General features: G+C 43.6%; 4 protein-coding genes across 15 annotated transcripts; 3 read left to right on the top strand and 1 right to left on the bottom strand.

Moving 5' to 3' along the window:
- Positions 1–25019: 25019 nt before the first annotated feature.
- TMC3 (transmembrane channel like 3) lies at positions 25020–53362 on the top strand. Its single transcript, XM_075575550.1, has 22 exons — positions 25020–25141; positions 26058–26201; positions 26652–26727; positions 29950–30031; positions 32046–32152; positions 33455–33553; positions 34289–34431; positions 35244–35391; positions 36414–36457; positions 38066–38213; positions 38704–38813; positions 39288–39360; positions 40478–40708; positions 42605–42733; positions 42820–42887; positions 43393–43521; positions 45403–45513; positions 46648–46773; positions 48662–48740; positions 48848–48890; positions 50473–50734; positions 51284–53362. Exons 1-22 carry the CDS (start codon positions 25038–25040, stop codon positions 52131–52133), a joined length of 3306 nt encoding a protein of 1101 aa, XP_075431665.1. The 5' UTR covers positions 25020–25037; the 3' UTR covers positions 52134–53362.
- Positions 53363–53826: 464 nt separating this feature from the next.
- Positions 53827–63443, top strand: LOC142468888 (pseudouridylate synthase 1 homolog). 11 transcript variants are annotated; one of them, XM_075575549.1, is made up of 7 exons: positions 53827–53950; positions 55310–55359; positions 55964–56042; positions 56755–56925; positions 58703–58840; positions 60769–60874; positions 62247–63443. In XM_075575549.1, exons 4-7 carry the CDS (start codon positions 56779–56781, stop codon positions 62915–62917), a joined length of 1062 nt encoding a protein of 353 aa, XP_075431664.1. In that variant the 5' UTR covers positions 53827–53950; positions 55310–55359; positions 55964–56042; positions 56755–56778; the 3' UTR covers positions 62918–63443. The 11 variants fall into 11 exon arrangements, with proteins under 11 accessions (XP_075431664.1, XP_075431657.1, XP_075431659.1 ...); XM_075575542.1 differs by having other exon boundaries at positions 55964–56059; XM_075575544.1 differs by having other exon boundaries at positions 55961–56059.
- Positions 63444–64653: 1210 nt separating this feature from the next.
- Positions 64654–73846, top strand: STARD5 (StAR related lipid transfer domain containing 5). The gene is made up of 6 exons (XM_075575538.1): positions 64654–64912; positions 67735–67784; positions 68552–68684; positions 70354–70471; positions 71283–71376; positions 73302–73846. The coding sequence occupies exons 1-6, from the start codon at positions 64823–64825 to the stop codon at positions 73447–73449; spliced, it is 633 nt and encodes a 210-aa protein (XP_075431653.1). The 5' UTR covers positions 64654–64822; the 3' UTR covers positions 73450–73846.
- A 1780-nt stretch (positions 73847–75626) lies between these two features.
- On the bottom strand, positions 75627–120331 carry IL16 (interleukin 16). 2 transcript variants are annotated; one of them, XM_075575536.1, is made up of 21 exons: positions 120244–120331; positions 111789–112197; positions 109842–109975; positions 108673–108805; positions 105734–105836; positions 105307–105449; positions 104051–104167; positions 102455–102569; positions 100265–100338; positions 98838–99054; positions 98074–98191; positions 97242–97374; positions 91820–91907; positions 90367–90788; positions 88447–88579; positions 83150–84170; positions 82128–82308; positions 80714–80815; positions 79460–79709; positions 77759–77890; positions 75627–76830 (listed from the first exon to the last, which is right to left on the bottom strand). In XM_075575536.1, the coding sequence occupies exons 1-21, from the start codon at positions 120315–120317 to the stop codon at positions 76664–76666; spliced, it is 4266 nt and encodes a 1421-aa protein (XP_075431651.1). In that variant the 5' UTR covers positions 120318–120331; the 3' UTR covers positions 75627–76663. The 2 variants fall into 2 exon arrangements, with proteins under 2 accessions (XP_075431651.1, XP_075431652.1); XM_075575537.1 differs by lacking the exon at positions 120244–120331 and adding an exon at positions 119936–120167.
- Positions 120332–144179: the final 23848 nt, after the last annotated feature.

The following is a 144179-nucleotide window of genomic DNA, read 5'->3' as shown; positions in this document are numbered from 1 at the left end:
CAATCCCCAGGTTATACAAGGCAAGTCTAAATCCTGTTGAACAGTCATGATGGGTAAAGTCGTGTCTTCGGAGAAATTAAAAATAAACCTTTCCACTGAGAATGTGCTTCACTCTCCTGCAGAAAAGCACTGTGGGCTTAATTCCATTGCTTCATACTTTCCTGGTAAAGCACATCTCTACTTATTGATAAAATGAGATTTACACCGACGTGAATGGCCTCAGCACTTCTGCTGCTTCGCTGCATGGACCTCCGGTACAGTATATTAACCACAAAGCTTCCTATCCACCAATATTGATTGCAGGTGTCAAAGTAGTCTATCGAAGAAGAAAAGGTTAGCAACCTAAAACCGCGATGAATTACGTCGAAAAGAGGAAGAAAAAAAAAAAGATTGTTTGTGTCTGTGTTATCCCCAATTTCAAGTGGAAAATACTGTAGGGGTTAAAGCAATGTTTCCTTCTGAAGTCAAGAGGACGGTCGTGGGCCAAGAGGACAGTCGTGGCCAAGAGGACGGTCGTGGCCAAGAGGACGGTCGTGGCCAAGAGGACGGTCGTGGCCAAGAGGACGGTCGTGGCCAAGAGGACGGTCGTGCCACGAGGACGGTCGTGGCCAAGAGGACGGTCGTGGCCAAGAGGACGGTCGTGGCCAAGAGGACGGTCGTGGCCAAGAGGACGGTCGTGGCCAAGAGGACGGTCATGCTGTCATTTTTATGCTGTCACCGGAATTGTATGTTATTCCACAATGTACAATGATATTTGTTTGTGACTTGCTACATTTTTTTTCTTATTCTGTTTTAGCAAAAAAATTAAAATGGAAAACCTAGTTCAACTGGTATTTTTCTACACTTAGCGCTTAACTAAATATATATTGGATAATCCAGCAGGAGACACAACACGCATAAACAATTAACAATATCTCCGTTGGACGGTGTGGTTTGTCTGTTCTGAACACAACCTGTTAATGCCTTCATAGATATATTATAGTCTGAAGCGGCCGATCGCACCCGTAGTGGCTGAAAACCCCCATTCAAGTCAATATGGGTTTTTAAAACCAGTCACCCTCTGGAGGTGGAACTGCTGCATTTTACATGAGTGGAAGCAGCGGGTCTCCGAAGCTGAACCTTATTGAAATAAGCCCTAGGGACCTCCCTGTTCCCCGAGATACTTGCCAGGAAATATAGTGCCAGTACCTCCTGTTTTATTTTTTTAAATACCCCACGTCACTCGGGCCAATTTGAAGCCGTAAATGAATGACGTTGTGACTTTTTGGTTCCCGCGGTGACGTGGGGGGATTTGACCCACCATTGTGTTTCCCTTAGAGGGGATAGTACCAGGGTCTCCTTCCATGCGACGTCCCCAGAGCACAAAATAGCCACTTTCATCTCCGGAAACCCCTCGCTTCCCACACGTAAAAAGAAGGTGGGGGGGAGGGGGGGAGGGTAGGATGACTATAGGTATTGCGGCTTTAACATAATATAGAGGGGTCAACTCCAGTCATCAAGGTCAGGTTTTCAGGAGCCACTGACCAAGACATCTGTGCTGAAGCAGGGATGTCCTGAAAACCTGACCTGATGGTGGTCCTTAAGGGCTGGCGTTGCCCACCCCTGATCTAAGAGATCCTCACGTAGATTTTGGTTAGAGTCTATTTATAGTAGTCTAGAGGAACTGCACGCCAAGGCAAGAACTAACATTGATTAAGGAAAATTTACTATAAATTATAAAAAATATAAAAAAAATGCATTGAGCGTTGGTGTCTTTAAAATGTAGCTGTTGATGTCGGTTCTTGAGGAAATGCTTTCAACGAACAATCCTTGTGTTGGCAGATATGCACACATTAATACTTTTAGTCTGCTGAGTAGGGTACAAAACTCTATTTGCATAAAAGCGCATGAATTAAAAGAATTATGGTTTACCTAATTACTTTCTATTATCAGCTAGCGTGTCACAATTCATACAGGATAGTATATTAACACAATTTTTTATCCAGTCTGTTGATCACCGTTGTTTTGAGTTTATGGTGAGAAACATTTTGATTAGTTAGGCTAAGTAATATTTCCATGTACAGCATAAGGCAGGGAATTCTCCAACCTCAGGGTTTGCTTATCCTTTTGGTGTGTTGGTTTTAATTTATACTGGAATATAAAGAGGAAACTGTATTATAAAAATACAGATTCATTGAAATTTGTAAAACTAATTGGACCTCTATCTGATTAAACCTTCACATGCAAATTAAGTCAGGGTAGCATCTTGTATAGTTATATCCACCCAGTTAGTTGAATTTGAAATAGTTAACGATAATAACGATATTTCTTATATATACCTCTCCTCCCAATGGGACATCACAGTTAAAATGTAACATACAGTGTGCAGTGCTGTGTTTCACAATTACAATGTAACACACAGTGTGCAGTGCATCACAATTACAATGTAAATACACAATGCGCATAGAATTTTACAGTCTTACCATTTGTCAGAGGCACAGGGAGATAAAGTGACTTGCTAAGATCACAAGGAGTTGATATTGGGATTTGAACTGAGCTCCTCTGTTTCAAGGTCAGTGCCTTCGCTCACCGAGCTGCTCTTTCACCCTGTTATAACCAGACATTTATATTTACTCTTAAACCCCAAATCTTTGCTGATTGGGATACTACTATAAATACTGTTGAGGCTCCAAATTACAGATCGGTTCCTCAGACCAGGTTGAAACATAATGTACTCTGACGGGCAACGATAATTAGCTTTCTTTTACCTTTCAGTCATTGTGCAAACGCTAGTGGCGTGTATAGGTCGTCAGTAACAGGAGAACAATTTGATTCCTCCCAATCATCGCAATAAAAAAGCTAATAGCAACAATAGCCCAGCAGGATGTTTCTGATCCGTGTTTACTCTGGCATTTTCATTGTCTAATTCTGCACGAAGAAATAACAGTTTCCCAGTTGTGTACATCTATTACAGCCTGTTTCTTTATAATGGACCAACACGATCGTTCTTCAAAGATGTACAGATGTTGCCAGACTTACTGTCTCCTGAGCCGCGGGTGAAAAAGTGAAAATGTGCGGCTACAGCGATGATGTCTGTCGCGGTCACGCTGCAGGTGGTCCATGCTTCGGATGGGACCCCTCCCTCGCAGCGTTTATTCTCCAGCGCCTTGACCGCAGATTTTCCCATTGTCGGAGACCATTACCCCTGCTACATCTGTAGTTGTACACAAGCTCACAAAACCTCACAAGTCCCTTTCTTAGATGTACTGTCAACAGCTCTGTGATATATTCTCATTTACAAAGTCTACATAAACATCCTAAGTACACCCTACTCTTGTTGTCATATATAATCAGCAGAAGGTATTTTATGGGGTTTTTTGTGAGCTAATTAGCTTTTTCTTTATACTTTATGCTACAGCATGAAGGAGAAGTGATTATAAGGGGGCATTGTGTTAAAATAAGGGTCCACTTGTAGTTGCACTTACAAGAAGTCTTAAACCACCTGTTCCCATAATGTGTTATATTATTATGTCACGTGTATTACGGCTGTGAAGCACTATGCCCATGGATGGTGCTATATAAATAAAGATATAAATATATTTCTATATCTATATATTTTTATATATACAGTATATACACACATATACATACATACAAAGAAACAAAGGTACAAAGGTACAATCCCACATAAGTAGAAACACGCGTTGGGTGAGTCATTGACTACAGAGTGGCACTTTGTTGGTGACATCCAGAGTGGAGGACTACTACATCAGCCCAGTGTATGCAGTGACGGCCGCGGAGCAGATGCTGTTGCTGTGAAGAAATCTGTCTGTCCATATGACCCAGGGTGGTCTGAATGCTCACCACAAAGGCACTTATGTAAGTGGAATACTTTGTGTTTTTAATATGAAAAGCAGTATTATACTATTTTGCTTTTTCTTTTTTGTATATATGGATTCCCTTCCTTTCCTATGGAACATTATTGATGTTGATCCGAAGTATCTATCTGGAAACGAAAAGTTGGTAACTTCTAATAACCACAACGCCTTAAGATCACGTTGTACACGTGAGTGCAAACTTTATAGAGCTATCAACATTGATTTCATTTGTGGTAGTTGACAATATTGCACTATTTGGTGTTTCTACTTCTAGTTTCCATGTCCTGATGAGATTTGCGCACCTGTTTCTTCTTCGATTGTCATATATAATCAGCAGAAGGTATTTTATGTTTTATTGTGAGCTAATTAGCTTTTTCTTTACACCTTATGCTACAGCATGAAGGAGAAGTGATTATAAGGGGGTATTTTTGTGAGCTAATTAGCTTTTTCTTTACACCTTATGCTACAGCATGAAGGAGAAGTGATTATAAGGGGGTATTTTTGTGAGCTAATGAGCTTTTTCTTTACACCTTATGCTACAGCATGAAGGAGAAGTGATTATAAGGGGGCATTGTGTTAAAATAAGGGTCCACTTGTAGTTGCACTTACAAGAAGTCTTAAACCACTTGTTCCCATAATGTGTTATATTATTATGTCACGTGTATTACGGCTGTGAAGCACTATGCCCATGGATGGTGCGAAATAAATAAAGATATAGATATATTTCTATATCTATATATTTATATATATACAGTATATACACACATATACATACATACATACATACATACAAACAAAGGTACAATCCCACATACTGTAGTCGGCCAGTTGAATTTCTTAGGGCCTCTTAACGGAGAAGTGTTTGTTAATCATGTGTTTCCTTTCCCCTTATCCCACCCTGTCCTTATCAGAGAACCAATACAGATAAGGGGGGGTGGGGAGGGGGGATTCTGGCTGTACAAGCGCTCGCTGATCACAGTGACATCACACAGTGACATCACACAGTGACATCACACAGAAGGGAGCAGCCAGAGGGAATCAACCCTCTCCCAAGTCTCACTTTAACAAATAAACAAAAAATACGTACAGGTGTCAGATTTGAGTAAGAAAAGTTATCAATGACCCAGATGAAACCCCTTAAACAGGTAACTGAAATGAGTTCCCTTTGGTCCTAGGAGGGGTTGCCCCTTTATGTGCGTTATTGCTGAGTGCTGTGTGTGCTACATTGGCCTCAGTATTCAATGATGACGTCTACAGTGCTGTAGTCAAATATAAAGTTCCATATTTTACTAAGCTGTGCTAAGCCATAAGATACAGGATGGACTGCAAGGTGTTTTATGGCTTAGTAAATATGGCCACATATGTTTTATTTTCAGTGCTGCATCCTTACTATGTTTTAAGATGGAATAACTGAAAATATATTGAAACGTATTTAAATTGCCAATTAATGGGGACATGAAATACTCAATGGGTATTTATTAGGCAGTTTTAGAACGTCCATATTATTTTGGAGGATCCCTGAGTGAACGTTGCATATCTCCGTGTCCCTGACCATATGTTGGTAGCCCATTCACTGGAATTGACCGCAAGGTGTCTAACAGCCCTATGAGATGTCTTATGAGTTATCAGCGCTTACTAAATATGGCCTCTTATTCCCAGTGTGCACCCAGTAAACGCCAGTATATTCAGACCATTGAAACATGATAAACTAATGAGTATATTTTTTCAGCAGTTTCATTAAGACATTTACCAACTTTAAAATAGAGTATCATTCATATATCATTCTGCCATTGTGGGGCCAAACAGCTGTGTCCAGAAAATGAGGTCCCAAAAATGTGATTTGCTCATTCTGAATGCAAACACTTATTGATCTTTATATAATCCATAGTCCCAGTGGGAGAAAAAGCGCTATATAAATAAATGTATTATTATAACGTTATTACACTTAAACTCGTTTTTCTTCCTGTTGCTCCCCACTAAGAATAAACCAGAAAAAAAGGACGTGTTTTATAGACACCTGTTTTACCAAACACCATGAACACAAGTGCGAAACGCGTTGGATTTATTGGGACATTTCTACTTAAAAATAATTTGTTGGCCGCAGAGGGCTATGAGCCAGACTTGAATAACAACAGTCTAACAACTGTAAATCAGTTCACTGTAGCGGAGGCCGTTGCAGTGCTTGCATTAGCTTCACTGTTAATGGGATTGCAGTTGGGCAGAATTCATCACCCTTTCAGCAGCTTGTTTTAACATAATAAGTAACATCCTCTGATTATTCGTAATGCTCCGGCAATAAAATCCCAAGAATGCACATATTTACTGCCTCACCAACTAGGTACAGAGCAGGCTGATTACAATATGTATGTCTTTATTTACAGTATTACAGTATCCCAACGATAACAGTGACCGAGCACAGGGATGTTCAACTCCAGTCTTCAAGACCCAACCCCCACACACACCCTCCAAACCCCAAAAGACTTAGGTTTAAAGGATATCCCAGCTTCAGCACAGGTGGCTCAATCAGTGGCTCAGTCAAAGACTGAGCCACTGATTGAGCCACCTGTGCTGAAGCAGGGACAGATTGAGCCACCTGTGCTGAAACTGAGATATCCTCAAAACCTGACCATGTTGGAGTGAACTTGAGGACTGGAGTTGGCCACCCATGATCAAGCACAACCCCTTTGCTTTCTGCTAATAAGCCCTAACGAATCAACCCTTTGCGTGTCACGGCGCTTCTGGCACTCGCGGTCACGTGATCGCTCGGTCACTGAGGATGGAACGGGAGCGCAGAACGGGATCTCCCCTTCAAAAGAAGAAGTAAGATTATGACATACGTACTGTGGCAACTATGTCTTAGGGCCATGGAGTGTCAGACCCCATGATATAGTGGCTATATCTACAGGGCATACAAAGGGTTGAGGGCTTCACTGACAGAAAAGGGGATAAAATAATCTTATAGGGTTGCCAGGTGTCCAGTATTGAACCGGACTGTCCTGCATTTGGACACTGTCTAGTAAAAAATTAGAGGTAATACTGGACATGTATGTGTATACCGATATTACATCTCTGGGCGTGTATGTGTATACCGGTATTACATCTCTGGGCGTGTATGTGTCCGGTATTACATCTCTGGGCGTGTATGTGTCCGGTATTACATCTCTGGGCGTGTATGTGTCCGGTATTACATCTCTGGGCGTGTATGTGTCCGGTATTACCTCTCTGGTCATAGTGACCTGACCGGCTTGGGGGGCCATGGGATTTCCCTGAGCAGGGAGAGAGCAGGGCTTTTGTTAAGGAGCTGGTAGCTTCCTCCATCCTGATTGGCTGCATTACGCAGCAGCAGCCAATCACGAGGAGGTGTCTGGAGTGTGGAGCAAAGGAGAGGAGGAAACAGCATGGAGCGGTGAGGTGTGTGTGCCTTGAGCGCGTCGCACCTTTCACCATTGTGTACAGTATTTTTTTGGAGAAGCCTAATATGTGTAGGGTCGAGGTTTGATCTATATTGCCTTCGCTGTCAAGTGTCCCCCACTCTGGAACCTGAGACTGGGCCTCACACATGCCTAAGATTTCTGGGAGATCCTTCCTCGCCTCCAGAACAGGGGAGAGACTGACTCCTGGGGGGGGGGGGGGGAGTATGTGACATTGGGGGTGGAGTCTGTGACAGGGTGATGACCATGGGGGCGAGTTCAGACTGTGTCTGACATTCCCAGCCCCATGAGATTGATCTCGTGCTGCGATGAGAGCATGAGATACAGTCCGAAACGCACGGGGACTCGCGCAAATTCCGTGACACTAGACAGAGCTGTATAACAGAAATAAAAACCCTTTCTTTCCATTACTTTTCCTGTAAGTGCGTCATATCTATGGCTACAATGCATTTAATTTTCAAGTCAGGGCAGATCATGTGAAACTCACATTGTCGCTTTCTTAATTTGACACCATGGAGGGTAGTTATAAAGATAAAATCCTGTTGAAAGCTATACCTTCTTTAAAAAAAAAAAAAAAAAAAAATACATTTGTTTTAGTTTACCAGTATTCCCCAAATGTAGCCTTATTATCTTTTATTTGCCTGGCGCCTACATATTCCGCAACGCAGTACAATGGAGGTAGGACAATAACATTGTATGTCTCTGCCCCAAGGAGCTTACACTCTAGAACAGGGATGGCCAACTCCAGTCCTCAAGGGCCAATGACAGGTCAGGTTTTCTGGATATCCTTGCTTAAGCACAGGTGACTGTAAGTCCCTGCTTCAGCACAGGTGGCTCAATCAGAGGCTCAGTCGAAGACTGAGCCACTGAGCTCCCTGTGCTGAAGCAGGGACTGATTGAGCTGTGCTGAAGAAGGGAAATCCTGACCTGTTGGTGGCCCTTGGGCACTGGAGTTGGCCACTCCTGCTCACTCTAGACGATATACACTGTCGATAAATAACCAGCAATTGCTATTCTTTTCCGCTATAAAAACATCTTTCATCAAATTACATTTGGATTGATATTTCTCTCCAAAATTGTATTCACTTTAAATATCTGGGAATCTAATTGGATCTGCAGTCCTCTTTGCAGCTCTGCCCTAGCACACGTCCTTGAGAAAATTCTATAGATATTTAGAGTATTGCGAGCAAAAATCTGATATACAGTATATGGCCTCTTAATAGGATTTTCGCACGCCCTGCTAAAACCATTACAGTATATCACTGAATCACGAGATGGTTTATTATGTCTAGGGTAGCGGTACTAGGCACGCCATGGCTCCACAGAACCGTCACTGTTACATTTCACTTTTCAGCCTAACAAAATCATTGGGGTAATGTATCAGCAGCAGATGAAACCTTATACTCCAATGATTCATGTGCTGGGGTCATTAAAATGCTGTCGCTGACAGAGAGGTCTGTGGCACATTGTGAAGGAGGGCGCAACTCTGAGTGGCAACAGGTTATAAACAGCTGAAGGAGTTTTTATTAATATCTTCTACAGCAGGGGTGCCCAACTCCAGTCCTCAAGACCCCCCAGCAGGTAGGGTTGCCTGGTGGCTTGTCCAAAAATACTGGACACAATGGTGAAAGGTGCGACGTGCGAGAATCGTTGGTGGGATGTTATTTATAAATGACCTGACTATTACTGTCCTGGAACAGGATTGTCTATTTCTGTTTCCCCCTGTTTCCTCCCCCCCCCCCCCCCTTTTTTTTTTGCAGCTCTGCCTGCTAGCCCTTTATTTGGATGTAAGCTTTCCCTGCAGCTATCTCTCCTAGCGCAGGTGGGAATGGATACATTTAGATACTTCACAATTCTCCAGGCTGCTTGAAGTTGGTTGCCTAGACAACCCCTTTAATTCCACTGGCTAAATGGACTTTTCCATACTCCCCTGTCTGTATTCACAGGTAGCTTCGCCCTGTCCCTATTCCTGTGTGACAAACATTACACACTTCCCTTTCTTACCCAAGCTACTGAGTGAGTACTACCATTCTTACCTACTCCCTTGCAAAGCAATCCGTCTGACCGTCCCTTGATACAGCAGCACTTCACATAGAGAAGCGCTCTCTACCCACACAACAACACCCACAAGAACCTTTTGTTTCTGTAACTCCCTCAATAAAGTGAAGAAAAGACAAAAGGACTTCTTGTGCTTTCAAAGGGGGATGAGTTCAGCTATCTGGCCATACTTATATCTACAGTAGCATATAACCCTGTGGCTATAGAATAGTTACGTAATTTTTTGTAAACTTCTTTTTAGGGTACGATGGGGAAAATGGGGAACGATGGGAAGATCATGGGGGACGATGGGGAAAATGGGGAACGAATTGAAGATCATGGGGGACGATGGGGAAAATGGGAAGATCATGGGGAAAATGGGGAACAATGGGAAGATCATGGGGGACGATGGGGAAAATGGGGAACAATGGGAAGATCATGGGGGACGATGGGGAAAATGGGGAACGATGGGAAGATCATAGGGACGATGGGAAGATCATGGGGTACGATGGGGAATGATGGGAAGATCGCGGGACGATGGGGAAAATGGGGAACGATGGGAAGATCATGGGGGACGATGGGGAATGACGGGAAGATCATGGGGGATGATGGGGAAAATGGGGAACGACGGGAAGATCAGGGGGACGATGGGGAAAATGGGGAACGATGGGAAGATCATGGGGGACGATGGGAAGATCATGGGGGATGATGGGGAACAATGGGAAGATCATGGGGGATGATGGGGAAAATGGGGAACGATGGGAAGATCATGGGGAACGATGGGGAAAATGGGGAATGATGGGAAGATCATGGGGGACGATGGGGAAAATGGGGAACGATGGGGAAAATGGGGAACGATGGGAAGATCATGGGGAACGATGGGAAGATCATGGGGGACGATGGGGAAAATGGGGAACGATGGGAAGATCATGTGGGACGATGGGGAAAATGGGGAACGATGGGAAGATCATGGGGGACGATGGGGAAAATGGGGAACGATGGGAAGATCATGGGGGACGATGGGGAAAATGGGGAACGATGGGAAGATCATGGGTAAAATGGGGAACAATGGGAAGATCATGGGGAATGATGGGAAGATCATGGGGACGATGGGAAAAATGGGGAACGATGGGAAGATCATGGGGGACAATAGCGAAAATGGGGAACGATGGGAAAATCATGGGGAACGATGGGAAGATCATGGGGAAAATGGGGAACGATGGGAAGATCATGGGGGACGATGGGGAAAATGGGGGACGATGGGGAAAATGGGGAACGATGGGAAGATCATGGGGGATGATGGGAAGATCATGGGGGACCATGGGAAGATCATGGGGGACGATGGGGAAAATGGGGAACGAGAGGAAGATCATGGGGGATGATGGGGAAAATGGGAAGATCATGGGGGACGATGGGGAACGATGGGAATATCATGGGGACGATGGGGAAAATGGGGAATGATGGGAAGATCATAGATGATGGGGAAAATGGGGAACGATGGGAAAATCATGGGGAACGATGGGAAGATCATGGGGAAAATGGGGAACGATGGGAAGATCATGGGGACGATGGGAAAAATGGGGGACGATGGGGAAAATGGGGAACGATGGGAAGATCATGGGTAAAATAGGGAACAATGGGAAGATCATGGGGAATGATGGGAAGATCATGGGGACGATGGGAAAAATGGGGAACGATGGGAAGATCATGGGGGACAATAGCGAAAATGGGGAACGATGGGAAAATCATGGGGAACGATGGGAAGATCATGGGGAAAATGGGGAACGATGGGAAGATCATGGGGGACGATGGGGAAAATGGGGGACGATGGGGAACGATGGGAAGATCATGGGGGATGATGGGAAGATCATGGGGGACCATGGGAAGATCATGGGGGACGATGGGGAAAATGGGGAATGATAGGAAGATCATGGGGGATGATGGGGAAAATGGGAAGATCATGGGGGACGATGGGAATATCATGGGGACGATGGGGAAAATGGGGAATGATGGGAAGATCATAAATGATGGGGATAATGGGGAACGATGGGAAGATCATGGGGAAAATGGGGAACGATGGGAAGATCATGGGGGACGATAGGGAAAATGGGGGACGATGGGGAAAATGGGGAACGATGGGAAGATCATGGGGGATGATGGGAAGATCATGGGGGACCATGGGAAGATCATGGGGGACGATGGGGAAAATGGGGAACGAGAGGAAGATCTTGGGGGATGATGGGGAAAATGGGAAGATCATGGGGAACGATGGGAATATCATGGGGACGATGGGGAAAATGGGGAATGATGGGAAGATCATAGATGATGGGGAAAATGGGGAACGATGAGAAGATCATGGGGAAAATGGGGAACGATGGGAAGATCATGGGGGATGATGTGGAAAATGGGGAATGATGGGAAGATCATGGGGGGCGATGGGGAACGATGGGAAGATCATGGGGGAAGATGGGGAAAATGGGGAATGATGGGAAGATCATGGGGGACGATGGGGAACAATGGGAAGATCATGGGGGATGATGGGGAACGATGGGAAGATCATGGGGGACAATGGGGAAAATGGGGAACGATGGGAAGAACATAGGGGACGATGGGGAAAAGGGGAACGATGGGAAGATTATGGGGGACGATGGGGAAAATGGGGAACGATGGGAAGATCATGGGAGACGATGGTATATATTGTGGATAACCTTCCAGAAGTTAGCTGGGTTTGATTTATTGTGGCGAAGATTGGCAGAGTAATATTGTGCTTTTGCATGTCTTGTTTGCCTTGTGCCCATATTCCGCAGGCATCTGTAGTGATTGAGATGCTTGGTAGTGCCAGTTATTTTGTAGCTTTTCCACAAGGCATCCCTGAAATGGTAGAGCGCTATAAGGTCAGTTGTAACCCACGGAATGTGGGCACCCCGTACTCTTATTCTGCGCAGTGGAGCATGGGTATCACAGAGTTTTAAGAACTCGGATTGGAAATAGTTGAAAGCAGAATCGGGGTTTGGTATTAAGTCGATTCTGTACCAAGGGCAGTTGTTGGTAAGGTCAGCCAGAAACTGTTGTGGGTTAAATTTTCTAAATGTTCTAGTGAGGAGAACGTCAGGGCTTGATTGGGATGCTTTAATTTTCCTTACACAGTACACTATTGCATGGTCACTTAAAATGTCAGGAAGGATGGCAGAGGATTGGATTCTGCAGGGATTTGAAGAGAGAATCCAGTCTAGCAAGGGGAGTGGTTGTGAGATTTCAGGTTTGTCCATGTGGGTTGGGAAATTAGTTGCGTTAACTTATGTGACTTGAGTTGTATCTCGATTTTGTCGTTTGTAGGGTCAAGCCAAGCCAAGTCAGGGACTATAGAGGGGCTTTCCGGGAGTTGTAGATGCCAGTAATGAGGACGGGCTTAGAAAAGACGAGGCACATTTTGCCAACTAGAATTTCAAAAGAGGGTGGGTTTGGGGGGCAATTTAACAGTGTAAATTGTAAGGTATCTGCTATATAAAATAACAACCCTCCTCCTCTCTTTGGCCTATCTTTCCTAGAAATGGAGTATCCCTGAATGGCGATATTTGCATCAAGGGTTTTAGGGGTTAGCCATGTTTCTGTTAGAATGATGGCTTTTGGTTTATGCATAAGGCACCATGCCCTTAGTTCATCCAGTTTGGGCAACAGGTTCCGGATATTTATATGGGCAACAGATAGACCTTCTTGGAATTTGAAGGGGATATTCTCAGATGTATGGGACAGAGTTGAAAAGGGAGGGCCTGGGTTAAGTTCAATATCACCTGCAAAAAAGAGTAACAGTATGAGTAGAAATTTGAGTAGTTGTTTGCAAGTTGTAAATTTGTGATGTTTGCCATTAGAGTAAGCAGTGGTTGGTGTGCTGGTTTTCAGAGTTCTCCACCAACATTCCAGTAGATAGTGCTCCACCAGTAGATAGTGCAAGGTTTTTGAGTCATTCAGGGTGTATAATGATATTGGGTGTGGACCTGGAGGGAGGTGATTGTAATGGATAAAGAGAGTAACATTTCCATGAGGCTACAAGAAAGAACAAAGTTGAGATACATAGCAGGCTCATTATCACAGAGGTAGATAATGTTGCAAAAATCTGTTGTGAGCCAAGTGAGTGTGTGCAGACTAAACAGCAGAGGTGTGCCTTTTCCTTGCCAAAATGTTTTGCTGCATTGCAATGCTAGGGCCTATTCAGGGCTTGCAGAGGCGGTTGGTTGAGGGGTTGAGGGGGGGGGCAGTTGTGTGCAGTCTGTTGGGAGAGGCTGCAGTAAATAATGTGTACAGGGGGGGGTTAAAAGTACAGGCTTACAAGCATGGGATCATAGTGTGGACAGATAAGCTCACAGTTTGTTGCCTTGAGTAGAAGAGTTTGCAGTAGATCCAGACCCCAGTCCACCACTAGTCAAACTATTGTCTAACTATATATTCTCACTTAAAGGTGATGACTTTAAGATGCATAATTTTAGATGCCAAGGCTACCCTGCAAATGCTTTCTCTTAAACTGGTATTATATTTACATCTAAGCAGTCACCTGACCCGCCCCCCAATAAATCTTCCTGTTACAAGTTGGACGCTTAGTAGCACACAATTACCAAAACAACCTTTTCTATCCACAACATACCAGAGATCAATAATAATGGCTGGGTGGGGTATTTCTTTTTAAAACAGCGGGTTGCAGATCAATCAGTGGGTTAAAACATACCAGAGATCAATAATATGTCAGCAATGCTACCTTATAGCAACAATGTATCTTACTCAGCGGCTGTGGCCGACGGTATTCTGCCTAGGATGTGAGACTTTTGATATGTGTCATATACTGTTTATCCGTGCACCTGCTGATTGATTTTCTTCGAAATTGGTCCCTAATGGCAAAGATTTGGACTCGTAAAAGGAAAAAGTCCTTCCTCGCTTCTGCTGAGCTATTAACAGGAGGTGTTTACAATCCCACCGGCATAACGAACGGATTACGGCTACAGAGAGAAGCTGGAGTTATTGCAACTTGCTGGATTACATTTTCGAGGTGAATTCGTAGACACCCATGACAGTGCTAGAGACGCCCAAAGGCAGTTCCTTGTGGTCATGTGCTATCATGCAGTAATTATCCAAGATGCTTCAACTGAGCCTCTGATTGAGCCACCTGTGCTGAAGCAGGGATATCCTGAAAACCAGACCCTGTTGGTGGCCCTTGAGGATAGGAGTTGCCTACCCCTGTTCAAGGTGGACAGAGCAATTAAGTATGTTACAGTGACGCCTCTGTCCTACTTTACCATTTCACTGCTGCTTTTGATTTCATCACATATGATATTGTATATTATTAATTCTGTATGGTAAAGAGTAGGGGAGCACAGTTATTGTTGTAAATAACATTATATATGACCCACAATGACTAATTCCCATGTCTTTTTTGTTAGCATAAGAGAACAGTGCAAACGTATTATCTATGATCAGACATCGGCACTAATTAGACAAATATTTCCCATGTGTGAAGCTTTGGCAGGCACACTTGCCCACATGCTAAAATGTCTCCAGTTGGGTTTCACTGTTGCACCTCTCTTTTACAAATGACAATAAATTTGATCATTTGATATATCTGGTAGTTCAGTTTCAACCACACACAAAATAGAAGTAAAACCTTGATAACTACCTCCATGCTGATGTCGTAGGGTTGCCAGGTGTTCAGTATTGAACTGGACTGTCCTGTATTTGGACACTCTGGACATGTATGTGTCCAGTATTACCTCTCTGGACGTAGTGACCTGACCGGCTTGGGGGGGGCCACAGGATTTCCCCCAGCAAGGAGAGAGCTGTGCTGCTGCTAGGATGCTGAGCAGCTTCCTCCATCCTGATTGGCTGCTGCTGGATAATGCAGCCAATTAGGAGGAGGTGTCATGAGCCTGAGGGTGGGGCCAAGGAGAGGAGGAAACAGCATGGAGTGGGGAGCGAGGTGTGTGTGTCTCTCGAGCGCGTCACACCTTTCACCATTGTGTCCAGTATTTATGGAGAAGCCACCTGGCAACCCTAGATGTGAGTTCCCAATAATATATTTACTGAAATCACTACTTTTTAAGGCAAGAAGAAATCCGTGTTCTGAAAGGTTTAATGTATTGACCTTTATGTGAAGGTTGTGGTTAATTAAATGTTCTTTTCAATGGCTTGATTATCATGGACTCACTAACCTTTGACCTATCCAGACAGAAGGAAGCAAACAAATTGCAAAGCCTTATGGAATAATTCCTTCCTCTTAATCATGCTCTTCCTGTCAGATGTATAATGGGCCTCCGGGTTATAACATTACATACAAAACATTCAGTAATTGAACACAAACAATGTTAGATCTCATATCATTTACTATCAGGAATACTCATATCATTTGTTTTTTTTAAATAAGTGTAAAAAGAAGTATGGAACGCCCATAAAATAGTGAGCAAGTAGAGGTTAAAGAGGTTATATATATATATATATATATACCATATATATATATGAGACTAACAAAACAAGAAAAAAAGCAGCGCCTAAAAAAGGTATTAAAAGTGATGTAATATTATTGTCTAATGACGTGATTAATATATAAGTGCCTGTGCTTGAAACAATTAATAATATAATTGGGAATGAATACTATGACGACCTAAAAATAACACAATACATAATATGCAAAAAGAAAATAAAGTAAAAACCAGTCCTTTGAAAATGTTCATCAATGATAGTGATGACGTAGGTGAAGGGGGTCTCAGGCTGCTCTCAAAAGGATAAACCACATCCTAGGGAATCTGTAGAGAAGAGAGAGGAGAGAGCGCCCGCCCCATAGTATAAAACTGTGTATTTAATGATGGGAAGGGGGGGGGGGAAATACACTCACAAGGGTACAAGTATTAAAAGCGTTTCGTGATAATATCACCACCATCCGGTATCTTTACTACGATCAAAGGTCCGTCTGTCTCTGAGAGGTGAAGGAACCGTGATCATCAGGATGTACAAGGCTTGAAGAAAGTATCAACGAAATCGTGCTGGAATCCCAGAAAATGTCCTTGCTGGATGGCCTCCGTGATGTTGAACACACGAACCAGCCTGTTCCTGCGCACACGTGATGATGTAATGTCCGTACGTTTGCGTGATGACGCTCCCTGTCGCGTTTCGTCACACACGGGCGACTTTGTCAAAGGGTAATAACAGGCCAGTTCGTGCGTTCAACATCACGGAGGCCATCCAGCAAGGACATTTTCTGGGATTCCAGCACGATTTCGTTGATACTTTCTTCACGCCTTGTACATCCTGATGATCACGGTTCCTTCACCTCTCAGAGACAGACGGACGTTTGATCGTAGTAAAGATACCGGATGGTGGTGATATTATCACGAAACGCTTTTAATACTTGTACCCTTGTGAGTGTATTTTTCCACCCCCCTCCCCCTTCCCATCATTAAATACACAGTTTTATACTATGGGGCGTGCGCTCTCTCCTCTCTCTTCTCTCTCTCTATATATATATATTTAATCCATATGCACAGCCGGCACACCTTATGCAAGTAAATAAGTTTTGGTGCTTATCCCATATGTATCTTATTATATATTAGTGAAAGCACTGTATGCCTGTCTGCATCTTCCTGTGTCCCTACGGACAATCTGATTGCACCTTTGGCCTGTCACTCCGCCTCAGGCCATGCCCGCCCCCGCACACCTCTCATTGGTCTGCGGTCCGCCCCCGCACAACTCTCATTGGTCTGCGGCCAACACCACTGCCACACTGTCCCACCCCTCACTGACCTACACCACTGACACACTCTCCCACCACTCACTCACTGAGCTTTGGGAACGCTTGCCAGCACCTAACCCTCACTGCTCTGAGAGATTTGCACCTAACCCTCACTGCTCTGAGAGATTTGCACCTAACCCTCACTGCTCTGAGAGATTTGCACCTAACCCTCACTGCTCTGAGAGATTTCCACCTAACCCTCACTGCTCTCAACCCAGAAAACCCTGACCTCTGCTACCACGACAGAACTGCACAATCAGGTACCAGTCTTATTGCTTTCAGCACTGCAACATTCCACACCCTCACACAACACCACACACACCGCACGCTCACACCGCCTCTTACGGCCTACACTGCCAACACACCTCCCCTTCACCTCACCGCACTGTCTCATCCTCACCTCTCCAACGGACACCGCACCCCCCCCCCCCCCCGAGGCAGCAGAGCTGTCTGATCAACCCCCCCAGCCCGACGCCATCTTGGCCACTCTGCGCCGCGAGGCAGCCTGCCTGGCCACTGCCTGTTCCCCCGCCGGGGAGGGTGGTGACTTGGAGCGCCGGGGAGGGGGGGCATGTGTGGAGGGGGGGGCATGTGCGGAGGGGGGGGCATGTGTGGAGGGGGGGCATGTGGGGAGGGGGGTATTAACCCCCCCCCTCCCGAGGCAACAGCGCTGTGTCATCCCAACATTAACCCCCCCACCCCCAGGCAACAGGCTGTGTGATCCCAACATTAACCCCCCCCACCACACACCCCCCCAGGCAACAGCGCTGTGTGATCCCAACATTAACCCCCCCCGAGGCAAAAGCGCTCTGTGATCCCAACATTAACCCCCCCCCCACCACAGGCAACAGCGCTGTGTGATCCCAACATTAACCCCCCCCACCATCCCCGCAGGCAACAGCGCGTGTGATCCCAACATTAACCCCCCAACCCCCCCGAGGCAACAGCGCTGTGTGATCCGAACATTAACCCCCCAACCCCCTCCCGAGGCAACAGCGCTGTGTCATCCCAACATTAACCCCCCCACCCCCAGGCAACAGGCTGTGTGATCCCAACATTAACCCCCCCCACCACACACCCCCCCAGGCAACAGCGCTGTGTGATCCCAACATTAACCCCCCCCCGAGGCAAAAGCGCTCTGTGATCCCAACATTAACCCCCCCCCACCACAGGCAACAGCGCTGTGTGATCCCAACATTAACCCCCCCCACCATCCCCGCAGGCAACAGCGCGTGTGATCCCAACATTAACCCCCCAACCCCCCCGAGGCAACAGCGCTGTGTGATCCGAACATTAACCCCCCAACCCCCCCCCGAGGCAACAGCGCTGTGTGATCCCAATATTAACCCCCCCACCCCCCCAGGCAACAGCGCTGTGTGATCCCAACATTAACCCCCCCCACCACCCCCCTCCCCAGGCAACAGCGCTGTGTGATCCCAACATTAACCCGCCCCCCGAGGCAACAGCGCTCTGTGATCCCAACATTAACCCCCCCCCCACCACAGGCAACAGCGCTGTGTGATCTCAATATTAACCCCCCCACCCCACCCCGAGGCAACAGCGCTGTGTGATCCCAACATTAACCCCCCCCCACCACCACCACCACCACCCCCCCCCCCCCCAGGCAACAGCGCTGTCTGATCCTCACCTCTCCAACGCCCACCGCACGGAGCTCCTCCTGTGGATGCAACACACACACCCAGCATTAACCCCCCCCCACATCACCCCACCCTCCCCACATCCCCCCCCCAAAAACACATCCCCCCCCACACTCAATACAATCAAAATTTCAACGTACGTCTACACCAACACACCCCCTCCGCTGGAAACACACCTCCCACCAATACTCACCTCTTCTTTAAATAAAATATATTTGGAACACAATTAAAATTGAGCCGTCTGTGTCATTTATTGCACTAACACTCATCTCACCCACACACACACAACACCCACACACCCACACAACACTCACCAACACAACACTACCTCATCCACACACACAACCAACCTTCACCGTGGTCACACACACTACACTTAATATAATGCTAAATACCACGTGCATGCCAACACTCCCCTTCTACCACAACCAGCACGCACACACGCCATCAGCCAAACGCACACACACGCACAAACACACACTCAACAAACCACAAACAAACTCAATTCACTGCACTCATCTTTTCTTTACTTTAATTTCAACAACACACACTTCACCATTACTACTATCAAAAATTCACATAACCATCTTTCACCAACACTTTCCAACACTAACATTTTCACAACTAACAACCGTAACAACTAACATACACTTACCAAAATTGCCCTCATATACATGTGCTTTCTACTGTTGTTGTTTTACAAATACACTTTTCACAAATATTACATAACATTCACATTAGCTTACAATTTTACAATACAACATTTACACATACTTATTCACACCCCGGGCAACGCCAGGTCTCTCAGCTAGTAATATATAAATATAAACAGAACGTATTAAACTAGGACATCTTGTGTGCTTCTTTTTTCTTTCTTCTACATGAAGAATTTGGTGTATCCAAAAGAAACTACAGCGATCCGTGATACCAGCACCCTATTAAAGCTGCAGTTCAGTCAATATCCTGCATGTGTGTTTTTTTAAATAAATCAGTTCTGTAGTAAGAAAAAATACTTTTAGCATTTTCTGTTTTTAAAAAAACAACTTTGAAAGACCAATTTTCTTGTATTGTATTTTAACAGCCATTTGCTAAGGCACTGCCCCTTCATGTCCTGTCACAAGCCCTGGCACACCCCTTTGTCAGCCCTGCCCTCCCTCTAGCTCATGTCAGTGCAGGATTGCTCATGAATATTCATGAGCTTCCACTGACAGACAAGCAGAATATAAACAGATCCCTTCACTAATTATGTCACCAAATTTCGACCTATCAATACATGGAGAACAAATTGACCTGCAGCTATACAGTTCTTTAGCTAATTAGAGATTGCACACATGAAATAAAAAAATAAATTATAAAAAAAAAAAAAGACTGAACTGCAGCTTTAACTACTAGGAACTAGTATCATTTGATGGAATAATCTCTCTGGACTGCCTGTGGCTTCATTTTCCCATTCACCGGTGCACTCACTACATCAATCAACTCTTCATTCGAGGATGAGCGGGGCTTTTTTTGCTTCTCATATTTAAAAATAGAGACCATGCACTCACAATCAGAAAAAAGAATATTCGCTCATCATAAAGTGTTGTGGAATATATTTTTACTTGAAAGAACGTGTTACACTATGAAGCATTGCGCGCTTCCTATTCTTCAATTCAGTCATATGCACATGTGCCTCTCAGTTGTAATTATCACTCACAAGATAATGGTAACAGCTAATGTCATCATCTATGTACCTTCTATGCTTCATTGTTTCTGCTTCCTATTACACCTCTATGACCTCAACACACTTTCCTCTTTGTCATCTGCCCTGAATCCCAATTACATCTGTCACATTAAATGGCAGGGACTAAAGTAGCCTTCCACTGATGATGATGAGGCATCTGTTGCAACATCTCCTTGACCCACAATCCACTGTATAATTTATTCGGTAGGTAGCAGGCTTTACCAAGCAAGCATGGGCCCTTGTACTCATGGAATCTGTATGCTAACTAGAGCTGTACGAATGTCTTCAAGTTAGCATTTTCACAAAACTTTAGGACAAATTTGAATTGCTAAAATGTGTTGCCAATTTTGCCAGAATTTTGTGCGCGATTTGCCAGAATGCACTTAACACTAGAATTTGGTGAAAATGACAGTCAATAAAAGGCCACATGACCTTGAACATTGATTTTTAAAGCTTGCAGATATTTTTCTGTGAAGCTGCCCTTTTTTAGATGTTTTTGGTGTGAAAAATAATAATAATAATTTGTTAATTATCAGCTACAAATTCTCACATCTTTATAATTATGTATACATGTATTTTTTTTTAATGCAACTGTCTTTGACTATTCCGGGAACTGGATTGGCAATTTTGAAATCTATGTTGATAATAACAATCATTATAATTTCTGAGTGATCTTTCACTTACTTATCCCTTGATTTACATCAACAGGGTCGGCCTCCTTTGGGACACATGCATCATACCAAAGTTAACCTGCCTCAAGTTTGGGAGCAAATTGTCCCTTCCTTACTGAATCAGGGGATGAGCATGCACATCTGTGAACATGAATAAGGTTACGTGGTCGTGATCAGATAGCCACTTTTTTATATGGAACCGGAACTATCTCTTTATACATACAATACGTTCCCCATACTGAGACGTGATGTCGTTTTGGTACCCTAAACCTTCCCTTTGATCAGCTTCTTCCCTTCCTACTTAATGAAATGCTCAAATACTTTTTTAAATATTCAAATTTGCTTGTTTGGAAATGTGGAAGTAATGAGGAAGAAAGGGTGAGTGGATTATCTAAAGGTAAAGGTATATATCCTACAATGTACACCGTTATATGTCCACAACCGTGTAAGATTCAGGATGCTTTCTTTTATGAAGCTCACTTTCTGAATTACATTGTAGGTGACTAACTGAAAACTTGCTTTTTACAGTCTAATAATCTATGTGTAAACTTTGTGTCCTAATATTAAAATATATACAAAAGTATACATTTATTATTATTATTGTTTATTTGCAAAGCCGCAACATGTTCCACAGCGTAGTACAACAGGGTTACAGAGAGATGTAAATGACATAAACAGCGTTACATACCAAATAAGGACAAACACGCACAGATACTAAAGGCAATGAGGGCCCTGCTTGGAGAGCTTACTGTCTATCGCAGGGGTGCTCAACTCCAGTCCTCAAGTTCCCCCAGGTCAGTTTTTTTTTTTAGGATATCCCTGCTTCAGCACAGGTGGCTTAATCAGAGGCTCAGTCTTTGACTGGTCAACTCGTCCTCAAGGGCCACCAAAGAGGTCAGGTTTTACGGATATCCCTGCTTCAGAACAGGTGGCTCAATCTGAGCCACTGTTTGAGCCACCTGTGAGGAAGCAGGGACTGATTGAGTCACCTGTGCTGAAGCAGGGATATCCTGAAAAAACTGTCCTGTTGGGGGGGGGGGGGGGGCTTGAGGACTGGAGTTGAGCACCACTGCTCTAGAGGGAATGAGAGAACACACACAGATGTTTTCATTACTGCAGAGGTGTGATTTGATGTGGAATATAAATTATGGCAGTGAAACTACCATGTCCAATAATTGACTGAAGTAGCTATCTTTATGTATTGTTGAATGTTGCATATAATACATATCTTGTGCCACAATTTCATTAGGGGAAATGACTCATTATGTCCCACTGCATGGTTATTTTTGCTGATTTTAATTGTGTGTTAACACCATGCAATAACGGTGTTAAATAAAACCACTGAAAGACTATTTTCATATATTCTTCCTGAGATTTTACAATGTATCAGCTGTTAGCAAAAAATGAAAAGGGTATTTGATCAAGGTACAGTAACTTGATTTCGAACAAAGGTGTATATATATATATATATATATATATATATGCAAATATAGCTGTATGCTCATCTGCATGTCTTAGGCAGGTCTGCAACCCCGCCTTTCCCCATTATCACCCATTATCACCCAGCATACAGCACTTCCACTGCAGCAAGGGATTCTGGGAAATGACATGCAAATGAGCACACAGTGTCACTTTTTGCCTCAATAACCATTTTTAACATGGTTCCCTATAGGCTTAAGCTTGCTGCATGGTCACAGCTTTGAGCACAGCCAGGGTTAAGGTGCATACCCAGAAAACCACCCACAGACAGCTGTTTCGACCTTGATGGGTCTCATCAGTGTGGGGTTGATTTTACTGGGAATGCAAGAGAGGCTATGGGATAGGCTAAACCATAATACTGAGTTAAGTTATGGTGAGTAAAAAAAGTGACAAAAACCCTCCACAGGAAAGCAAATATGCAAATATTTAAAATTAAAATTAAAATTATTTAATGTTAAAAATGGTTATTGAGGCAAAAAGTGACACTGTGTGCTCATTTGCATGTCATTTCCCAGAATCCCTTGCTGCAGTGGAAGTGCTGTATGCTGGGTGATAATGGGGAAAGGCGGGGTTGCAGACCTGCCTAAGACATGCAGATGAGCATACAGCTATATTTGCATATTTGCTTTCCTGTGGAGGGTTTTTGTCACTTTTTTTACTCACCATAACTTAACTCAGTATTATGGTTTTATATATATATAATGAGAAGAAACACACAGCGCAATCCCACAGAACTATCAATCTCATAAATTAATATTACCACATAAATCAGAGGGTATTAACCCTTACAATCTAACTGTCCCTGCCTCAGCCTGCTGCCGTTTAGGTCCACAGCTCCACAAGCTGTAAAGGGTAAGATACCAAAAGAATGACCTAGGCGCATGGGGAGACAAGAAAGAAAAACAACATAGGGTAGTATGTCTAGAAAAGTAACCCCTTAATTGGTAAGATATGCACTCCCAGCGTTTCTTGCAATTCAGGCCTTTTATCCACCCTGGGATCTGGACCTGCATACAGTACTCTAGAAACGTTCCTGGATCTATTTCTTCAGATAGTCTGCAACAATTCCTCACTGCCAAGCCTCCATCTCATCGATTTGGGTGTATATAAATGAGGAGGTAAACAACACACAAAATAGTGTAACACTGTTTAATAATAAAAACTTAATAGATCATAATAGATTTAAAAAAACTCACATTCTGTGAGCTCTTTAAAAGCAATTGAGAATGTCAGAGTATCTCACACTCATCAAGTCTACCGGCTTCCGGCTGGGCTCACAGCATTCACTGTTCCTTTAATAATGTCCCTGTACACCTCTGCTGTTCCTCTGGTGTATAGTGTCTTAGACTCTAATTGCACAGTCACAGGCAGTTCACATATCTGGGTCCCGAGTGCTCCTCATAACCCTCCTGGTACTCACGGGGTCTTGGTGCATTCCCTCACGGCACTCCTGGTTGGTGCTGCTTCCCAGTAGGTAACTCTCTGAACCTCCTGGGCTCCTCTGGTGCCTCCGGTGCCTCTTCGCGGCTTGATGACGTCACTCCGTCTCGCGTGAACACCGCGCTCCCGCTTGTGACGTCACAAATGCCGGTAGTACTCACAGGATTAGAGTGTGTCTCCTGGCTCCTGCCAACTCGTGAACACTACAATCAACACGCCCTACGCGTTTCTCCTTTATGGCTTCGTCAGGGGCTGAAATATATATTATATATATATATATATATATATTTATATATATATATATGTATATATATTGAAATATATATATATATTTCATTCAGATGACATATCTCTTTTTCCATTTTATATTACATATCTTATTCTGATAGTATAAAAACACATGTAGGAGCACTTAAAAATGGATGAAATTGGGATTTTCCAACGCTGCTTTGTGACCTCGACAACTGTCACTTTTGCACTACTATCGTGTGCTCCAAGATGAAGAAACCCTTCACATAAGCGATGTGTAATGTGTATTCCATGATATCTATTTTGTTCTGGGCAGCCAAGCTTGTGGGAAAACACTACAGAGATGTCAAAGGCATGCTACATTCTAAAACAAAGGTTACAGGTCACAGAGAAGGGTTACATAGATGAGCACTTATTTTCTTATTGTAACTCCCATATATGTTGCAAAATGGGACTTAAACTTAGTTGAGTTAAAAAAAACAAAAAACTGCCCTAATTCTCTTCATGCATGTAAAGTGCGTTCTGTTTACACAAGGTGTTTGTTTTTTACTGCTCTATAAAACATAGGCAGGAGTGAAGCAGTTTTCCTGGTCCTGACATTACAGGCTAGTAGCTCCCAGTTCTGTCACAGGGGTGGGCGTTACAGGCAATCAGGCAGGAGGAGAGGGCTTTATTATACACAGCCCTCAGTTGTTCCTCAGGACAGAGGAAGGAATGTACCACGATGACAGCAGTTAGTGTAGCTGCTGCACTGAAACCTCCCAAATCAGCTAAAAGGTACAAAAGTGTTAGGAGGAATGCAAGCATCTACAGAGTCCCACCTCACAGGTGAGATATCCATTTGCTCTTATCTAAGTGTGTTATGTGTGTGTGTGTGTGTGTGTGTGTGTGTGTGTGTGTGTGTGTGTGTGTGTGTGTGTGTGTGTGTGTGTGTGTGTGTGTGTGTGTGTGTGTGTGTGTGTGTGTATATATATACACAATTTCTAGCATTGTTTGTTAAATATTAATGTAGACATCAGTGACAACAATGTAACAACTGAGTATTTTATCTGTCAGTTCATTTTTTATCAGAGCATAGTATACAATTTTCTCAATTTGCAAAGCCATACTATCACTCTGGCACTTGTAATGCATAGGGAAAAAACGAAAACTTTCCAACCTAATAGTTTAGGAAATTAGAAAATCCTCCCTTCCAATGGCTGGAGTATAATACACATTCTATAACATTAGAAACTTCACAGAATTGATAGATATTTTTTGCAGACTTCCTTTTATTTGCTGTATATGGATTTATGTTTTATTAGTGTGCCCAAAAAAGTAATCTCTGTCACAGATATTGCTTTGTTACTGCCATTAAGAGTCACTTTCAGCACCATGGAGAGGGACAAGTGTGACCTATAGGGGGGACCAAAAAATCCTTACGGCTATACAGTGCTATATTATTAAAAACAATGCATTTTTAATTAAAAAAATAATGGAATATGAGATAATTTACATAACCTTAATAATTGAAAACAAAACAATGTACTGCTATGAAATATCAATCTAAATGAATATGCAACTTGTACACATGCACATTGTTGTTATTAGATACAAACATTTTCAAAACTACATTTTTTAAAGGAATGTTTTTGCTTAACCTTGCTTGATTTGAATACAACTCAATACTGAATCATCCCACTGCAGTGATAATCCTGCAACAAATAAGGTGCTTAATTTTTCTTTTGCCATGATCATCCGGCAGCAATTCAGACGAAGATGATGATGGTGACAAAGAGGAAAATAATGACCCGGAAAAAATCTTCCAGAATATACAACTCCAAAAGGAGATTGTGTCAAATATTCGTTGCAGAGCTTGGCCAATGAGGCAGAAGTTGAAGTCACTCAGGTATGTTGGTTTGGGGCAAATTCTCTTTCTTATTTAAAAAAATTAATGAAGAAAAAACTTGAGCAAGGAATTGCCTATTATAAATGTATTTCTTATGCATATAACAGATGCATGGTTAAAACCATTAGTGACACAACTGTATGTTGTGAAATGGCTTTTGTGACTGTGTATGTAAGACTAGTAGGTATTTAGTGAAAAGACAACTGAAGTCACAGAAGGGTTGGCTCTCTGTCTTTCCTTTGGTAACCTATATTACTTATTTGTATTGGTTTCCGACTCATGTCACAGACAGAGAGAGTTAGTAGTATCACTAGTATGATTACTACACTATGTCAACAAGAGTTAAATAAGATATGTTTGATCGATCACAAAGAATGCCATGTTTTAATGTTAAACAGGTGAGAGGTGGTGATCTCGTGGGTTAACATATACTGTGGTTCTATTTAACAGACAAGCTAAAGACATTGTGGTCAAGTATGAAGGAAGACTTACCAGAACCAGGGGTTATCAAGCAGCTGGTGCAGAGGTAGGACACACATCTGATTTCTCAAAACAATAATAAAACATACTGTATAACATGAAAGACGTCTGCTGGAGGGGGCTCAGCTACCATTATTGCATTGGAGATCACGTATGGTCCAGATAGAAGCACACATCCCGAATCTGTTGTTCTCAAGACTCAACTCCTTTTGGAGATATGATTGAGAGGCATCCATAGAACACCCATGTATTGCAATATTTAATGTCTGCTTAGCCTAAGATGTCTACAACTGAAAGATCTGTAGATCAGCCTGTCACGCTGGATTGATGGAGTATTGACTTGAGGAATAGGCCATCATGTTCGCTTCCCCTGATATATGGAATGAGGTGTACATGTTAACTTGCAGAAAATGTCTGTGGCTTTGCCTTGCCAACATTGCCCCACGGTGTATGTGGTGGGCTTATTAGATATTGCTTAAGAGGTATTCAGGTTATTAGAACTGGTGTTCCAGTAACCTCACCAAGTTAGTAACACTGTCACCATTCCATATTAGATTAAGGGCTTTGCAGCAAATTTGTTATTTAACCCTCTTAACCCAATAGGTTGCTTGCCTCACTAGTTGTGAAAGGGAAATGCTTTATCTTTGCTAATGCACACCCAGTGTCCAAATAGTTTAGGTTTGTAGTTAGTGTTAAAATTAAGCCAGCACTGAGCCTCCAAAGAGCAACTCATTAGCAGACTGTGACTATCTTTCCCTCTGATGTAACTGTTACGAATAGAGAGAGAGAACTTTTCTGTTGGTGTCTTGAAGATCTCACACTACAGTAACTTTCGCTCCCAGGATTATTGTAAATGGTTGGGGTTATATGGGAATTGTTCTTTGATTTGCACTATCTTTCTGAACAGTGTGTACCATACTCGGGTTTACATTACATCCAGCTAAGAAACATTTATTTTCCAGAATTCACAGAGGATTTGGGAACATCATTGAATGAGGTGCCTTTTGCAGAAAATCTACATTTCAAAACCTGAACAAACTTCATGAAAATATGCGATTTCATTTATGAGAATACATGGTGCTGGCCATCATCTGAAAAAATAAAAGTATTTATGGCCATATTTTCTAAGTGGCGCTAAGTCACCTCATAGCCCTTTTAGCATAATACCAATAAATGATCAGAGACCATATATAATTGAATAGATGAGCGTGCACTTCAGGAGTTACCATGCAAAATCATATTTTGTGGTGTGTTGAGACATTTTGAGGTTGACTAGCTAGGTTAATATACTTGTGGTCTGTTACAATAACAGTAAGCTTTTACTGTGCCCATTGAAAATAACTGTATTAACCCAGAATAAACTATGACTTTCTGTCCGTGATATCAATATGAAGGAGAAAACATATTTTATCAGTGCTAGTCCAGGCCTTTTACAGTGATACCAAAGTGTAATTTATTTGCCATTAATTTAACCTAGTGACTGGTCCTTTGTACAAATACACAACAGCCTTCAAATAAAGAACCGACTCCAGCAGATTCTGGTGCAGTTAACAACCTCCGTTAAATTTGTTTAATTAAAAGACGTCAGTCACGCAATCAAATCTGAAATAGCACTGTAAAAAATAATTAACTTTTCAAGGTTGATTTATGATGTAGTTATTATTTAAAATCCCACGCCTGCTTTAGCTGTGGTTTTCAGAAAATGTGAACTGTTTCTGTATTTGCTAAATACTCATCTTTCCTACACTTATTCAGCACAGGTGAATCCCTGCAGAAGTCCTATCATTGAGCAAGGCTTTCTGAAATATGTGTGGTCAATGTTTATACCACTTAACCATTTCCCTGCTGATGGTAAACTTGTCCTGACCATAACTGCACTGGTGGAAATGAGGCAAAACTATGTACAGTATAATATAATAATACATTGACGCTAGTAGAAAGCATATGCTAACAGATCCCCTTCAAATAACTAAGGGCCATGTTTACTTAGCGGTGTTATGCCAGGTGACACCTTTTGACCTCCAATAGGACAGGCTACAAATATTTGTTATATAAATAAAACCATTGTAAGAATTCAAAGAGTTAAATACATACCATAGCTGACGGTGTTCCATAGATTGTAAAGTTCAACTAAGTACATATATTTTTATATATACATTGTGGCACAATAATTGACGCCTTCCCACTAGATGGGTCTGCACTGCACAGAAGGTAATCCACTGCAAAGCTTCATGCACATCAATGTTCACTCATCAACAGTGCAAAATCAGTTGGACTATTGACACGATTAGCCCTAAGACTTGCTCTCTTGTTAGGTTTGGTTTTACAGTGATCAGTTAAGTACCACAACTACTACTAATTACAATGATAAGTTAATTACAACAACAACTACGGCTAATTAGGTATTGATTGGCCAATGCTGACTGCAGCTTTTCTTTTTAAGACTGGCAACAATAGTGCCTGGTCATTAAACTCGAGGGCATGTCTGGACACTTTACAGATTTTGCATTGACAATAAGGTTTAATGAAAGACCCAATGTCTTCTACTTTACACAGGATCACCAAACAGTTTTGATTCGTTTGGTTGGTTGATATGCATAGAGGTATTTGTTTAACCTTTCTGAGTTTTGGGACAGGAGCTGTGGCAGGTTTATATAGAACACAATGTTAAACAAACACCGTAATAATGCACAAGGTCATTTATTTTTAAAGAATTTGAAGCTGGTGGCAAGCAACACAATTCCTGGAGGGCATGTAACGTTTCGCTGGTAAGAAAAGAGTGTTAGAAAAATACGCGGCCGATCCTCATCCCTCATGCGAAGTGTAGCTATGACACATAGTTCCAAGGCTGCGCTTATAGTGCCGGCGACCGTGATAGTGACGCAACATCGTGTTAAAACAAATGCATTGTCGCTTATAGTAAGCGCGATGGCGTGACAGAGTGATGGCTTGGTCGCGATCCCTGGAAGTCATCTCAATTTGATTTTTCCAGCGACCATAGCCTGACGTATGTAAGCGTCGCCGTCGCTATAAGCGCAGCCTAAAGTGTCCCATAAGGAAACTTTAATAATTATCATAACCATTTTTATAAAGTACTGAAGGTTCTTCAGTGTCAAAATAGCATTTTAAAATCTTCTCAGAAATGTCCTGATTGTCTTATTATTAAATCAAACTCAATCAAAGTAATGCAGCATGTTGCATGACATTGTAAATGTCTAAAGTTATGTGTTATATCATTTAGAATTCATATTCGGTATTTTTCTTCCAGCTCTGGAGAAAATTTGCTCGACTGGCATATAACTTTGTTGTCCTCTTTATTCCTTGGGAAATGAGAATAAAAAAGATAGAAAGTAAGTGTCTTAGAGTTTTTTATTGAATGAAAAAAGGGACCACAGTATTTTGCCATATTCCGTACAATAGAATAATGATTGTAGGAATGCAATTAGTTACATATTGTATTCCTGAAGTCGTGCTCTGTATCAAAGCCTATTAATATGTGTGTCACGAGAGACTCCTGTGGCGGGTAGGATCTCGGTGGCCGGAACAGCACGAGCGTAGTAGGGGTCACAAGCAGGGGTCCGAGGCAGGCGGCAGGTAGCGAAGTCAGGTACAAGCAGAGGTCCGAGGCAGGCGGCAGGTAGCGACGTCAGAAAACAAGCAGGGGTCCGAGGCAGGCGGCAGGTAGCGAAGTCAGGTAACAAGCAGAGGTCGGCAACGAGGAGACTGGAACAGGACAGGCGGGGCAGGACAGGGACTGAGAACAGGGAGCAGGGACTGAGACCGGGAAGCAGGAACAAACAGGGACAAGCCAGATTACTAGCAAGGGCTTTTACTGTGAACAGACTCAATACAGGTACAGGTACAGAAAACAGGTCAGGATCAGAAGCATGTGCATAAGGAGTCTGACTTCCAAGCAAAGGCAAAACCAACAGACAGGAAGCAAGCTATAAGGACAGAGACAGGAGCAACAAGAAGACAGACAGACAGAGGAACCCAGAGCCAACAGAAGACAGCATCACACCCAGTGGACAAGGAAGCTATGGCTAGGCAGGAGGTCTAGGCAACCCTGACAATGTGTTTTGTGCACGTTTTAGGCGGCCCTAATATGTATCATGTTTGTACTAATTTTCACAATGCTCAAAGAGCTAAATCCACAAAGTTCTGTTAAATCAGAGCTCATAACGTGACGTTGCCTAAAACAGGAACAGACTTGTTGTTCTCGGAGTTAACATCGTATCTGCAAAGCAAATGGTATGCACAAACAACATCCAAGCTACAGATCATTTGCATAGTGTTATCGTCAAGCCTTTAGCACGTATGGGAGTTAATCACTTTAGGGCAAATATGCATTAACAAAAACATGCACAGAGCGAAATGTATGGTGCATGCTCCTTACAAAAACAGGTTGTCCGTGAAGGTACCAACCAGGCCCAATGAAAATTGTAGTGCGCACGCGCATTAAAAAAAAGTAGAAGTGCAAGTAATCCATTATTCATGGCAGGAACAGTGCCAACTGCTGCACTACCCCGTGGCACTACCTTCACCTGCAACACATGGTGAAGCGGAGACATCCACATCCCAATGGTGCCAGTCCGTTGACAATGCTATAATCAGCGACCAGCAGAAAATGCTGCCTATCCACTGTAATACATTCAGTGCCATCAACCGAATTCTTTGCAAGCTGCATAGGGATTTGAGACCGCATCATAGGGAAGCCTGGCAAGCCTCTAGGGAAAGAGTTTTAGCCACAACCAGACCAAGGCGTTGGTTTATGTGATCCAGCAGGCCATTGAGGCTTTCCGGCTCCCTTCACAAGTCACCACACTCCCGCTCTCCATTTCAAGTGTGGCCTCATCACCATCAGAGGAGAAACCCTCTTGCCCACTTCCAAAGCCTGAAGGGAGGTGTGGCATTAGACACCAATGTGGAGGACATGTCTCTGCAGAAAAAAGGACAAGGCGCTGTTAGTTTAAAAAAAGAAGATATTGTTAATGTTATTAGTTATGTTTTTGAAATTAATTTATTATGCGCACCAGCTAGCAGTGGAACTTAACATTGCTGGCAAATACAGAGTTGCATAATCTTCACATTTGTGTTTATTGTTTTGGGGGAAATTCATTGACATTCAGGCAACCCAATAGCGTACCAAGGACCCAGGACTTTAGTATTGATGGATGAGTAGTGGGAGGGTGTGAGACGTGGGTGTATGGCTGCTACATGGGAATTCGATGGAATGTCCTCTATTTTCTATGTAGGATAATGCACTTCCTTTCAAAAAACATATTTACTAAAGGCTTCCAACGTTAATAAACCTGTCTCCCACAGCTTAAAAGGAACATAACATATGGTCTTCTATTGCTTAAGGTCATTTTGGATCTGGCGTTGCTTCCTACTTTATCTTTTTGAGATGGTTGTTTGGGATCAATATTGTCCTTACTGTAATGACCGGAGCCTTCATTGTATTACCAGAGGTAAGACCTTTTCTGTCCTGTATCTATTTTACAAACGCTCTGGAGGATTAATGCCAGTGGTTTCCTAGCAAAAGATCTATATAAATAGAAAATATTGAGGTTTAGGCAAATTGGACACATCGGCATTTTCTTCATGTACCGAAAGGCTATATTTTCAGATATTGGGTGGTCAGGTACATTACTCTACACCGTAATATCAACTATTTACTGTTTCACTGCTCCTGGACACATCGGTTAACCAATGATTTACAGCCATTTAATAGCTACAAATCCCAAGATAATTTATTGCAGTCTTTTCTGACTACTTCTAGCCTTTCTAAGAGACATCTATCATTTATCACAAGCAGCAAATATGACACATTGATAGCTTTGACAGATTTGGAAGTTGTTCTGTATTTCCATTCCATGGATGGATGGATTTCCAACTCCTGTTTCATCGTGTTCTTGTAGTTTGATGACCGTGTACTCTTTGAACTTTGGAAAAGCCTTGACACCATTTTTTGAGTCGGGGTTATAATCCATTTGTGGCTTTTCTGGCTTTATATTGTGCGTGATTATGTGATCACAACAATTTAGCAACGATGGGACAATTCAATTGCCTATTATTGGCAGAATACCATAGAATATTGCTGACTAAGATATGGGACGGAATAATTCAGCACAATAGTGCTGTTACATTGTTATATTTATATATATTTTTTTACGTTTGGGGAGAAAATATGTCAAGTTTGAGAAAAGCCTTTTTGATACCGAATTGAAGCTGCGATCATTTGAAACACACAATTGTTTATGTCCCCTATTTTAACACCTTTTGGCTAACCCTTTGCCTGCCAAAGAGACAGGCAATACATTAGGATGTTGTAGAATGTAGTGCATTACTGGGGCCTCTGGCAGTGAGAGAATAAATCAAGTATATGGCATGTGGTAGCAGTGACCTCTTCAGTAATTGGCAAAGCATTGCAGATCACTGAAATAGATAACAGAGTTCAAGAAGACCCATAGCTCTGTTTGCTTAAGCATCTTCTAATCCTTCTGCCACAATCCACTAATAAAGCCTAATAAAGCACAGGGTATATTATATTTCTACCGATTGTATGTAACATATTTCATGGTGCAATATCTTTTATTTCCTGACTGTAGCTGATAAGCAACTCATTGAAATGTTCTAGCGATAAACAAGCAATCTGGAATAATATATCAAAGAACAATTTATTTTGTGGAATAATATGTCTTCTCTCTATGTTTTACAATATCTTAATTGATTTTTTTGCTTTCATTATCTTCTCGGTATCTTCTCATCAGCTTCTAGCGGGTGCCCCCTTCGGAAGCACCATCAGCAAGACCATCCCCGAAAAGGAATTTCCATCAGCCCAGGATCTTAATACCATCTGGTCATTGGGGGTAAGGCTCAACATATGAGACTGTCATGGCAGATACAATAGATTTGTTCAAAAAAAGGTTGGACATCTTTTTAGAAAGGAAAGGTATACAGGGATATACCTTATAAGTATACATGGGAAGGATGTTGATCCAGGGAATAATCCGATTGGCAATTCTTGGCGTCAGGAAGGAATTTATTTTTCCCCATATGAGATATCATTGGATGATATGACTCTGGGGTTTTTTGTTTGCCTTCCTCTGGATCAACAAGTAAGTATAGATATAGGATACAGTATCTGTTGTCTAAATTTAGCATAGGTTGAACTTGATGGACGTACGTCTTTTTTCAACCTCATCTACTATGTAACTATATATCTGATATATATATCTTTTATATAAGACACACATTTTACAAGGATGGTTGCACGATCTCTTTTAGTTACGGTGCTAGGCTGGGTAGATGTCAAATGTCATGCTAATTGGATGCTTTTAGCCCCAGAGGTGATTACGACTGTGCAATGTACATCTGGATATTGGACATAGATGGGGTTGAATTGGTAGACTAATCACCTTGCGTGCGTGGATCGTTACTTCAGTACTTAACTTGAGTTTTTCGACAGTGCTTATTCAAACATGTCCTTCTATAACATAGCAGATAAGTATGTTCTACAAGATGACAATGATTTGGAATTATGTTACTGTATAAAAATAAGCCAAGCCTCTTTCTTTACTGACAGGGCACTTTGTACTTTACAGGGCTACCTCCAGTACTCTGTGTTATTCTATGGGTACTATGGCAGAGAACGGAAGATAGGACGCGCTGGGTACCGTCTGCCCCTAGCGTATTTTCTGGTCGGAATGGCTGTCTTTGCTTACAGTTTCATCACTCTGTTAAGAAAGTAATATCTGCTTTTATCATGCAATTTTCTATATAACATTCCTGCCATAAACCTGCTATACCAACTCAACACATCAACGTTGTAGGTTTGATTACTAAATAAACGTTAACTATTGCATATAATATTTTTTATGTGTAAGGCCGCGGCCCCAGTGCCTTCTACAGCGCACGTCTCGGCGGCGTGCGCTGCGTGAAGAAACACCCAGTACACGCCTCCGCGCAGGATGCGCAGCCGCGTTGTACTACAGTTTTTTCCAAAGACATTGAAATTGAATTTAGAAGTTGCGACGGAGAGGTGGCCACGCCTCCGCCGGCGGTTCAGCCAATGAGGGTGAACCAGCCGCGTGAGGTCATGGCCACGCCCATGGAAAACCCCAGCCACACACCCCCTTGCCCCCCCCTCCCCATCGCAAACTCTGCAGTCTTGTTCTAGACCGCAGATGGCGGTGAAGCCCTGTGCACGCGTCGCCCCCCCCACGCCGCCGGGCGCTCGTGCTACAGTGCACACTGGGTCCGCGGCCTAATGCAACCAAAATGTATAGTTATATATTCACATATTCTGTACTAGGACTAGCACGTGATTCTTGCATGGGGAGTCTATGCTAACCTTTGACTAACTAGTGCTCAATTGACAACCTTCTGCACACAAAGGGTTAAACAAAAACTCAGTGTGCTGATAATATATTGATATCCTAATATACGTATGCCCATTCATAAAATTTGTGTCGCCCTTTTTGCGGCCAGAATTGACTAGAATGGTGGTGTGTGCACTGATTTGATAAGAACACTTTGGGGTGGCTGTGGCTTTTTCAGAATGGCGAAGAACTCCAGAATGAGTTTGGCCAGCGCATCGGATGAGAACTACACATTCTGCTGGAGAATCTTCTGTGCGTGGGATTATCTCATTGGGAATCCAGAGGCCGCTGAGAGCAAAACAGCTGCCATAGTCAATAGCATCAGGGTGTGTATGTTTCAATGGCTTTAATGTTTGCTCTGTTTAAATCATTTCTATTGAACTAAGCTAATAGTAATGTGAATCTGATCAATTCAATCTGCTAAATGTATTAAGATGATTTACATTTGCATATTTCCCAGATGTGTTTAAAGGTATTTTCCCCATTTGGAGAGCGTTAATCTATTTGGAGGGCTCTCTCGTATCTCTCCCTGCTCTCTCTCACTCCCCCTCTCCACACTCCTGCTCTCTCTCTTACTCCCCCTCTCTCTAAATCCCCCTGTCTCTCTGTACTCTCTCCCTGTTTCTTCTCTATCTCTCACTCTCTTATCTCTCCCTGCTCTCTCTCAATCCCCCCTACCTCCCCACTCTTGATCTCTCTCACCATCTCCTCTCTCTCTCTATCTCCCCTCCCTATCTCTCTCCTCGCTTCTGCTCTCGTGCTCTCACACCCTCTCTCTCTATCTCTCCCTCTCTATCTCTCCCTCTCCAAATTCCTGCTCTATCACTCCCCCTCTCTCTCCCTCTCCTGCTCTCTCACTCCCTTCTCTCCCCGCTTCTGATTTCTCACTCCCCCTCTCTCCTCTCCCCCAGCTTCTGATTTCTCATTCCCTCACACCACTTCTGCTCTCTCACTCCCCCCCTCTCACTTCCCCCTCTCTCCTCTCTCTCCCTATCCCTGCTCTCGCTCTCTCGCTCTCTCACTTCACCCTCTCTCCCACCCTCTCTCTCACTCTCCCCGCTCCTTCTCTCTCACTTCCCTTCTCCCTCTGTCTCTCCAGTAAAAGCATTATTTCAGTGCCTGGATGTGAGTAACATCACGTTATTTGAAGATAACAGTGTTATTCTAAAATAATGGGACATTATCTCTATGGTAATGAGCTCCAAGTTTGTTCTTTCGTTAGCTCTTCACTTAAAAATGCACATTACTACAATGAAATACTGCTGGTACATAACAGCCCGATGCTGTTGTCCATTCATAATGCTCAGTTCTTATTCCCATTCTTATTCCCACTCTTATTTCTTTAAAGGAAGCAATTTTAGAGGAACAGGAAAAAAGAAAATCCCAAAACCTGTAAGTATGACAAGTGTTTAAAAGTATTACATTGTATCGGTACTAACGAAGTGTTTTTTTTTAAATAAATAATTTCTGTGCTATGAGAAAATACTTGTTGCATTTTTTAACAACTCTGAATGGCATTTGTAATGTATTCTAATGTAACGAGCATTTTTTGTTTCTATAGCAACCATTTGCAAAGTCACATCCCCTTCCTCTTCTGAAATCGGCTCTGGCACATCCCTTTTTGAGCCCTGCCCTCTCCCTAGCAGTGCACCAATTGTATCTAGTGACTGCCTAGTCCAGGGGTCTCAAACTCGGTCCCCAAGAGCCGCACACAGGCCCGCTTTTATGGATATCCTTGTTTCACCACAGGTGGCTCAATCAGTGGCCCAGTCAAGCACTGAACAACTGATTGAGCCACTTGTGCTGAAACAGGGATATTCATAAAAGCGGGCCTGTGTGCGGCTCTTGGGGACCGAGTTTGGAGACCCTTGGCCTAGTCACATGTCCATGGTTCCTCTTCCAGCTCACGTTCACAGTTCCTCTTCCAGCTCACTTTCATGGGTCCTCTTCCAGCTCATGTTCACAGTTCCTCTTCCAGCTCATGTTCACGGGTCCTCTTCCAGCTCACGTTAACGGGTCCTCTTCCAGTTCACGTTAACGGTTACTCTCCCAGCTCACGTTAACGGTTATTCTTCCAGCTCACGTTAACGGTTACTCTTCCAGCTCACGTTCACGTTTCCTCTTCCAGCTCACGTTCACAGTTCCTATTCCAGCTCACGTTCACGGTTCCTCTTCCAGCTCATGTTCACGTTTCCTCTTCAAGCTCACGTTCACAGTTCCTATTCCAGCTCACATCCATGGTTCCTCTTCCAGCTCACTTTCACGGGTCCTCTTCCAGCTCACGTTCACGGTTCCTCTTCCAGCTCATGTTCACGGTTCCTCTTCCAGCTCATGTTCACGGGTCCTCTTCCAGCTCATGTTCACGGGTCCTCTTCCAGCTCACTTTCACGGTTCCTCTTCCAGCTCACGTTCACGGGTCCTCTTCCAGCTCACGTTCACATTTCCTCTTCCAGCTCACGTTAACGGTTATTCTTCCAGCTCACGTTAACGGTTACTCTTCCAGCTCACGTTCACGTTTCCTCTTCCAGCTCACGTTCACAGTTCCTATTCCAGCTCACGTTCACAGTTCCTATTCCAGCTCACGTTCATGGTTCCTCTTCCAGCTCACTTTCATGGGTCCTCTTCCAGCTCACGTTCACAGTTCCTCTTCCAACTCACATTCATGGTTCCTCTTCCTGACCGCAAATGTTCTGCCCTGCTGCCAAGGGCTGTGCCTACACATACTACAGATACTGTTGTATATTTTAGTTGGACAGTTTTGCTTTCAGTCTGGTGAAGAGAGCTGCTTTTGCTGTTGTGGACACTTGTTTGTTCTGCTGCATAAAAGCCAAGATTTCTGTCGATCTGAGCCGCTGAGCCCTGCCTCTCTGCATTCCCAGTTACAACACATCTACACACACTTCTCAGAGGCATTATCTAGAGCCCTCATAAAGTATATTTACCTGTTACCCTCTTATTCCATCACCGCAGTCATTCCTTTGTGTTGCAATTCTTTTCTAGGGCAGTTACAATATGCCTGCGGATTCTCGCAAACGTTCTTGTCCTTCTTTCACTCGCTGGCAGCATCTACATCATTTATTTTGTGGTGGACAGGTCACAAAAGTTAGAACGCACAAAACTGGAGCTCAGCCTCTGGGAAAAAAACGAGGTAAAAATGTTAAATTATATCCTTTTTATTCTGGCCTTGTCTGATTTGGAGATTGCCATGGTGTATTTTTTATTAAATGTAACCGTGTCCTTTATCCACTGCTCAATATGTTGCTTCTTTACTTGCCTAAAAATATAATTTGCCAGCATAAACCTACAAATAAATCCTCTTAAAACCAAATTTGATTGCCAGTGGGTTTTTTTGTGGGTGGGGGGGGGATTACCTTTTTACCCAGTGGAGGGCAAGTCCAGTCCTCTAGGGCCACCAACTAGTCCGGTTTTCAGGATATCCCTGCTTCAGCACAGATGGCTCAATCACTCAAACAGCCACCTGTGCTGAAGCAGGGATATCCATAATACGTGGCCTGTTGGTGGCCCTTGAGGACTAGAGTTCCCCGCTTCTGTTTTAACCTGCCAAGGGCTACCGTGTATATTAATCTCTCAACAACTCCCTATGTGAAACTATGCACACGTCATCTACTTTTCTGCAGGTGAGCGTTGTTGTTTCGCTAATTACCATGATTGCTCCTTCTGCCTTTGAACTGGTGGCGGCCTTAGAGATGTATCACCCAAGAACCACGCTTCGATTCCAGCTTGCAAGGTAGGGGAGCGTATTCCACAGAACCATTTTCGAGGAGCGTTATGTGAAACTGTCCCAAATGCCTTCGCAACATTTTGAACGCTTCCTCCCTCCCCCCCTCACCCCCCAAATTCGATTTCCTGCCAAGGTCTAATAATGTCAAAATGAGTGCGCTTTCAGCGAAATATCGCGAAACATGGTGTGTGTGTGTGTGTGTGCCCCAATTATACTCCTCATTAAGTGAATCTAGTGATTTTAGAGAATTTTTACAAATTAGCATACTAAATGAAATTGCCATACACACTGACTTACTGCATGGAAATTGGTCTACAAACCCTGACTTAGCCGCAGAATTTTTCCAGACTAAAAACACCCACTTTTTGCTTGTTTTGCAACTTCGCAAAAGGTTCGCGCAGATCTAATGAGCAGTACTTTTTTTGGGGGGGGGATCAATTGCAAAAAAATTGCCCTCCATTTAATCTTGTCCCTTTTCAGGGTTCTTGTATTGTATCTCGGAAACCTCTACAGCTTAATTATTGCCCTCTTGGACAAGGTCAACAGCATGAGCGTAAGTAGCAAGACAAAAATGATCTATTATGCAATTATGTTGTGGCTTTTTGAACACTATTTGTTTTTGGGGCATAAGCAGCCATTTGTAATGATGCCCATTTGTAATGATGCCCATTTGTAATGATGCCCATTTGTAATGTTACCCATTTTTTATGATGCCCATTTGTAATGATGCCCATTTGTAATGATACCCATTTTTTATGATGCCCATTTTTTATGATGCCCATTTGTATAAATACCCATTTTTTATGATGCCCATTTTTATGATGCCCATTTGTAATGGTTTCAGCATCATTTGAAGAGCACAAACAGTAGAAATCTAAAATTGTGAAAACACGTTGGCGTGTTATAAACTAAGGAATATTGGTGCACTGCGGTGTGTTTTGATGCATTGCACCATATTTGAATTTGAATGAAACTAACTAATACACGGACGTGTGCAATGTGATACATCTCATTATAATCTGTGCATCATGTAACTCCTCATGAGGTCCTCTTTCTGACACGCCCCAAATCGCACTTAGGACAACAATTGGAGCAGTATTGGTAAATTGACACGCAAGATGAAAAAGACCCTCTACGCTCCAAAATTGCCTTAGTACCTAGCCCTCCTTGTATTGGGTTTAAGGAAAAATTGTATTAATGTATAGAATATTATTTTTTTCTTTTTCAAGTTGCTTTTAAATATATATATATATAATTTAAATGATGGTGGGTGAAAAGGCGGCAAAAAATCTCCACCGTTAGCATATAGCCAATAAAGAATATCACTTGTGAGCACATTTCCATGTCTTACACATGTCTGCAACCCTGCCTTTCAACCATTATCACCTCGCATACAGTGCTCCCACTGCAGCAAGGGATTCTGGGAAATGACATGCAAATGAGCACACAATGTGTCGCCTTTTTATTGACTAATGTGTGTGTGTGTATATATATATATATATATATATATATATATATATATATATATATATATATATATATATATATATATATATACACATAACACACCCATAAAAGATAACACAATCGACTCCGCTGAAATATATATATATTGAATATGCTTTTATTACTTCTGAGTAAACAGTATTATATTCAATGCATTCTTTCAGAACAGTAGCAATGAAACTTCCATAGACTCAGCGCCTCTATTTGCCACAAGAGCATTTACGGCTTTATCTACAACTGTTCCTGATTTGGGACAGGACAGAAACTCTACAATTGTTTCCTATATGGAACGGAATACAACAAAACCAATGCCGCTGTTTAACCACACGTCTGCCCCCGTTGTGTCCGCCTCCCAGTTTGCAAAGAACGAGTGTTGGGAAACCTATGTCGGACAGGTAGGACGTCTTTACATTGAAGTGCATTTCACCTGTATGAAAAAAAGACGGACTTTAATGCCATCAGGCCCAGATCCACAAAGTGCCGTTAATTGATGAGGTGTTAACCTAAGTTTACAACTCATTAAGGGATATGCACATCTTCAGAGCTCATTAGCAGTGTTAAGTGTTTTCCGGTGGACACAGCATTGCTTTAAGTATAATGGCTGTTCGTGCTAATGATATGAACAATGCTTATTCACAGAGCTCTGTTATAGTTAACACAGGGATTTAGTGAGACGCTAGTTAAGTCATACCTAAAGGTGGCGTTACTGCTATTCAGACCCTGAAATATACATATATAGAGAGAGGAACACTTTAACACAATACATGGAGAGATACAAGTGCTGGACAAGGAATGCGTATCAAAGATATTAAATATTGTACCATCTTCAATTCCAGCTTTACACTCTTCTGCCCCTCCTTACATCTCAGTCCTAATTTCTCGCTATACACCATCCCGACTCTTGCGTTCTGCTCAAGGATGTCTTCTCTCTACCCCTTTTGTATCTAAAGTCCTCTCCCGCCTTAAACCTTTCTCACTGACTGCCCCACACCTCTGGAATGCCCTTCCCCTCAATACCCGACTAGCACCCTCTCTATCCACTTTTAATAACCAACTCAAAACACACCTGTTTAAGGAAGCATATGCGTAGCTCCATGGCTGATAATTAACACCACATACATACAGTAAACCTTGGCCCCTTGCAGATGTACTTACCAGAACGCCCTCCTACTGTCTCTGTACGCTATTCCTACCAACCAATTAGATTGTAAGCTCTTCAGAGCAGGGACTCCTTTTCCTAAATGTTACTTTTATGTCTGAAGCACTTCTCCCCTTTATGTGTTATTTATATTATTTTTTATTTATATATTGTCACGTGTATTACTGCTGTGAAGCGTCATGTACGTTAATGGTGCTATATAAATAAAGACATTCATACTTACTGCACCGACACACTTTATTCGAGCAAATACTCGGTATGTACCTGGCAGATACCTGGAATGCGCCACTCCTCACCTCTGACAAGCCCCGTTGCATTTGCCTTCCCAGCCTGGGTTCATGCCTGGCTGATGGGCGGCTGATCTGTTAAATGATAATGATTAGGATTTAATAGGCTGCAATGCTTCGCGTGTCTACCAGATGGCATAAATTCATGAATTGTAATGCAGTATATATATATATACTGTGCAGTATTGCAGCCAGCGGGAATAAAATGCTTCAATCCCTGCCTGGAAAATAACTCAATGCACTCGGGCAGAAAACAGTCACAAACCTCAATACACCCGGGTATACCTGAATACGTGGGACTAGCCAAGCTCGAATAAAGTGTGTCGCCAGTGTACATACATACATAGAAGACTCTGATAATCTACTGCTGCCTGAAAATGTATTTTCCCTACAGAGTCCATTAAAATGAATTGTTATGTTTTTATAGCATTTTATTGGTTTTCAAGGCATCTAACTGGGTCATCCTATCTTATCTAATACCAATACCAAGAGCTGTGTCAAGAGAAGGACCTAACAAAGTGAGGGCACTATAGATGTGGTTTGGATGTTCGAGACTCTACAGTTCAGAGCAGGGCTGGCCAACTCAAGTCCTCAAGGGCCTCCAACAGATCAAGTTTTCAGGATATCCCTGTTTCAGCACAAGTGGCTCAGAAATTGACTGAGCCACTGATTGAGCCCCCATGTGCTGAAGCAGGGATATCCTGAAAACATAACCTCTTGTGGCCCTTGAGGACTGGAGTTGGCCAGCACTGGTTTAGAAACTAAACGACCCTGATTTCCCGGAACATGCATAAAGTGTGCGGTTACCCATTTAATCTAATAAACCCAAACTATCTTTATTTCAGGAAATGCTGAAGCTGTCCATTATCGATATGATTTTTACAGTGGCAAGTATTCTGCTTATTGACTTTTTCCGTGGTCTCTTTGTCCGGTATTTAAGCGATTGCTGCTGTTGGGATCTGGAAAGCAAATTTGTGAGTATGCCTCATACATACATACCTGAAGAAACGATGGGTGAGTGCATGTCCTAAACCTGTGTTCCTTCTATCATTACATTTAGCCAGAATATGGTGAATTCAAAATTGCTGAGAATGTATTACATCTGGTCTACAATCAAGGGATGATCTGGTATGTACATTATGACTTGTATATGAGATTTGCAGTGGATATTTTTCATTGTATGTCATTGCAAAGAGAAAGCTTATGGGCATATTTAATAAGCAGTGTTCCCTCCTTAAGACAACATTTGTAGAACCAAAACGCCAGCAAAAGTGCCCACTTTTTAATCAAAAGGTCAACTACATATATCTGGAGGGCCAAATCTAAAACTGTGTGGAAATGGATGTTTAATTTGTATCTGATCTAATGATATAATATTCATCTATTACATAGGGATGGGGGGGGGGCATTCTCTGTATTGTATACATAATATACTGTAAGAATACTTACATAGCTATAGTGTAATGTGTGCAAGAAAATGATTACTAACCAACAGGATTATTAATATTCATTTGAATGCAGTTGAACTCTTCCCAAGCAAAGGATATCGGATGGTATGAATAATATTCACATTTTATTTAAAGTAACTTTTATTTAGAGTCACTTCTAAATCTAATTTACTTCCCACTTTTAGGATGGGGGCCTTTTTTTCTCCATGTCTGCCAGCGTTCAATGTTTTCAAATTGATCGGGTTGATGTATTTAAGAAGCTGGGCGGTATTGACGTGCAATGTCCCACATCAGCAAGTTTTCAGAGCTTCAAGGTCAGTTACAACCAGCGCAAGATGAATTGGACCATAATACCCTCAGCTACATTTCAGCAGCATCCTGATATAGCTCCGTGGTGTAAGCTTGAATCGGCTTTCTGCAAAGAAAAGCATTGCATCATTGGAATTTCATGTGCCTTGATTAGCGGCTGGTAAAGAAAATAGAATGAATTTGCACTCACCCTGTCTAATATAATTCAGCTAGAGGTGCTATGATCCTGCATCTGTACCACAAGAAGCATACAACTATACACAAAACATACTGGATCAGGGCTCAAAAAAGTAAATAAATTATAATGAAGGACTTATGTTTTGCTTTTGGTCTCACCAAGTTTCTTCTGTAATGTATCAAAAAAAAGCAGCAATACATAAAGATCAGCACACACAGGGAAAGGAAATGTTAGCAGACACACTGTTATATGTGTACAATAGAGCAATGTTTCAACACCCCCCGACCCCTTCTTCAGGCTTAATCATAATGGCCATCCAAGGGTGTATAAATAGTGTATAAATAGTCCCTGTGGACACACGTGCCCCTGGTCAGTGTCTATTGACATTAGAATACATTAAAAATGTATTTAAAAATTGTTTGTTTTTGTTTTTTAAATGCTATAAGCATTTTCTCTTAGTACAGAACTGATTTATTTAAAAAAAAAACACACTTTTTTTAAAAGCTGCTTGAACTGCAGCTTTAAAGAAGAAACTTGGTGAGACCAAAAGCAAAACGTAAGTCCTTCATTTTCTTTGATTTAATTTTTGAGTGCTGATCCAGTTTGGTTTTTGATTAGCAACTTGCAACCCACATAAAATAATTCTTAAAATGTCACCCATCAGCAACTTTGGACTTCTGTCCTGTAAGTAGCACATTGCAATCATTAAGAAGAACAAGAATACATTTAACTTTGGACAGCTTTATTCTCTGTCACTATGGAAGAAAACTGGGCTTTTTTTTTCAGGGGGAACACAGTTTCTGTACCTCTTTTTCATATTGGAAATTGTATAGTATTATTCTGATCATCTAAAAAAAATCAATAGAATGTAATCACTATTATTTACAAAAATGATATGCACATGTCCAAGAATAATTTCTCCCCCTGGTCCCATCCTCACGTCAGTGTTCCTTTCCCTTACCTTTTTTTTTCAAGCACTGGAAGTAAATAATGGCAAGAGGGATTAGGCTATAATAAATACAGAGGAAACAGGGTTTGCTGTACAGCAAATCGAACTTGCTGAGCGAAGCTTACCAATTCAAAACTAAGGCCCTGCTTACACAGCACGCTACACAATGTGCGCGCGCTTAGGTGTGCGCGCGTTAATCACAGATGCCTGGCGGCCAATGGTAGCATTCAGTATTGAAACTACCATTGGCTGCAAAGTACGTCGACAACGCTGCTGCAGTCGCGGGAGTCTTTTCAATCTGTGATCTCCGGCTGCAGCAGCGCGACGTCAGTTTCAGCAGCCAATCAATGTCCAGACGTTTTACATTGATTGGCTGCTGAAATTGTGGGGACGAGAGTGGGCAGTGGGGATGGGACGGGGAATGGGATGGGGGATGGGGTGGGGGGGGGTGGTAAACTAAAATAAATAAAATAAAACTAGCTTCGGGGACACTGACACACACACTTCCACACCCGGTCTTTGCAAACACGGGTTTCAGGGCAGATGTGTGCTGGGGGGGGGGGATGTCGCATCATTCCGTCTGCTGGGGATGATCACACACGCGGACATGCGCTCGCAGCGTCACGAAGTCCCCAGTGTGAGCCCGGCCTTAGCGTGGAGAGAGAGAATTTGGAAGGGGTATGCGTACAGTATCTTTACCTTGTCAGTGTTGGTGATTTTGCTTGCAGATAGAAAATAAAATGTTCTGTTTCTTTGCAGATCTAATAACTTTTACCTGACTATGCTATTATTCATGCTGTTCCTGTGCATGCTGCCAACGGTCTTTTCCATTGCCAGGTACAAGCCGTCTGTAAACTGCGGACCCTTTAGGTAAGCTGTATTTCCAATGCTACTTACTGTATGCTATTTTATTAATTTGCAAAAAGAGGATTGTTGTATGTAAAAACACTGGGAAGGTTAAAGAATATTAATGAGCACATTCCATTTGAAGGTTGATTCAGCACCAAAAATAGTCTTCCAAGCATCTTTAAAAGTGCCAATCCAAGCAGCTTTAAAAAAAATATATACATATTTGTTTGCTTTAATATATGCCACCGTTGATAACCTTTATTTAAAACTAACTACCTAAGCTGCAGATTAATTGGTTCTTTTGTGGTCGATTAGCAAAATCCTGCTTCCCAGGGTTCACTAAATGGCCGCCTTTCAGTTTCAAATCCATCCTTCAGTCGGTGTAACTCAGCAGCTACAATGTTTTCTTATATTACGAAGGTAACATTATCAATTGTTACAGTTTGCAGCTCAAACTGCTGGGAATATTGGTAACAATGTATCACAAACAGGAACGTGTTACAAAGATCTTGCAGTGCTGGGGAGGTGGGCAAAACCTGCTATAGAAATCAAAGGATGCTCAGTGTATTAAAACTCATTAAAAATGGCATTGAGTTCCGTGGCTAACCCATATGGCACCCCCACGTCTCTAACCCAAAAATGAAAAGTAAAAAGAACGAGTCTAGAAACTCTAATAGAAATAATCTGAGGACGCGATAAGCAACAGGTATCCCCCCCTCCCCCCCCCTCCCCACCTTCCCTTCTCCCCCTTTCCATACTCTTACTCTCTGTTTCCATACTCGCGCCCCCCTCACAACCCCAGGAGGGTCAGGGGGGCGATGAGCTTTCCTCTCTCTTTCTGGTTTCTTTAACCAAAAAATGGAGAAAACTTGTATTAGGCTGTATTAACATATATGACATGTACAATGTGAAATAAGTATTTGCCTAATAAAAAATTTTGGAAAAAAAAAAAAAATGACATTGAGTTGAATTTAAAAAAACAAATAGGTAGTGAGTATTATCTAATACAGCAGAACGGATTTATTAAAAAAAAAAAAAACACACACAGGATATTGCTTGAATTGCTTCTTTTTAACACACGTCAGCATGGTCACTGTGTTAGAAATGGGTGGTTTGCATTGTCACATTTCTTTTGTTTGTCTATTATGTCAACAGCGGACAGGAGAAGATTTACGACATTATTTCTGAGACCATCGTGACAGATTTCCCTGCTTGGTTTAACAAGGTGATGAGCTATGTCAGCAGTCCTGTCGTGGTCCTGCCTGCTCTGCTTCTCCTTTTGTAAGTACAGTACTGCTGGGTCTTCCCATACACCGGGCTGGTTTTATAGTCTTACATTTCACGGGGAGGAACAGGGTCGTTTTCAGAGCAGAGAGCCGGAGCCAATGACCCCTGGGCCTGGCTTACAGCAAGGTGACTGCCTTGGGGCTCGCGCTTCCTGCTCTCCCTCCTGTTTTGGTGCCGGGATCTAACTTTCACCCAACTGGAGAGAGGAGCTGGAGGAGGGAGCATAGCCCCCACCCCTCCAGCTCCCCTTCCCGCCCCCCTCCAGCCCCCCTCCAGCTCCCCTTCCCGCCTCCCTCCAGCTCCCTCTCCCGCCCCACTCCAGCTCCCCCCGCCCCCCTCCAGCTCCCTCCAGCTCCCCTCCAGCTCCCCCTCCCACCACCCTCCACCCCCCTCCAGCCCCCCTCCAGCTCCCCCTCCCGCCCCCTCCAGCTTCCCCCACCCCCTCCACCTCCCCCCGCCCCCTCCATCTCTCCCCTCCTCCTCCAGCTTCCTCCTCCACCCACCCCCTCCTCCAGATCTCCCCCAGCTCTCCCCTCCTCCAACTCTCCACCCCCTCCTCCAGCTCCCCCCTCCCCCTCCTCCAGCTCCCCCCTCCCCCTTTTCCAGCTCCCTCCTCCAGCTCCCCCCTCTCCAGCTCTTCCCACCCCCACCCCCAGCCCCCCTCCTCCAGCTGTCCCCTCCCCCTTGTAATGGAAAAAACTCAGTCCTACACTTATTCTTTTTAGGCAAAAACAATCTGTTGAAAAACTTTATTACAGCGGCTGCTTGCAAGAGTAACATTCACATAAAAATCAAGACATGCGTCTGATCTAACATAAATGAACTGCACTATCGTAAGCTTACACCAGAAGAAGGGGCGGGCATATTTAATATCACACTGTCAGCACTTATGACTTCATTGAACATCTTACTTTTCTTTACCTTGTTTTTCTTGCGATTACTTGGTTATACATTTTGCAATATATTTTAGCAAATTAAGCAAAAGGAAAACTCATGTGCTAAACGACCTCATCTTTCTCAAGGCCGAAAGCTGGTACATCTCTCTCTCTCTGACTCTACAAGGGGGGGTTTAATAGCGGGACGAGGGGCCCAGCTAAACAAAGAAATTACAGTTTCAGCATTAAGGAAATTTCGAAGGGAAATAATTTGTTTTGCACACACACACACACACACACACACACACACACCACACACATACACACACACATACACACACACACACAGACACACATACAATTTCACTAAACCCATAACGCAAAGAAACACAAAGCATGACTAGTTATGGAAAACAAAAGCCTGGTTATAGCTATGCATAGAAATAATATGAAAATATTGTTCTTCCATACCCTCCCCCCTCCTACCGCTCCCCCCTCCCCCTCCTCCAGCTCCCCCTCCCACAGCTCCCCCCTTCCAGCTTCCCCTCCCCCCTCCTCCAACTCCCCCCTCCCCCAGATCCCCCTCCTCCCCCCTCCCTCCTCCCCCCCCCTCTCCCCCCTCCCAGTTTAAAAAAGACGGCAAATCTCATTCTTTCAGACATTTTAATTTTTTTAGCGCACTGGGAAAATCAGAAATACAGTAGGGCCCCGCTTCTCGGCGTTTCGCTTCTCGGTGATCAGCCAATATGGCGGTACCAAGAAGGGGGCCCAGCCCTTTAAGAGACGCCAAAAATCGCCGGTTCCGCTTTTCGGTGCTTTTTGCTCTTCGGCGGCGCCATGTAACGGAGCCTGCCGTATGAGCGGGACCCTACAGTAACACAACACACTCGTTATTAACTGTCGGAGAAATTGAAAAAATGTGGTTTGAAAGTTTTATTTATTTTGTGATCCCTTTTCTATTTCTTGACACTTTCGCCCACTTGTGACTCTATTCTTTTCCTTACCAGCATGTTAATTTATTACCTTCAGAGTATAGCAAGATCACTGAAATTCACCAACAGCCAACTGAGAGCACAAATCCAAACGGTGAGTAGAATAACAGCATATTACATTTTGACCCAAATGTTGCAACAGGGATTTTATTTTACCTTCCAAAATATCTTGTTTTTAATTTATTATTTATTTTGTTGCAGGAAAAAATTGAAGACAAGAAAAAGGTTTTTAAACTGGCAGTAGGTAATTATCACCATTAAAACAGTCTTTTTGACAGACTTTTTTTTCATTTTTTATATAATATGTGATTATTTCTGTAATGCTCATGTTGTCAATGTTTTAGCTAATGCACTGTTTCCTGATCCCTGTGGACAAGAATCCTTATTCAGATCATTTAGTTGCTGGGGCTACAGTATCAACAGTGTAGCTCAGTAACGGTTTAGCAAAACTGGTTATAATTAAAATGTGCTATTGCAATATTATCAGAATGCCAGTGTTTGTAAATGTAATTGTACAGTATTTGATTCCATTCATTTAAATGTGACGCGAAACTTTTCATTAGCAAAACACACAATTCATACTAGTCCTTTAAATGACACAGACCTCTAGTTGAGACACAATTATGTGTATTATCCCCTGTGATAGGATTTAAACTCCCTGGTTTAAGTAAGCAAAGAAGGGTGGGGAGCCGTGTTGCTCTTTTCTTCCATGTAGTAACAAAGGATGGGGAGGGGGAGTAGGGGGTATACCTTGTATTGGACCAACAAGTAGTTGATATGTTACAAGCTTTCGAACCTCTCAGGGTCCTTCATTGGATATGGCAGAAATACAGTAACACAATATTATATACAGTGTTTGTAGGAGGGATATGTGGTCATACTGGATGTTGAGAGTTGGGGGGAAATAAGATAAGGTAGAAACAGTCAGCCTAGTGTGACGATTAGTGACGTAGTGGAGACGATTAACGTATGGCAGCGCTTATAGTGCTGGCGACGGCTACCAGCGAAAGTTGTAATTGGATTTTGAGCAACTGTCGCCAGCGACATCACCAAAGAGGGCGGGCCGCGGTCTCTGATTGGTTTAGAGACAGTCACATGTGGCGACTGTCTCTAAAAAATTAAATAGACCCATCTTCCAATTTTCCAGATGCAACGTCGCTCTGTCGCAGTCGCGCTTACTATAAGCGCTGGCGACGGAGTCAATTGTTTTGTTTTCGAGCGCCGTCGCAAGGCACTATAAGCGGAGCCTTAGGCTGTGTCCCCGCTAGCGCTGAGCTCGCTGAGCGGGCGGCGCTTAACGAGGTGACTTGCATATATATATATATATATATATATATATATATATATATATATATATATATATATAAGGAAAAAAGGGCGCAAGACACATAGTGCAAAATGTAAAATTTTAATGCTAAAAGAACACAGTTAAAAACACTTACAAGACGTAAGTTGGTAATAGGCACATCTAGGAATGTTACTCCGAAGTTTCAGCAAAGTTTCCTGCTCGCTCAACTATTCGGCAATGCCGCCCCTTCCCCTCCCCCCTCCGCGCGCGCATGATCAGACGCAGGACACCAGGCGCGCATGCTTTGAGCTCCAGCGCGCTCAGAGCCAGCGGGGACTCAGCCTTAGGCATTACACAAGAAAAAAAAATTAAGTATATTTTGATGTTTGTTGCAAAGATATTTTATTATTTGATTGATGTGCCAGTAAATATAAGCTACAAATATTCTAATCAGCTATCTTTTTTGGTAATGGGTAAAGTAGTGATTATTATTGTATTACTTATGCATAACAGTCATGAAGCTTTCTTCCAATTCCAGCCAGGTTCCAGAATGTAGATAAACATGACAAAAAAGAAGAGCAAGACAGTGATATAACCAGCCAGGAGTCTTCTGTACGCTCATCCACTCCAAGAAAGAATGGCAGTGTGGTGAATGTCGAATCTCCTGGGAGCAAAAACAGTAGGATACAAACCATCACGCAATCGGTGCCACGGGTCGATCTTACTCAGCCAGCAAATATAGCTCCCAGCCCCTCTGTGCCTGGCATACAGAACCAAAAGGCAGAGCACGCTTCAAACCGGTACGTGCAATAAAACTATTGACTCCATTCTAAGGAGCAATAACAACGTGTGAAGTATTTTCACGCTGACCCAATTGAAATGATCCAAAAGTCAAAAATATCCTGGAGGCGTTTGACCGTGACTTGCAAATATTAACATGAATAAGATTCCCCCAGTATCAAGCAGAGCTCATAACTCCACGTGATACAGTATGTCCATTATTTCATTTTATAATCCGTAGTACTTGAGTCAAACATAAGATTCTTTACCAAGTTTTATACTTGATTGGAGATTCTTAATTAGTGTAGATCCCTGCTTCAGCACATGTGGCTCACTCTTCTAAATATGCCTGCTTCAGCACAGATGGCTCAATCAGTGGCTAAGTCATCATGACTAAGCCACCTGTGCTGAAGCAGGGATATCCTTACTCCTGACCTGTTGGTGTCCCTTGAGGACTGGAGTTGGCCAGCCCTGGTGTAGATGATGTTTGGACATAGTGGTTTAAATGACACAGAGTGGGTGAAACTGTCTGTTCAATGTTTGCACTATTTTGCTGTTTATATTTGTAGAGCCTCCAGTTCTAAGCTGGGAAGTGTCAGTGAGGTCTGTCGAACTAAGAACTATACTCCAGTGGCACAAAAGAAGCGTGCTGAAGATGTTATCTCTGAGCCTCTTTTCAGAAAAGGAACAAGGCAAATGGATCCAGACTTCCATGGAACCGGGGCACAGAGCTTTGTGGCTCAAAGGCCTCACACCAGGTATGTGATCGTCAATGAGCACGAAACTCGCAAAAAACATCTCCGTTCAACTTCCAGGCTACCAAGACATTTCCGAATGGGAGACTCCAGAGAGATAGTGGAGTTATACCCAAGAAACGTCAGAAGATATGTCGTCCAAACTCCACGGCGGTCTTATTCACCCCATCTGAGTGACGAAGAAGATGATGAAATGCAGAGAGATTTAATACGCAGATCCCACCGGCCGCGTTCATTGTCAGATCTCCGCCACCCTCCTCGTTTTTACATTGGGGACCGCACAGACACTCAGATTTTATCCGGAAGAGATCTAGTCAAAATGCAATACAAATCTTGGGATGGAGGCGTCCACCTGGAATCCGACAGACCACACCATCGCAAAAAGACTAATGTGAAAAGCGTAGACCTTGATGAACATTATGTGGAACGCTACCGGAAAGCGAAATCAAAACACAAGCTCGAACCATGTTTAACAGAGTCAGATTCCGTTTCTAATGCATCCAGTAGTGACCAGCAAAATAGCAGCACTGACCAGTACATACAAGTCATTCATAATAAAGACAAGTACATCAAACCCAGTGTCAAGCTAACCAGAAAGAAGTCAAAAGGAAGTGTTGACTTAAAAGTTTCCCCACTCAATGAATTAATTTGTTCAAATGTCTAGGATATTATTCCTGTAGCTTGGTAACATGTATTTAATTACCAACCACCACCTGAAAGGAATTCCTGATTGCAAGATACTTACAAATATACAGAATACAGCCAGGGCCGTTTTAAGACCTTCATAGGCCCGAGGCACTTTTATTTCTAGAGGCCTGTGTGTCTGATATTTTTACAAATTTTTATGCTAATTTCATCGTTTGCTTGTTTCTTTCGATACTAGCGATATTTGGCATCGATACTTTTGTTTCGATATTTAAATGTATCGATACTTCGAAGGCATTTTAAATTAAAATTTGCTGTTTTCTCTTATTTTGTCATTTTTTTTTGTGTAGGTATTTTTCAAGTGAAATATTGTAGGCCCTAAAAGGTTCGTAGGCCCTAGGCACTGTGCCCAGTCGGCCTAATGTATAAAGCGGCCCTGTATACAGCAAATAAACATACCACTTGTGAGCATATTCACATGTCTCAGACAGGTCTGCAACCCTGCTTTTTACCATTATCTCTCAGCATGCAATTGTTCCACTGCAGCAAGGGATTCTGGGAAATTACATGCAAATGAGCACAGTGTAATTACTCAGTATGAAATACACATTGTATTTCATTATCTGCCAAAGCAGGTTGTTAACCTTTTAAAATGCAGTTAAGTAATTGTTACCTTGTTAAACCATAGTCTGTCGTTTTACATGACGTTTGGCAAACATGTATTGGTGTTTAAAGATTTTAAACGACCAGGTTTAAGAGATGCGGTCCATGCATTTGCTTCTCTTTAATCATTTATTCAATACGTTACTTATCTTGTTACCGATGTCGACGTTCGCTTGTGTTGTAATAAGACGACATTTAAATAATATTGATTACATTTGGAGGTTCATACCTCATCATATAAGTCAAAACATATAGATCCCCATTTCCCTTGGGCCTTAACGTGTATTCCAGCGCTGGAAAGCGTTTTATACCATAGCACTGATGAGTTCATGTGGGCCAGAACCTGTGGATATATAGCGTTAATTGGACATTAAAAAGCAGGTGGATTATTTTTCTCCAGGAGAATTTTGATTACTTTATGAAAACCTCTTACATAAAACCTACAGCAAGACTAGCACGTTATGGGACGCCTATATGGGAAACTGGAGACCTTTTGTAAACTAACCATATTCTTTGTTTCATTAAAAAACATCCATCTGGATAATACTCTTCCTATGTAAATAAAAAAATATTATTTTACCTTAATGTGTTTTGGATTCTATTTTGATTCCATTAAACCCCAAAGTCTTATTTCAGTGTATTTCTTTCTCCGGTAATTAAAGGTGAGAAGTGGCGGAGGTGAAAAGACACCACAGATATTGCCCAGAATTAAGAATCACTATAGAATAGGAATCATACACCCACTTCGGCGTTATTATTTAATAGAGAAAGGTTTGAACAATGAAGTCCCTATATCAGTGCGACAGGACGTTGAACAGGGTATCATAGATCATATTTGTATCTTAGTGTCCCTTGATTTGAGCCAGATCGCATGATGCGATGAGTGGAGAACTTCCGCCATTGCTCTCCTTAAAGGTCAGAGTATAAATATACATACACCACTGCACCAACCACACAACGCTCCCTTCCGGGCGCAGCCGCGGACACTCAATAAAGTTTGGAACATTTGAATGTGTTTTCGCGGGGCGTGCCGGGAGTTGTAGTTCCATGCCCGGAGTGCCACTGCCTGTGTCCTCTGCAAGCACGCTCTGGCTCCGCGTCCTGCACAGTGCGATCTGGGGCTCTCTCGGCCGGACTTATGATCCTATCTGCGGCCCCTGAGACAGGATCCGGGTACCTATCTCAATGTGTAGCCACGAAGGTTAATCATTTCAGTGCCAGAGCAGCTTGCAATGCGTTGTACCCCATTAACTCCCTTAGTGCTTGTTGCCTGTCCTATAAATGGTGTGTGTGTGTGTGTGTGTGTGTGTGTGTGTGTGTGTGTGTGTGTGTGTGTGTGTGTGTGTGTGTGTGTGTGTGTGTGTGTGTGTGTGTGTGTGTGTGTGTGTGTGTGTGTGTGTGTGTGTGTGTGTGTGTGTGTGTGTGTGTGTGTGTGTATATATATATATATATATATATATATATATATATATATATATAACCAGCACTTGCTGTTATTTCTGCTGCTTGTGCATGTCCTGGCAATGTGTTGCAAGCTGCTCCAACATAATAATAATATGCCCCTCATGTAGTTCCTCTCTTGGTGCTGGATGCTGGGGATTGCAAGCAATTCCTATAGACGTCCACTAACCCATGCAGCTCACCATGCACTACAAGCCTTCTGTTTTATAGGTACAGCTGGTTTTACAGGGCCCAAAACATGAGTGTTCTGGTTGCTAAATAGATGCAGTTGGAGTGTATGGGACTATGGGCAACATCTACTAAGTGATGTATTACAGCCCATCCAAATGTGCCACAATGAGCTGTTACAGCTTGCAATGTTTACTGAATATGAGCCTAAATGTTTCATCCCTCCCAGCACCAAGACGCACACACCTCATCCCTCCCAGCACCAAGACGCACACACCTCATCCCCCCCAGCACCAAGACGCACACACCTCATCCCTCCCAGCACCAAGACGCACACACCCCATCCCTCCCAGCACAGAGACGTGCACACCCCATCCCTCCCAGCACCGAAACGCACACACCCCATCCCTCCCAGCACCGAAACGCACACACCTCATCCCTCCCAGCACAGAGACGCACACCCCATCCTTACCAGCACAGAGATGCACACACCCCATCCCTCCCAGCACAGAGACGCGCACACCCCATCCCTCCCAGCACAGAGACGCGCACACCCCATCCCTCCCAGCACAGAGACGCGCACACCCCATCCCTCCCAGCACAGAGACGCACACCCCATCCCTCCCAGCACAGAGACGTGCACACCTCATCCCTCCCAGCACCAAGACGCGCACACCCCATCCCTCCCAGCACAGAGACGCGCACACCCCATCCCTCCCAGCACAGAGACGCGCACACCCCATCCTCCCAGCACAGAGACGCACACGCCTCTCCTCCCAGCACAGAGACGCACACGCCTGCCCTCCTCCCAGCACTGACTTGGAAAGTTGAAATTTAAAAGTAGAATAACCTGCAGTTGTAAACAATGTCCGTATTTTTTAATTTTTAAACTTCATCTTACAGAAGCAGTTCGAAAGTCATATTGGTCCTGGAGATAAACAGATGTGTTGCAGGTTGTGATACCGTTTACTGTAACATACACTTGAGGAGACCTCTGAGGTTTTGAAAACTCTGCATCTATGAAGAACTAAAATCTTGGTCTGCTGAAAGACATCACAACCTAATTAGATTGTAAGCTCCTTGGAGACTGGACTCCTCTTCCTTAATATTACTCTTATGTCTGAAGCACTTATTACCATGACGTGTTATTTATATTATTTGTTATTTATATGATTACAACATATATTACTACTGTGAAGCGCTATGTACATTTATGGCGCTATATAAATAAAGACATACAATACAACCTACAATGCATCTGCATCGCACACAAGTAAACTGGAAGAAATAAGGATTTAAAAAAAGATCTAGTTTCTTTTCTTAAACAAGCTTGCACAATGGGCCATATTTGCTAAACGGTGCCAATACACATTCCGGTGCCTGAAAACACCTTACAGCCTATTTACTTGACTGGAATGCAAGGTGTCTTCCAGCGCAGCTAGGTATCCTATAGCTTTGCACAATCAAATGAATATGGACCTGCATGTTTAATTGAAGCCAGAATCGAGGGAATATATGATCTAATTCTTTCCCCCCCCCCCCCCCCCCATTAAGCAGGAAATGAGCAGAACAAGTCTATTGGGCCTTCACTCCCGGGGTGGACGCCTGTCCTCTTTCAGCTCGCTATGTAAAGCAGGTGGGATTCCACGCCAGGTAAATGTCAATTCCTATTATCTTCTCAATCTAGTTTGTGTAACCAGAAAACTCCAGAGAGCAGATATGATATGTATGTAACAAGAGACAAAAAGCCCTAGTGCTACATCTAACTTGACATATTATATAGTTAAATACTTATCTGTATATCTTCTCATAAGCAAGGGTCATTTAGTTCAACTCTTTGGCCAAAGTACTTTAAGCCTGCAATCACGGTATGTGGATCGTAACACTGCTGCTCCTGCAAAGAGCTCTCCTGATACAGTATGTACGTATTGCTGTAAATATGTGCTGTACAGGTAGTCCTCGTTTTCCAACGTTTCACTTTACCACGAATGGCATATCCAACGCTTTACAATGCAACCCTAAGGCCATTTTTCGACGCCTGAATGCGTTATTCAACGCTCACCGCCACTGATTAACATAGGACTCGTTTTGCAACGGTTTCACTATCCAGCGCTACTTCCAGAACGGGTTCCGTTGGAAAACCTAAGACTGCCTGTATATGTCTCTAAAATGCTTGTTCGTTCGGTCCCACCATATTTTCTGCCATCTGATTTTTCTTTTGTTGCTCTCCAGACGTCTGAATCGGGTTGAGGCAATATCTCCCTTTTTTTAATGTCCTATCGCCTTTTTGTTTTTCAAGGCTGTTTACCTCTTGAGGTTATAAAGCAGTGTTCTCCTTCTCCCTTCAGGGTGGGACAAGACCCGATGATGAGATGCCACCAGAAGAATGTGCCAATAGGGAAACCATGAGCCGCAGTAGTGATGATTCAGAGAAGAGCCACAGCAGTTTCAGCAAAGTTCCTACGAGGAAATTTGCCATACTGATGGCTTACTGTGGCCGTGGTTATCATGGTATGCAGGTAAGTGTGGCACACTAGGTTGAAGGTGTGATACACCTAGGTTTTTTTTTCTTCTACTTGGGTAGTTGGGGGTCTCTGGAGATGAACTGCGTTAATTTCAGCTCCGGGGACCCCTGGTTCTGGAGATACCTCCAGAGGTGCCTCAGGTAGCTTCCCTGAATGGGTAAACCATACAGAGCAGAGGTAGCAAACTCCTGTCCTCAAGGGCCACCAACAGGTCAGGTTTTAAGGATATCCCTGCTTCAGCAATCTTGAGCCACCTGTGCTGAAGCAGGGATATTCAGCCTGACCTGTTGATGACCCTTGAGGACTGGAGTGGGCCACCCCTGATCTAGAGGTTTTTATCTCCCGTAGCACATGAGCCAATAGTAAAGCGCAACGTTCTCCATCGTGGCTTCTTCTCTCACGTGCTGCCGGAGATTTAAGAATCACGTGGTACCGGCATCCCCTAGAGAGATGCCCACTCAGGGAACGGTATGACAGGACCATGGAAAGCCAAGCAGGAATACACAAAGGAATTTTATGTCAGTAGTTTATTCCAGGGATATATGTACAGTAGATTACAACATGTGTTAAAAAAAATACACAAAGAGGAACATTTGCTTTATAACAATGGTAGGCAACCTGATCTAGGCCAATGGTCTTGTGTGGCCCTTGAGCCCTCAAAGGGCCACACATTACATACAAAAATCCCTAGCGCGCAGACTCTCCCTCTGCTCCAGGCACCAGATAAGTCTTGTAGGCAAAAACACCTCCTTGCAGCGTGTGTCGAATGGGAGCTCCGGCCGCCCAAAAGATGATACCCAGCAGGATCTCCAAGAACAGGAAAAGAAGACTCCGTGCACCAGAGATGAGTATCCGGGTAGATATATTGTAACACACATAACGTATTAGTAACTTGCATTGAGAAACATAAAAGTGCGTTCGACTGACATTCCAGCGAGGGAATGAGCCCGTAGATAAAATACAGACAAGACCTGTTGCACCAAGTCCCCGGACCAAAACACCCAGCGAACAGCAGCAAGGGCACAAACTGCGTCGCGGCGTGTGACACGCGCGAACAGGACAACCTATGACGCGAGATGTGCTACGGCAAGCAACAAAACCTCAACCGTTTTGCACGTACTCCGTGCTTCATCAGGGGTCTGCTTCATCTCTGGTGCGCTGTGTCTTCTTTTTCCATACGTACAGGCAAAGAAAAGCAGGCACTCCAGGACTTGTAAATAATGCACACAAAAAATGTAATGGCCAACATTTTGGTTCTCCAAGGAAGGTCTTGAAGAGGTTCCTTGGAGAACCGAAACCTTGACCATTCAATAATGTATTTATTTTGCCTGCCCTTTACAAGTCCTGGAGTGCCTTCTTTTCTTTCTCTGTGCTTGCGGTTTTGAGCCCAGGCCATTATCATGTTGTAGTGGAGTGCTGCTTCTTTTGGGGGTGTGTGTATGTGTGTAAATATTAGTGCACAGGCAGGAGGGGCGTGGGTAGGAGCTTTTCCTCACTTCAGTCAGGTGCTTAATGCCAGCGTGTTGATGAACACTGCCCCACTTGTCTTCTTACACGGGGAAGTAGGGCTTAGCACAGGGGAGAAGCTACGATCCCCGCCAGCGACATCTCCCTTCCCTCTGCACTTGAGAGTAAGGTGAAGCGGGCTGCCGGGGCGGCCAGAGTAAAGGGGTCGCGGGTAAAGCCCCCCGGACTGCATCGCCCACTTTGTAACCATGGCACTTACTGGAACTTCGTAAGATATAACTCCCGCAGTTGTTTTCCCGTGCAGATCAACCATGGTAGACCAGATCTTCCAACCATTGAAAGCACATTGATTTCCGCCCTGGTCCAAGCCCAGTGTGTTCCAGAGATTTACTCTACGGAAAGGAAGTGGCTGCAATTCCAGCGCTGTGCCCGCACCGACAAGGTAGTATTGCGACAGAGATAATAACTTCATATTCATAACGAGAAGGAAGCAAGGCCAGATAACCCCGTAATGCCCGGACATTAGATGAATGGGTCATGAATGACACAAAAAGAATAGACCCTTGGAACTGCCACCAATATCCTATCGATGCAACATAAAGCGTCACTTTTATTTTACACCTACTGTAAAAGTATTGTGAATAAATACTACAGAAGTAACTTTGCACTGCCACCTCTTCAAGGTGCCCTACTACTGGACATGGTCGGCCAGTTGAATTTCTTAGGGGTCTCTGAATGGGGAAGTGATGGTCAAGCACGTGTTTCCTTTCCCCTTATCCCACCCTGTCCTTATCAGAGAACTAATAAAGATAAGGGGAGGGGGGGGCTTTGGCTGCACAAGCGCTCGCTGATCCCACAGTGACATCACACAGTGACATCACAGAAGAGAGCAGCCATAGGGAATCAAACCCATCCCAAGCCTCACTTTAAACATCAATTTAAAGGAATGTATTGGCCTGAATATAGTGCTTTTTAATGTTTTTTTCTTAAAAATGTCCTTCCGACAACTGTACTCGTATTATATGCGCAGCCTAACACCTTTTATTTTTCATGTAGAAAACCTTCAAAACTTTACGGTCGTATTATGTGCGAAGCCGTACTATATTCGGGACAATACGGTACTTATATGTGTCAGATTTGGATAAAAAGAGAATCAATCAGTACCCAGATACGACCCCTTAGAAATGTTATTGGAATGTGTTCAATTTGGTCCTTCAAAGGATTGCCCCTTACACTTTAATGCGGGTGGGGGGCAATCCTTTGAACTTTTTTTGTTTGCGCCTCCCTGTCTGCTCTCCCCCTATGCTCGTGCCCCCGCCCCTTACTTTTCCTCTCCTCCGGCATCAGCAGCGTCATTTGACGTCACATCGTCATGTAATGTCGCGTTGCCATTTGACCCCACGGCGTCATTTCACTCTGCGTTGTTATGGCGACGCTTCGCCAGAAGCTGCCGGAGGTAAAAAAAAAAGTAAGAGACATAAAGAGGCCTTACACGCTCCCTGGCATTTTATTTAAATGTTGTGGGGAAGAGTGCGGCGCCTCTATAAGCGCTGCGCTCCCCCAGAAAATTTTCGTGCGCACCCCTGCTCTAATGTACACCATACAGGGGAGAATAGTTACTCACCGTCTTGCATGTACACCACAAAGACTGGTTAGAATGGATAAGAATGTCAAGTATTGTAGGCACCTACTTATCTCCATGTCAATTTAATTAAAATAGTATATACCCCACTCGGAAGAAATTGGGGCAAAGACGGCTCCCTACATCCCATTAGGATAGAGAAGAAATAAAACACTTGAGAGTTTACTCAATTTAATGGTCGTCATCATTGGATATCTACATTAATATTTAATTTGGTTTTTGGGACTTCTACAGAATATGATTTATTTCCAATAGATTTAGCTGTATTCACAAAGTGACGGTTTTATGTGGATCGGCTATTGAGAGCAGTTACAAAGTTACAACTCAGTTTTTGCGTTGTTTTTTTTATGAACAGTTATATCGTTACAAAGTTGCACAGTTACATAGATGAGGTTGAAAAAAGACATGTCCATCGAATTCAACATATGTTAAATTTAGATGACAGATGCTTATCCTATATTTGTGTTTACAGTAGAATAGTTTTTTTTAATTTAGTGGTTGGGTAAGATTGTTTTCTGTTTGTGTTTATCCATAAATTCTATTTACTAGAAAAAAAGGAACAGAGCACATGTCAAAAATAAAGAATTTTTCCACCGTACTTACTAAGGGATGTTAAGCTGTAGGACATCTTTTAAGTGAATAGACCGTAAGGTGCTTTAGACTTGGCTACACTTAGTAAACATGGCCCTAATACATTGAAACCATCTGTTTACCTTTCCTAATTTTAGGGAGTTTCTGCTTTGGGGCAGCTGGTCTCTGTGAGGCTCCAGACACCCTGTACCAACCTGGTGGAGAAAATCAACTCGTACCTTCCACCCGAAGTCCGCATATTGGGTACAGAAAATATGGAGAGAGATGACTGAGCTAGAACCATTTACAGGCTTTTGAAAGAGAGAAACACCCGCTTGAACCTATTTGTGTATTGGCTGGGTACAAGACTGTTATCAGGGATGGGATCTCAACCAAACTATGTACACTAGATCTCTGTGGAAGCAGTCCAGGACCTCTAAATAAAACTTAAACATTTACTGAGTATCTAACGAAAACGGTGAGGGTAACAAATTGGGAAGGGTTCTCAACTGGAGACGACCTCTGATCTTATACTGAGGGACCACTATCTGTTGGGACGCTGTGTGATGAACTTAAAATAAAGTGCTAAACAATATTCTATCAAGTCCCTGACGGTTCTAGTGGTCCCTCAGTATTAGACAAGCAGAGTTCATCTCCAGTTGAGAAATTGATACAGTATTTCTCCTGTTTAACCCCCTCCCACCATTTTTAGTTATATACTCATTAAATGTTTACGTTTTATTTAGAGGTCCTTGACTACGTCATAAGGATCTAGGGTATATAGTTTGGTTCATTTACAGGCTTTTAAAGCTGCAGTTCAAGCAATATCCTACGTGTGTTTTTTTTTTTAATAAGTCAGTTCTATACTATGAGAAAATACTTGTTGCATTTATTTATTTTCAAATAAACAATTGTAAAGACATTTTTAATGTATTCTAATGTAACAGGCATTTTTGTTCCTATAGCAACCATATACAAAGTTACATCCCCTTCCCCTGCTGAAACAGCATCACCTTTTTGAGCCCTGCCCTCTCTAGCAGTGAACCAATTGAATGTAGTGCCTGCCTGGTCACATGATCTTCCTCACAGAACTATGTCTCTCAGTGCAGCAGAAGATTACTAAAACATACAGGACACCTGCAAGCTCATATTAAACCCCCAAATTAACCACAACATATATATAAGCGTCACAGAGGAGTGCTGCTGAGCATGGCAATATATATTTAAAACACATTTTTAGGAAAAAAATAAATAACACTGAGCTCTGTCTGTGTCTCTGGTTTTAAACAATAGAAGATTACCCAAGATGCATTTAGTGAACCCCCGAGCCGAATTTAAGCGATCGATTACAGGAGAACGGATCGATCAGCAACTTAGCTAATCACTAGTATGTGTAGATCGTATTGATGCACATGTTGATTTTTTTTTATATATATATACAGTATAAACGACAGCTGGAACTAAAATGCAGAACTCACCAATGTCACTTTATGTTTTATCAAATGTTTCACAGCAATACATGGGTTGGAGTGTATTATGCTATAGCATGTACATTTTGCTTTGGTAATATTGCTTTGCTTGAAGTGTTGCAGTTTAAATCTAACGTTAACCGCTCTATTCCCATTTTCTTATTCAGGTGTCAAAAGAGTGACTCGAGGATTTAATTCCAAGACCTTGTGCAATGGACGGTCCTATTCATACATGGTGCCCACGTTTGCACTCTCTAGATGTGCTCCCTCCACCCCTGACTCGAGCTTCCGTTTGCCGCAGGAAGACTTCCACCACTTAAACGGACTTCTCTCCTTCTATGAAGGGACACACAACTTCCACAACTTCACCTCTCAGAAAGCTGCCGAGGACCCCAGTGCTTGGCGACACATGTTGCACGTGTCCTGCTGTCAACCATTTGTTTGGCACGGCATCGAGTTCGCCTCTATACTGGTTACAGGACAGAGCTTCATGCTCTACCAGATCCGCAAAATGGTGGGGCTGATCATAGCTGTGGCACGAGGCATTGTCCCAGGCTCTTTTCTGTCTCAATGTGTGCAGATGGACAAGGTCAACATTCCTCCAGCACCTGGGCTTGGCTTGGTTCTGGATCGTGTTCACTTTGAGTCCTACAACAGACGTTATGGTGGTGATGGACTCCACCAAACACTCACATGGGAAGAGACTTTGCCTTCCACGATGGCCTTCTGGGAGGAGAAGATAATGCCTGTAATCCTCGAAGGGGAGTTAGAAGACCTTTCCATGTGTTACTGGCTAGACAAACTCGGCAGACACTGTTTTCTAGGGTTTTCGAGATGACAATGACCATTGATTGAACCATACCAATATGTTCTGGGACTAAAACAGATGTTTCTGTAATTGGCTCCATAAACATTTGCATCTCTATTCTGCTGTTAAAAGTATCAGCCCCTGCTGACTTGCCATTTTTTTGCATTTCATTTTGTTTAATATATTCCTTCTGGTCTTTTCCCAGGCTGTTTTTTATTTTGAAAATCTAATTCATGTTCAGGAGATATAAGCATCTGAAATATGAAGTGTCTGAGAGGTTAAAATGACATTTTCTTCAGAGCCCATTGCAGTCTAAATTTTATAAGAAGCTGGACATCGAGAAAATCATGTTTTTTGGGGGTTTTTTTGAACACTAAAATTTGTTTTTTAAAGGACAGTACGTGCTCGGGGCAACATACTAACATTATATTAGTTAAACTCATGGGCATCCGGGGTGGATTACTGCTTTAAAGATGTACAGATTGTGTAAAGTTGACGCCTAAGGGAGAGGATGTGAGTAGAGAATGTGAAATTCATATAAATAGAACATACTGTATATGGAATATGATTGTGAGTTCTGAGAACTCACATGCAAATGATCTTTTGGTATTTACCTTGATCGACTGTTGTCTGGAATTTAAAAAGCAAGTCGCAGACAACTCCGAGCAGTCAAGTTTTTTTTTAATTAGGCTTTTTTTTTTTTTCATTTGCAATTTTAATACAGCCAGAGGATTTTCACAATTGGAAGTCCTAACATTATTTTTTAATAAATCGTATAATCCAAAATTCAATGCTAACATCATGCAGTACCATTAAAAAACAGTTTTATAACCATGAAAGAAGAAATAAAACAGTTGTGTAAAAAGTAAGAACAGCAATGGGGGAGGGGCGTCTTTAGAACACCTTTTTGTACTGTAACCTGTCATTTATAACAGGGGTACTCGGCTCCAGTCCTCAAGTCCCCCAACAGGACAGGTTTTCAGGATATCCCAGCTTCAGCACAGGTTGCTCAATCAGAGGCTCAGTCGAAGAACTAAGCCTCAGTCAAAGACTGAGCCACTTGTGCTGAAGCCACCTATGCTGGAGCTGGAATATCCTGAAAGCCTGACCTGTTGGGGGGTTAGGCGGGCTGGAGTTGAGCACCCCTGATTTATAACACTATGCCTTTTAGTTTCCTCGGTAAACATTGGTCTTTGAAAAGCTGGTAGTGAACGATATATTTGTTCAACATTTTCCATTAGTTTCAGCAGTGAATAATTTGAATTAAGAAAGATTTGTCTTGAGAACCTGTAAAATTCATTTGACAAAAATGACAACCACGTGTCAATTGTCATAAATAACAGTAATTATTATTTTTTAATCAAAATAATTACACTGTATGGTGCAAGCCAAAGCACTCACTCCTTCAGTCACCTATAAATCTTTAGTCTCCCATAGTAAAAAGGTTTCAGTAGAGAGGTTGAGTATACTTGGTTACAAATATTATCCACAGTTCAATAATTCAATTTCTGTTTCTTGTGGTATAGAAAGTTCTATTGAAATATTTAGCTTTAGAACGTTTTTGAAAACTCATTAAAAAAAAACTAAATACAGACAGAAGAATGGACACGTTTGCATTTACTGACCAACACAAGTAGACATCTCAGGATTGCACAAAGAGGAAATAGTTGCAGATAATGGAAAGGAAGTAACATTGTATTCTTTATTGGGAGGGTCACAGGTGTATGGGAGGAGAGGGGTAAGGTGCAGTATGCAGTGCAGTTAGAATGAGCATTGAGTGGGAGGGAGCTGGATGAGGTGAGGGGAGGAACAGATCAATGAGACCGTGAGTCCCTCCTCCCATCTGCAGCTGCAGTCACCCCACATCTGCCGGCCACCTCTCCTGCCAGCGTATTAGGGCCACAGCTGCCCGGGGATCCCTGCATAGAAGCAGCCATGGAATATACAGAGCTGGCCAGATGTGCCGCTGATAAACTGATGTCGTACAGCAAGGACCAGAGCGGCTGGAAGCTGTGCAAGAAAACAGTGAGTGCATCAACAATATTCTGCAGTGTGTGTGTGTGTGTGTGTGTGTGTGTGTGTGTGTGTGTGTGTGTGTGTGTGTGTGTGTGTGTGTGTGTGTGTGTGTGTGTGTGTGTGTGTGTGTGTGTGTGTGTGTGTGTGTGTGTGTGTGTGTGTGTGTGTGTGTAGTACTGTTCTTTATTATATAATAGTGTGAGTGTTTAATGCTGTGTGTAGCACTATGCTGTATTTTGTGTGTGTGTATATTACTGTTCTGTATTATACAATTGTGTGTGTGTGGTACTGTTTTGTATTATATAATTGTGTGTGTGTGTGTGTGTGTGTGTGGTACTGTTCTGTATTATATTATAGTGTGTGTGTGGTACTGTTCTGTATTATATAATAGTGTGTGTGTGTGAGTGTGGTACTGTTCTGTATTATATAATAGTGTGTGTTTAATGCTGTGTGTAGTACTATGCTGTAGTGTGTGTGTGTGTGTGTGGTACTGTTCTGTATTATATAATAGTGTGTGTGTGTTGTGTATAGTACTGTGCTGCACAGCTGATGCCCCTCCCCCTTATATTCCTATCAGGTCAGATTCCTGCCCGCCTGCCATTGGACAGTCCTGTCCGTGACGTGTTACTGCCTCATACCTCCCAAAGGGGACTAACCCTTCCTGGGTTTGGCTGAGTTGAATACAGTACATGCAATAAGCCCTTAATTACACCCGGATTACTAGAACACCGCACACTGCAGCTCTGGGTGCCATGTGTACTTTCACAAAAATTACTTCATTAAGTGAACAGAACAAAACATGTCTTGTATACATTTTTATTTTATATTTTGATTAAAAATAATATTTATATACAGAATATGACGTTAAATGTCACCTAAAGTCCAGCCTATTCTTTGACAGAGGAGTTAATAAAGCGTTGTAAAATCAGGGAACAACATCTTTTAAAATAAATAAACAATAAAATAATAATGAATGATCCCCTTATTTTATATTCCTGCTCCTTACATCTATTTTTTAAAATAGTTTTTGTACTTTTTTTTTGATTGTGTTAGACATGAGATATAGCAAGCAGTTTTACCCTAATTAATGCAATTAACCCAAGAAGTAACACAGAAAATATCACTTGCATTAAAGAGTTAGCACACACACCCACGTTACTATTGTCTTCAATGGAGTTAAATATCGCGATAGCAGTGACACAACACATTGTATTAACGGGGGGATAACGTCTGTTACACCTGCAATTAATATCAGGGGTTGATGGGCGTGTGTGTGTGTGTGTGTGTGTGTGTACGTGTGTACGTGTGTACGTGTGTGTACGTGCACAAGCAGGGCAAATCCACATGATGCAGACTCAACATGTTTATTCAGACACAAAGAGATAAAAGGAATGCACTCGCAAACGCACATTAATAATAAGTTGATCTGTAAAGTTCGCTTCTCCGCTGTGATCCTGGCAGCGTGTGAGTGCGCTGGAATTCAGCGGTGATTGTCACTTGGTTCCAGCCGAGTATGGGATGCTGCAAGGTGCAAAAAAAAAATCCAAACGCGTTTCGCAGGGTCTGCTTCATAAAAACATCAGATGTCCAAGTAGTGTCCCAAGAGAGGTGCAACTTCTTCAAAAAGGTTCAGTTGGACCTGACCTCGGTGACAATGAAACGATCTAAAAAAAAAACTAAAAAGTACAACCACCATTATTAATGTAAATAAAAGTATAAGCCGACATTATAAAGAAGCGGTATCACACTAACAAACCACCATAAATATGTGCGCTGTGGAGTTTTAGTGACTCAAATCTTTGCCGTTCTCTGGAAGCGGTTTACTCGATTCCCGCGTCTGCTTTGCCTTGCAAGGGCTGCGTGGATGTCGCGTCTGACGTCACGCTGTCGAATGACTGGGCGTGCCGCTCATCTCGTCAGATGCGACAAATTGGACGTCTAGTTCTCCTCTCTTGCAGAATCAATGAGAAGCTCAACTCCGCTTTGACCCGGGACACGGACACCGTGATGAAGTAGCCAGGCTGCTGCGAAACGCGTAGGATTGACTAGTCAGCGTTTTTGCCTCCTGTGAAGGAGGAATCGCTGTGCCGGCGTTCCCGGCCAAAGTGGAGTTGAGCTTCTCATTGTTTCTGAGAGGGGAGAACTTGATCGCGGACGTCCAATTTGTTGCATCTGACGACACGAGCGGTCGCAACACACGTTTCTTGTTCTTCTCTCTCCTTGTCCTTTTAGGAGAGGTGTTCTGCGCTCGATACATCAGTATAGATCATTAATATCTTTGTTATATTCACCCGTGTCACTTCAATTTGTTTCAGCTTCTGTTCCCCCTGGGTACCACACATGCTATTACATTAATTTTTTTCCATCCGTTCAGGACGTTAGAGGAATTTTTCTTTGTACTGTCTATTTAGGGGGATCATATCCTCGTTCCCCACTTTTACAGCTTTGCACTTATTTATGCAGGTAGAGTTTTCAGCCACTACTTTGTAAGGGATAGCCGGAGATTCTTTAGGGGTCGTGTGTTTTTAAACTGTCTTTTTTTTTTATTTTATCGTCTTCAATAAATTAGTTTCTATTTTGGTCATCTGAGTGCTTGTTTTGGGACCTTTTTCTTTGTGTTTTTGATATTATTTTTCCAATGCCAGTAGCATTATGTATTTGCTTTATTTTTTTTGGGGGGGGGCTACCATGTATTTTGTGGGTTGATTGCGGTATTCTTTTGTGAGATACATAATACACATGGAATCAAGGGCACCAAAAAATTGCCACAACCTTGTTTGATGTCCTTATATATATTCTGACCCTTGAAGTAACTTCTATTTGATCTGTAGGGCGAAGTTGCTGTTTACTGGAGACCATCAACGGAGTTTACAGGAAACTTGTAAGTTATAACTCAACAATCTAAACATCCTCAAACGTTAATATTTTGTTCATATTTTGTAAAGACTGAAGCAGCATTGGAGATCCGGGCAATATTGTTAATATGTTGTTGTTTATATAGCAGTATGTATTGCTGTCACAGATCCTATATGTAACTTTTTATATTGTATAGGTGAACTAATGGCTTTAACACCTTGTTGTTTGGTGTTTAAAGGTCCAGCAATTTTAAGATGAAAACAAGTAATAAATTACTTTTTTTTTTTTTTTTTAATAATGGCTAATAATAATAATAATAATGGTAGTGCTATGCCATAAGATGACATCTGGCACCGAAATGACAACTTTAAGTAAATGCAAGCAAAACGTCTTCTAGCATAGCACTGCTTAGTATATAATGACCTTAATGTCATAGATACCCTAGAGCAGAGGTGACCAACTCCAGTCCTCACGGCCCAGCAACAAACAGGTCAGGCTTTAAGGATATCCCTGCTTCAGCACAGGTGGCTCAATCAGTGGCTCCGTCAGCCACCTGTGCTGATGCAGGGATATCCTTAAAACCTGACGTGTTGGTGGCCCTTGAGGACTGGAGTTGCCCGCCCCTGCCCTATTCTGTAGATTGGTTGAAAGCTTACCCGTTTCTAAGCAGCTTTATCACTAGAGTGTTCATCGGAAGGAAGGGAAGTAGGTGGCCCCGGAACGCGTCGGGTATCAGAGAGCCGACAGCATGAAGCAAGCGGAATAATCATTCTGATCATGTTTTTATTCCAGGTACAAAGGGGAAGGTATCGTTCCGGCAAAACCAGAGCAAGTTTGGGAATGTTTAAAACCAGAACCCGGCGGACTGAGGATCAAATGGGATAATAATGTGGAAGACTTTAAACTTATTGACGCAGTTACCGATGTGAGTACAAGAGGTTATTGCGCTGTTACCGATGTGAGTACAAGAGGTTATTGCGCTGTTACCGATGTGAGTACACGAGGTTATTGCGCTGTTACCGATGTGAGTACAAGAGGTTATTGCGCTGTTACCGATGTGAGTACAAGAGGTTATTGCGCTGTTACCGATGTGAGTACACGAGGTTATTGCGCTGTTACCGATGTGGGTACAAGAGGTTATTGCACTGTTACCGATGTGAGTACAAGAGGTTATTGCGCTGTTACCGATGTGAGTACAAGAGGTTATTGCGCTGTTACCGATGTGAGTACAAGAGGTTATTGCGCTGTTACCGATGTGGGTACAAGAGGTTATTGCGCTGTTACCGATGTGAGTACAAGAGGTTATTGCGCTGTTACCGATGTGAGTACAAGAGGTTATTGCGCTGTTACCGATGTGAGTGCAAGAGGTTATTGCCCTGCTGAACACTTCCTATCGCCCGAACCAAGCATTGGATTGTAAGGCTAAAAACGTCCCCAGAAAGGGCAAGATGAGATCTTTTAAAGTATAGAAAATAGTATCCAAAAAAACCCAGAAACAATGATCAGTGCAACTTGCTGCTTTAACCTCTAGAGTAGGGGTTCTCGATCGTTTTTTGATCAGGAGTACCCCTGGAGATCTTTAAGCTCTCGGGTCACTCCTGCCCATTGTGCCTGATTCATCCCCTCCTCGCTCAACTGCACCACACTCGCCAAACTCTTTCTTTCACTGTCTCAATTCACCACCACGTCTCACACAGCACACGTCTCACACAGCACACGTCTCACACAGCACACGTCTCACACAGCACACTGATCCTTGTTCTCTACACACACTCACCATTTGTTCCCCTCTTCTCTCATACTCTACAGTGCACCCATACACTCCCCCAATTACCTTTCCCTTCACCCCACGCGTACACACACACTTACCTTCCCCTTCACCCCACGCATACACACACACTTACCTTCCCCTTCACCCCATGCATACACACACACTTATCTTCCCCTTCACCCCATGCATACACGCACACTTACCTTCCCCTTATGTTGATCGATATATCTGAGTAGCAGATAAAAAAAAATATATATCATATCATTTTAATATTTTATTATTAAAATTGCAATTTTGTTTACAAAATGTCCATCTTGTTTATTTATCTTCATTATTTATTTATTATTCTAAATCTTTGCAAACCAGTTGATTTCCTGCAGAATAACTGCTTATCCAGATTCTATGTCAGCCGAACAGGGATTACAGAGAGAATTGGGAAGTTCAGCTGAAAACAGCCCAGTCGTCCGCTTCAGCTGATACAGAATAAGCCCCTTTAATGGTTTTCTCTTCCTGCATCTCGGGGTGTTAAAATGGCCACCAGAAGGCCCGTCCGTAGTGGCGATGTCACGGCGAGGTGCCGGAGAAACCCATGATATTAACTGGTTTCCTGTTTTCTCCCTTGTTTTGTTATTGACATACAGTACTGTAGCTAATGTGTCTCCGCGTCTTTAGAGGACCGCCTGAGAAATGTATTAAACTCGCAGATTGATGGGTTAATTACCAAAAAACTAAACATTGAGGCATTGATGCTTTAAATTAGCCATACCCCCACCCAGGGGGAAAGCAAAGGTGTTGTACTAACCGCGGTTACTTTGTTCTTTAGAATCTCTCTGTCTGTCGAACGGTAACACCGCCAGCCGCCATGAATATCATAGCTCCAAGAGATTTTGTAGACGTGGTGCTAATTAAACATTATGAGGATGGATCCATAACATCTAATGGTGAGTATGGGCTGAACTAGAAAATACTTTTCTATTAGGGTGAATCCTTTCGAGCTGTTACTTTCGGAGCAGGCTTTCCCAATACATCTGGTTGAGGATTTGGCCTTATACAGTATTTTTGTTATGTGTTATGCCAGTACTACTTTGCCGAAGACTGCCCATGTTTACTAAGCGGGGCTATTCCACGTGACACCTTCAAGGGGCAATCCCTCCACGAAACAACGTAAACTAACGGTTAGGAGATACGTATGGGTGATCGGTGCATTTTGTTACCCAAATATGACACATTTTTTGAAATATTGTTTTTAAAGTTACAGTAGTTTAAAAACATGGCGCGCCGAGACTGGAGACGGGTTTGGTTTTTTCCTCCCTGCTCCCCTTTGTCTGATGTCGCCGTGTGGGTTCAGTTACATTAGGGATGAGCCGCGTGACTTCCGGGGATCAGCCTCTTTTTGCGCTGGATGTTGGGCCCAACCTCCGTGAGATCGGAGGTTCCCTCTGAGGTAGGACCAGAGCGGATCTGGGGCCTCGTGGCAGAGACGGAAGTTGGTCCGAACTTCCGGCGCCGGTGGGCCAGCGTGAGATGAGGCTGATCCCCGGAGGATCCTGTGCCACTGCACCCCCAAGGAAAAATTGTGAGTGGGGGGCGAGGACACCCCTGAGTGACATAGTAATAATAATAAATATCGTCATGTTATCTGCTCTCATACATTTTGATTAGTAGTGACGTACTCGGGCTCGCGGGGGTCACCTTGTGCCCATTTTGGCTTTTGCAATTATTCTAGATAACCCTTTAATCCTGTCATTTAAGCAACAAACGTGGAGCATCCCGGCTGCCCTCCCCAGCGCCACTTTGTCAGAGGATTTAACCACCCCTGTGGCTGCTTCTGCGTGCCTATACCTGGGTAAGTGTATGTGCTGTGTGCATGTGCTCACTGGCAGCAAAGTTACCGGCGCGTTTCTATGGATCCTAAACACCTTGCTGTTTTCTAGCCCGGCTGCTTTGCTTTTAATGTGAGAACTTTCTAAACAAATGTTCATTGCAAATAAATTGAGCCACCTGTGCTGAAGCAGGAATATCCTGAAAACCTGACCTGTTGGTTGCCCGTGGAGTTGGCCACTACTGGTCTACAGTATATGGGATGTAGTATTTTGAAGGCGCATTCCCAGTGAAATGCCCCCCCCCCCCCCTTTGCAGGGTTTCTCCGGAGCGGAACTGCGCTTATTTCAGCTCTGGCGACCGGGCAGGTTACCGCCGGTAATACATGAAGGTTTAAATCTCCTGCGGCACATGGGCGGATAGGACGCTGCGATGGATTACATCCATACAACCCGTCCTATTGGCTTATTGACACGGAAGATTTAAACCCTCATTTTGTGTCCCCTGGAGGGGAGAATATTTGCGCAGTTCAGCGCCAAAACCCTCTGCTTAAATAATGTAGGCGGAGCTTCTCCTTTAAAGGAGCAACTCCTGCAATTTTTTTTTTTTACATAGGTTTGAACCCCCTTAATTCAGCTCCGGGGACCCCCTGCTTCTCGAGATACCTCCAAAGGGGGGGCGCCGGTATCATGGCAAAGTTTAAAGCTGCCCGTGTCACGCGAGCCAATAGGAAGCCGCACCGGATGACATCACGGCTTCCTATTGGCTCGCTGGGCGCGGAAGCTCTTTAACTTCGCCGTCGCATGATCCCAACTAGGCAAACGGTGCGGCTACCAGCGCCCCCTACGGAGGTCTGTATGTCCAGAAGCAGGGGGTCCCCGCGGCTGAACTTAACGGGGTTCAGCTCCGTAGACCCCCTGCTTCAATCCTATGTTAATAATAAAACAAACTGCGCGCTTGGATTGCCGCTTTAAGTGAACAAGTAATAGCACGTGATACAAATAGCCCAGCTGTGCGTGTTTGCCTGCGCACGTTCACTTTTGGTTGTGAACTATTATATTGCTACAATGTGACCTTCCTGACCTGTTGCATTCTCCCCTTGCTTTAAACTGCTTGTCCAGGCCCTTCCGCAGTAAGGCCGAGCTCATACACTCCGCTTGCTTGCGAGAGTGCGAGCTCTTGCTGCAGTAGCACACGCGATCTGTGCTCATAGTGTTGGAGGCGATGGGGGGGGGGGGCGTGGCCATGATGTCACGGAGCTGTTTCGCCATGATTGGCCCAAACCGCTCACGTGACGCGGCTGCCGCTGGAAAAGACACATTTCGCACGCGCACTGGGAGCGGCCTGAAGGGATCCTGCACCCTGTGCTTGGCGTGCGCAAGCACCAATGCACACAGTATGATCTCGGCCTTACACAGTTGGCTCTGCTTCCGGGGACCCCGGAGCATCATTGAATGTAGTCCATTTTTGGGACTGCTCCGGACAGCGATTTGCTAACCTGCTGCTTTTATATCATTTTAATACACGTGGTCAATGAGATGCCAAGATTTCGCTGGCAATTAATACGCACAGGCAAAAAGCCACGCGCGAGCAGTTTTAAGTAATAAACTATATGGATTGTGTGCCGGTCAGTATTTACTGCTTCATGTTTTATTGCTGTCGGTCTCCACCGCTGGATGGAGAGCAGAAATAGGACCAACCGGCCCCAGCTTCATCATTAAAATCCTACTGCAAGATTATTATTTTATACAATACCATATGGGTTAATTTGGCTATTTACCCATGGGCACCGGGCCATGTCTACTAAATGATGTTAAGCCATAGGACACTTCCCGGCACATTCACTTCAAGTCTCTTAGCACAGCTTAGTGAAAATGGCCAACAATGTTATATATTTGATATCATGCAATGAATGAAATGGGGTTTTTTTTTTTTTGTTACTTTTCACAGAGAGCCGGAGAAAACCCAACTGTTCAGCTTCTTCCAGACGGATCTCAGTGGCTATCTTCCCAAGTCGGTGGTGGAATCCTTTTTCCCATACAGCATGGCTCATTTTTACAGCAACCTTACAAAGGCTGTTAAGGCGCTGAAAGCATGACACCTCCCTGCAGCCCATGAAAGGTTTCAGTGGCTGCGCTGTACCTCGGTATTCCACTAGAGGGCAACAAATTCAGGGAAGGTGTGGTTTTGTTCACCTTAAAACTGGCTACACTCTTCCAGAGAGCGTTCCTAAATCCATGACATGATGGCAGCGCCCTGGACTTTGGACACAATTTCTGTACATATTTATTTTTACATCTGCATCGTTTGGGGGTTTACATATTGAGTGTATGTATTCTGTATATGTGCCTGCATGTATGTATTTATTTAACGGTTTTATGGAAGAATCCGCATTGTTGCTGATTTTAGTTGCAGGAGTATTTTTATAATCTTGTGTTTGAAATGGAATATGACGTGCCATTAAATGTTAGCATACCAAACCCTGTGTGTTTCATTGTCCATCTTATTAAATACAAAAATAGATTTGCGTCTTCATCAACTTTTAAGGAGCTATACCTTAAAAATATCCCTCTTGCGTGGGAGACAGGGGGTCTCCAGGGCTGAACCCAATGTATTTTTAAAACATATTATGGGTTATGTATGCTTATCTATAACTAGTGTGTGATTCCGTCCTTTAGCATCTGAATCAAATAGATATTTATATAACCGCTAAATTGCCACTTATTGAGTTTGATACATTAATGTCCCCGAGTACGTAACTTTCCAGACAAAAGCAGCTTTCTGCTGCACGTGCGATATTAAAGGGCTTATTCTCACTCCGCTGAAGTGGGCAAATCAGGTTGTTTTTGGCCAACACTTCCCAATGACTTTAATGGGGGGGGGGGGGTTATTTCAACCCTCCCAAAAAACAACCCGATCGTCCAGCTACAGCGGGTATAGAATAAGCCCCTAAAAGTGTGTAACACACTTCCGACAATGTCTGAAAGTGTTGTATGGTTTAGGCCCACTTAGTAGATTTGGCCAATAATACTACAGTATATACATTCTCTGCTCACTAAAATTATATATATTTAACATTAAGCGTTGGGTTGCTTTGGATCTTTAAAAAAAAAAAAAAAAAAAACATTTGAAAAAGATGATGATGTCGAAAGGAGCTTGATGAGTAGGTTTTGCTCCTAAGAATAGCTTTGGCAATGGTTTCGTAAATCCGTAAAATAACTTTTTTTTATTAGCATTTTGAAGAAGATATGTATTTACATATAGCATTCCAGCACAGTAATTGGAATATTTACAGAAAGTACAAAGATAGAACTGCATAGCTGCTGCGAATATTTGGCTGGATTAAGAAATCTTTGTAATACTGCTGCAAAGGCTTGGACTCCACCTTACAGTCGCCCTCTGCTGGAGATAGCGATGTTACGGTCCTTCATAAGGCCTGGGACATAGTAGGATCAGCCTTGCTGACCCGTGCTGACCCGTGCTCTCTCTCAGCACTGAGCCCCTGCAGCCGCAATGAGAGCGGCTTTAGCAGGGGCTCGCGCACGCTTGCGGAAGCGTGTGTCTTACCTAAATTTTAGATTTGGCGCTCGCCGGAGCGCAGGGCCGGTCACGTGAGCGGTTCGCCCAATGAGGGCGAACCAGCTCCATGACGTCACTGGCCCGCCCGCCTCTGCTCTAAACCCCTTCAACAAAGCCTTTGCATGAGGGTAAAAGTTGGCCATAGCTGTACATAAAATAAAACTGGACTATGTATGTATGAGGTGTTAACTTAAACGTGCATCATTGTATCCCCGGTTTATTAGTACTAATGAAATTATATAAAAATGGCTATTTAGCCTCCAGTAAAGCCAAAAGTATCTTTAAAAGCTGTTAATCACACTGTGAGAGAGTGTTGCATCTCATGGATTCGAATTCTTCCATTTCCTACATATGCAATCAATCAGTCCGTAAACTTTAGGAGCTATTTCCTTTCATTGAAAGCCGGGCACCGTGCAGCACCTGCAATATTTGTTGTCTTGTAACAATTTTAAAAAAAAGAAAACATCCAACGTTTCCTGTTTTTGTATTAAAGGGGCTGGCTTCAGAAAATGATTTCTCCGCAGAATGCACAAAATACAGACATTTGTAACTAGATCCTTATCTACAGGCAACAGCGCCACCTGGAGGCATATAATATTAATTTACGTACAAAAATACATTTTTTCCAGAATGTTACGACCTGATTAAATTACGAATTGGAACATTTTATACACTTCTATGGTTTGCGACAGCTGCTAATGAATATTGGTATGCACATTTTCTTGCATAAATATGTTCATTTTATGCTTTCTTTTTTTTTTTTTGGTGTAGTAAAACCTTAAAAATTATTAACTCCATGTTTTCCTGATAATCCTGTAAAACAAGGGGTCTCAACCCCTCCCCCACCCCTCCCAACAGGTCAGGTTTTCAGGATATCCCATCCTCAGCACAGGTGGCTCAATCGGTCCCAGCTTCAATCAGTGGCTCAGTCGAAGACTGCGCCACCTGTGCTGAAGCAGGAATATCCTGAAAACCTGACCTTTTGGGGGGGGTGCTGAGGATTGGAGTTGATCACCCGTGGTGCAAACGTTGGCCTACAGGATCCCGCATTGAAAGTAGTTACAGAAGGAGGTGCACCTACATTATATAGGCCTGGATGCACTAAGCTTAGTAGGTTATGTAACCGAACGCTACCCTAAATTAACGTTGGATTATTCGTAAGGCCTATCCACTAATGGGAATAACCTAATGTTAACCCAATGCTACTAATTGAAATAGTATGCTTACATTTTTCTGGGTTCTTGGTGCTAATGATAGGCAGTAGAAAGGCGTTCTCCCCCCACATCGCATATCAACGAAAAAAACGTTCCGGTTAACGCAGGGCTTTAACGTGATGTTATTTACGTCACACCCAAAGATGGCGTTACTCCCATCCAACGCCTGAAATATGAGGTTTTGCTGGAGAAGAGGGACAGACCCTATGGGTTAAACAGCCATTGTTTTTTGCAACTAATTACCTGTGCGGCTATGCATTAAACGCAGGGAAAATAACGTATTTTCCTAATTTAGGTAACCTAACGCTATTTGGGCTGATTTAACGGAGTTTAGTGCATAGGTATTGCACACACGGCAGTGCAACCCCACAGGCGGTATCACAGCACACGCAGTCTGACATGTTTCCATTTTCTTGCACTACATGTGGTAAACGTGTTGAAATAACGTGATAGGAATGAATTGACGTCGGCCCAGTATTAATGCAGCATCCTGTCCGGTATCTCCGGCCTGTCTCCTCCTTACTGGTTGTCTGTGTTGGTTCTCCTAATGGTAGCTTGGACAGGTCCGCTGGGTAAAGACTTAATGGCAGTCCAGGCTTCGAACCGGGTGAGGCCTTGCAAATGTATGCTGGCCAGCTGCAGCAGTTCATCTCCAGGCTGTACAGCGTTGTTTTTTTCTGAAACACCTAGAGAAACAAAATATCCAATCAACTGTATGATTGGCCAGTTATTTCCAACCGCAGTTTCCGCAGCCGACGGGGGAGAGCTGGAACAAGTGTCCCACCGGCTCCCCCTGCAGCAGCCCGGCGGTCACTGCAACCCTCTCCCAACACTGGAGGTTGAGTCCGACTTCCACCCAACCAGAGGAGGGAGCTGCGGAGTCGTGTGTGTGTGTGTGTGTGTGTGTGTGTGTGTGTGTGTGTATGTGTATGTGTATGTGTGCGTGCGTATACATTATTTGCACATATATACATAGTGAAGAGAGAGTGAGTGAGAGGTTGAGGAGTAAGGGGAAGTGAGCAGAGACTGTACGGGGGAAGAGAGAAGGGTGGAGTGCAAGAGGGAGGGAGGAAGAGAGAGGGGGAGTGTAACGGGGTAAGAGAGGGGAGTGTAAGGGGAGGAAGACAGATGGAGAGTGTAAGAGGGGAGAAGCGATACATGGGGGGAAGAGAGGGTTGAGGTTCCCCAGGATTTCACAATATAATTCTAGGGTTCCTCAACCAAAAAAAGTTGAAAACATCTGCCACAGAGACACAAATCCACTGTCCACTGGAATATTCAACATGGTCAAGAAGAGCAAGCAATGCAAGCCCCCCTAGACACTAAACTGAGCTTACACACTTCCCTCAATGGAAATCCATCATAGGGCAGAATTATACACTTCCCAAGGCCCTGGCTTTGATGAGTATCTAGGTACCAATGGTTGTGTTACTGTATTCCTGTCAACAAGACTCAAAATCAGCCCTATGGTTGGTCAACACTTTGTACCTGGGATTTGCTGTCACTGCACTATGCTACAATGCCAAATAATTCATTTGTGGCTAAATGGATATCAGCAACGTCTTATCCTATTCCATCCAATGATAGTAAAGTGGAAACAGAAATTCAACACACCTTTAAATATTCTGTTAATGACTATAGGTTTGTCTCCGTGCACAGAACCCTTTCCTCCATCGAGGCTGAATCCCAGTCCAGCCAGCGACTTTTCCAGGGTAACTGTGATTATGCTGCCAGTATCCTCCCAATCTGTCAAAACAGAACAAAAACAGTGTGTGATTTGTATACTACCGCAAATTATATCAAATATTTTTGTAAAAGCACAGGAAGGGGTTATTGAAAAGAATTAAATTCCAGTGTCCTGATCGCCTCAGGTGATCTGCTGCTGGCAGGTTTTCAGAAATCTCAGAGCTGTTGCCGAACAGCAATTCTTTACTTATTTTTCAAGCATTTGGGGCATTTTAGAAGAATATGTGGATTGCTAAATTGTGGAAAAGGAATTTTGCAACACACTATCATTGGCAATAGCACCCTCTTGTGCTAATATTATAGAGGTGCACATTATATTTGTTTGTTCACATTTGGATTGGATTTGTGCTTTAATAATAATAATAATAATTAATAATAATAATAGCATGTTCTTGTATAGCGCTGCTGGTTTTACATAGCAATTTACAGAGACATTTTGCAGACACAGTCCCCCGTGGAGCTTACAATCTATGATTTTGGTGCCTGAGGCACAGGGAGATAAAGTGACTTGCCCAAGGTCACAAGGAATCAACAACAGGAATTGAACCAGGTTCCTCTGCTGCAAACTCAGTGCCAGTCACGGTCGTTACTCACTCTCCTATTCCTTTATTGGAATGACTAATTTCACAGAGTGAGATTTGGTGTTTCTTGGCTGTACAATAATGTTTTAAAGTAATAGTTCCAATAGGCCTGTGAACCCATTGATTCTAGAAATAATTAAAATGGCCCTTATTGCAAATGAGTAAGGCTAAATATGGTTACCTGGCAACATTTGTTAAACGATCATGCTTAGTGATTACAATTTATATACTGTAATGCAAGTTCAGTATTCAAATTATCTTTACAATTAATTTATTAACACAGCCTTATTTAGGCGATACAAACTCAATACATAAATCAAGCTATGTAAATTCAGCTGGAATTGATGATTAGAAATGTAAATAAGGTTAAAAAGAAAATATATTTTCCTATTGTTTAATTAAGCAGCAGTCCAAGCTGCGATTTTTTTTCTAATTTCAATTTTTTCCCCTTTAATATGTGCAACAATATAATCCCCACAATGATAAGTAATTAGCTACATTGCCGATCGATCCATTCTCCTGTGATCGATCGGGGAAGATTCGGCTCAGGGTTTCACTAAATGGAAAGTGGAAATCATTTGCATATTAAAAGTTCTGTGGGGACGATCATGTGACCAGGCAGTCACTAGATACAATTGGTGCACTGCTAGAGAGAGGGCTGGGCTCAAAAAGGGGTGTGCCAGAGCCTGTTTCAGAAGAGGAAGGGGGTGCGACTGTGTAAATGGTTGCTATAGAAACAAAAAATGCTTCTTACATTAGAATACATTAAAAATGTCATTCAGAGTTGTTAAAAAATGCTTCAAGTATTTTCTCATAGTACAGAACCGATTTCTAAAAAAAAAAAAAAACACACATGTAGGTTATTGTTTGGTCTACAGCTTTAACTAATGCAATGTGTTTTTAATCACCGGCTAAGAACCAGATCGTTACAAGCGTCAGATAATACTTCCGCCATTATATTGCATTAGTAAGAGAACGCATTGCTTACCTGGTGCTGTGGAGTGATCAGTCAGAGCACAGAAAGCAGCTTCTGACGGAGACTCCGGCGTTTGCGCTTCCTCGGCCTCTTTCTTTATCACTATGACGGCTTGTCTGGGGTGACGGGCCTGGCGCAAAATGCCCAGAGCATCGGGATGGGTGACGCCCTTCAGCGACTTTCCGTTGATTGACAAGACCGTATCTCCTTTCTGAATGGTTCCTTCTTGAGACGTCAGCCCGTTGGGGAATACCCTGTGCACCTAATGTGGAAATCGCACGCCGTCAGTAACGTTTCGCTCTGACGGAGCGCGTCCGTGTCCAAAATCACCACCCGCGAAGAATAGACAGGAAGTGATGATGTCACCCGCGTCACCACTAAGGCTGGGGTCTGCCACATGTTACTTTGACATGTATTATAATGCCACATTATGTTGGCCCTTGTGATGAACTGGACACAATGCAGTGTGTGATGCCCACTATAATGCAGTGTGTGTGATGCCCACTATAATGCAGTGTGTGTGATGCCCACTTTAATGCAGTGTGTGTGTGTGATGCCCACTTTAATGCAGTGTGTGATGCCTACTTTAATGCAGTGTGCGGTGCCCACTTTAATGCAGTGTGTGATGCCCACTTTAATGCAGTGTGTGATGCCTACTTTAATGCAGTATGTGATGCCCACTTTAATGCAGTGTGTGACGCCCACTTTAATGCAGTGTGTGATGCCTACTTTAATGCAGGGTGTGATGCCCACTTTAATGCAGGGTTTTATGTCACACAGGTCCGTTCTGTGGATGTGCCTAATTCCTCACAAATGAGGAAGTTACGGGAGTTATTATGCATCAGTCTCCCGGCTGTAGCAAAAATCAACTGTACCCGATTTATTAAGGTGCAACCTTTCCATTCAAACCTATTTCATTTAATAAATCCAGAGCTGGGGTGTCAAACTCAGTCTTCAAGGGCCACCAACAGGTCAGGTTTTCAGGACATCCCTGCTTCAGCACAGGTGGCTCAATCAGTCCCAGCTTCAGCACAGGTGGCTCAATCAACTGATTGAGCCACCTGTGCTGAAGCAGGGATAGCCTGAAAACCTTACCTGTTGAGGACTGGAATTGGCCACCCCTGCCATGATAGATATGAACATAGTCCATACTGTAGCCTTGTCATTGACATCTCTGTGCAGCGGCAGAGATGAGCACGACAATAGGAATTACAGCCTATGTATTGGCAAATAAATAACTAAGACGTTCCCATGGACAATACATACGGTGATGGCTTTGTTTTCCAGATCAAGTCCTCCAGCCAGACTAAAGCCGAGGCCGGAGCCCTCTTCCTTGTGTAGAACCACTACATGGATGTCGTCAAATTGCTAAGCAAAGGGAATGGACATAGTCAGTAAATTACTAGCAAAACAGCAGCATGTCTGTGTCTTAAAGCAGGGGTGCGCCAACGCCGCCCCCTGCTGGCTCTCCCACCACCTGCTCGCGCCCCCCCCCTCCTTACCTTGTCTCCTGCGTTCTACGTCATTTGACGCCACGTTGCCATGTCGATGCGTCGCAAGAAGTCGCCTGAGCCAAGGTAAGGGAACTCACAGAGGCCTTCGCCGCTCCCGCCGGCATTTAATTTAAATGCCTTCGGGAAGAGCGCAGGGCCTCTGTAAGCGCTGCCCCCCTACCCCCCCCCCCCCCCAGAAAAGTATGTGCACCTCTATCTTAAAGGAGCAATCTAAGAAATATCCTACGTGTGTTTTTTTTTAAATAAATCAGTATTAGATAATACTTACTATTTTTGTTGTTTTTAAATTCAACACTTAATGCCATTTTTAATGAGTTTTAATATACAGAACATCCTTTGATTTCTATAGCAGGTTTAGTCCACCTCCCCAGCAGTGCAAGAGAATTTGCAACACTTTCCTGTTTGTGATCATTTGTTGCCAATATTCCCTGCAGTTTGAGCTGCAAACTGTAACAATAGATAATGTTACCTTAGTAATATATGAATACATTGTAGCTGCTGAGTTACACTGACTCAAGGATTGATTGAATCTGATGAGCAGCAATTAAGTGAAGCCTGTGAAGCAGGATTTTGCTGATCGATGACGGGAGAACGAATCGACCGACAGCTTAGGTAATTAGTTTTCAATAAGGGTATTCATAAGGCGGCATATATTAAAAAAATAAAATAATTTCCTTGTGTTAGTGAACTTTGCGAAATTCACCCTTTTTGGCTAGGTGAAAACGTTTGCATCAACCCACTTGACGCTAAAAAGTAAATGGATATTCCACATTCAATTAATTTAACTTTCAAAATTTAAAAAGTCAATCAGTTGGTATTTCACCCCCCCCCCCTGCCCCCAAAAGCAAAATTGTGATTAATTTATTTTTTAACAAATCTGCCCGTTTCGCTAGAACTTTTGGCACCAACATTTCGATCAAAAGTTTACACATTTCTACAAATTACCACTTCCCTGCAGCTGTTTCACAATTTTTTATCACTTTCAGCATTATTCTGGTGCAAACATAATGGAAAATTACAACACGGAACTGTGTGTGACTAGCATGTATGTGACTAACATGTCTCTGCTTTAACATGTTTGCTTAGACGTGCTTTGCACAGGAACAGATACAAATAAAAAACCGTGCCGTTGTATAGGTAAATAAACCATTTCTCAGCATTCAGACCTTTAAAGTTTCTTGGTCCAGCACTTTGACTTCCTCCATAAGCTGAGTTAATTCTTCCAGGGGAAGCAGAGAGATGACAGACTGACCAGGTGTAGCAGCTGAGGACAGGGACTGAGGTTGTTCTGAGATATCCTCTTCCTTCTCCGGCTGCCCGGCACCATACCCTCTTAGCTCAGAGAGGCTTCAAGAACAAAAAAAGAAGGATGGAAAATGGGGGTCACAATATTTTCTACACAGGTCCCCCAATGGGAATACACCATTGTTTCCCCCCCCCTTATTAGCTATACATCCTGTTGTTTCCAGCTCGCTTCCTTCCTTGCTGAGTGACCCTCTGTAATATCACATTGCATGCAGAATATACGTAACTTGCATCTTTTTCAGATAATTCATATATTATATATTTATTAATAATAGTACAGCTTCCTTTCTCTAAGCTTAATATATCCTGCTGGGGTCCAAAAGTTGGGTGTTAAGAAGCAAGTCCGCCTCCAAGCCTCCTTATCTATGCTCTGCCACCTTACATTGTAATAGTGACATTTAAGGTTTTTTGTGTTGTGTGTACCTGTCTACTTAGAATAACTTAGTGGTAAATAAAAATACCACTTGTTGTACATTCATTAGTCTCAGGCAGGTCTACAAACCATGTATTTCTCCATTATCTCTTAGCATACAGTGCTTCTACTGCAGCCAGGGATTCTGGGTAATGACATGCAAATGAGCACAGTGAGTCACTCTTTACTGCTCATCCATTTTAACATGGGACCCCATAAGCTTATGACTGCCGTATTACACAGCGTTTCAGCACAGCCTGGGTTACAGAAGTAAACTTGTAACTATACTCCATAAAACGTTGCATCTACAGCGTTAGAATTTGTATTATTAGATTATTAGTCATTATTTTGTTAACTACCGTAATAATGTTTCGCCCTTTCAGTGGCGAGGCCTAGGACTGGTGTATGATGTGTTGTGGGAATCGCCAGCACTGCAGGTAGTAATGTGTTGCTCTACGTCACATAGCTTACTTCACAGAGAATCCTGTATCCAAATGGTGGTTTTCAGTCAACGGGCAAGATGGGAGATCATCTACTGTGGAGGACTCACTCTGCCATGGATCAGTGCCTTGCGACTGTGGAGATTGTGGGAAAGAGAGTAAGGATTTCATCAAAGCAGATGACACTTGGTTGCTGATGGAATAAATCTTGCTACAATTTTCATTGATTATCTTCATAGCTTCGGGGGTGGCAGTCAGCGGCAAACTCCTAGATCTCTGGCTGGGTGCCTTCGATGGTAGTGGTTGAGCGAGTTCGGTATATGAAGAATATAACGGTGGTTCGTTACTGGTGCTGCTACTTCTCCTTGGACCGGGAAAACTTGTATGTAGCGGAGCATGAGATAGTTCCTTCAGCTCTAGTACTTGAGGTTGACTAATTTCTTTCACTTGTTCAACTTCAACAGTGCTGGCAGTGACCCTATGGAAACAAATAGGGACACATTCGGATTCTTTTTGGTCAGGAGATGTTCCTTGTTGCACTGGAGGTTTAAAGTTAGGCTTCTCTTTCCCCTTTCCAAGTGACTGTGGGGTACTAAAAGTTTCAAATGAACTTATCTTCTGTTTAATTGATGATGTCCGGCTTGAAAGTTGCGGTTTGAAGTTATTATTCACCTCGTTGGGAATGACTTTGGGCTTGCCCAGATAGGTGGCATCTGGTGTTTTTGTATTTCCATTCTTAGATCCCTTCAGACTCTGGCGATACCAGGCTGGCTTTGGCGCCACTGGTGGACCCTTTTTCAAGTTGCTCATGTCCTCTGCTTTGCACATTTCGGAACCGGTATCTTCAGATTCAGATGGTAGCCTAACCCGCTCTATATTATTCTCCCCTCGGCTGACACTAGCATCTAGATCCATTAGGCTGATAGGACTGAACAAGTTTTTTATGCAGTCAGAAATACGGACCCAAGGGTCTTCTGCTGTTGGGTCAAAGCTGTAGTCGACACGTGCTTGTCTTCTAAGCAGCGGCCTGTGATGTGATGGAAGAGGATTTCCTGTGGGACACAGAATAGCTTTATTAAAACCAAGTAAATCGGTCCAATCTCCGTGGGACCTTAAGCATGCCACTTTATCTTCTTGTGCATCGGTACCAAAAAAAGTAGACTGCAAGCTCTTTGGGCAAGGATTCACGATGCCTATAAATTCTATGTCCAGTACTGCGTACACTCTCAGGGCTACGTAAAACAAGATTCTGCTTATTGACATTCTGCTTTCTTACCTAATTTTTTTATACTAACTCGTTTGTGTGTCATAGTTTTTAAAAACAAAAGGTTGTGTGTGGTGACCACGCGCATTTTAAGTGAAACTTCTTTGTGTTGTGTCACTGAAATTGTAATTATACTCTCAAAAGTTTTTCATTCAATCAAAAACATCAAAATACAATTTCAGTGACGAAACACAAAGAAGTTTCACTTAGAACGCGCTTACTTTTTTAACATTTCCCTTCTAAAATCTACCAGTGATTATCTGCTATTCGCCTGGTTCTAATATAGAAAAGCTGCCTTATTCCGACCTAACAAATTGCTCCTGTCAACTTTCAAAACAATAAGACCAATTGTTGCAGGGTACATGCAACTACACACGTGGGTTTCTTGACAAGGCTTATTTATTTAGCCTTAAAAGATATACAGCACACAAAACAAAAATAGCTTTTCATCAGCAACAAAAGAAAATGGCTTTTTCTTCCGCAAACCAAACAAAACAGTTTCTCTTTAGCAGACAGTCTATAAATCAGGCAGTTACCCTTTTCCTATGCAGGGGACAGACAGTTCACAATTCAACTACCTTGCTACTCAGACCAACAGGCAGGCTCCATGTGTCTACAGCCTGGGTTTTAACACACCTTGATTAGGCAGCTGGGATCCAACTAATTGTCCTGAGGTTCCCAGCTGAAGTTAACCTAGTCAGTGCTGCACTGCAGACTAGACATAGGTTTTCCAGGCATATAACTGGTGGCTTTTATTTACCCTGTCACACCAATAACAAAGATTTTTGTGTCAAGTTGTGAAAGTTGTTGGGCTCATATTACTCATCATTGGTTTAACTTTTTGCTTAGGTAATGCGATAATTGGGGGAGTACTTGGATGCATGTAAATTGCTTGTTAAAGTCTCACCTATCTACCTTAAGAAACGTTTAATATGTTTTCAATTTCTCTACATACAATCATTTATTATGTAAGTCGCTATGATCCAATATATATTATGTATGTGTTGGTGTAGCCAATTGTGAGCATGTATAATACACGTGTGTGTTACAACACACAATCAAATGGACATACTAAATAACCATATCAATGAACACTGTGTCATATAAATTAAACCGTGTATACAATGGTACCCCGACAATGGTACCCCCGCTCCTGTGTGACACGGAGTTGCACCGAGACATCAAATGAGTCTCCTCCTCCGAAACGGCGTTGGGGAATCGTTTACCGTCACGACGGTGACGTCCAGGGGAGTGGCGACATGACCTTTCCTCCATACGGCCATTGTCGTTTGATGTCTCGGTGCTGCTCCATGTCACACAGGAGCGGGGGTACCATTGGAGACACTGTTTCATTTATAGGACACAGTGCTCATTGACGTGGTTATGTAGTATGCCCATTTGATTGGGAGTTGTAACACACACGTACGTGTATTAAACATGCTCACAATTGGCTACACCAACACATACACTATATCTATCCATGTTGTCCTACCTATTTATTGTAGCGAGTAGGATTGGAGTGGGTTACTGTATCTACCCTCTGATTGTTATTAACTGATACTTTGGGTCTCTGTACCAATTGCTGGTAACTCCCTGAATGTACTGTATGTGCAAACAGGATACACCCGCTCTCGTGTGTATATATACTGGCTACATGCTATTTGAAGCAGCAATAACGCTGATTTGCATACACACAATTTGGTCATCTACTGGTCACAGGTGTTGTGATATGTTAGACACATGGGGTCTGGGATTCTGTTAGGGTATTGATATTCCTATCCCTTTCATCAGCAGTCTGCAGTTTATCCCACAAACCCATCCTGTGACCATTACCTACAAGTGTTGCGCTGTGTGCGCATCTGGTTACTACCATACTTAGCTCTAGCTGGCTGCCACCCCCCATCATGCAGGACTTTTTAATCATTCACTTTATATAATCAAATGCATTTTTGATATGATGGTTTAATAAAACATTCTTTTTCGTTGCGATCCTTACATGAACTGCATAGGAAGTTGTGTATGAGTTAGTTCATTCTATCACTATTAGCGATCGAGATATTAGATCTCTAGGACTCATAGGGTCATTATTGATAAATCCACAGCAAGTGCATATTGTGGGATCTTTTTGGACCCTCTTGGGTCTTTTTGTAAAAATATCCCTGCTTCAGCACAGGTGGTTCAGTCATTATGTTGGTGGCTCTTGACGACTGGATTTGGCCACCCCTGCATTAATGCAGCGTGACATACAGCACATAAAGATGGGTACAGCAAGCTGGTACAATGATAAACCTGTCCACACAGGATATTTTATTACATTCAGTATAAATCTAGATTTCTTCAAACAAATCATTGCAGTAAAAAAATGTAATTCTTCCAATCTTTTCTCTAATCAATCCCTGCGTAACATGAGAACAGCATAATGTATATATACATTTAATAAGATTTGCACACTGAGTGGGGCAATATTATCTTATGATGCAGAAAGCAGTAACCATTGTAATTGCTAAATGGCTGAGATATGCCCACTAGGAATAAAGTATTCAGTGATTTGAAAATATGTAAATGTTTAGTGCAATTAATGCATGTATTATACAATATTGTTTTTATGGGAAAAAATATAATTTCGGTATAGACACAACAGGAGAGAGGGTTATGTTTATTTTATACAAATGAAGCGAAAAGAGTAGCATTCCAAAATAGTGGTCAAGTGGCTAATATTTATTCATCCAAGGTAGGAGTGGCTAACCCCAGTCCTCAAGGGCCACCAACAGGTCATATCCCAGCGTCAGCACAGGTGGCTCAATCAGTGGCTCAGTCAAAGATTGAGCCACGTGTGCCGAAGCTGTGACTGATTGAGCCAGCTGTGCTGAAGCTGGGACTGATTGAGCTACTGTGCTGAAGCAGGGATATCCTTAAAACCTTACCTGTTGGTGGCCCTTGAGGACTGGAGTTGGCCACCCCTGCTCCAATATTTTGGTCCAAGACCACAGACCTTTTCTCTTGAGAAGGTCTCCTGCGTTGGACCAAAGCATTGGCTGAATATTTACTAGCCACGTGACTATTCTCTTAGACGGCTTCTCTTTTTGCTTCCGTTCTATGGGATTTCCCCATTGAGTTTCAGCACCTCAAGTATCTTACATATTATTTTATTTTTTTTTCATCTCAATTTTGCCATGGAGTTAACTCTAAACTAAGACAAGCAAATCAGATATGAATGCAGTAAGTGGCATGTCCTAATGTAAATGATCCAAGGTATTTGTACATCATTTGCACCTGCCTGGACCAGTGAGAAATGTAGAGGTCTAGGGGGGAGGGATAAGGGGGAGGGAAGGAGGGGGGAGGGAGAGTATTATTAAATGCACATATGAAGATGGGATGTAATAATGTGTTCAAGCTAAGACCTGCATTAAACATGGGGAACACGTTTCTTACACTAGACATGAACATATAAAACTTAATACAGAGCCCCTGTTATACGCCCTGAAGTTCACATATCAGAACGTTTGGTCTTACTTATCTGTGACCAAATCACTAGAGGTGGCCGAATCTCTTTGTTGGATTTGGATCGGCTGGTTCGATTGATCCGCAGATTTTCGCGGATCAATCTGAAAAGCGGTGATTGGCGATTGGCGGATTTTAAAAATTATTATGACCAAAACACTCTGCGGATTCAGCAATCTGTTGGCGGATTCGTAAGAATTCCACGACGGAATCGCCGAATCCGCGGCTTGCGTTCTACAAATCCGCCCCGAGGCTGTATCCAATGGCGGTTTCTGATCAATCCGCGCTGATTGAAACCGCCCAAATCCGTTTGCGGATTCTACTTCGTGAAATGGATTTTGGGGGGGGGGGGGGGGTGTAACGTCAGCAAAAATCCGGGAAACTGATTTGGGGAGATTCGCCCATCTCCACGAATCACCAGGTCTGCTGGAGTAAGCGCGCTGTCTCTCCGTGCTGAGGATAGCATCGGATCTCCTGCTGCGCTGCCAGCAGCGCGCGTATATGTTGGATTGGAACGAGACAGGGGGGAGGGGTGTGCTGATAAATGTCGGCGTGTAACATACCTGTGCTCAAGCTTCTATCTTGATCTTGCTCTGGAGAAGCTGTGTGCGCGTGTTCGCTCGGGGACGAAGATGTATCCGTTGCACTGTGGGCTGCAACCTGTTGGTTTCCCTTAAGCAGCAAGTTTCCTGCTTCCTGTGAAACAATGCAGGCGGCAAAAAAAACCACACAGCAATATGAAAACCATAAGCGTGTTGGGGGACACTGTCACATGTTCTTTTATTGTTCATTCATCCACCCATTGTGTTGGGTCAAGTATTTACTGAGCCTGAGATGACGTTGAGGTAAAGACCCTTTATCCACCTTTATTTTTACCTCAATGAAGGCATAGTACGGGGGTCTCATCTCCACTCCTCAAGACACCCCCCTCCCAGGTTTTCAAGATATCCCTGCTTCGGCATAGGTGGCTCAATCAGTGGCTCCCTGCTTCAGCACAGGCTCAGTCAAAGACTGAGCCACTGATTGAGCCACCTGCGCTGAAGCTGGGATATCCTTAAAACCTTACCTGTTGGGGGGTTCTGAGTACTGGAGGTGAGAACCTCTGGTATGTCCCATTCCCTTCAAATGACATGCTACAGGCCTCTCTGGCTGTGAATAAATGAAAGGATAATTACCATATTGACTTCAACCTGATTCCTAATAGAACACTATGAATTGCGGCCCATACCGATACAGCAGTCTTCTGCTGTAAAACCCCTTCCGGGGCGGGAAGACCTCTTACAACCTATTGAATTGAATGAGCTAAAGGTGTCTCCTTGCATCAGAAGGTGCCTTATGGTGGAAAACTGCTTAGAAAATCAAGCCCTATATAGCTATCACCATCTGTCTGTCGATATAGATCTGCCTATTCTTCGTCCTAGTGTGCAGCAAATAAAAATGCCACTTGTGAGCACATTCCCATATCTGACAGGTCAACAACCATTAATAACATCTGAATACATTGCTTCCACTGCAGCCAGGGATTCTGGGTAATGACATGCAAATGAGCTTATGCCTGCAGCATTGCACAACTTTTTCAGCACAGCCTGGGTTGAAGAAATGCAGAGCCAGCAAACTACAAGTAGTCTCAGTGTAAAACAGCCATCGCTTTCTCAGCCCTAGTTTTCACCTTGTATAGACATTGGCCTGACTATTCCCCTCTGATCTCTAATGTATAAGATCGTGGCGAGAAAGATCAGCAGAGCTGCTTGCTGTACACAGTTTGCACCCTTCAGTAAATCAGCACCTAATTACAGAGGCGGTAAAAGAAGTACCTTAATTGCATCATAGGTGATAGCAGGAGTGTGACAGGTGTGTTTTGTGTAATGAAAGCAACAATTGTAAACAAAATGCACTGGATGATCATGCAATAATTAATGACAGGGGCCATTCGTTCCTTAAACTGCCTGCAGAAGTGCCCTTATTCTATCTCGATTCTTTCTTCTTTCTGAGATGTACACAGGGCAAACGTGAACTTCCTCTGTTAAACCACATCCTGCGTCTTTTCTCTTTCAGTTTTCACAAAGATCCCTGTCTAACCCTTTCAGTGTCTTTCAAGAACCCCAAATGTACTCTTTGCGATGGATCGAGTTAAGGGGCATTAGTAGGGGCAGCAATGAACAGCAGCTGTTCTTAAAACGCAATCGCCAATCATTTATTTTCACTCTATTCTCACGGCTTTGAATTATTGGAAGTGCAACCATACATACTATTACATATTGACATGCTATACTTGAGCGTTACAATGTCGGGTTCAGTAGTAGGATGCCCTTTTAAAAAGACTAACATAATACAAGGTGGCAAGAAAAACACCCCTCTTCCCTGGGCTCCTGAGTTGAGTATCCAGCACCGACGAAGACCTTTCATTTCAGGTTTCTCCTAACTGGATCATAACATTAGAAGACCATATGTCCCCTGACAGTACATCCATGATTGGCACTTACCTCATCCTTGAAGTCCTGTTTAAAATACTTTCTAGGTGGTGGCTTTGGTTTTGATGTTCTAGATTTCTTCACGAGTATGTCTCCAGAATGTCCATTGGTTTTCTTACAGGGAACCTGAGATATGTTCAACACTTCACTGCCAGCAGGTAAATGGTTTTCCAAACTGACCGGGGAAGAATAATGCAGCAATGTAGGTTCTGTTGTAACCGGTACATCAACGCTATGTACCCTACTCTTCAGATCATACAGTTTGATCGAGTCTACGTTGGCACACAGTGACCTGGGGTTATAGCTGCTGTCACTGCTGGACCGGGTCATCTGCTTCTGCTCTCTACGGTATGAATATAGGTAAGCCGCGTGCTTCTCAATGCAGCTCTCACACTGGTATTTACCATGGCAGCAAGACGCCATCTTCTTATCACCTGCAATGAAGATACCGTTAAAGCCAGATCATTTAATGTCAATTCGCGGGGTCAGGAAGGAATTTATTTTTGCCCTAGATGATGTGTCACTGGGGTTGTGTGTTTGCCTTCCTCGGGATCAATATACTGTAAGTACGGATGTAGGATAAAGTATCTGCCGTCTAAATATAGCATAGGTTGAACTTGATGGGCGCTTGTCTTTTTTCAACCTCATCTACTATGTATCTATGCTTCTATGCAACTATGTAACTCTGTAACTTACAGAAGTTTAGGTTAAATCATTTGCCAGCAACTCCAATTCCCATGGGGAAATAAACATGGCTGCACTCTGCCCAGTTGACTTTATGTACAGTCAATAACTGCTGTGTCATGTTTAACCCCTTGAGTGCCCAAGACGTAGCTATCAGGTCATGGGGTCTGGCACTCAAGGAGCCCCATGACAAGGCTCGTTAAGGGAGGACGTGCTCTACGCTGATGAGGAATGGAAGGGGGATGGACTCCTCCCCTTCCGTCGCCGCCGACAGTGCGATCACGAGACCGTGAGTGTCGGCGAGGGCCATGACACTCTGGCCCCGCAGCCCACACGGCACTCAAAGGGTTAAAGAAGTGCAACGCTTTCACAAACGATTGTAAACCAGGCGAAAATGGCCCCCCTCCTTTTGGGGGGGTGGGGCGAGAAAAGAAGTCACGAATCGCTCTGAGCCGAATCGTGGCCGAAATCCACCAAGCATTTCCATTAATGATGTTAACTCCCATCCAGAGCCTGAAATCTGGGGGTTTGCCGGAGAGGAGAGCATGCTGGGCCAGCAACTGGTGACTGCGCGGCGATTCTTTGGCAAAATCGCGAATGGATGGTGGAAATGTGCAATTTCCGAAAAGCTTTTAGCCCTTCAACATTCACTAGAAAAAGATTTTTGTCAACCCCCCCCCCCCCCACTATACCAAAAAAATAAAAAAAAATAAAGATTGCGAATGCATTTTGGAAAGTTTCACACTGCGCTGTGTTACATAACACGTCTTTCTATACACACCTTCCACGTTCCACGGAGGCGGATCTTTCTCATATCTGCTGCTTTCCACGGCTTCAGCCACGGCTTCTTTTAGCTGCTTTTCAGAGACCTGCAAAATATTTCAACACCGGATTGAGAGTTGTTATAACGCGCGTTACATAACAGTAAGGTTTCTAAACGCAGTATAACCGCGGGTTAGCCTGCTCGCAAGATAAGACGAGAGAAAAGTGCTTGCAAAATAGGAAGATCACCTTTTCATATGTTCGCTCACGCTATGAAGAATAAAGATGATAAAGTCATTAAATTAGCGTGACTATTTGCTATAAAGGCCTCTATGTAACTCAGCAATACAGATTTTTTTCTTTTATTACAGCAGCGGTGCGCAAACGGGGTGGAGGGGGGGGGGGGCGCACCGCCCAGCGGGGGGCGGGAGATTTGTCTGGGGGGGGCGCGGACGGTTGCAGAGGTCCCGCGCTCCACCCCAAGGCATTTAAATTAATGCCGGGGCATCACGTGAGGCCTCTGCAACACTAAAACTTACCAGGATTCAGACGCGTCTCCATGGCAACGCGGCATCAAATGACACTGCGGGGTCATGTGACGTGACATCACCGGCGTCAAATGATGCCGCGGGTCACGTGACCTGACGTCACGTGACCCCGAAGCGTCATTTGACGCTGCTGCCAGGCAGAAGAGGGGGCGTGAGATCGGAGAGGCCAGGCAGGGGGCACAGCATCAAAAGTTTGTGCTCCCCTTTATTACAGGATTGAACCAGGGGGTCTCTAGAGCTCAATGGTGTTAATTTCAGCTTTTGGGACCCCCGGCTTCCCGAGATACAAACCTCCGTTGTGGGTGCCGGTATCTCTGCAGAGTTTAAAGGTCCAGGTCATGCTGGCCAATAGGAAGCCACACCGGAAGAGATCACGGCTTCCTATTGGCCCAGGTGACGCGGGCACATTTAAACACCGCCATAATGTTAGGCACACAAGCTCCCTGCCTGCAGAGATACCAGCACCACAACAGAGACGGAGAATATCTTCTGAAGCAAGGGGTCCCCAGTGCTGAAATTAACGGGGTTCAATCCTGTAAGAAAAAAAACAGCTAAAAACATTTGAAAAAGTGAATCCTGTATTTCTGCTTTAATATATTGTGGTGCTGCCCGCCCGTTCTGGGGGTTAACTGCAAAAGGAATGGAACCAAAATATATATATTTTTAACCTATTGAACAGGGACCCTAGACCCCCCCAGGAGAGGGGAGATGACCTTTGCTGTAGCGATAAGCATGGGAAGTGTGTGTGTATATATATATCTTATTATATATAAGTGAAAGCACTGTATGCCTGTCTGCAGCTTCCTGTGTCCCTAGGGGAAATCTCATTGGTCCCTTGGCCTGCCCGCCCCCGCACCTCTCATTGGCCTGAGGCGGAGTGACGACACACACACACACACACACACACACACACACACACACACACACACACACACACACACACACACACACACACACACACACACACACACACACACACACAGCCTCACTCTCCCCCGTCAGTTGGACCGCAGCTCACCTTCCACACCCCCCCTCCTCTCCCGGTGCCCCTCACTCTCTCCCCCCTCCCCACCTCACCCAAATCCCCACGCTCCGCACAATCCCCAGCCGCACCATCACCCTCACCGTGCGCCGCGGAGGAAACGCGACCCTCCTGCTCAGCAGCAAACTCCAGGCTCCTCCCCCCTCGCGGCGCGGCCCAGGCCTCCTGCACTCCCCCTCACGTGCGCCGGCTCCCAGACGGAGGGGAAGCGCGGCCCGGGTCTCCTGCACTCCTCCTCACGTGCGCCGGCTCCCAGACGGAGGGGAAGCGCGGCGCGGAACTCCTCCTCACGGGCACCGGCTCCCAGACGGAGGGTAAGCGCGGCGCGGGCCTCCTCCTCACGTGCACCGGCTCCCAGACGGAGGGTAAGCGCGGCGCGGGCCTCCTCCTCATGTGCACCGGCTCCCAGACGGAGGGTAAGCGCGGCGCGGTCTCCTGCCACTCTTGCCCCCCCCCTGCCAGCTTCCCGAACTCACCTCCTGCCCCAGCCAGATGCCACGGGGTCAAGGTAAGTCACCCACCGTCTCCCACCCATGCACTGTCACCCAGTCACCCACCCACACACTCACCCACACACCCACCCACTCACCCACACACCCACCCAGTCACTTTCACCCACTCACCCAGTCACCCACTCACCCAGTCACCCACCCACTCACTCAGTCACCAACTCACTCAGTCACCCACCCACTCAGTCACCCACCCACTCACTCAGTAATCCACCCACCCACTCACTTAGTCACCCACCCACTCACTCACTTAGTCACCCAAAAACTCACTTAGTCACCCACCCACTCACTCAGTCACCCACCCACTCACTTAGTCACCCACCCACTCACTTAGTCACCCACTCACTCAGTCACCCACCCACTCACTCACCCACCCACACACCCACCCACTCACCCACCCACTCACCCACACACCCAGTCACCCACCCACACACCCACCCACCCAGTCACTTTCACCCAGTCACCCACTTTCACCCACCCACTCACTCAGTAACCCACCCACTCACTCAGTCACCCACTCAGTCACCCACCCACTCACTCAGTCACCCACCCACCCACTCAGTCACCCACTCAGTCACCCACTCACTCAGTCACCCACCCACTTACTCACCCACCCACCCACTCAGTCAGTCACCCACCCAGTCAGTCACCCACCCTCCCAGTCACTTAGTCACCCATTCAGTCAGTCACCCAGTCACCCACCCATTCAGTCACCCACCCATTCAGTCAGTCACCCAGTCACCCACCCATTCAGTCAGTCACCCACCCATTCAGTCAGTCAGTCACCCACTCACCCACCCACTCACCCACCCAGTCACCCACTCACCCACCCAGTCAGTCACCCACTCACCCACCCAGTCAGTCACCCACTCACCCACCCAGTCAGTCACCCACCCATTCAGTCTCCCAGTCTCACCCAAAACCACCCACCCAGTCACTGACCCCACCCACCCACTCACCGACCCCACCTACCCACTCACTGACCCACCCAGTCACCGAACCCAGTCACCGACCCTGAAAAAGTCACCCACCCACCGACCCAAAGTCACCCACCGACCCAAAGTCATCCACCCACCGACCCAAGTCACCCAGCCACCGACCCAAGTCACCCACCCAACCACCGACCCAAAGTCACCCACCGACCTAAAGTCACCCACCGACCCAAAGTCAAACCGACCCAAAGTCACCCACCCACCGACCCAAAGTCACACACCCACCGACCCAAAGTCACCCACCCACCGACCCAAAGTCAAACCGACCCAAAGTCACCCACCCACCGACCCAAAGTCACCCACCCACGGACCCAAAGTCACCCACCCACTGACCCAAAGTCACCCACCCACCGACCCAAAGTCAAACCGACCCAAAGTCACCCACCCAGTCACCGACCCAAAGTCACCCATCCACTCAGTCACCAACCCACCCACCCACTCAGTCAAGTGTCAGTCACCCACACACTCAGTCAACTCAGTCACCCACCTAGCTGTCAAGGGGGGGGGAAGCCCAACCCTGTCGTCCGCCCCCCCAAAATTACATCCCGGGCAACGCCGGGTCTCTCAGCTAGTATATATATATATATATATATATATATATATATATATATATATATATACCTTAACCCTGGCTGGGCTTAAAGCTGTGACCATGCAGCAAGCTTAAGCCTATAGGGAACCATGTTTAAAATGGTTTTGAAGCAAAAAGTGGCATTGTGTGCTCATTTGCATGTCATTTCCCAGAATCCCTTGCTGCAGTGGAAGTGCTGTGTGCTGGGTGATTATGGTGAAAGGTGGGGTTGTAGACCTGCTAAGACATGCAAATGAGCATACAGTTATATTTCCATTTGATATATATATATTAGGGCACTTGTATCTTTTAACCCGTTATTACTGCACTGTAGCTCACACATAGCACATACAATGCTCCTAAATGTAACTCCCTAGGCCCTGCATACATGCCTCGCATCCCATACTGGGCTGCCTCACATTTTAATCTGGGCAGTAACTGATACATACGCCTATACTATATATTATCTTTAACTGTGCATGCAATGTATTGTAAATATGTATTTATAACCATGTATTGTTATCATAACTTAAAACGTGATGGTAAACCCTACAGCCTTGAAAATTGCAAAGCCAGCAGTAGTACAACCAACTTCACACTGATGATACCCATTAAGGTTGAAACATGTCTGCGAGTGGTTTCTCTGGCTTTGCATCTGATTCCCATGCTGTGCTTTAAAGCTGTGTTAACAGCGAGCATTAGCTTATATGGGCTCCATGTAACAATGGTTTTTCAGGCATAAGGTGACACGATGTGCTCATTTGCATGTCATTTCCCAGTATTATATATATATATTGTATCTATATTTACAGGGGGACCCCTGTCAGCGTGCCGCCTTGGGCCCCCCGAAGCCTGTGGCTAGCCCATTGTGAAGGAACCTGCTGAAAGGGTCTAACCTTGAGATGTTTTGGCCAAAGGATTGAACTAAATTACCCATAGTTATGAGAAGAAAAAACACACAGACATTAACTACATCATTTGTCATGTTGGATGTGCAGTGGGGCATCTTTGTTTACTGCTATAGACTCGCCCCTATTTTAAGTTGTTCAATGTTGCACTCGCTGGGGCACTCCCATGGGTGACGTAATGTGGTAGCCCTTCCTCCTCTTTGTAAGTCGCTGACTCAAACCAATGGTTCTCCCAATGGTGCATTGTTTCACGCAACACAATGCGTTAGTGGGAGTAATAACGTCGGAAACATCTGTACAAATGTTAACGTGTACTTCAAGGGCGGCCAACTCCAATGCACAAGGGCCACCAACAGGTCAGGTTTAAGGATATCTTTGCTTCAGCACAGGTGGCTCGGCTGAACCACTGATTGAACCACCTGTGCTGAAGCAGGGATATTCTTAAACCTGTCTTGAAAAAAGGGTAATTTAGTTTAACCCTTTGGCCAAAGCAGTATAAGCCTGTGAGATACTTCAAGGCATGACCATAATATCGCAAGTCCTAACACTAACTGATTAAAATTCTTATTTACTGGTATAATTACAGGTAGAATGATCTGCATTGGATCTGTCGCAAACAGCTGCATGATCCGAAGAAGGACATTCATATTTGCAGCATAAAATGTTTACAGCCTGCAAATATGTGCAATGTTCTTTAAAACCAATGTGCCATCAGAGCAGACTGTGCAAATACACAACTCAGCGTAATGTCCCATATGTGCAACACACAGTAAAACCTCACCCATAGCCCTCATTCTGTCATTTTAGGGTCAAACAACACAGAGTGCAGCCCCGCACATAGAACCCCCAAAACTGACATGTATACACATACCTGAGGATCAGGATGCCTACTAATAAGAATTGTAACAAGCCCGGGATGGCAATGGCTTAAAAGAGCATACACTTTGTTAAGGCACTTATTGCTGACTGCAATGTCATTTATCTCCACAATCTCATCGCCACACCTAAACATAAAGAAAAAAAAAGATTTCATGTCATGGAAATAGGCGTTTGACTCAGAAACTGTGTTATCATCTACTTGTGGATACAATGTATCAAAGGAAACATATGATTGTTGAAGCAGCAATGCCACTTTGCCACTTTGACCGGATCTCCCGAGTAAGGAATGGCAGCAGTGCTGTGCACCCTTGTGATGTTAACCTGAACCCAGATACTTACCAGATTCTAAGGCAGGGGTGACCAACTCCCGGCCTCAAGGGCCACCAACAGGCCAGGTCAGTCGCTGACTGAGCCACTGATTGAGCCACCTTTGCTGAAGCATGGATATCCTTAAAACCTAATCTGTTGGTGGCCCTTGAAGACTGGAGATGGCCGCCCCTGTTCTAAGGTAACCTGGTAATATTAATTGTGATGGTCATAGCCCAACGCCCTCAACAAAGGTCTAGTTGGGTCAATGGCAAGGGATGTCTGAACTTCCCATGCCGGGACTTTTGGGGTTCATTGCGCTCATGTCTACATGACTCCATGTAATGCTATGTTAGTCACAAAGCTCTAATAATTATTATTAATTAGTATTACATACCCTTTATCTGACTTTAGTGAACACCGACAATACGTGCACATTACACTTGATAAGCAATGTATAATTCCTGTAACATAAAACTAGACTCTTCCGCTCCCAACGTACTGCGGCCAAATTATACCTGAGACGTCCATCCATGTGTGCCATGGAGCCTGGAGAGAGGGTATGGATAAATACCCCAGAAATGCTACGACAGTTCGGAACACTGCACAGTCCTATGCCCAGACCAACGCCTGACTCTGAAAAATAAACCACAGTCAATGGGCCTCTATTAATATGAGAGTGTGTGTGTGTGTGTGTGTGTGTGTGTGTGTGTGTGTGTGTGTGTGTGTGTGTGTGTGTGTGTGTGTGTGTGTGTGTGTGTGTGTGTGTGTGTGTGTGTGTGTGTGTGTATATATATATATATATATATATTTATTTATTAGACACGAGCCAAGCGAGTTCTGGTTTTTGGAATCCAACACCCCGACCCTAAATCCACACCAAGTGCAGCACAATGCTATTGGCTAAATTTGGCATATGTTATCAAGGTTGGGGGGTATCTAATTCCAAAAATCAAAACTTCCTCATCTCCAAAACATAGACACTGTAAAAAAAAAAAAAAGGGGGGGGGGGGGGGGAGCTTTCAAAAAGGATGGGCACACTAAAAGTATAATAGCACCAATATAATGTTCAATATTGGGATACCCAACCCATTAAGTTTACAATGTGAGAGGCAACATTATCTTGGAGAGGTTCTTTGGATACCACAATTCCAATCAATGTAAAACATAGTACTCCAGATGAAAGAGTTACCCTACAATACTCCTTCAATAACCACGGAATCTGCTATTCAACCTCTAGCCTGTATAATGATATATCAGTGTTCTAGAGCCCAGTCAATACCTTTGTGTAATGAAACCTCCATAAGCACTCGGTCATTGGGGTTATGGGAGCTGAATATGAACGTGGAGCTTTCCGAATGAAAGGGGCTGTGTTCTCTCACTGCACAAGTGCTGGAGCTTAGCGAACGAAACATTTGGGAAGCAAAATAGCCGGGCTTCACATTTGGGGCGCTGAGTCCTGTCCGAACGGTCAGCGTGAGAACACCTTTCTTCACTTGCTGAAAAATACAAAGAGTAAAGCGTAAGACGCAATCAACATACCATATTGAAAGACAAAAGCCTCTTTTCAATATGCTATCGATGGTTTATCTCCTTGGCAGGAAATCCCATTGGCTGCCCAAGGGGCCAGCATTGCGATGGGGTTAATCGCCCTTCGTACAGTGCTTCAAACTTCCCTGACAAGGCAAAGAAGGGTGGGTAGCCGTGTTGGTTCTTCCATGTAGTAAGAAATTAGGTAGTAGGGGGGTAGGGGTATAAACTACTTGTTGGTCCAATTAAAGGCATGTTACAAGCTTCCGAACCTCTAAGGTCCTTCATCGGGTATGGCAGAAATACAGAAACAAAACACTACATATAATAATTTTGTTTCTGTATGAGACCAAAAACTTGCCTAAGCAATGGAAAGGAAGTCCCTATAATCTAGCACTCATCCTAAATGATGAAATGAAGTTAGCGAATTAAAACGTAGCTTTTAATGGTAATGTCCTTTTGAATATAAAATAATGGGTAGACAAACGAATGACACAAACAAGCATCACATGAAGGATACATGGTAAAATAGTATTAAATAATAGTAGGTCAAAATACAAGGCTCTGAACCAGTTGGTGATAGTATGAGTGGTATGGGTAATCCCCACACTGAGCTGTACACTAGGACAGTGGGATGGGTGAATATAACAGAGTTGATGCAGTGATATTAGGCAAGACGCAAAACTTCCACCAGTTCATAATTGTGTCACTGGTATAGGTAGTCCTAGTGCTCAGCTATACCTCGAGATGTCATTCATTTGTCTACCCATTATTTTATATTCAATAGGACATTACCATTAAAGATAACATTTGAATTCACTAACTTCATTTCATCATTTAGGATGAGTGCTAGATTATAGGGGCTTCCTTTCCCTTACTTAGGCAAGTTTCTGTTCTGTACTACCCTTTTGCCCCTTGCACCACCACTCCTACTATTGGACTGTAACAGGATCTTCCCCTCTTTCTCTCCCCCTCCACCCCCCAATATCTGTATTTCTGCCATACCTGATGAAGGACCCTGAGAGGTTCAAATTCTGGTAACATACTACTTGTTGATCCAATAAAATGTATCATACCCCCTACTCCCTCTCCCCCCTTTATTACGACAGACAAGGCAACAGCTGATTCACAATATACTGATAAAGGGGGAATGTTTGAGAGCAGATTGGCATTACCCACCTTGAATTTTTGCAGCGCAGAATAATGCGTTAGCCCGTACATCGACTCTCCATTGAGTTCCAGAATTTCATCCCCTGCGATTAAACACTTTGAAAAGTTAATTATGTGAAAACATAGCAGCTAAATCATCATGTGAGTCTTATATCCCAATATCAGCAATAAGCTTGACTGGAACTTCTCTATAGAAATATCAATATTCATGAGGCTGTTAATAAAACCCACCTTTATGAAAGCAAATCATTTCTTTATTGGTTGCTTTATTGATTGAGCTTTCCTGCTGATTCACCCCATTTTCTGTCGTTCCTTTATGAATTGCATTTCATACCTTTCACCCCCTGATTAGACGTTTGTAAAATCTTCTAGTCTCGTTCATCAGGGAGATTAAAACAATAATTTGCTGTTAAAAATGTCTGGCGTGATGATTTACAATTCAGGCCCAATCAGTGAAACCTTAGAACTTCTGCTACATTTGTCTGAGCCCATAACTAATCCCTTAAAATGCAGCATTGTGTGCTGCTAGAATCACTTTACTTTATCCTAAATATCTCCTGCTTTAATCCCTCTCCTGGCTTCCTATTAAACTGTATCACTTACAAAATGCTCCTCCTCTCTTTTAATGCTATACCCTCTTCTGCTCCTCCTTACATCTCACCCTAATAGCTCACTATACACCTGCCCGACTCTTGCGTTCTGCTCAAGGATGTCTTCTCTCTACCCCCTTTTTATCTAAAGCCCACTCCCTCCTAAAACCTCTCACTCACTGCCCAACACCTCTGGAATGCCCTTCCCCTCAATATCTGACTAGCACCCTCTCTCTCCACCTTAACGACTTTTCTTAAAACACCTTAATAATGAAGCACATGGGTAGCTCCGTGGCTGATACTGTACATCTCATGCACTGACCTTGACCCCTTGCAGTCGCACTGACCAGAACACACTCTTGCTGTCTCTGTACGTTCTACCTACTTAACACTTAGATTGTAAGCTCTTCAGGAAGGGACTCCTGTTCCTATTGGTACTTTTATGTCTGAAGTGCTTATTCCCATTATGTGTTATTTTATTATGTCATGTGTATTATGTCTGTAAACCGCTACAGGATGGCGCTGTGTAAATAAAGACATACCTCCATATACTGTTCAGAGTCTACATGGCAAGCCTTGCATTGGTAATTAAACTGGAATTACTTTAACCCTTTGGGGTCATGGTGCCTGAGTGCCATGGCCCCTCCGGCACCATGTGGTCACGTGACTGCTTTCAACACTAGTCATGTGACCACGGTGGCCATTTTGGAGGAGACGTAAGAGGAGGGATCTCCAGCCTCCATTTACTCATTGGTCAGATTGCGTCCTGCGCTCCATGGGAACGCAGGACGTGATGTACAGTAAGGGCCCTTTCAACATGGCGTAGGCGCAACGTCACGATGCCCCCGAAGAGCCAGTCCCCTATGACATAGGAACAACGGCCTGGAGCACTCAAAGGGTTTTCTCAGCTTTTCTATAGATTGTGTAGAGATTCTCACCAGTATAACTCATTTAAACGTGTTCCCGTGTTTATTTCCGCTATTTACTATAGACTGCTGCCTTAACCCTTTGGCTGCCAGGGGGATCAGCAGTGGAGATGGATGAATCCGGCCAAATCCGTTTCCCAGAATTTCCCCCCCCCCCCTCTGCATTTTCAACCCCAAATCCGTTTTCGTGGTGTAAAACCCGCGAATGGATCTGGTCGGTTTTAATCCGCGCGGCTTCATCAAAAACCGCTGCTGGATAAAACCCGTGGACGGATCCTTAAGAATCCGCGGATTGGATTCTACAAATCCGTCCCCGGGTTGCGGAATCCGCGGAGTGTATTGGTCATTAATAATCCTTTTGAAAATCCACAAAAACACGAATCGCCCTTTTTTGAGATCGATCCGCTGAAATCCGCGAACCAAAGGAACCGGCCAATCCGCTGCGGATCAAAATCCAGGGCCCCCCCCCAAAAAAATCGCCCATCTCTAATCAGCAGTGACCTTTGCTATGCGTCGCTGGTTCCTTTGGCAACAACGGCAACCAATGGGTGTTCTAAGGCTCCATCACACATTATTGGACTCCACTACCAAGGAAAGACAAACACGGTGGGCTCTTCCAGCAGTAATGCAGACAATATATGTACAGTACAGTGAAGAAACACACACACTTGAGAAACAGTTACCTTCTTGTAGCCTCCCATCAGCAGCGGCCGCTCCTCCAGGGAATATAGTCTTCACATAGATCCCAACTGGTCCATAAATGCTGTCCTTCCCTCCAACAATACTAAAACCCAAACCCTAATCAAGGAAAATGCAATCGTATTAACATTCATTTTTCTTTTTAATGTTGCCCCTATTCCCTTTGCCCCAGTCATTTGAAAAATCGCTTTCATCATGATTGAAATGTTAAAATTGCTCCAAACAAGACCTATATCTGGGGTGGCCAACACCGGTCCTCCAGGGGCATTAACAGGCCAGGTATTAAGGATATCCCTGCTTCAGCACAGGTGGTTCAATCAGTGGCTCAGCTATTGCCTTGCCGTTGGCTGAAGCACCTGTGCTGAAGTAGACCTGTTGGTGGCCCTTGAGGACTGGAGTTGGCCACCCCTATATTGTGTCTGAATTTTAGTCTGGTTATTTTGTGATGTAGCTCTCTGCCTAAGGTTATGATTAAAATGCTGTGGCCATATTAATCACACACAGTTGTCTTGAAGAAACAGATGTCATCTTCTCAGTCCTTTTGCACAGACATTATCATTGACCCCAGTTGTGTTTCACAAATCTGTACTTCCCCATTAAAATGCCTTTATTTTCTCCAGAAACCCTAAAATCTCTCCGATTTGGGGCTTAGGTGGAGGTTGACATCTCTGAAGAAATGAGATAGGTACTAAATTGTATTTCCACTAGTGAAGGCATCAGCCGAAGGGCAGGCAAAGGGTGTCAGGCGTTTGCTGCCGTTACAGGGTCAAGTACAGTATTCAGATGCATATTGAAGCGTTTCCATCTTCACACATTACCTGCTCTCACAGCTCTACCTCCGCACACTCCCACTTACTGCTTCCCCAACTCCCTCACACATTACCTGCTCTCACAGCTCTACCTCCGCACACTCCCACTTACTGCTTCCCCAACACCAACTCCCTCACACATTACCTGCTCTCACAGCTCTACCTCCGCACACTCCCACTTACTGCTTCCCCAACTCCCTCACACATTACCTGCTCTCATAGCTCTACCTCCGCACAATCCCACTTACTGCTTCCCCAACTCCCTCACACATTACCTGCTCTCACAGCTCTACCTCCGCACACTCCCACTTACTGCTTCCCCAACACCAACTCCCTCACACATTACCTGCTCTCACAGCTCTACCTCCGCACACTCCCACTTACTGCTTCCCCAACACCAACTCCCTCACACATTACCTGCTCTCACAGCTCTACCTCCGCACAATCCCACTTCTTCCCCAACTCCCTAACATAACAAGGAGCTATCCGACACACACCAACCTTCCTACCCGCCTGTACCTTATGTTTCCACGTACCCTTCCTTATAGAGTGTAAGCTCCTTGGGTCAGGATCCTCCTTACCCACTGCAACAATGCAAGTTAATGTGTGTTACTTATTGTTTTTGTCCTCCAACCCTATTGTACTGCGCTACTGCATATGTTGGCTCATTTCTAATATATGATAATAATAGACGACCATGCCAATTTGTTTCCTACTGCACGGGCTACACATACATGTAAGAATAATATACAAATAATTCTGGAGTCTTACCTTGCCCTGGCCTTTCATTAAAATGATATTGGAAATAACAGAGGCCTGTGAAGGACTTCGCATGTTCATTAGCTGCGCTGATTCTGAACTCAGCGACCTTGAGGATCGTGAAACTACCTATGAGCACGAAAAAAATGGGTGAGACAACAGCATCAACGTGTTGAATAGCACTTTGCAGCTGGCCCTGCATTTCCATCTATGATAGAATATATAATGGGCTCTTTGGACATAAGAGATGAACCTGTTCATAAAAAACTGAGAACTTGTCCTTATCATTTTGTCTTATTTGTCTACCGAAGTGGCATTCATATTTTCATTGCTGATTTGATACGCACTGCAGTGCACAGCAATGTGTCTCATGTTCCTTCAGCATTTAAGGGGATTATTGTACACATTACTTCACCATAGCTAATAAAACTAAGATGTAATAGTGGTATGAAGCCGGGAGGTATAGATTTTGGGTCAATGTTCTTGTGTATTTTAGAGCAACTATGCCTGCGAATATGTAAATAATAGGAAATACTAATAAATAAATTGATGGTTTCCACTGCACAGTTACACAGTTACACAGTAGATGAGGTTGAGAAAAGACATATGTCCATCTACTGTAGTTGAACCTATGATAAATGTAGACGACAGATACTCATCCTATCTTTGTATTTACAGTATATTAATCCAGACGAAGGCAAACAAACAGTTGGTTTTGATACCATTTTGACACGTGACTAGAGCAATTTTGCTTCCGTCACCACACTGCAATTACTTTGCACGTGACTGTGTAACTCTACTTCTGGTCCCATCCTTCTGACATCATCCCCTGTAAATCTCCACTCAAGACCAACACACTACTGAGCTCAGCAAAAACCACCCATGCCAAGTTATACTCAGATTCAGGACACTCTGCTTGGGTAGTGACATTACCTTTAAACTTGGGACAGTTGGTGACCAGATCTAAAATCAAATGCAATAGGGGCTCACCCTACTGCTCACTATTGATATAAAATGTTTGCAGTTTGATTTATGCCAATTTTATTAATCAGTCATTTCACTGTTAGTGTGCAAGTCCGCAACAAATTGAGATACATTGAAGCACAAGTTATATTGCTTTACCACTGGTTTGGAACAGTGGGCAGAAGGGTGAGAACAAATTGCAGCAAAACTATTTTTGGGGAACCGATGTCTATCCTATCAGGCAGTGCATTCAATGTTCAGCAATGACGGATTTGTTGTAGGAGAGCAGAGATGCCATACTGTACCTGCACACCTCCGGGAGAGCAGTCTAGCTGCTGAGACATGGACTTCCTACTGCTACACAGGTTTGGTGGCTGTCTGTCCCTGCAGAGGGCGGGTTTCTTCGTTAGTGGGGGGTCAATTTCTCCAATCCAATAAGGGTTAACACCTAAAGCAAACAGCTGATGTGAAATATTGCACGGCACTATTGGAAAACATACAGGTTAATTATTTCTTAGGATCACTAGGTTGAATCTAAATCTCTCATTGCCGTATTTGCCTCTCACCAGATACTAGTCCATTCATGAACAAAGTAGACGAACCTTAATATACATTCACAAAAATGTATATTACATGTCATATATTTTGGGTTATTCTTTACTACACCTATCATTCTGAGAATGTGTGTTTATTTAATTGGTCCAGCGTGAGAAGGGAAGTGGTAGAACATACTTGTGGAATTACTGCGAGTCCGGACACATGGAGCCTTCATGGGCAGCAGACAATGGCTTTCCATTTTGGGTTGGTTTCCTACAAAAGTATCCAGGGTCGAATCCTGCAAAAGAAACAGTTACATTCTTTCTATTCAATAGAAAATAACAACGATCCTATGTTGGGATTCAGCCAGCACTGATGCGCGTTATCGCACTGCGTTGTGCCGTTGACTGCCATTCAAGTTAATGGAGGTTAATGCCGGATCGAGGTGCAATACCCCTCATCAGCTCCTTTAGGCTGCGCTTATAGTGCCGACGACAGCGATGAGACATCGCTTCAAAACAAATTCATTACCGCTGTCGCGTGCGCTTATAGTAAGCGCGACGGCTTGGTCGCGATCGCTGAAAGTCATCTCAATTTGATTTTTCCAGTGACCGCAGCCTGACGTCACCGTCACGTCGCCAGCACTATAAGCATAGCCTTAGGCTGTGCTTACAGTGCCGGCGACGGCGACGCCGCGGCAAATAAAATGCATTGGAGCGATGGATTGGTCGCGATCGCTGGACGTCATCTCTATTTGATTTTTCAGCGACCGTCGCCGGCACTGTAAGCGTAGCCTTAGTAAATATCCTCCAATGAAGCATTTTTGTAGCATGTAAATATATTGAGAGCCAGTAGGTGGCAGTACGAAACTTGCTCCGCAGGCCCCTGCAGCCGTGGGGGGTTAAGAATGCTGATATAATAATTTGCTGTGGGAGGTCTCTGTCTAAATCAATTTTAGAGACAAAGGTCTGTGAAATCCAAAGAAAGGTTGGGTGGGCAGCAGAGAGCCAGTAATGGGAAAGGGTTGGCAGCCACTGACCAAGACCAACATTTCAGTTTTACTAAACAATCGCTCTGTATGGATCCAGCCGCCCACTTTTAACTAGCGTTCCTGCTCTGCCCACAGGGCATTATTTGTTAGATCATTTTATATCTGGAGAAATAACACTATAGAAATAAACATGACATCTACAACCCACATCTATCAGTGCATCATAGTTACATAGTTACATAGTTACATAGTAGATGAGGTTGAAAAAAAGATCTATGTCCATCAAGTTCAACCTATGCTAAATGTAAACGACAGATACTTATCCTATATCCGTACTAACAGTATTTTGATCCAGAGGAAGGCAAACATAAAAACCCAGGTTAACATTATCTAATGATGTCTCAAAGGGAAAATGTAAAATTCCTTCCTGACCCCAATAATAGCAATCAGATTTCTCCTTGGATCAACATCCTTCCCATGTTTACTTATTTGGTATATCCCTGTATACCTTTCCTTTCTAAAAAGATGCCCAACCTTTTTTTGAACATATCTATGGTATCTGCCATCACAGTCTCGATGGGTAATGAATTCTACATTGTAACTGCCCTTACTGTAAAGAACCCTTTCCTTTGTTACTGGTGAAATCTCCTTTTCTCTTTAAGCACACCCCAAAAACCTATTTCTTTTCGTTGTAATGCTAATCTCATTGCTCCAGTCTATGTCTGCCGCGGCGGATTCGAAAATCTGCCGCTTCTAGGCACTTCGCTGCAGCGGGCGCCTCCTTGCAACCGCCCCTCCTTCTCCTTTCGAATCGCGGCGTCAAATGACGTCCGATTTAGTCATTTGACGCTGTGGTTCGAAAGCAGCAAGGAGGCAGCCGCCATACCAAAGGGCCTTCTCATCAGGCCAGATAGGCCCAAGAGCGTGGCAAATGTATATGTGGGCAGACCCCATTTTCGCCGCCCCCATATTTTGCCACCCTAGACCCGGGCCTAATGGGAAATCCGCCACTGTATGTCTGGATAATTGAAATCACCCATTAGGCAAAAACATGTACAAAACAGTTTGATGGATGTTTCTGACCCAGATTGGCGAGAGGGAAACACACGGATGGGCAATTTGATACATCTCATTATAATCTGCGTCTTCCTTTGGCACATGGGCTAACATTGGAGCAAAACCTTAATACATTGACTTTGTGAGACGAAAGATGAAAATGATGTTCATTTAGTGGATTTTCTCGCATTTTCACCCCAAAATCCGTTTCATGGTGTAAAATCCGCAGACGGATTAGGTCAGTTTTAATCCGCGCTGATTCATCAAAATCTGTCATTGGATACAACCCATGGATGAATTCTTACGAATCCGCCAATGCATTGAGGAATCCGCGGAGGGTATTGGTAATAATAATACAAAATTATTAAAAACCGCGAATCGCCCTTTTTGTGATTGAACCGCTGAAATCCGCAGATCAAAGGAACCGGCCGATCTGCTATTGATCCAAATTGCGCCCCAAAATGTGCCCATCTCCATTCATTCTGTCATATTGTGCTTACAGTGATGGCCTTAGTACATACTCCCCTGTGTGTGTTCAGTGCGGCATTGCTCAAGACACTTGTAATTAAAACAGTACTTCTTCTTTTGCCGTTTAACAACACCAGCTTGAATATTTTTTTGTTTTGTTTTTAACAAGATCTAGTAGTTAAAAAAAACACACAAAAAAAGAACAACTAAAAATTGCTAAAGTGTCATTTTAAAAAGCAATATGAAGTGTCCGTGAAATTATTTATGCAACTTATGCAATGAGAGCTGCTAAGAAAAAGAAAAGATCGGGGCTGCCGGCACCTGGGGCTCAGTGTTAACTCTCATCCTGGGCTCCGGGACAGCTGTCGGCGGCCCTCGCTGTAACTACGCCAAATTCAAGGTTGAGTATTCGACCGCAAATCAAATTTGCAGATCGAATTTGGACACATTAGTTCATCTCCACTCAGGAAGCTCAGATTTTCCAATCTAGTTCCAGGTCACCATGAGCCCGTTGTCTTGTTTTGGCTTTTCAAGTCTTTATTTCTAATAGGGATGCAGAATGATTATGAAGAAGAGCTCAGAATCTCATAATGGCATGGAGTCCAGTTGGCATCCTTACCTTTTTGGCCACCACTAAGTCTACAAGACCTGTTGCTGACTGAATGAGTGATTCTGCTTCTTTGCTGGTTAGATCTTTAAGTGGCTGTCCATTCAGTGCTAGGAGTGTGTCCCCTGGTGCTAGACGTCCATCTCTGAAATGATAAGCTTGTTTAGCAAGTCAACTCCATCTGCGACATACCCTACTTAATGTAGTCCCTTTGTTCCTGGAAGGATCTGCAGCTCAGCAGAGATGCTGCCACATCAAACAAATATCCCTGTGTGATGGGGTTGTGTGATGGGGTGTGGTGCTGGGATGCTAGGATAACACACTCGGTGCACTGCATTAAGAGCTAATCAGCCTTTCGGACTGATCCATATGCCTGAAGGAGAGTAAAGGCGTGAGAAAGCTTAGCACCCTTTTGGGTATCTGACCCAGTGTGTTGAAGCCTGGAGATACAATACCTGGGGAAACATGCCTGGACTGATTCTAGTTCTGGAGAGGGTTGGAAGTCAATAAGGTGGGTAAGGCTCAGACAGAGTAGATAGGGACATGGTAGAATCAGCCGCATTATTTTGTTTGTCAATACATTTGTGCTGCAATAAAGGTTGATCTGAGGAGTGGTGGATTTAAGTGTCTGCCCATGTGGTGTCCGCACCCACGCAGCCCTGAATCCACCCATCCACCCAAACATGCACCCAAACATGCACTCACCCATCCAAACATCTAAACATGCACCCATCCATCCACCCACCGGTCCATCCACCCATCCACCCACCCAAACATGCACCCATCCATCCACCCAAACATGCATCATCCACCCAAACATGCTTCCATCCATCCACCCACCGATCCATCTACCCACTGATCCATCTACCCATCCATCCAACGATCCATCCAATGATACATCCATCCAACGATCCATCCATCCAACGATACATCCATCCAACGATCCATCCATCCAACGATCCATCCAACGATCCATCCATCCAACGATACATCCATCCAACGATACATCCATCCAACGATACATCCACCCAACGATACATCCATCCAACGATCCATCCATCCAACGATACATCCATCCAACGATCCACCATGTTTTCATCACTTCAAATAGATATTAAAAAGACAGACAAAGCTGCATCTGAACATTTCAAATATTAAGAGCATTGATATAAACGTCATACCTTTGGGCCGCTCCTCCATTTATAAGGTGGCTGACAGTGAAGCCAGTGGGAGGTGTGCGGCTGGTAGATTTGGAGATTTCTATACCCAGTCTTTCGTTCCCAGTGGCTAAACACAGTCTCCACATATTGCTGTCCTAAATGAAAGAAGGGTGGGTTGTTTATTTAAAAACAACATGACAACGACTTATTCAAAGTCGCGAAACATTTTAACATACTGTACAGTGTAAAAATGTCACGCAGCATTACCGACCGAGACCAAATTAGGGTCAACAACTGAATCAGCCATGCACGGGTACACAAAACTATTAGCTATGCTTCCTGTACAAAAGGAATGGTGGAAAATACATAGGGAACGTAACAAACAGATGCTATAAACCAGAGGTGCTCAACGCCAGTCATCGAGAGCCACCAACAAGGTCGGGGTGTAGGGATATCCCTGCTTCAGCAAAGGTGGCTCACTCAAAAATACAGAGCCACTGGTCAAGCCACCTGTGCTCAAGCATGGATATCTTTAAAACCTGGACTGGAGATGAGCTAGACTGCACTAAGCCACCCTGACCCTTATGAAATGGGTTTAACATCATAGGACAGTTTTTTTTCAACTGGGGTTCCATGTACAATCCATAAATATAATACACATTGGAAAGTAAACATTTCACATCTACTGTATGTAGATGACAAAACATCAATTACAAAAATATAGACGGTAAAACAATGTTGGCACTGAAAATACTCGTAGCAATTACTAAATGGTGATTAAAACAGTCTGTATTTTGTTCAGTTTCTTTCTCGGGGGAAATTTAAACTAAGATTCATTTTCAGCTCTTGGGGAGAGAATAGGCCCACGAGATCCAGTTGCAGCTCAGGCACTTAACACATGTAACACTAATTCAGCAGTGACACAAACTGGTACCATGGGCTTCCTCTAGCTTTTATCCCAGGGAACAATTATACTTGCTTTTAATGAGTATAGTCACATAAGACCTACTTGCTTATATAATGTAGCTTCCTCTCTCGCATACATTACTTAATTCAGCTGAAATACAGCTAATTTCAACCTGTGATGCTGGACTTTGTAAAGCTGCAACGCCAGTTCCTGCAGCATTTGTAACATGACAAAAGGTTCCACTTTATGTGCTGCGTCAGTGCGTGAATCAGAAGCTTCCCAGTAAGTGGAACTTTTTTACACACACACACACACACACACAAACACACACACACACACACACACACACACACACACACACACACTATTAAATGGCCCATAACTAGCTAAGAATTATCAAGTCAAGAAGTCGTCAAGTCTCCCAGATGCTTTCATTAGCTGAAAGTTCTGAGCTTCAAACACTTTCACAAATACTGTAGGTACAAAACTGTTAGGTAAAGCGGAATTTAATAGGTACAGGACATTAAAAAAAAAGTTACAGTATCCGCTAAATAGGTTACGTTGGGGACTATGCAATGCACTATGGCAGAATCTAATGTTATTTATTTCTATAGTGTAATATAGATTCGCAAGCTGTGTATATTTGTATTTATTTTATATAGTGATTTACAAAGTGTTTTACTGAACTTACCATTAGAAAACATGGCAATGTAATGCATTGCTGGTGTTAACCACACACATATTAGGGTAATGGGATCTCTGCCTCGAGAAGTCCATGAATATGCTGAATATCCATAAAAAGCGCACATGGATATTTTAAATATTTCATCCATTATTCATTTTCCCTTCTATACTAAAACCGATCGAAGACGACCACAAAAAAAATCCATATACCTTAAATAAAAATATCACTTGTGAGCACATTCACGTCTCGGACAGGTCTGAAACCCTGCCCTTCCCCATTATCTCCTAGCCTACAGTGCCTCCACTGCAGCAAGGGATTCTGGGAAATGACATGCACTTGAGCACACAGTGTCACCTTTTGCTTCATGCCCATTTACCTTAAAAGAAGATTTACTTGGCGTTCCCTTACTGTCACTGGAAGCAGCTTTGGACAAAATGACATTTCTGATCATGGGACCTGGAATTGCGTTCGCCGTCGGTGAAGCGTTCGCTGCCAGCTGCTTCTGCGTTTTATTAGACTCGGTTACACTGGCATTGGAAAGCGCCGAGACGTCCGTGTACTTGTCCTCCAGGCTCGATCCGTCATCGCTGTTCTTGGCGTTGCAGAGAATCAGAGACTTGGAGATGGAGCGGAAGTTTTTGTTCTTCTTGGGTTTTTTCCCCGTGCTGTTTTGTCGATCCATCTTGAGTGAAGCGGTAAAGACGGTCGCTCTCTCGTGGTCATAACGGTGCGGCATGTCGGATGTTATTGTGGCGTTTTTCCACCGCGTCGGCGTAACGTCATTCCTGGAAGTGTAGTTAAACATGGGTGAGAATGTGACTTTTTGTAGCTCTGCAGTGTTTTCAAGTTGTGTGTTTATGAGTTGACAGCACAAAGGCCTCTCAGTGCCGGAGATAACACATGGTAAGCAACACATGATTCTGTATATAGCACAACGTGATCTCTCCAACTACCTGGCTATTTGCCACATGCTTTAATAAAAAAGTATTTTACTATATTTTTGAAGAGCGCTAACCATGTACGCAGTGCTTCACGAAATATGCATTCCGCAAGTGGAGAAGACAGAAACCAGACAAAAGATAAGTCATGCTGCATCAATCTATGTTGCAAAATTGAAGTTTGGCAAGTTATCACCACAGACTGAAATATGGGGGGGCGGGGGAATCACAGGTATTTACCCCCACATGGAGTACAATTTAATTTATTTTGATCCCCTCTCCCATACCCCCGTCTCTCCCATACCCATCTCTCTCTCTGTCCCCTCTTCCCTCTCCCATACCCCCCTCACCTCCCCCACTCCAGTCAGGTTTTCAGGATATTCCTGCTTCAGCACAGGTAGCAAACAGTGCTTCTACTAGATACAGATATCTACTGATTGAGCCACATGTGCTGAAGCAGGGATATATCCTCAAAACGTGACCTGTTGGTGGCCCTTGAGGAATGCAGAGCTAGAACAGACCCGATGTTTCAAAAGTTCAGTACACGATCATTTAATCTATGAGGGATTGTAATGTAAAAGGTATCATAGTTACATAGTTACATAGTTACATAGTAGATGAGGTTGAAAAAAGACATAGGTCCATCAAGTTCAACCTATGCTAAATTTAGACAACAGATACTTTATCCTATATCTATACTTACTTATTGTATCACAGCCTACAACGATCGTACCAGCTAATAATATTGTGTAGATCCATCCTACAGTACCAGATGTATATTCCATATTTACACATTCCTACCATGTGGTGTGTGTGTGAGAACATCTAATTCTTTGATGTGCAATGTTGCCCCCTGCTGGTCGGCTGTTCCATGTATCTACCAGTTTGAGAAAAAAGAACAAGGGTAATTTTTCCCCCCTATGAAATTAACCTCCCTCCTGTATACTGTATGCCTTTGAAATACTGATATACAGTACAGCAGGGGTGGCCAACTCCAGTCCTCAAGGGCCACCAACAGGTCAGGTTTGCAGGATATCACTGCTTCAGCACAAGTGGCTCAAGCAGTACCAGCCTCAGCACAGGTGGCTCAATAAGTCCCAGCTTCAGCACAATGATGGAGTCACCTCTTATGAAGCCGGGATATCCTTAAAACCTGAACTGTTGGTGGCCCTTGTGGACTGGAGTTGGCCGCTCCTGCTGCAGACCAACGGAAGGGACATGTATATTATATATATATATAATACAAGTTCTGACTGGGCCACCTGTTCGGGGATGTCCCTAATACCTGGCCTGTTGGTGGCCCTTGGGGACTGGAGTTGCCCACCCCTGCAATATAGTATTTGACCGTCATTATATTCTTCTTGTACACATTGAGCTGGTAGTTATCCATTCCCCTGCCAGGAAAAAAATCTCACAACACAGATTGTAAGCTTCTCGGTTCAGCGCCTCCCTTTGCCGTATGTTTCCATTTTCCTGCGCCATTTATCCCCAATTGTTCGTCATCTATTTACCTCATATTGTAATATTGTAAAGCACTGCGTACATTGTGGGCAGTATATAAATAAAATGATACCTACATCAATTACAGCTCTCCCCCCCCTTCCTTCTGGGACCGCAATGGGTTACATAAACATGAAGCCCTACACGTCAGATTTCCCCTCTTCACGTAGAATTCACTCAGGCAACACGCGTGTGCTTTCTCTCTGTGATCCCTACCCAAATAAACCTGAGATGAATGAAGTATTTCTGAATGACGGCTTCAAAAACTCGAACAATTCAAAACATTTTTTTGCTGTCACCACAAGGCAAAATAAATCTTAGCTCGGCGAGATCTGACCTTCCTTTCTTCGCTCCCTGGCGGTCATATGGTTGAAAAGCACAAGGTCCCACGATCAACAAAGCAAGTTCTTTATTAAAAAAAAATGTTTAAAAAAAAAAGTGCAAGCATCTTAAATATGAATTTGGAGACCACAGGCTGTAGGAGGCTGAATGTCGGCTGTTAGTCGCTGTGCGGTGGGCAGCGGTGTGAAGGCGAAGGCCTTGTCAATACCGCACTTCATAAGCCAGACATAAAAGTCTTGTTGTGTTTCTTATTTTAATTTACAATAGCTGCATGTCTGGTATTCCAGCAGAAATAAGTACAGCGTTTGTTAGATGTACACGCTCAATCATTTCTGTAAACCTCTTGGTAACTTGCAAGAGTTTGGCTTCTGTACACGCAGAAGGACAAAGTGTGATGCTACTTACGGGGGTACTCGGAGTTGCGCCCCTTTTTAATTTGCAACCCCTGAGTAGCAATACTTTTTTAATTATAGCGCAAATTATTTTATTATTATTTTCTATTTCAAGAAAAATGTATTTATTTAGGAAGCCTGTTTCCTTTCCTGCTTTCTAAGCAGACATAATATTTAAATCTTTCTAAAAAAAATAAAAATAAACATATTGTCCAAAATAGCTTTTCCCCAATTTCACATACAGTACATGCACAATGTTTTTGCCAGTCTCTGTACCACTGCTTAAAGCTGCAGTTCAGTCTTTTTTTTTTTTTTTTTAATTCAATAGTTTCATGTGGGCAATCTCTAATTACCTAAAGAACTGTATAGCTGCAGGTCAATTCGTTCTCCATGTATTGATCGGCGAAATTTGGCGACATCTTTAGATATGGCATATGTTTTTCATCTGCTTCTGTCAGTCAGTGGAAGCTCATGAATATTCATGAGCACTCCTGCACTGACATGTGCAAGAGGGAGGGCAGGGCTGACAAAGGGGTGTGCCAGGGCTTGTGACAGGACATGAAGGGGCAGTGCCTTAGCAAATGGTTGTTAAAATAGAATACAAGAAAATTGGTCTTTCAAAGTTGTTTTTTTAAAAACAGAAAATGCTAAAAGTATTTTTTCTTACTACAGAACTGATTTATTAAAAAAAACACATGTGCAGCTGAACTGCAGCTTTAAGAGTCAAAAAATATATAAAAGCCAAGAAGTAGGTTTACAATCAGGAACCTACAACCAGGGCCGTCTTAAAGTATGGGCACGCTGGGCAGTTGCCTGGGGGCCCCACAGCATAGGGGGGCCCCACGCGCCCGGCCCATGCGTGCCCAGCAATGCTCTCCCCCCGCCCGGCACCCCAGCTCCGCTCGCTCTCCCCCCGCCCGGCACCCCGGCTCCGCTCGCCCCCCCCCCCCGCCCGCTCTCCCCCCGCCCGACACCCCGGCTCCGCTCGCTCTCCCCCTGCCTGGCACCCCGGCCCGCGTCACAACTGCTCGCAGCCTAGCAGTGCAGCACTTCCGGTGCCTGCGGCTGCTAGTGAGCGCGTGGGAGGCTGGGAGCAACAGCGTAGGCAGCTTTGCCCCGGGGCCCCTAATGTTGTTAAGATGGCCCTGCCTACAACATATCTAAAATATATTTGACTGTTATAGCAGGTTTGAACACTTTGATTGATTTTGTTTTTTTTTTGTTTTTTTTTTACAAAGTGGGAAGCAGGTCGTCTCCGGAACTATACCGCGTTGATTTCAGCTCCGAGGACCCCATGCTTCCTGAGATACTTACCTCCGTAGGTGATGCCGGTAGCAGCCTCGACTGGCACAAAAAATCTCTGTTTAAAGGTCCTGCGGGCTAAATAGGAAGCCCCAACCTCATCCCTCGCATCCTATTGGCCGTTTGACGTGTGGACCTTTAACCAGGATTGGGATACCGGCATCTCCTTCTGATATAAGTATCTCCGGGGAGGGGGGAAGGGGGTCCACTGAGCTTGCTCAGCTCCGTTCTGCTCCAAACCTAGGGGGGTATACTGTATTTAATTTATTTAAGGAAATGGTCAATTAACTGTATGCCTTCAAATTCTAACAACATGATACAATCTTATACAATGTATGACTATCTACTTGTACAGTTGCCAAATACTCCATCAGCTATGTGATCCCTGCTGGTCTGTCTTCTGATCTTACTCGAGCTGATGACATTGCTGTTGGCTGTGTCGTGTGTTAAACTTGTTGCTCAAGTTACTTACATCTGGTGCAGATTTAACAACGAGGAGGTTAACTGTGCCCCAACTCCTCCTCTGGGCTCTCACCTCAAGGTGATCCAGTTGGGGCAAAGTACCAAAATAAATAGGATGCTCGTTGCAGAAAGTTTGCCCCAAAATTGTCTTCACCCTGAGCCCCTAATGGAGTTTAATACACGAAGAATGGTCGCTATTCTCACTCGTTAACTGATTTTCAGGTGAGTGGTCGTTGCAGATGTGTGAATGAATTGCAAGGTGCTTCAAATTTGTTCCCAATTTTTTTTAATCAAATGTAGCAATATTTGCAAACTTGCGAATAACTCAAAACGTTATTAAAAAACTCACACGATTTTAGTAATTTTTTTTTTAACATTATAGAACATTCTAACAAATGATAGTATATACAAGGACGTGTGACCTGAAATTAGAGTCATGTGATATTTGTTTTTTTTATATTTTGGCGAATTTTGAAATGTGTGGCCCTTTTGCCATCAAAGGGCTGCACATTATCTGTGTAGCCCCCTCTTTGGAGACTAGTTATATAAGGGGTTAACTGGAAGGATATACTCTGGTATTGCCCCTCTATGTATATCTTGTGACCAGTGATGTCACTATAGGGAGTATACAGGGTATATATAGCTCCACCCTATGTTCTAGAAGCAGGTTCTTCAGAGTTCTGACGGAGGTCCTCACTGTGAGTCCTGTAAATAGTTTTACATGCATACTCCAGTGTAATTAAGATATGTCTTGTCACCGTTTGTTGTTTTTAGTCAGGAAACATGCCCCGACCTATGTAAGCGCCAGTAGTAAGGCCCCTCAATTGTTCTCGCTATGGATAACGATGCCGTACGCTCTTGGTAAGGAGTTCTCGGCATAGAAAGGCTGAGGCTATACTAGGCGGGCGTGTAACGTCACGCTGGCCTGCCGCAGAGGCGATTTGGGTCCTAAGGGGAGACGCGACGGGAGGCTGGTTGTGACATCACGGGGCAGGTTCGCCCTCATTGGCTGAACCACTCACGTGACCCAGCCGTCACGCGACAATCAAATTATGTTGTCTGCTCAGCAACCGCGCTCGCCGTCGCGCATCTATGGCCTGCCTCATTGAGGCACAGACTTCTGTTCGACTGAGCCACTGATTGAGCCACCTGTGCTGACGCAGGGATATCCTGAAAGCCTGACATGCTGCTGGCCCTTGAGGACTGGAGTTGAACACCGTTGCTCTAGCGTGATAATGACAGTGCCTATTTAATGAATATACTGCTACCTGTTGTTTAATGATGCGCTATTTGGAGCATTGGTATCGAGCGTTAGATCAGCAGTGCCTGGATAGAAAGCTAGGGAATTCCTGGTGCTGAAACGCGCTATTTTCAGCTGTCCATGATACTTACTGCTGAAGGTAGCACCGGTACCATCCCCCTCCAAGGGGAAACAAAATGTCCGCCTTGGTTGCGTCCCATTGGCCCGTGTGACACGAGAGATTTAAAGCACAGGAAGTACCACTGCTCCCTTGACTATGCATCTCTGGAAAACATGGTCTCTGGAACTGAAATGAACGCAGTTCAGCTCCGGGGACCCCAAGCTTCCTCCCACCCCAAAAAAAGTGGTCTGGTAGAAGGGACTGCTGGTTTAACAGTCCAATTCCGTGACTGCTTCTGTCACGGATGACGGGACGGAAGTGAGGATGTCATTCTCCTCCTGTTCCTGGTCAGTGCTGACCGCGTCCCGAGTGCCGTAGGAGCACAGAAACTGATCTCCCCTAGTAAAACGAGGGATATTTGTGGACATAGCTACCACGTCATGGGACCAGACCCCATGAGCTTGTACCTCCTGGGGTGACCCAAAGTGGTAATATTCCAAAGTAACTAGCACCTATTATATCCCACTTGCATCACTGAGAGATTTATGGAGTGGTTATAGAGATGGATACAGAGTTTAGAAAGGAGTTATATACCTTATATCATTTATTTACACCAATAAGCCTACCAGTTCGGGGCTGGCCGAACCCTCACTATCTCACTCATTGTATATGTTAAATATCACTAATATATGGACGTAAGCAGAAATTTCACCCGGTGCTCTATTATTGTGCAAGTGAATTATCCCAGAAACCAAAATACTAGTGTTAAATCATCAAGTCTATATACACTGTGTTGTAGATATAACAAACTTGTGCCAAACATGAATTAAATTAAATCAGTGAAAGCTGTGAAAAATTAGATTTTTATGTAATCAAATCCACAATGAGTTTTGCAGCTGTGACCCAAGTTGAACCTTCTTCTGGGCTTCTTGAAGTTCTGGTCTCAGAAGTGTGGGGAGCGCAGAGAACCGGAAAAATACAAACATACATACAGTACAATAGTGTGTGACAATGTGAAAGAAGTCCAATACATCTGACAAAATGCGCGCTCACCGAGTGAAGATGTAAATCAGGCATCAAACCCCGTTATGGGCTCAGAACACTGTCTTGGCCCAATGGTGAGATACCCGGATGTTGTAATCGATGAGATGCAGTGTGTGAATCCCATGTAGGAAAAGAAACAGCAGGATGGTGCAGGTCATAACAACAATGTGTTTATACAAGGTAAGTACCCAACAGATGTGCACTCACATGGTAAAAGGTTTTAAGAAGGCATTTGGTAGAAGCAAGATACTGTCACGGAGATGTGTACACGCTTCACAACAGACGGGTCTCACCCACACTCGCGCCGGGGAACAGATGCGCCGTCAGCTCCTATGGACGCCTGGGTCACCCCGCTTCCCATCTCTGGACTAACGTGCTGAGGTCAGCCTCTCCAGATTGTGACGCTTGCAATGACCCAACGCGTTTCGCTGCTTGATTCGTCAGGAATCAGAGCTTTTTACCATGTGAGTGCACATCTGTTGGGTACTTACCTTGTATAAACACATTGTTGTTACGATCTGCACCATCCTGCTGTTTCTTTTCCTAAATGGGATTCACACACTGCATCTCATCGATAATAACATCCGGGTACCTCACCATTGGGCCAAGACAGTATTCTGAGTCCATAACAGGGTTTGATGCCTGATTTACATCTTCACTCTGTGAGTGCGCATTTTGTCAGATGTATTGGACTTCTTTCACATTGTCACACGATATTGCACTATATTATTGTTCGTTTTTTCCGGTTCTTCGCGCTCCCCACACTTCTGAGGCCACTAATATATTATTTCTTCATCCACAAATTTTACGTTCATAAACAGAAGTATATATCATCTTTACCAAAATTCCCAACCTTGGAGTCTATTCTAAACACGTCCTTCTTCAATGCAGCAAGCAACATAAAAAAAATCTCGTTTTTTTATTCCAGAACAGGTGAAATAAAGTGTAAGCTCTTCTGCCTAGGTTTGCTTTCATACGTAGTGAATTATCCTGGCGCAGCATAATTCCCCTGTGTTAAAAAACTGTCTGTATTCTCCTATAATATGCTACTTCTTTGCTTGGCGTCATTTAAAAACACAAGCTGCTACTGCGAATGAACATCTGGAAATGTACTCCGCTTTCTAAAGTCACTTAACTTTGACTTGAATGCAGTTGGTGAAAAAAAAAAAAAAACCTACTTACCATTGCCAAGTATATTGAATATCTTCTTTACGGATTCATTCAAGCAAAGTTATTCCCCCAATTCGGATTGAGTGGTCGCTCCATGTTTCTTACTGCTGTGTCTGAAACTCCTGTGTATTCCCTTCCCAGACTCCTAAACACAGTCACAGCAGCTCTTTGGTATAACTGTTTTCTCTCTCTCTCTCTCTCTTTTTTTTTTTGCACTGCAAACAACCGTGCCGCTCGCCAGAAAACCTTATGATCGTCCTGGACAGGACATTTTAAATACCGCCCAACGAGGCAGATGTGCATAAAAGAGATGTACAAACCTCTTTGGTCGTAAACCTTCCTTCCAGAGCCACAAGGAGTAATGCAAAGCCTCACACTTTCCTGCAGCCTTCATGGATGCTGTGGGTGGAAAAGGAGTTAACCTCTGCAGTGCTAGATGGATACGTCGCAGGCCTCTGGCACTGCAGGGGTTAAAGGGTTTCCGCCATCAGAGGTTTTTTTGTTTTGTTTTATTCCTTGGGGTCCCTCATTAGCTGGCTCCCTGTGTGTTTATATAAGTCTGTGGGGCTAAGCAGGACCTGCAGCTCATGCCCGAAATTGAAATGATTCATTTAGTTCTTCAAGAAGGGGGAAAAAAAAAATGTTAAAAAAAAGCCTGTGCTTGTTTCACCAGGAAGAGAACGCCTTTCATAAAGTCTTTCCCGGCTGCTACAGGCTCGTGAATGCTGTCTGTGGGGATACGGCGTAAAGTGTTTTAATAAAAGAATGTTAAATCAACATTACACGATATGGGACAACACAGGTTACGGTCGGTCTGGGACATTTGGCCGCGGCTGTTTCGCCGCCACCAAATCTCCACCGACATTTATGACCTTGCCACAGTGACCTCTCACCGCCAAGGTAAGTCCCTAACCTTACACTAAAACCCTTATCCTTAACCCCCCTACCCCAACCCTGAAATGAACTTACCTTGGGGAAGTGGCCGGCGGCTGCGTGTCCAGCCGCGGACGATTCCTCTGTGGCCGAATGTTGTCAGACACTTGGTCGCGGCGAGACCCCTGTAAATGAACATGTACAGTGACACCGAGTATAACTATCATTTTTCTTGACTACATCTACCTATTCGTGATTTAAAAGGACAGTTCCATATAGCAGACTAAAAAAATATGTATTTATATATATTTTAATCACTTTTCAATGTATTTGACTTCAAAAGATTCAATCCTTGTTAAAGTACAAATGTGACGTATTCGTTTCCGTGAAAAATTACAGTATTTTTGTCTGTGCTCCTATACAATCCATACTGCCTAGACACTTATTGCACGTAAAGTGTATTTGATTAGCTACTGTTGGCATCATAGTTTCATTGGGGAGAAAAAAATGACATGTGAATTCTAGTATCAACGGACACGAATTAACGACAAGAGATTAGGTAAAGATTGGAGAGAAAAAATCTTCCAAAATCTTTTGGTTACCAAAGCATAGAGACAAGCAAAATATGCCACGTGTGATGTGCAAAATTTAGCAAAGAATTTGGAAATGTCACAAACTTTTCTTTTTTGACAACCATTACGTGTGCAGATCACGTGGACCTGGTCTACACTGCCCTTTTCACCAAAAATCTGGCAACATTTTCAGCAATTTGTCGGTTTGTGACAATTTTGCACAAAAACGTTTCTGAGAAATGCGTGAAAACAAGATGGCGGAATAACTTTGCTTGAATGAATCCGTAAAGAAGATATTCAATATACTTGGCAATGGTAAGTAGGTTTTTTTTTTTTCACCAACTGCATTCTACAGTTGAAGAACAATAAATAACAAAGCTGCCATTTGAAGACATTTACACATTTCTACCAAAGAAGCATTAGCAGTTACAAAACTTAGTTACATTTATTAAAAAAAAAAAATAGCTACATTTAATTTATAAGACATGTCATTGTGATTAGATCACTCTAGTCATAGGATAGCATGGCCCTTCAAATAGTAAAATATATATATTTAATGATAACTGTGGTAAAATAAACAAAAATGCAATATATTCTGACCTATAAACTAAATCAAAACCGCAGGGGAAATTATTCTGCGCTGTTATGAAACTCTGTGAAAGAGAAGACACAGTTCTCCACCACACCCATCACTGCTCTCATGGATTTCCCCTTGCCCCTAACATTTGCCATAATAAAAACACGCATTTCAAACTGGGCATCAGTTTTTAACGCTCTCCTTGCCAACAGGACCAACTCATCCTGGCGGTGGAAGACTTAAAACTCCTCGCAGGGTTCATTACCCAACCACAGCTGCCATGGTAACCAGTGCAGTGGAAAATATCATTAGCAACAGAGTAAATGGAAAGTGTGTCAGACTTTGTTATTATAAATACTAGTAGCTAGAAGAAGCAGGCTGCCACTTCAGATACAGCGCATTGCAGCGTATGTAGCACATTGCACGCTGGCTTTCCAACCCTGTCTGTCCTAATATGACAGCCTAATCCTTGCCACGTTTTATGAATCCAGGATGCCGTGAACGGGCTACTTTTTGTAAGACGCTGCCAAGTTTATGCCTGCTGGTAAATGTATTTAATGCAGAATACAGGGAGTCGGCTGGTAAAAAAAAAAAACCCCATGGCGTGAATCTTGTTATTCAAGGTTCTTCCATTAGACGCAAAGTTCCCCGATGGGGGGTGGGGGGGGGGAGAGAAAACATGAGGTGCAGTGTAGGAAAGGAGGGAATACCCCATACTCATAATATTAGTGCATCAAATAATTCCCTCTGCAGGGGCGGGCATCATCAGTCCTGAAGGGCCACCAACAAGTCAGGTTTTCACGCTATCCCTGCTTCAGCACAGGGGGTTCAATCAGTGGCTCAGTCAAAGAGCCACCTGTGCTGAAGAAGGGATATCCTGAAAACCTGACCTGCTCGCAGCCCTTGAGGACTGGAGCTGCCCACCTCTGCTCTTTAACCCTTGTGGGCCATTTATCGCAGGTCCCTGGCTGGAAGATATGTCCAAAAACATAGCCCCATAATGACTACATTAACATCTCATGAAAAGTAAGTGAATAAGTCTGGTGCTGTTTACACTGACAACGGCAAGTAACATTGCACAATTTATTATTCTTTCCATGTTGACATCTTGCCCCATCATCAGGATGCTGTTCCTGCCAGAATATTGGCTTGTTGATCCATAGCAAGAAATATTTGAGGATATTACTCCAATTGCCAACAAGGTAAAAGACTGTATGAGAATCCAGCGAACATTCAACTGGGGTACTGGCTAATGCCAATAAAAGATGTATCCCTATGTATGTATATCTTTATTTATATACCGCCATCCATGTACACAGCGCGTCACAGCAGTAATACATGTGGCATAATATAACTCATAGTGGGAATAGGCGCTACAGACATAAAAGTAACATTAGGAAAAAGACTCCCTGCCCCATAGAGCTTACACTCTAAATGTTCCATGTCCTCCCATTTCCCATAGAGAATAAGGGATCTATGGGGGGTCATGCATCCAGGAAAAAGTGGCGCAATTCTGGGGCAAAATAATCTACACCACGTTTATCAAAGAAAATATCCAATTGACAGCATAGGAGAGATTTCTCTGAGTCATAAGGTGCACATATTATGCCCCAGAATGCCACCACTTTTACCTTGATACATATGCTCCTATTTACCAACCCACAGGAAAACTTGCGCCATCATGTGCTCCAGCGTGCGTCACATATACAGTAACCCGCTGGTTTGCTTTTTGAGACACAGGCCATAAAGGATTTCATATCATATTGGTTTAATATTGACGATGAACGATGTGCTGGGAACAGGGGGTCTCCATAATGCCTCGCGGGTCCTTCATAATATTGAATAAATGTGTCTTTGTGATGTACAACTGTTTGGATGCAATTATAGGTGTTCAATGACAATTAAAGGTCTGCATCCTCGGCTGATGATTAGATCTGCGTTCAGTAGTTATAATTGGAGGAATGAGTCTAATCCAGATGAAGGAATATGTTTGTCTCTTAAATTGAACTCATTAGATAAATTGTAGTAACACTACCATCTGTTCTGCCTCTACCTCCAATGGTTGAGAGGTCCTGCCTCCGTGTCAGAGTCAATGCACTTGAAAATAATCTAATTTAATTATAGAGGTCCGCTTGTCATCTTACATAATTATTCCAGATGGGAGTAACTTAAATCCGTGGTGGTGAGAGACCACCCTACAAACTCCACGTAAAGAAGCAGAATTACAACAATCACAAATATGCCTTCATATTTATAAAAAGTGCTCTAGTATTACAATTGTTTAAAGAACTGAATTTACCGAAGTTTTGTAAGCAGTTCCTTTGCTACGCATGTATGGAATTATAAAGTTACATACTAGATGAGATTGAAAAAAAGACATATGTCCATCAAGTTCAACGTATGTTAAATTTAGATGACAGCTAGTTATCCTATATTTGTATTTACAGTGTATTCATCCAGAGGAAGGCAAACAAAAGCCCCAGTTACATATCATCCAATGATATCCCATAAGGGGGGAAAATAAATTCCTTCCTGACTACAATATTGGCAATGAGATGTCTCCCTGGATCAACATCCTTCCCGTGTTTACTTATTAGGTATATCCCTGTATACCTTCCCTTTTTAAAAAGATGTCCAACCTTTTTTTTTAATATATATATATCTATTGTATCTGCCATCACAGTCTCCATGGGTAATGAATTACTCATTTTAACTGCCCTTACTGTAATAATAATAATAATAACAACATGTTCTTGTATAGCGCTGCTAGTTGTACGCAGCGCTTTACAGAGACATTTTGCAGGCTGAGGTCCCTGCCCCGTGGAGCTTACAATCTATTTTTTGGCGCCTGAGGCACAGGGAGATAAAGTGACTTGCCCAAGGTCACAAGGAGCCAACACTGGGAATTGAACCAGGCTCCCCTGCTTCAAACTCTCAGTGCCAGTCAGTGTCTTTTCTCTCCAAAGAACCCTTTCCTTTGTTGCGGGTAAAATCTCTTTTCCTCCAACCTTAAGGGATGACCCTGAGTCCTTTGTACTGCCCTTGGGATGAATAATTCTTTTGAAAGCTCCTTGTATTATCCCCCAAATATATTTGTATTTAGTTATCATATCTCCTCTGAGAGGCCTCTTTTCTAATGTAAACACGTCTAGTTTGGCTGCCTCTTCTCCTAAAAGTTCCACCCCCTTAATAATTTGGGGGCTCTTCTCTGCACTTTTTTTAGTTCCATAATGTCTTTTCTAAGGAGTGGCGCCCAAAATGATACTCCATATTCAAGGTGTGGTCTTACTGATGCTTTATAAAGGGGCATAATTATGTTTTTCTTCCATCCATTGCCCGTTTAATGCAAGATAAGATCTTATTTACCTTTGCAGCCCCTGCATGACTTTGGACACTGCATGAATGTAAGTGCATTTGCAACTTGTGTTTGTTTTGTTTTAATGTTCTTTAAAGCAGGATGCCCACCCCCCCCCCCCCCCTCTTACCCTCGCCGGCGATGTGATGTCGCATTGCCATCACGTTGTCAAGCCGCCGGAGAGCAGGTAAGAGGCCGTTACAGAGGCCTGGCACGCGCCCCAGGCATTTTATTTAAATGTTGTGGGAAAGAGTGGGGGGCATGAGTAAGCGCCGCGCCAGAAAATTGTGCCCTCCAGTTTTTTTATTATATATTTTATTTAACGTGGTTTGAAACAGGGGACCTCTGGAACTGAACCCCATTCACTTCAGTTCTGGGGACCCCCTGCTTACCGAGATACAGACCTCCAAAGGGGATCTTTGAAAAGTTAAAAGCTGCCCACTTCATTTGGGCCAATAGGAAGCCGGACCTGATCACGATCCGGCTTCCTATTGGCCCGCAAGGCGAGGGAGCTTGGAAATTCCGCCATTATATGAACCCTGCTAGCGGAGTGGGACAGGGAGTCCGTGGAGCTGAAATTAGTGGGGTTCAGCTCTGGAGACCCCTGCTTCGATGCTATGGGAAACAATTAATAAAACAACGGCCGCTGAATTCCTTTATTCTCATTTAACAAAGCTTTTTGTGTTTCTAAGTAAAGTGCACAACGGTGTATTTGTTGGACCCATCAACTAGTACAGGGGGGCGCAAACTCTTCTCCCTGTGGCCCCCTGCCTGCTCTCACCCTCCCCCGCCCCTCCACGTCATTTGACGCCTGGTTGCCATGGCGACACGTCGCTGGAAAGTTAAGGTGAGTAAAGTTACAGAGGCCTCACGCGATCCCCGGCATTTCATTTAAATGCATTCGGGGAAGCGCAGGGCTTCTGTAACGCCGCACCCCCCCCCCCCCCGCAGAAAATCTCGCGCCCCCTGAACTAGTAGACAAATGAGTTGATACACTATATGTGCATATCAGTGGCCATACTCTGTCACGCTATTAAAGATAATCCGTGCCAGGGAGGGCGATAGGATGTGTGGTGGAGAGTAAGCAAAGATTTGCATAGGGGAAGAGTGCAGAATTACCTCCCACACAAGCCAGCAGGCACATTTCATGTTGCAATTCAAATAAAAGTTATCTTATAAATATACATGGTAATGCACAAGCAATCACCTTGTACTGATTAAAAACATAATCGGCAGCACTGAACATGCTCAAATAACATTTCTCACATTTCATGATAGAGATGGAATATTATAGCAATATTAGGTATTTTTACTCCTCAATGAGACGCCAAGTAAACGTATCCTACTTATACACACGTTGTATTCTGAATATCCTACGGCAGACTTCTGCTGTTTGATATTAATATTAACCCTGCAGTTTGATTTGGTCACTTCAAACGCTGATAATGTAAAACATTAGTACTGTATATTTGTCGGAAGAAAAGATGAGCACAAGGAGACGCCAGTTGAGGTTGTATTTCTCACTTATTATCAAACAGTGCAAAGTAAGAATTACATTCGCATATATATATAAATAATAATATCAGCTTATCAGACAAGGCGACATTATCCTGCAATACCAGACACAGTCCTCAGGGTAGCAAGCAGGAGAATCCCCTCCCTGCGCTGATATAACAGTGCCCGTCATCTGGAGACCAAAGGAAACTCCCGAATTCCGGTCTCAGACCACAACCCTACGCGTTTCGTGGCTCTACCACTGCTCACTGTGTTTCCCCCTGGGGCTGCGGAATCCTTGGTAATTTAGATAATAAGTGAGTAATACAATATCACACTATTGCCGTCTCCGTGCGCAGATCTTTCATGCCGATATTCTTACTGTAGCATATGAAGCCTACCCCTCTCCCCCCCCCCCCCCCCCCCATACACACACACAATGGTGAGCAGCAGCTTGAGACATTGGAGTACTTTCTAAGGAAAAAGGGGAATGCTGAAGGAATAAGGTATTTTGAACACTTCTTTTCCTGCCGTGTTGATATATTTTTAAATCACTTGAGATCACTGCGTAAGATAAACCCCGTTTGGACAGGACTGTTTATATATATTTGTGGACACTTGTTTGTTTTATCGTTAAAAGCAGCTTTTTTTTATTACAGGATTGAAGCCTGGGGTCTCCGGACCTGAACCCCATTAATTTCAGCTCCGGGGACCCCCTGCTTCCAGAGATACAGACCTCCGTAACGGTGTCAGTATCTCTGCAGTCAGGGAATCTGTGTGCCTAACATAATGGTGGCGTTTAAATGTCCTACGTGGCGTGGGCCAATAGGAAGCCGTGACATCAACCGTTCCTATTGGCCCGTGTGACCGGGACATTTAAACCCTGCAGGGATACCGGCGCCCCCTACGGAGGTAAGGATCTCTGGAAGCAGGGGGCCCTCAGAGCTGAAATTAACGCGGGTAAACCTGTACTGCTGCTCTAAGGGATTCTGTTATTTTATAAGGAATTCTTGTTAATTTAGTTACATTTAGGAATAGTTATTGTTGCATTCATTTCATATATATTTTTTTCTCACCCTGTAGAACAGTAGCAGTCTTCGATTGAGCCACTGATTGATCCACCTGTGCTGAAGCAGGGATATCCTGAAAACCTGCCCTGTTGCTGGCCCTTGAGGACTGGAGTTGCCCGCACCTAGCGCATTATTAATCTCTTTATAATTAGTATATTTCTCTTTATAATTAGTATATTTGTGTTTCCTTTTTTTTTTTTTTTTAAACTGTATCAATTAAATAAATGGAGCAAAGAAAAATGATTGGGATCGCCACTGACATGCAACTACTTGACGAGGCTCTGAAAAAGGGGAGAGAGATGTACATTCGGTTTATACTTGGTCTTCATAATGCATGACATGGGATCACATTATAATTCTCTGTCTGCCAATGAATATGGTTTATTTTATACATCTCATATGCACTGACCTTGATCCTTTGCAGACACTCATCATAACACCCTCTTAACTGTCTCTGTAAGTTCTCCCTACTTACCACTTAGATTGTAAGCTCTGCAGACGAAGGACGCCTTTTCGTAGCGTCTCCTTTTATATATGAAGCGCTTATGGCTATTACTGTATGTCACAGGTTACTGCTGTAAAGTGCCATGTACATGGATGGCGCTAAATAAATAAAGCTATACATACATGAGAAATACGGCTTAATAACAGAACTCATCAGCTTTATAAGAGAGGGCTGCTGGTAGTTGAATAGTTACAGTAAATAACACTGTGTCTGGGTTTGGAAAAGCTGGAGCTCCCTTGGCAAAATGTTTCAAATCCAACAACTGAAATGTGTTTCCGTTTAACTTCACCATTGTTACACTACTTGGGTACATGCTTCAATAAAAAGCCCTCCTCTGATCCAACGTGCTATGTAAGTATCCCCATCGCATGGGGAGGTTTCAACTTTGTTCATTTCAGTGGAGCTCAATGGAGCGGAACTTTTCCCAAACAAAGGTCAGAGAGCTTCACAGTATATTCCAAAGGGCCCAAAGTGACGTCACTGTCGGTCATCAGCAAAATTGCTGCTAAGAATAGAACTAGTTTTATAGTATACTATGTACCCATTTTTGTAACCGTAAAGAAAAAACATATGCAGTTGTCACATGACCAATGCGCAGGCTTGAATTTTTAATGTTGTGCCATCATTTATTTATTTATAAAATATTTTACCAGGATGTAATACATTGAGAGTTACCTCTCGTTTTCAAGTATGTCCTGGGCACAGAGTAAAACAAATAATACGTGGTTACGAATACAGTTACATAAATGAACAGGGTATACATTATATACAAGACATTGCGTGCACAGTTAAAGAAAATATATATTATGAGCGTATGAAACAGTTACAGACCAGATTAAAATGTGAGACAGCCTTAGATTTGAAAGAACTTAAACTGGTGGTGAATGTGAGAGTCTCTGGTAGGTTGTTCCAGTTTTGGGGTGCACGGTAGGAGAAGGAGGAACATCCGGATACTTTGTTGAGCCTTGGGACCATGAACAGTCTTTTGGAGTCTGATCTCAGGTGATAAGTGCTGCAAGTGGTAGGGGTGAGGAGCTTGTTCAGGTAGCTGGGTAGCTTGCCCATGAAGAATTTAAAGGCAAGACAGGAAAGATGAACTTTGCGCCTAGACTCTAGTCAGGGCGAAGGAGCGGCTCAGTGAGTAAAGACTCTGAAAACAATGACACTGGATGTGAAGCAGGGGAACCTGCTTGTGACCTTGGGCAAATAACCTTGTAACTCATCTGGGCAGGGACGTGTCTGTAATAATCTTATGTACAATGATGCATTCCTGCACACTATACAGTAAGTGTGAAGAGCTCTGAATCCCATTAGGAGGAAAGCGATATATGAAATAGTTATTATTATTATGCAAAATTGTGACGTTTTTGCAAAACTTCACACATTTCTTTTTATTATCACTGAAAAAAAATTCTAAAAATGGCTAAAATGTGCTAAAAAAAAATTAAAGCGCTGCTCATCTCTACTACTCAACACAGGAATAAATTAACAGGATTTACATCAACATAAAAGAAAAATATAACTGTATTGCAGCTTTCTCTGGCAGTGGAAAGATTGAAAAGCGAACTAGTTAAGGATTTTATATAATAGTGCAATAACTTTGTCACACCAAAAACACACGATTTGCTTATAAATCTTTACTACCAGCCCCATACATTTTACCTACAGTACAGTACTGCCACCACACAGTTATTTCAATAGCATATTTATTAGAAAACCCTTTTCCAGCACAACATCGGGTTTTTAGTAACTGAAATAACGCAGGGTTTCTAAATCTAAACAGCTGAATTTGAAGCTGTACAAAGCACCAATGTTCTGGGTAAATTACGTTTTTTCTGATGATGAATGCAGGCTCTGTGTTCTAAAGATAATTGCTAGCAGGCAAAAGGTTACACACATACATACAGGGAGAGGCTGATCCCCCTTACCCCCCCAATCCTTGTAATCTGCTTTTATAAGAAGCGATAATTGGTACTGCCAGTTCTGCGCATTGTTTTAGGAGTTTATAAAAAGTTATATATTCTCTTTTTTTTTACATTTGTAAAAAAAAAGCAAAAAACTTATTTTTATATACATTTTTCATGTTGTTAGAAATGATTCATGTGATTTTAATCTTTTCTCTTATTCATAGCACATTTGCTTTATTTTAACGGTGACCCTCCCTGCCCCGGCTTCTAGGGAGATTATAGGGCTACTCTGCATGGGTTACCTGGACTCAGGCGATGAGGTAGCAAGGTTGTAGAATAATGGGCGCCCGGAACTTTTGTAGTACAACAGTCATTTATTCGTGTCCCCAAGCACAGGGACCGCTCATACACATTTTGAATATGGTTCTTCCATTAGTGCCCACTCTTAAAGCAGCAGTCCAAGCTGATGTTTTTTTCACATTTTATTTATTTTTCCCCCCTTTAATATGTGCATCAATACAATCCCCACAATGATGAGTAATTTGCTAAGTCGATCCGTTCTCCTGCAATCGATCAGCGAAGATTCGGCTCGGGGGTTCACTAAATGGCTGTCAGTGCAGCAGAAGAGGACCAAAGATGCAAAGTTCTGTGGAGAAGATCATGTGACCAGGCAGTCACTAGATACAATTGGTGAGAGAGGGTAGGGCTCAAAAAGGGGTGTGCCAGGGCCTGTTTCAGAAGAGGAAGGGGATGTGACTTTGTAAATGGTTGCTATAGAAACAAAAATGCTTGTTACATTATAATACATTAAAATGTAATTGAGAATTGTTTTTAAACAATGCTACAAGTATTTTCTCATAGTACAGAACTAATTTCTTAAGAAGAAATTTAAAAAAATGGGGGGGGGCTGGGGTGTACCTTCAAAACTCAAACAGTTAACAAATGCGCAGTAATGAGGAAACAAATACTATGCCAGATAAACCTTTTTAACAGCTAATGCTGTAATCCTCAAGTAAAAAGGAATTTATTTATTCCCCTTATGAGATATCATTGGAGGATGTGTTTTCTGTTTTCCTTTCTATGGATCAATATACAGTAAATACAAATATAGGATAAAGTATCTGTCGTCTACATTTAGCACAGGTTGAACTTGATGGACATGTAGCCCGGTGTAATTTTGGGGTTACATGCCTCTCTCCTTTTGTGCAGTAATCCCTGTTAAGAGGACAGGTTTGCCAGAAGTTATCATGATGATTGGCCTCACCCCCTGTGATGTGTAGTGTGAAGCAAAGGAAGTGACAGCATGCTCTGTGTCCACTGACAGTGACACAGGGGTGGGTCTTCTGGAGCTATATAATGCGCATCACTTCCTAAAGTTAGTAGTTCTGTCTTTCTGCAGGTTCTCTGCAGTGCAAGAGTGAAGTTCAAGTGTCAGTTGCAGTGTGTGACAAGCTGACCCCATACTGTGTCAGGGCTATGGCACAGCTGGTGGCCCTCCCTTAGGGGAGAGGTGGCAGAGATATCCCTGTCTCTATTACAGAGTCAGGAGGGAACTTCCTTGAGGTGGGCAACTATGTTGATGTGCGGCTAAGTACCGGCCGCTATGATGGGCAGTCTGCCATGGAGAATGCTAATAAAGATGCCCTGGATTCAAAGAACCTTCTTGCCTGAGACTGGAGTTAATCAGGGAGAAGTTGCACCCAGGGGTTCTCTTCCAGAGACTCCTCCCTGCTGTCGTGGGGATCTGGAAGAGATGGAGGCGCTGTACCAACTGTGAGTAGATCTCAGCACTACCTCACGAGCCAGTCCCGGTGACATCCCCAATATCATCAAGCGGAAGACTCAGGAGTCCTGTAAGCCAGCAGGTGCACCACACAACATGACATGTAACTGGGGGCAGATTCTGCACATAGGGGCCCATATGAGATTGGGTAGGAGTCTGACCGTTACAGACATATGCTTTTTTTCCCAACCTCTTCTACATCTCATTAGCGTTTGCCAAACAGGGTTCTGCGGTCCCCTGGGATTCCGTGAGGGGATCAAGAGAGGCTGTGGGATTTCCCAGATCTCCCAGAGCAGGGCAGTTTCCTCTATCCTGATCGGCTGCATTAACCCAGCAGCGGCCAATCAGCAGGCGGTTCACCAGTGTGTGTGTTTTCTGTGACTTTCTGCCCCCTCTGACTCTCTGCCCCCTCTGACTCTCTGCCCCCTCTGACTCTGCCCCATCGGCCCCCTCTGACTCTCTGCCCCATCTACCCTCTCAGACTCTGCTGTCCCCTCAGTATCCTATGACTCTATGCCCCCTCTGACTGTCTGTCTCTGTCTCCTGTGACAGTCTCTCTGTCCTGTTTTCTGTGACCCTGTCCTGTTGTGGGGGTGCCTCAGCACCTGAGCGCTGTGGTTAGGGGAGCCCCGAGCAGTAGGGTTGAAATCCACTGGCCTAGGTGAACGGAACAGTGAAGAGGAAGAGATTATCGCCAGTTATTAAGTACATCTGTGCATAGATACAACATATCAGCTGCCATGTCTCATCCCCCCAATGCCTTCTTGGTCTATAACAGGGGTGCGCAAACTGGGGGGCGTGACGGTTCCAGAGGCCCCGCCCTCTTCAGCGCGAGGCCTCTGTAACTCACTTATCTGAAATTCAGCCGGCTTCGGGCGACGCGTCGCCATGGCAAAGCGGCATCATTTGAGAGTGGATTAAAGGTGAGGGGGGGGGCATGACTGTCACGGTGACTTTATGGCAGGCTGTAATTTACACCAAAATATATATAAAAGATAATATATATTTATAACTGGGTCTGAACTGGAACGAGACTTAGATATGATAAAATATAATTTATTCCTTGATAAAGGTGAACTCACAAAATGTACAAATAACAGGCAAAATATAGACACTTACTTAAAGATTAGGACAGAAAGCCATCAGGATACAGACTGGGCCATTTCTTCCATATTTCAGCTGACATCACAGCAATACATGCAGGACACAGGCAGAACATGAAGGCCTTTTGCATGTAGACATGAAGGACAATAGCCAAAGGCTGAGCCTGGTTCTTATACAATTATTTCCCTTTGAACACCACCTAAACCCAGCCCCTCTCATAAATCAGCGGTGAAGTTGACAGTTTTCCTCAGAGTAAAACTACTCCCACCCCACGACGTTTAAAAACTGCTTTTCCCTATCTAAATAACTTCATAACTTCAGTTCAGTTATACTTACTGGCATGCGAGCCATATTAATACATTCCGTCACGCCTGACGCTCCCAAAGAGACTAAATATTAGTGTAATATTAAAATTAAGAGAGATATTAATATCTGTCTGCTCGAACCGGCTAAACATCAGGTGTTTGTAACCGTTAGTTGCGGGTAAGTCCCACGAATACACATATGTAACTCTTAGCATGTTCAGCCAAGGACATCTCATAATATTCTTATATTTAATAAGGTCACCCATTCTGATTTTCTCCTTGGGTAGCCCCACCCCTTGCCCCCATCAATAAATCCTTTGAAGCAGGGACCCCTGGGGGGGAGGGGGGACATTTGTCCCCTGTGTTATGTTTATTCTTGCAGGATACCTTGGTTTGTAAGTGTGAGTTTTAACGCTCACAACCCACTCCAGTTCCTGGGTCCAGCATAAACAATTAGGTAATTAGCCTTTGATCACCAGGCTATGTAAATTCTAGCAAGCTGTTCTTTTTTTTTTTTTAAACATTGTTTTTATTAGTTTTTTGTGCATACACGTCAAAGAATGCAGGATGTTGTCAATTGTATCAGGTATACACCTAACTTACAGGGAAACTTTACAGGTAACGGACGAACATTGGGGGGACCACAGGACAGGACGCAGACAGACTGACAACATCTAAGGACAAGGAAAAAGAGGGGGAGGGGGGGGTAGGGGTGGGGGGGGAGCGGCCTGGTAGTAGCGCTGATTCCACGTTTCACCGGGGTCTTTCATCATTGCTGCCTTTGTTCTGTCTAGCAAGCTGTTCTGCTTGCATAGGCAAGTGACCCAGCTCATAGGTGTCAAAACATTTGGTTCTGGTATGCATAACATTTGTTCCTTAATGCATTACAAAGGCAGGCAGAAACAATAGCATCCTGCCTGTACATTTTAATTGCAACAGAAAGGCACTTTATCAAAAATATATGTTTCCCTTATGACAAAGTTATATTTTTAATAGGTGTGTTCTTGGGGGGTTACCCTGAGGCTGCACACCAACAATCAGGGTGCTGGTTCACTCCGTTCCTACATTAGCAGTCTTAATGGAACGCCTCCTGTTATTCAGCCCTGCAGGTAGTGACTTGCCTGCCAAAATAGGGACAGCAATGCATATAATATTAACCCCTTAAACCCCAGTGTGTGTGTTATGCAGACACTGATATAACAATAATACATGGGAGCAGGGGAATATACATTTTCATGTTATAACAAGGGTTGAATCACATTTCTGGACCTCAGCCCAGTTAACCCCTTGTCTCCCTGGTGAGGTTAGAGGGTGGCCAATTGGGGTGTAACCCCTTTAATCCCGGGCCAAATCCTCACGAACACCATAGTGACACTGGGGAAGAGCAGGAAGAGGACGCAGCGCGGAAAGTTTGCGCACCGCGGGTCTATAGCATTCCGCATGCCAGTGAAGAGAAGAATAAATAATAATTGTGTGGGACACTTCAACAACAGATTCTGTTGTCGCCTTCACTCGCCGTGTTGCTCTCAACGTAACTGAGGTTTAAAGACAGATTTTCCCACACTGCCACCAGCCGTTTGTTTGTATGTCAGCCACTCAATTTTTTTTTATAATCAAAACCAGAAAATATATTAGATTAAAAAAAATATACAGTGTTTCAGTTTACTGTTTGGTGTTGTTGCTTATCCACGGGCTTCCTGCCCATTTCATAAATTGAAGAAAGTTCTGATGTTTTGAAAGTTTATGTACAGTGAATACTAAGAGCGGTAATGTTGGTTTACCAAAAGGTGTGGCTATAAAAGCCTCATTTACAGAACCACAATTGTTTTTTCATGGATCTTTATGGTTTGAAAGTGCAGCTTCACATAGGACCCAACGGAACTAATCTCAGTGGTATATAAAAGGGCTTTTTGTTTTAAATCAGTATGTACACAGTACATAGTAATATAAGTATATTAAAAATAATTGTTTATATTAGGGTTGCCAGGTGTCTAGTATTGAACCGGACCGGCCTGTATTTGGACACTCTGTCCAGTAAATAATGAGAGGTAACACCGGACATGTACGTGTATGCTGGTATTACCTCTCTGGACAGAGTGACCTGACCGGTGTGGGGGGCTGCGGGATTTCCCCGAGCAGGGAGTGTGTAGGGCTGTTTTTAGGGGACAGGGCAGCTCCCTGCACCCTAATTGGCTGCTGCTAACAGCTAATCAGGAGGCGGTCTCAGGAGGCTGGGGGTGGGGCCAAGGAGGAGCAGGAAACAGCATGGAGTGGAGAGAGGTGTGTGTGTGTGTGCGTGCGTGTGTGTGCGCGTGTGTCTCGAGTGCGTCAAACCTTTCACTATTGTGTCCAGTATTTTTGGAGAAGCCACCAGCCAACCCTAACTTTTATCCTGAAGTTGGAGCGTTGAAGTAGTAACATTACTGCTATGAATGTGGGTACACTGCTCCCCATTGTCAGGCCTTCTGACCCTGGGTAAATCCCTTGATCACCCTGTGGCCCCGGGACTACTTCCCAGTGCCGGAGACGATTTCCCCCACAGGGACGGCCTAGTTGGCAAAGGGAAAAAACAAACAATGTTTTTGCAAAAAATGCGAAAATATTTCAAACATTTAAAAAAAAAAAATCAGGATACCGGTACCCCTTAGGAAAGTCTGTATCTCCAGTAGAAGAGGGTCCCCCGAGCTGAAATTAACGGGGTTCAAAAATGTAAAAAAATCGCCTGCTTGGAGGTCCTCTTTAATGGAGTTTGGTGGATCTCGACCTTGGTCTCCCAAATGTGTTTTTCTTTTTCATAAGACAGCCCACGCCAAACAAAAACAACAATCGTCTTTCTTAAAGGTTCACCAACACTGCCACCTACTGGGGGCACAACAAATGCGACATAAAGAGACCTTTTATATTTTCTTTAAGTGTCTGTTTCTGGATGTTTTCAGCTGAAAATCCCATTGGTGGGTTTTCCTCCGAGAACGTCCGCTTCGCACTTTATAGAATGACTCCCCACGATACCCTTCGCAACATATAAAGCCGTCATACTGTCCAAATGGAAATATCAATATTAGGAATTATCTCAGGGGTTTATACCAGCCGGCTTCACTGGTTTTAATGTTTTATGTTTGTAATATGCATGGCTGCTTTTCAGAATGGTTCCTTCAGTAATGGGGTACAAGTAGCTGAGAAAGAAAGAGAAACGGGGCAGGGAGAAAGTGGGTTGGGGTAGGTGTGTGTGGGTTGGGGGTAGGTGTGTGTGGGTTTGGGGGAGGTGTGTGTGGGTTTGGGGTAGGTGTGTGTGGGTTGGGGGGAGGTGTGTGTGGTTTGGGGGAGGTGTGTGTGGTTTGGGGGTAGGTGTGTGTGGTTTGGGGGTAGGTGTGTGTGGGTATATGGTAGGTGTGTGTGGGTTTGGGGTAGGTGTGTGCAGAGAGAAATACCATCACCTGACTGATCTGGCACTCTACTATTATTCTCTTCTCTACTAATATATCAGTCAATCGGTTCCAGCTGGGAACAGAACAGGAACCCCCTTTTATAGTTTATCAGTTGGTTATATATAGGGGAGCAGTGAGATACCACCATCTAAGGGCTATTATATACTGCATGCGGCCGTGCGGGCCTATGAAAACGCACGTGCACGTGCCGCATGCTTTTTGTAAGTATACTGTGTGAGTATACAGTATTTGTGTGTGTGTGTGTGTGTGTGTATGTGTAATTTATTATTTATTAAAAAAAAACATTGTTAAAAATAAAAAATGTATTAAATTTGTGCAGACACACAAATACACACACACACACACACACACACACACACACACACACAGTCGGTAGCAGTGCGAAAAGATGAATTTCCTCATCTTCGCCGGTGTCTGTCGGCTCCCCTCTCCCTGCCGTGCGCGTGCGCGGCACATCTATAGAAAGTCTTACTGACGTCAGCCAACTAAAATTCTGCGCGCACAGCACTATAGAACGTGCCTAACCTGCCTCTACGTTCTACGAATATACCTGCCATTAGGTTCCCCAGTGCACCTTTGGGTTAGTGTTATTGTTTTTTTAGAGGGATAATACTAGACAAAGAAAGAACTTCTATATTTCATCACAGTTTCACCATCTTTCAAGCTACACTTGCACAAATAAGAACGCTACATTTACTGATAATTTGGGGTGACTCATTATGTAAGCAGCACGGTTTATTAGTGTTACTGCTTGTTTACCCGAGAGGCATAAAAGATATAAAGAAAGTTTGTGCTGTCTTTCAAGCTACGCTTGTACAAACACATACTGCTACATTAACCAATATCATTTTGGGGGCGAGTTTAGTTTAGTTTACCAAAGTTGGATAATACAGTAGATGGGATATATTTCACTGTTTGCACCTTCATTCAAGCTACACTTCTACAAACAAGAGTGCTACATTTACTGATAGAACGTTTGGTGCGGTGGATGGACCCTCAATAAGTGGAGGAGAGTGGGGGGTGTGCAGCGCGCAGCATTTAATGAGTGGTGGGGAGATTACGTGGGTACGGACCCTTTTACCATTGGACCGTGGGCTCTAGCTCCATCTCTTCCCATTAATAGGTGGCCCTGACCACAGATATGACTAAGGACTACATGACAGTCACTGTTCATGAAGCATCTTACACTTTACCATCTCCGTCAGAATCCAATGCAATTTCTATTATTAGTAGACAAGATTACCTATATACCACTGGCTTTACTAGGAAGCATACTGGTGTCAATCTCTGGGACAAATTTGAAAAGCCAATTTAAAAAAATGGTTTCTGATAATTGCGCCAACATTATCTATGCACTCCGTCTTGGCGACATCATGCACACACCATGTTTCGTACACACCATCAAAATGACTGTACAGCGTTTCCTTAAAAATGGCAAGACTGTACTGGAGATGCTGGCAGTAGGACCTGTGGCCACTCCCGTCCTTCTGCCACAGCATATAGCTCAATGACCTGTTAATGACCCATCATTTGACCTTCCATCAGCTCAAGCAAGAGGTTGTAGCAAGATGGATTTCAACCCTCTACTTGCAATATCCAGCGACATGGAATTGAATGATGTAGGGAAAGGGGGAACTGGCTTTTCACAACGGTAAATCATGGGCCATGTGTGTAGTATTACAACCTGTTTAAGTAGCCACACGGAAAGTCAATTGTGACAATACTAACCTGAGTCCTACTTGAGCTACTGAAAAAAAGCTACGATTTGTCAGCCACATCAACAAACTTTATGGAGCACCCACGGTTCACACGCAATTTGAAATATAAATGGCTCTAGAACATGTAAGTGCACAAAACAACTTCCATAGTTTAGTCAAGAATAATGTGACAAGTGTAAAAAAGGTCAATCAAAATGCACAAAAATCAATAATTGGTGTGTAGACATCAACCTAGACTCCGCCGTGAACTGCCCCCATCTCTCCCGGCTCACACTATGTATTTGCTAGAATGCTAGATCCACGAACAAGAATACTTGACAACAATTTAAGGAGTATTGCAATTGCAGCTGGGATGAGCTTATCCTTTGAAGTGATGATGATAATAATTACCGTGACGCATCAGAAAGATGACATAATGAGATCTAAAAAGAGTAGGCACTTCTACTAATTGCTCCTGTCCCAAGTAGTTTAAGTTTTCCAAACAAACAATTATAAACCCTCTAAAAAGCGCTAATCTACACAAAGTGAATGAAAAGTGATTACAAATTAAAGTGTATAACCCTAAAGTGATCAAAAGATATAATGAAAAAAGCAGCCTATGGAACAAAAAAATCAACAGGCTATTCCAAACCTGTATGAGCCAAAAAAACATACAAATAAATTGTCCCAGGCGCTGTGAATAAAGTCCAATGAACCCCAATACCGTGAGCCAATTGGGCAGTCTTTGGTAAGGCTTCCTATGCCAGATAGATGATCCTGATAGTTTGGTGGACAGACAGGGGTATTGTCTAATCTGATGTTATGATGTTTCTGTAATCATAGAGAAAAAAGACAACAGGGCACGCACATGGCATGTTAAGGCTTTTTTAAATCACCCCCCTGCCTAGAACCCTGAAATCCTACTTACAGGATGAGGGCTCTCGAGTACAGTTGAGAGAATCTGTGCCTCACGTCTCCATCCCTCACAGCGTCTCACGGATCCACGTGGTCTGGTCTGCAGGGATCCCCTTACTCGGCGTTGATGGTACCAGGAATGGGGTACTCCAGCACTCCCACAGATGATAGCATGCGGGGGGAGGGGGGTTGGAGACGGGGAAAGATTGTGGAAATAGACTAGTGTGATAACGTACAGGGTATTTATTAACACACACAAACACGATAAAATCACACTTACAATGTAAAAGATTGATGAGCTCCGCTCAAAATGCCGTCCGCAGCTTGTGCAGATCCCAATGTTGCTCAGGGAACGGTCGCCACGCGCTGTACTCGATTCCGGATCTCGAGTGACGTCAGCAGTTCCTAGGAGGAGGAGCCTAGTGAATTGAGCTGCCCGGGCACTCGTAGTTCCTAGTGTGAGGAGAGTCACGGTCCGCCCCACTGCTGACGTCACTCGAGATCCGGAATCGAGTACAGCGCGTGGCGACCGTTCCCTGAGCAACATTATGATCTGCACAAGCTGCGGACGGCATTTTGAGCGGAGCTCATCAATCTTTTACATTGTAAGTGTGATTTTATCGTGTTTGTGTGTGTTAATAAATACCCTGTACGTTATCACACTAGTCTATTTCCACAATCTTTCCCCATCTCCAACCTCCCCTCCCCCCGCATGCTATCATCTGTGGGAGTGCTGGAGTACCCCATTCCTGGTACCATCAACGCCAAGTAAGGGGATCCCTGCAGACCAGACCACGTGGATCCGTGAGACGCTGTGAGGGATGGAGACGTGAGGCACAGATTCTCTCAACTGTACTCGAGAGCCCTCATCCTGTAAGTAGGATTTCAGGGTTCTAGGCAGGGGGGTGATTTAAAAAAGCCTTACCATGCCATGTGCGTGCCCTGTTGTCTTTTTTCTCTATGATTACAGAAACATCATAACATCAGATTAGACAACACCCCTGTCTGTCCACCAAACTATCAGGATCATCTATCTGGCATAGGAAGCCTTACCAAGACTGCCCAATTGGCTCACGGTATTGGGGTTCATTGGACTTTATTCACAGCGCCTGGGACAATTTATTTGTATGTAGTTTAAGTTTTCCAATTATATTGTTTTAGTTTCCTAAATGTTTGTATGATTTATAAAGATGGGCGAATTTTCCGATGACATTCGAAAGTGATGAATCTTCCGTTGCTGATATTTGTGATGTCTTCGTTGGGATGCATGCAATACCGCCGGCCGCCTCCGCACAGTCAATTCACCCAGAAGTTCCAGACCCTGAAATACGAGAATCGATGATATGCAAAGTATATGTTAATTACTCATATATCCCAGGTATCTCAGGGGTGCTCCTTTTTGAGCACAGGTGTCTCTCTACATGTTGTTTGAAGGTTGGTCTGTGGGGCTATATGTAGCACTTGGGACTCTGGTACAAAAGAGGCTCTCGTCCTCTCTCGTCCTCTCTCGTCCTCTCTCGTCCTCTCTCGTCCTCTCTCGTCCTCTCTCGTCCTCTCTCGTCCTCTCTCGTCCTCTCTCGTCCTCTCTCGTCCTCTCTCGTCCTCTCTCGTCCTCTCTCGTCCTCTCTCGTCCTCTCTCGTCCTCTCTCGTCCTCTCTCGTCCTCTCTCGTCCTCTCTCGTCCTCTCTCGTCCTCTCTCGTCCTCTCTCGTCCTCTCTCGTCCTCTCTCGTCCTCTCTCGTCCTCTCTCGTCCTCTCTCGTCCTCTCTCGTCCTCTCTCGTCCTCTCTCCAATGATTTTGTACAAAACGCAATTATTATTTTTTTAGAACCAAATTATTGAAAGCGCCCACCCTTCGTTTTACACCTGAAAAAGAAATATGATTTCCAGTTTCTCTTTAGTTAAGTAAAGAAAAAGAAAGGTTGCTTCAAACTCTTGTAACTCATATTTGTTTTGCAAACGCAAAACTTTTAATTACAACCTTTTAAACTCCGAGTCAACACAATGCGTAACCCAGTATTAATAATACCCAGTGTAACGCATTTGTAATTCCCATAACATCCTGCCATGAAAACAGTGTTTCCCTAATAATGCTCAGTGCGGCACGCTCCACATTTTAATTGTACGTACATGCCAAAGTATCAGTCACTATCCCTAAGGAACATCCGCATCTGGATTGTAGTTATGTGCAAATGTTGCATCTGGCACACAATGTGCAAACACATGATTAAACATTGTGCTAAATAAAAATCAACAAATTAGTAAAAATAGTACAGTACCCATATTGGCTAATTTATGAGTAACAAATCGGGTTTTTAGGGCCAGACAGATAACTTCCTTAGATTGATGGAGCGCCGCAGCAATCCACAGAAAGCACCATTATTTGAACAGACTAAGCACACAGTCTGTGTGAAGTTTGGTGCGGAAAAATGTATTTATTTTCACTAATCACTTTTAACGTTTTTCACATTTTTCACTGGGAGCACTTATTCTTTTTTCTATTCCAGATAACTTCCTTAGTAACATTTGCTCACCACTAAAAGCATTATTTCATTTCTTTTTAACCCCCTAACTAATATCTGTTATTTTTTTTTTTTTACGTGTATTTCTGAACATGATTGGAATATAATTCTGTTATCTCTGAGTGTAATAATCAGTGTTCGACAAACCTATACATTTGCTCGCCCCGGGCGAGTGGATTTAACCCCCGGGCGAGTAAATATTGGCCCAAGCAGCACACGTTTGGTACTAGGTGGCGAGTAGATTTTTTTGTGTGGCGAGTAGATTTTTTTGTGATTTGTCAACCACTGGTAATAATAATATTATAATTATTCATAATAATAATATCAAGTTAATTGCATATAGCGCTTTTCTCCCAATGGGACACAAAGCGCGTCACAATTACAGTATAGTGCGTGGTAACGTGGCACATAGGAATGTTACAGACACAGTCCCTGCCCCGTGGAGCTTACAATCTATGTTTTTGGTGCCTGAGGCACAGAGAGATAAAGTGACTTGCCCAAGGTCACAAGGAGCTAACAAAAGGAACTGAACCAGGCTCCCCTGCTTCAAACTCAGTATCATTGCTTTTTTTTATAGTGTCACGGTCTTTAATCACTGACCGCTCCTTGCCCCTGAATCATGTTTATGTATCTGTAGCCCCTGTAAGTAAGAGCGGGCTACTTATCCTTCTCCTATTGGAGTAAGCCCTGGTAAGGGCAGGCGCCAGTAGAAACCATGGGTTTTCCCCCCTCACCAAGCCCTGCCTGGAGTGATAGAGTTAGGCCCCTGACTCTGTAGCAGGCCTGAGACAGAGGGGACGTTCTGCTGACATCACAGGGGGCAGGGCTGGATCTTATTTAGTGGGCTGTCCTGTGTGTTTGTGAGTCAGTTCAGGAAGGTGTTGAGTCTGAGAGTCTGCTGTGAGAAGGAGAGGCTGTCAGCCTGTGGAGTTGGAGTGTCTGGCTGGTGTGTCAGAATCTGGAAAGGAGAGTGACAGTTCTGTATGGTGACAGGAGAAGCCATGCTGAGAGTGAGAAGAGTGCTTGGAAGAGATACTCAGAGCCCCTCTGAGTAGAGCGGACAGAACTATAGAGGTGGACCAATGCCCCTCACCCTGTTCAGGGGGTGAGGGGAAAGACATGTAGCCTCACTCATAGGGCCTACCCTGGGTGGGGCGGTGGCAGGGGTATTGAGGCCCCCATCCAGACCATCCTGCCGGGATACAGTCTGGAGGAGGAGGGAGGAAGAGACCTTGTTCATATGTGGCAGCACTGCTACTAATGAACTGCTGCTGTGTATGAGCTAAGAGACAATAAAGACATTGCTGTTTTACACAAAGAGACTGTGTGAGAGCTGGATCATTCGCCCTGGGACCAGGGTCTTCTCTGTAAGGGTCCCACCCCATATCCCTGGGGCTTATAGAGATGGAGGTGCTGCACCACAAGGACTGCTAAGAAGATGGAGGCATATACCCCAGAAGAAACACAAAAGACATAGGGCGTGGGCGAAGTGACGTGGTGACGTCGCATCACGTGGTGTAGCTGATTCCGGTTGTGCCGGTGCACCTGCATGTGTGCATGTGTGCTGGGTGTGCCGTGTTCCATGAGAGACGCAGCCTTCAGGCTATGATCAGCTGAGTATTCGTATATTATTATACAGAGTGTTATGTTGCATGGTATACGATTTCATCACTAGCTGCAGGGACTCCCTAGTAAAATTTGACAGCGATGTTAGAGCTGTGCTGTTTGATCTCAAGCAGCGTTCATATGGTAGTTTAGCTGATCAGGGAATTCCCTCATTTACTCTGCAAACATACCTCTGAGAGAAGATTGTTTATCAGTGACTCTGGAGTTTGCATGGATGCCAGTCCATGTGTTATTTTGTTTCACTTTATGCATTATTCATTCATCTATATACAGGGGCATAAGATATAAGTCAATTAGCTTGATTGCTAGATTTCACAATTATTAACTCTTGATTTATCTATTTGATCAGGAGGATAGGTTAATACCCCATAGTATTGTGAAATCATATAATCATTACTTACATACAATTGAGCAGGAATCAGTTACATCAAAACCATGTGTCGGTTTTAATTATATTTTATTTTTCACTTTATCACCATTGTGTTTCACTATATATATTCACAAAA

The sequence above is a fragment of the Ascaphus truei genome, chromosome 18, assembly GCF_040206685.1.
Source record: "Ascaphus truei isolate aAscTru1 chromosome 18, aAscTru1.hap1, whole genome shotgun sequence".
NCBI classification, from domain to species: domain Eukaryota; kingdom Metazoa; phylum Chordata; class Amphibia; order Anura; family Ascaphidae; genus Ascaphus; species Ascaphus truei.
The sequence above is the reverse complement of the archived record's forward strand: the minus strand, read 5'-3'. Positions and strand labels throughout refer to the sequence as shown.

Excerpts from the sequence above, each read along its gene's own strand:
- TMC3 (XM_075575550.1), top strand. The coding sequence starts at position 25,038 with ATGACAGCAGTTAGTGTAGCTGCTGCACTGAAACCTCCCAAATCAGCT. Across the intron at positions 42,888-43,392 it reads TACAATCAAGGGATGATCTG|GATGGGGGCCTTTTTTTCTC; the intron begins GTATGTACATTA and ends TCCCACTTTTAG. Across the intron at positions 45,514-46,647 it reads GTAAACTGCGGACCCTTTAG|CGGACAGGAGAAGATTTACG; the intron begins GTAAGCTGTATT and ends TTATGTCAACAG.
- LOC142468888 (XM_075575542.1), top strand. The coding sequence starts at position 55,967 with ATGAGCAGAACAAGTCTATTGGGCCTTCACTCCCGGGGTGGACGCCTG. Across the intron at positions 56,926-58,702 it reads GTGGTTATCATGGTATGCAG|ATCAACCATGGTAGACCAGA; the intron begins GTAAGTGTGGCA and ends TTTCCCGTGCAG. Across the intron at positions 60,875-62,246 it reads ACCCGAAGTCCGCATATTGG|GTGTCAAAAGAGTGACTCGA; the intron begins GTACAGAAAATA and ends TTTCTTATTCAG.
- STARD5 (XM_075575538.1), top strand. The coding sequence starts at position 64,823 with ATGGAATATACAGAGCTGGCCAGATGTGCCGCTGATAAACTGATGTCG. Across the intron at positions 68,685-70,353 it reads TTATTGACGCAGTTACCGAT|AATCTCTCTGTCTGTCGAAC; the intron begins GTGAGTACAAGA and ends TTTGTTCTTTAG. Across the intron at positions 71,377-73,301 it reads TTCTGCGTGCCTATACCTGG|AGAGCCGGAGAAAACCCAAC; the intron begins GTAAGTGTATGT and ends TACTTTTCACAG.
- IL16 (XM_075575536.1), bottom strand. The coding sequence starts at position 120,317 with ATGAAGGCTGCAGGAAAGTGTGAGGCTTTGCATTACTCCTTGTGGCTC. Across the intron at positions 108,806-109,841 it reads AATGGAGGAGCGGCCCAAAG|AGATGGACGTCTAGCACCAG; the intron begins GTATGACGTTTA and ends TTATCATTTCAG. Across the intron at positions 104,168-105,306 it reads GCTCTCCCGGAGGTGTGCAG|GTAGTTTCACGATCCTCAAG; the intron begins GTACAGTATGGC and ends TCGTGCTCATAG.